The sequence below is a fragment of the Canis lupus genome, chromosome 15 (assembly GCF_011100685.1).
Source record: "Canis lupus familiaris isolate Mischka breed German Shepherd chromosome 15, alternate assembly UU_Cfam_GSD_1.0, whole genome shotgun sequence".
NCBI lineage: Eukaryota > Metazoa > Chordata > Mammalia > Carnivora > Canidae > Canis > Canis lupus.
In genome coordinates this window covers 38,173,591-38,317,769 of record NC_049236.1, presented here as the reverse complement: position 1 = coordinate 38,317,769, position 144,179 = coordinate 38,173,591, and the positions used below count along the sequence as shown (strand labels likewise).

General features: G+C 39.2%; 3 protein-coding genes, 2 long non-coding RNA genes, 3 other non-coding genes and 1 pseudogene across 19 annotated transcripts in view; 2 read left to right on the top strand and 7 right to left on the bottom strand.

Annotated features, from left to right (window-relative positions):
- The window catches only part of IKBIP (IKBKB interacting protein), a 20,589-nt gene extending 10,320 nt beyond the window's left edge, over nucleotides 1–10,269 (top strand). The window contains exon 3 of one of the 2 annotated variants that reach the window (XM_038558771.1): nucleotides 8,799–10,269. In XM_038558771.1, coding sequence (XP_038414699.1) covers nucleotides 8,799–9,554 — 756 coding nt within the window. In that variant the 3' untranslated portion in view covers nucleotides 9,555–10,269. Of the gene's footprint in view, nucleotides 1–1,739; nucleotides 4,760–8,798 lie in introns of those variants that run through there. The other variant, XM_038558770.1, reaches the window with a different exon arrangement.
- Nucleotides 10,270–16,971: 6,702 nt separating this feature from the next.
- SLC25A3 (solute carrier family 25 member 3) lies at nucleotides 16,972–23,590 on the bottom strand. 3 transcript variants are annotated; one of them, XM_038558733.1, is made up of 8 exons: nucleotides 23,355–23,590; nucleotides 22,957–23,117; nucleotides 21,581–21,705; nucleotides 19,449–19,628; nucleotides 18,910–19,091; nucleotides 18,097–18,269; nucleotides 17,400–17,510; nucleotides 16,972–17,313 (listed from the first exon to the last, which is right to left on the bottom strand). In XM_038558733.1, the coding sequence occupies exons 2-8, from the start codon at nucleotides 23,111–23,113 to the stop codon at nucleotides 17,153–17,155; spliced, it is 1,089 nt and encodes a 362-aa protein (XP_038414661.1). In that variant the 5' UTR covers nucleotides 23,114–23,117; nucleotides 23,355–23,590; the 3' UTR covers nucleotides 16,972–17,152. The 3 variants fall into 3 exon arrangements, with proteins under 3 accessions (XP_038414661.1, XP_038414662.1, XP_038414663.1); XM_038558734.1 differs by having other exon boundaries at nucleotides 16,973–17,313; nucleotides 23,330–23,590; XM_038558735.1 differs by lacking the exon at nucleotides 21,581–21,705 and adding an exon at nucleotides 21,288–21,409 and having other exon boundaries at nucleotides 16,973–17,313.
- Nucleotides 18,339–18,585, bottom strand: LOC119869433. Its single transcript, XR_005371003.1, has one exon. It is a non-coding gene; the product is annotated as a small nucleolar RNA SNORA53 (small nucleolar RNA).
- Nucleotides 23,591–56,857: 33,267 nt separating the features above from the next.
- On the bottom strand, nucleotides 56,858–92,780 carry TMPO (thymopoietin). 9 transcript variants are annotated; one of them, XM_038558730.1, is made up of 9 exons: nucleotides 82,949–83,515; nucleotides 75,982–76,108; nucleotides 72,953–73,111; nucleotides 67,638–67,735; nucleotides 60,340–60,459; nucleotides 60,145–60,240; nucleotides 59,601–59,711; nucleotides 58,493–58,581; nucleotides 56,858–57,290 (listed from the first exon to the last, which is right to left on the bottom strand). In XM_038558730.1, the coding sequence occupies exons 1-9, from the start codon at nucleotides 83,225–83,227 to the stop codon at nucleotides 57,005–57,007; spliced, it is 1,365 nt and encodes a 454-aa protein (XP_038414658.1). In that variant the 5' UTR covers nucleotides 83,228–83,515; the 3' UTR covers nucleotides 56,858–57,004. The 9 variants fall into 9 exon arrangements, with proteins under 9 accessions (XP_038414658.1, XP_038414659.1, XP_038414660.1 ...); XM_038558731.1 differs by lacking the exon at nucleotides 60,340–60,459; XM_038558732.1 differs by lacking the exons at nucleotides 60,145–60,240; nucleotides 60,340–60,459.
- Nucleotides 92,472–92,543, bottom strand: TRNAW-CCA. The gene has a single exon. It is a non-coding gene; the product is annotated as a tRNA-Trp (tRNA).
- Nucleotides 92,781–92,924: 144 nt separating the features above from the next.
- LOC111090057 lies at nucleotides 92,925–97,342 on the top strand. Its single transcript, XR_005370659.1, has 3 exons — nucleotides 92,925–93,081; nucleotides 94,630–94,739; nucleotides 96,073–97,342. It is a non-coding gene; the product is annotated as an uncharacterized LOC111090057 (long non-coding RNA).
- Nucleotides 93,168–93,239, bottom strand: TRNAD-GUC. The gene has a single exon. It is a non-coding gene; the product is annotated as a tRNA-Asp (tRNA).
- Nucleotides 97,343–102,246: 4,904 nt separating the features above from the next.
- Nucleotides 102,247–110,134, bottom strand: LOC119869394. The gene is made up of 3 exons (XR_005370991.1): nucleotides 109,953–110,134; nucleotides 107,525–107,725; nucleotides 102,247–102,317 (listed from the first exon to the last, which is right to left on the bottom strand). It is a non-coding gene; the product is annotated as an uncharacterized LOC119869394 (long non-coding RNA).
- Nucleotides 110,135–130,554: 20,420 nt separating this feature from the next.
- Nucleotides 130,555–134,204, bottom strand: LOC100686425 (annotated as a pseudogene).
- Between the last annotated feature and the right edge of the window lie 9,975 nt (nucleotides 134,205–144,179).

Sequence of the window (144,179 nt, the reverse complement as noted above, 5' to 3'; positions counted from 1 at the left end):
GGACTCCAGAATATTGTGATGTAAAAGATGCAAAATGCTATCTCCTCTGTCAAAATTTGAAGTCAGGAACTATATTAGGTCTATATTTTCATATCTAGTGTCTAGCACAAGATCTGGCACAGAGTGAACACTGAAAATTTCTCTAATTATGTGTGCTGAGTGCCAAACAGGTGTCAAATACACAACACCATAGGTGCTCCAGGAGCTTGGGCTATGGAAGGATGCTACAGTGAGGAGCTAAGATCTGCTCTAAGCCTGGAAGGAAAGACAACTGAGCTAAGCAACAGGAGGGAAGAATAACATACAGAGATAAATTTTGGACTTTATTCTAGAAATATTAGGAAATGTGGGGGTTTTTTTTAATTTTTTTTTAAGTTTTTTATTTATTTATGATAGGCACACAGTGAGAGAGAGAGAGGCAGAGACACAGGCAGAGGGAGAAGCAGGCTCCATGCACCGGGAGCCTGACGTGGGATTCGATCCCGGGTCTCCAGGATCGCGCCCTGGGCCAAAGGCAGGCGCCAAACCGCTGCGCCACCCAGGGATCCCGAAATGTGGGTTTTTTAATACCGTACCATGATATGTACAACAGTTTTTAAAAGCTTAATCTGGCTGTAGTATGTAGGATGATTTAGGAAAGAAGTAACCAGAAGCAGATACTAGATAATACTTCTCGTATTTTCCTTGATTCTTGAAGTCTGTTTTGGGAGCCCCATGTAAATGCTTCCTTAGCTCTTCCCCTGTTGTAACATATGTAGACTTAGTTTTCTCCCCAATTAAACTAAGCTGCTCAAGGGCAGAACCACGTCTTGTACAGTATTAAGTCTTCAACATAATGCTGCGAACACTTAGTAAGTTAACGATCATTTTAGGCCTTCCTGTAGTCTCTAAGGCTGTTACCTATGTTTGAGTATAAACTAAAGGAGGTCCACAGCCTCCTATGTTCTGGACACATGAGGAAATGCCAGGAGCTTACCAAAATTTACAGAAACCTTAGCACATGTTGCTATTTAATGTGAGTTGCCTCACTTAACTGGATTTTTATTCATTTCTGCCTTTGTTATAACATCTGATTCTGGTACCTTCACTGTAGGTCAGTCAAGAAATTTCCAGGCAGAAACTCTTCCAGAATCATAGAACTTAGGAAACTTAAAATTTTATTAGTTCAGTTACAGTTTCTAAAAAAGCAGAATAACTATAATGACAACTAAGTTGCTTTCCATTTAAGTAAGAAGGAAATGTGATATACTTCAGACTTTATTAACATCATTTCCCCTGTAAATATCCCTCCATGAAAATGTACAAATATTGTGAATTTAGGTGTATGTTTTTCTACCATAGTGCTAATCTATTACATTTGTTTTTAAATCTGTTAAAACAACTACTCAAATAACGAATGTTTATGTCATTATGGTTCTGATATACATGGATATTTTAGACATCTTCAGAATTTGAACTGAGAGTGTGATTGTAAAAAGTGTATTTCCCTAATATGAAAGTTATTAAGAGGCGCCTGGGTGGTTCAGTCGACTAAGTGTCCAACTCTCGTTTTCGGCTCAGGTCATGATCTCAGGGTCGTGAAATCAAGCCCCACATCAGGCTCCACTAAAAATTCTCGCTCTCCCTCTCCTTTGTGCCTTTCTCCTTGCTCATTCATGCTCTCTCTTACTCTCTTAAAAAAAAAAAAAAAAAAAAAGTTATTAAGTAGCCTTGGGAATTGTTTTGTGTTATAAATGCAGCTTGAGTCTACCGAAAATATCCTGCAGGAAGCTACATCATCCATGTCTTTGGTGACCCAGTTTGAGCAGGAAGTATCCAGCCTCCAAAGTATCATGCATGACATCCAAAATAGTGAAGAGTTGCTCACCCAAAAGATGCAAAGCCTTAATGAGAAATTCCAGAATGTTTCAGATTTCTGGAAAAGAAGCCTAGAAGAAATGAATGTTAATACAGACCTTTTCAAATCAGAATCAAAACACATACATTCTCAAGTTACTGTCCAGATTAACTCAGCTGAACAAGAAATAAAACTGCTCACTGAAAGGCTAAAAGATCTGGAAGACAGCACACTAAGAAATATTAGAACAGTAAAAAGACAAGAAGAAGAGGATCTTCTACGAGTAGAGGAGCAGCTTGGCTCTGGTACAAAAGCAATTGAAAAGCTAGAAGAGGAACAGCACGCTCTCTTTGCCAGAGATGAAGACCTGACTAATAAACTTTCCAACTATGAACCCAAAGTTGAAGAATGCAAGACACATTTGCCAACAATTGAAAGTGCTATTCGCTCTGTTCTCAGAGTCTCTCAGGATCTGATAGGGACAGAAAAAAAGATGGAAGACTTAACTACTCAGATGTTCAATATGGAAGACGATATGCTGAAAGCAGTATCTGAAATAATGGAGATGCAGAAAACCCTTGAAGGAATTCAGTATGATAATAGCATATTAAAGATGCAAAATGAACTGGATGTTCTAAAAGGGAAGCTTCATGATTTTATGGTATATTCAAGTACAAGAGAAAAGGGAACTTTAGAGGAATATGATCTAGAAAATAAAGGAATTCATAATGACTTTTAATGCACTACATTTATTCTGATCATATTGTTACACATAAATTTATTAGTTCCATGCTTTTGTGTTACTTTGACATGCCTTATTTTATCCTACATTACTGGCAAATACGTGACATATCCACACACATGGATTATCCAGAGAATCAAAGCTTATCTAAGTAATAAAATTTTCATTTTAGCCATTTTAAATAGAAATATTTCCAAAATATATCTCCACCTCCTTAAAGCAATATTCTTAATTTTTTAATGTTTTCCTAATAATTAATGTACATTATGAATTTCACCTATTATATTGGACCCAAATACATTAACATCTCTTGAAGCTATTGAGGAGTTTCCCTTCTTACTAACTGACCCTAGTTTGCTATTTTTTCAAACCTTATGTCTATATCTTATACCTTTTCTGTCACCTAAAGATGTGACCCATTGGCCTGCTGTTACTGTCAGGTTGGTTGGTAGGTGATGTGGCTGCCTAACCAGTTCTGCATTTCCTTTGTAATTAACTGCAGACTAAGATCCGGACCACCAAGTTCATAGGAATTTTGTCTAAAAAGAAAAATAACATGCCCAAAGGAGAACTTGAGGTGCTTTGCTATGAGTCAATATGTACGTTTTGAAAACTATGGAGCCTGGGGAACATTTTTACTTTTCATTAACGTTCTAAAAGCATACTATTATAAATACTTGTAAGAATTTTTAAATAAGAGTAAATATGGATGTGTCTGACCCTTGATCTCAAGGTGACAATTTGAGCCCCATGTCAACCATAGATATTTTTTTAATTAAGAAAAAGGAGTAAATATGTTCATATTGAAAGTTTTACCTATGAATTAAGTGTGTCTTTGTATACCTGGGCTTTTTTTTTTTTTTTTTTAAGGTTCTAACTGCGTTACAGACTCTTTAGTTTGCTAGATACATGATCTCTAGATAAAGTATTCTACCTACAATAAAAAAAATACCAATACACCTGTGGCCCATTTTAAAGAGGAAAAGAGGGACACCTGGGTGGCGCAGCCATTGAGCATCTGTCTTTGACTCAGGGTCTGATCCTGGATACCTGAGATCGAGTCCCACGTCGGGCTCCCTGCATGGAGCCTGCTTCTCCCTTGCCTGTGGCTCTGCCTCTCTCACTGTGTCTTTCATAAATAAATAAAATCTTTAAAAAAATCAAAAAATAAAGAGGAAAAGACAGCATGATGAAAAATTATTACTATGGTAATTAAATGTATGTCATTGTTTTTAAAGAGTTCCCAAACTAATCACCCAACCAAATTTGTGATTTTATTTTACTCTAAATCATATAATGCAGTCACAAGGAATAAGATGTGGACATACTGAGATGTGATTAAAGGGAGATCTAGTCAGATTTTTCCAATAATGATAATCAGAAATGTGCAGGGTTGGGAAAGCACATAAGACTTTTATTGGTTACTAATGCATCAAGAGTGTCCAAACCTGGTGTTGAAAACTTGAGTCGACTGCATATGGAAGTACTGTTCTTGTGTCTTCTTGCCAGTAACCAACTGTAGTCCCAGTTTTATAATGCAGTATCAGTGGAATTAAACACAAAGAACTTGAAAGCAATCAATTGCAAAAAGTAGTTGCGGTCAGGTAGTTTTATTATGTAAATTTGCACAATTTTGGAAAAATCCCAAACAAGTTCTACTCTGGGGTTAGGAGGGCCTCTGGTAGATAACCATAAAAATGAGCCTGAAAGAATGCTACTATTAAAGAGTATATCATTAATTTCTGGAATCTTAACATTAAGTTCCTTCACCTCTGAACATCCAAGTTCTTGTCTGTGTGCACTGACAAAATTGTATTTGTTTGCCTTTATTTTAATGCTAATAAAATAGATTCTAAAGTTCACTAGAACTTTGTTGTTTCAACCTCCATCCCCTCATGGCAGGTGTGATCTCTTATATTTTGTTTGCTGAGCCTATCACCAGATTTGATACATCATTAGCTTTTATATACCATAGTAGTTGCTACAGAAAATAAATGGAAACAAAGTGACCACTGTGTTCTATAGTAACAGTTACAAACAAAACCTACCCTTCCACAAGTATGTCATGAGAAAACTATTGTGTAGATGTATATACATATAATGTACACATGTATATGTATATTTTCCTTTAACTCAGAAATTCTCCTCTAAACAATTATCAGTAAACAGTTTTAGATGTACCCAATGTGTCTTCCTCTATTTCTTACATTCATTTATATATCACAGATACTTGAAATTTCAAAAACTTCCCTGTGTATCAGATATTAAATTATATTGTTAGTCTTTCCTTTAAGGAAGATTACCATATTGTAAGACAAATTTTGTGTCTTTGTAATTGATAATAAATTTTATATCAATTAATTTCTGATAGTACTACTGGGCCCATTTTTTAAATTTAGTATAAATAAATCACTTTTACAAAACAAACATCTAATTTTTTAAATTTTGGATGCAAAGTTTAAAGATATATTAATAACAATATTTCCTTAAATTTTGGAAATTAATAACAATATTTCCTTAAATTTCTAATGCTTAGAAGCTGTTGACTAAGTGTACTTTTTATATTTTATAATGAAAAATGTTGATTTATTAGCCTCATGGTTCTGTAGAAAACTAGTAAGATACAAAGTTAATTGCATTATTTTTAACCTCAACCTGATTATAGACCTTTGTATATATCTATAATCTTAATCACAGCTTAATATATCATTAATGATAGTAAAAAAATTAAAAATAATGATGCAAATTCACCAAGCACATGTAAAAAGATACATTTCTTTATATACTTATCTCATATTTGCAATTGGCAAAAGCTCTGTAAATTTACCCAGCATCTGTTGGTTGGTTTGTTTTCAGTTCAGCTATTGAACTATTAATTTAATACAAATCAAAATGCTCCATCCCAGCTTTGACAGCAAGGGAGGAGAGAACTAGCATTTTGGAGCCTATTATGTGCCAAACACTGCTAGGAGGTCTACATTCATCATCATCACAGTAGCAGCTCTGTATCCTGAGTACCTACAATGACCTGCATTATCACTCCTTATCACAAGAACTTTGCTGGCCATGACACGCATTTTAAAAATGAGGAAACTGAGGCTTAGCAAGGTTAGGAAATGTGCAATCACACTGCTAGGTCTGTCTCTCTACTGATCTCCCACAGTACAATGCAATCTGCTACTATTCAACCAGGTGGAGAAAATCACAAGAAATCTGCTATGGATAGAACTATCTTGAGAATTTTTAAAAACCATAATTCAGCCAAATGTGTCGACTACCATATCACCATCAAACGAGACTGTAAGTCACCCAAAAGTTGTAACTATGATGTAAAATTGTTTGGGCCTTGGACATAAGAAGAAACCAATAAATGTTTAGGGAATAGTGGGAAAGCAGTGGTGGAGAAAGAGCCTCAGACTAGAATCTTCTAGGCTTTGCCACAAACTGTGTGTTCTTGGGTGCTTTATTTGGGGGCTCAGTTTTTTAATTTGTAAAATGAGGAAATTGTATCAAAAAATCTCTAAAACCCCTTCTGGCTCTATGTGGTTTTAAATTTTAGAGATTAATAAAATTTCCAGGTCCTTTAGTTACAGCTCAAAGATCCTTTAGCACAGTTTTTGGAAAGCCAGTTGGACCCAGAAATCATTCCCTTGAACCATGTTGCTCTACTTGTAGATCCAAACAATATTTAACATTATAGGACAGCATCTAGCTCAGTAGCCTGTATACATGATAGGAATTTGGTAAAAATCTTTTGAGCTACTGGTGGACTCCAACATTTCTATGCATTCTAGGGAAATAGTTTAAACAAGCCCTAAGTAGTTTCTAAAAATAATTCTGTGAAACAATTTCAAGACTATTCCTGCACTGTATTAATATTTTAGTAAAGATCAACAGAAGTTCATGATAAATTGCTTTTTATAAGCTACCGAGTGAAACAGCTTTACTAGCAGTTTCTTAATGATCTGCTCCTTCTAAGAATAAAGTAAGTGCTTTCTGATGAGTCTTAACTGTGTGGTACTGTTAGGCTACATTTACTCTACCAGAGTAAATACATTAATAAATAATAACCTAGTAATGAATTAGATGAAATAAGCCATCTACTTCCTTCATTGTTTGAAGTCTCTGATTCAGCAAATACACTTGCAAAACCTTTCTCTTAAAAATAGCACATACTTTTGCAATCACTACTTGATTTCCTTCCTGTTTGTGGTTATATATATTTTTTAAGATTTTATTTATTTATTTAAGAGAGAAAGAGTATGAGTGGGGGGAGGAACAGAGGGTGAAGGACAAGCAGACTCTCCCTGCTGATTAGGGAGCCCAATGTGGAACTTAAGCCCAGAACCCATAACCTGACCTGAGCCGAAGTCAGACACTTAACCCACTCTGGAGCCTCTGTGGTCACTCTTTAATGTCACACCCATAATAACATATTAACTCTCTGGCTTCTCTACTAAAGAACACTTGGGGTCACCTCCCCCTACCAATAATTAATAGAGCATAAACCTCCTAAGAAGAAAAATCCTAAAATATATTTTGAAATCAAACATACATGATGAGGCAAAGAGAGGAAATTACTACTTTAACTGTTCTCCATTTCAACTTGTCATTTTTTTTTGCAGCTATATTGTTACTCCTTTTTTAAGCTGCCATAAAAATAATATTGTGAACATACTAAATTTTTATTTGCATTAAATAAAACTAAGTTGAAATGTTATCAAAATAATCTCAAAAGATTAGCTGAGTAAACCAGGCAAATGCAATTTTATAAAGGTAATTCATAACATTGAAATACACAATTATTTTGGAAATAAAACTTGATGTCTTTAGATAAAACCGTAGATCTTGTTTTGTAAAACTGCTTTTCAGCTTGCATATTCCTTGTTTTCTGATTTTATTTATTTATTTGAGAGAGAGAGAGAGAGAGCATGAATAAGGGGGAGAGGCAAAGGGAGAAGAAGAAGGAGAATCCTCAAACAGACTCCCCCTGAGCGCAGAGCCCAATGCAGACCTCCATCCAGGATCCTGAGATCATGACCTGAACCGAAATCAAGAGTCAGACGCTTAACTGACTGAGCCACCCAGGTGCCCCTTTGTTTTCTGATTTCAAATAATCTATTTATTGTCATTTTCCTTCCCAAACTAAACTATAATCTCCTTAAAAGCAGATACTGTTCTTGACCATACTAGCACACACAAGCCCAATAAACACTGTTGAATCCAAGTTGTTTAGGGTTTTTAAAAAAAATTTTAGGGGCCCCTGGCTGGCTCAGCAGTTGAGCGTCTACCTTCTGCTCAGGGCGTGATCCTGGGGTCCTGGGATGGAGTCCTGCATCAGGTTCCCCAGATGGAGCCTGCTTTTCCCTCTGCCTATGTGTCTGCCTCTCTCTGTGTGTCTCTCGTGAATAAATAAAATCTTAAAAAAAAAAAAAAAAAAAGGAAAAAAGAATTTTGGAGATAGTTTTTTTATTGGTTGTTTTGTTTCTTACATACCTATTTTCTATTTTCTCCACTAAACTACTAAACTGAGTTGAGGTCACAACCCAAGCTGTCCTCATCTTTATATCCCTCATACTTGGTATGCCTAACATAATAGGAACTTAAGAATTATTGAACTTTTCAGGGTCTCATGGATAAATACCCCCAGAAAGTTATTCATAAAAGTAATAGGACAGGGACACCTGGCTGGCTTAGTCACTACAGCATGCAACTCTTGATCTCTAGGTTATAAGTTCAAGCCCCACATTGGAGGAGATTACTTAAAAATAAAATCTTTAAAAGTAATAGGACAAGAAAGCATATACACATGGAGTCTTGAACATTGGTACCTTCATTCTAGCACTTGAAATAACTACAAACAAATTTGTTTCAGAAATTATATTGCCGTCTCTGATCCCCAGAAATTTACCAAAGTTCATCTAGAGAAGGCTTTGTCCTCTCTTCTCCAGCAAGGAAAAACACTCCACTCTCTCTCATTTAGCTCATTTTGCCACTATACCAAGGCTGATGGTATAAAAATAGCTGAAAGATGTGTTACCAGTTATACTTTATTATATTTCCTTCATGTTTTCCTTCTTAATCATTACTAACACACTTGATACATCTTTTATCATGCTTTCCAGAAGAAGGGTAAAATGGTAGTTAAAATATCAACCTGAATTCTATATATTAAACTTTTAATCAATTTAATTATTGTGGTGCTATATTTTTTTATAGTGGCAGAAGTCTGAAGCTATCATGGAACAGTGGAAGTCTTTTCAAATAATTGCTCATCTAAAGCGTCTACAGGAGGAAATTTATGAGGTAAAAACTTGGTCCGATAGGATAACTGAAAAACAGAGTATACTGAACAACAATTTGACAGCTCTTTCTCAAGATGTGACAAAAGTAGACCAAAGTACAACTTCTATGGCAAAAGATGTTGGTGTGAAGATTACAACTGTAAAAACAGATATACGACGTATTTCAGGTTTAGTAACTGATGTAGCATCATTGACAGATTCTGCACAAGAATTACAAAATAAAATAGAAAAAGTAGAAAAAGATACAGTAAAAAACATAGGTGATCTTCTTTCAAGTAGCATTGACCGAACAGCAATGCTCCGAAAGATAGCATCTGAAAATTCACAAAGAATTAACTCTGTTGAGAAGACACTTTCAGAGCTAAAGAATGATTTCAACAAGCACACAGATAGGTTTTTAAGCTTAGAAAGTGACAGAGCTAAAGTTTTGAAGACAGTAACTTTTGCAAATGATCTAAAACCAAAAGTGTATAATCTAAAGAAGGACTTTTCCCGTTTGGAACCATTGGTAAATGACTTAACACTACGCATTGGGAGACTGGTTACTGACTTACTACAAAGAGAGAAAGAAATTGCTTTCTTAAATGAAAAAATATCTAATTTAACAATAGTCCGAGCTGAGATTAAGGATGTGAAAGATGAAATAACACACATTTCAGATATGGATTAGCTTGAAACCATTTAGATGAGACTGAGATAACTTTAATAACATGACCTCTGTCCTGTTATAAAAAGACTGACAGGGGCAGCCCTAGTGGTGCAGCGGTGCCGCCTGCAGCCCGGGGCGTGATCCTGGAGACCCTGGATCGAGTCCCACGTCGGGCTCTCTGCATGGAGCCTGCTTCTCCCTCTGCCTGTGTCTCTGCCTCTCATTCTCTCTCTGTGTCTCTATGAATAAATAAATAAAATCTTAAAAAAAAAAAAAAAAAAAGACTGACAACTCAGAAACAATGACATTTTGGAGCAAACATCATTTTGTATCTGATTCGGGAAACCGAATAAAGGAAACCTCACTTACATGGAGTTGCAAGGCCAGAAGGGGGAGTTCTCGCGCCACTCGGCTCCTTGCAGCCCTTTGCCAAACAGAAGGAAGCCATTGCTTTCCTACACCAGTAGGCGGAAGATTTTTCTCCTAGACACAGCAGACCAGCCAGTAAAAGACTATCACAACCCGATCAAGGAGCAGCCAAAACACTGCAAACTCCCAGTTCACTCCAGTGGAATTTTTTGTTTATAATAAAGCCCCTCTCAACTGCCCCCTTTCCTCTATGAAAAAGCATTCCTCTTCTATGTTCACTGGACTTGCCTATGGTCTTGCCATAGCCTGCGTGTCTGGAATTGCAGTTCTGTTATTCCTGAATAAACCCATTCTGCTGGTGAAATAACCGGTTGTTTTATTTTTAAGGTCAACAGATTCTATTCTGAACAGTAAAAACAAAATATTTTAAAAGGTTGAAAAAAAAAAAAAAAGGTTGAGCAGTTGATGTCTCAAAATAAATATGCTAAAGTGTATACTTGCAACTTTATATAGCAGGAACCCAGTGCATTCCCCTGATACACACTCTCTTACACACACACAGAGTCCAGACAAGAAGTAGGATCTGCCATCTGCCACTGGGAAGCCTGGATGGGGCAGGATCTGAACCCCATTTGCCCTCATTAACTGCCGGGGAGCATAGTATACATACAGCTGGAGCCCTAACTGGAGAACTGCCCCTCAGGCTCAGGGCTGTAGCATTCATTAGTCATCTAGGGGAAGGGAAACCAGAAAGGCCACAGCCAGGGAGCTGAGGAAAGGAGTCATGTAAGCCTTCCCAGATCTTTCATGGCTTTAGGAAACAGGAAAAATTGACCTAAAACAGAGAAGGGAAGTGATGGCTAGAGCAGGGTTTGAGGGGGAAGCATTATAAGTTGCAGGGGGCTTGCCAAGCCTCAGATGGAGACTGCCCCAAAGCAACACAGCTCATGTGTGGCGATGATGTAACCAGAGCAGCCTGGGCAGAGAAGGAAGTTCCAACATTTAAAACAGCATTATATAATTCTACGCCTATGAAAGTCTAGAAAATGCAAACTATAAAGGCAGAAAATAGATTCGTGATTGCCTAGGGATGGCAGGAGGTAGAGATTATAAAGAGGCACAAGGAAATCTTGAGGGGTGAAGGGTATTATCTTAGTTATGATGATGGTTTCACAGGTATTGTACATGTATCAAAATTCATTAAATTGTACTCTTTGAATATGTATAATTTATTTCACATCAAATATTCCTCAATAAAGTTGTAAGATAAAGTACAATGATCTTTAAAAAAACACAGTGCGTTAGTTCCAGTGTCCTATGCCTAGCACGAAGGGTGTCCAGATGCACAGAACCAGCCTAATTTTCGTGACAAAAAGCCAAGGCTTGGGGATGAACCATTCTGGAACTCTTTGAAGTGACTACCTCTGTTTGAGTCATGTCTGTTTAATACAGTAGGAACAACATAAGATTTTGAAATCAGAGTTATCTGAGGTCCTATTCTGGCTCTATCAACACAGAGTTGTGTGGCCTCAGACAAATTTAGTGTATACGAACTTTCATTTCTTCACCTATAAATGAGGACAAATAAATTCTGCCTTACAAGAGGGACTGCAGTGGACATTACTATTAACTTATCTAAATTGCCTTTGCACATAAAGGGCAAGGCCATTAACTAATATAACAAAAGTTACATAGTAGGGGACGGTGTTTCTGTAAATAGCTCTATACTCCACAGTATCACCATAGCACATCCTAATACACTATCCAATGTTGTAATGATACCAAGTGAAAAGTAAATTATGGGTCACCTGAGTGGCTCAGTTGGTTAAGTGTCTGCCTTTGGCTCAGGTCATGATTCCAGGGTCCTAAGATTGAATCCTGCAACGAGTCTTGCACTGGGCTCAGTGAGGAGTCTGCTTCTCCCTCTCTTTCTGCCCCTCCCCTCTGCTCATGCTCTCTCAAATAAATAAGATCTTTTAAAAATATATGAATTAAAATTTTTAAAAAGAAATGTGAATTATGTTCCATGTAATCATTTTTTAATAAGGCACAATATTTTACACATGAACATTTAAAATTTTTTTTTCAGTACTTAAAAATATAAATTCAAGCCAGCAAGCAAATACCCACCATTTGCTTTGACATGGATGGAATTGGAAGATGTTACGCTGAGTGAAGAAAGTCAGTTGGAGAAGAACAATCATCATATGATTTCACTCATACAGAGAATATAAGAAATAACAAAAGGGATTGTAAGGGAAAGGAGGAAAACAGTGTGAAAAATTAGAGAGGGAGACAAACCATGAGAGACTCCTAATTCTGGGAAATGAACAAGGGTAGTGGAAGGGGAGGCAGGTGGGGGGTTGGGGTAACTGGGGTACAGGCACTGAGGAGGACACTTGATGGGATGAGCACTGGGCGTTTTACTATATATTGGCAAATCAAACTTCAATAAAAACAAATAAAAATATATATATATATATACAATTCAGCCATCTGAAAAATTCATTTTTGAGGAATATTTGTTTCTATCAGTGCCGAATAAATGAAGCACTTGCTTCATTTGGTGCTAGTTCTACTATTATTGAAATAATGACTCACCAATCTGTCAGTAATTTGGAAGCCAGGCTGAGCAAGACTTTTTCAAAGGAGCCTTCAAATCTGGAAACGTCACTAGGCTTGCCGTCATGTTTTTCTCTTCAGGTCAGATAGCTTTTGTGGCAAATACAAAATAGTAAGCTTTGGATCTGTTTCCTAACAGTAGAAGATAGAATCACTTCAATAATAGATATGGGTAAATCATCTTCAGCTTTCTGTGGAATTTCCCTGCTTTAGTATCCTTTAAAGTCTAACCACTCGACAGTCAATAGAATCAGCAAATAATTGTTTATCCACAAGTAATAACTTTAGGCACATCAAATTTTCAGATGTTAGCAATTTCTTAGAAGTAGTTTTAACTTCGACTCGTATAGCCTTCTGTGTTGAGATCATGGCTTCAAATAATAGATGCTGCTCCTTGAATAAATTAATCCTTCATCTTCAAATCTTGCATACACTGCATTCCACAAAGAAAGCCAGCTGACTTGTACATGGAATCACAGTATTAGGTAGGAGTTCTATCTTGTATGGGAAACATATCCCCTAGACTCTTGTTCAGTATAGCTAGCCTTTATTAAGTGATTGCTGCATGCGTGGCACACATGCAAACTTTAGGTTTTTTCCAGAAAACTCAAGTCACATTTTAATAACCAACAGTCGGGACACCTGAGTGGCTCAAATATTGAGCGTCTGCCTTCAGCTTAGGGCGTGATCCCAGGATCCAGGATCGAGTCCCACATCTGGCTCCTTGCGGGGAGTCTGCTTCTCTCTCTTCCTGTGTCTCTGCCCCTCTCTAGGTCTCTCATGAATAAATAAGTAAAATCTTAAAAAATAATAATAACCAAGTCATAAACTTTCTATCAATGCTGAGGTTAACATCTCACACACTGTGAACACTTCTAAGAATGTGAAGTAAGGGCTGCCTTGTAAAAGAGAAATGATTCCATAGATAATATGTGAGGTTAAGAATTGCTAGGAGGAGCTGACTTAAGGCACCACATCACTGTTGGATAGATCAGGTACAGCACAGCCATCAAATGACCTACAGATTCCTTGACATCTGAGATCAGCTTCTTAACCGAGTGGCATGTGAGATTTTTAAATTATTTTGTGATTTATCTCATAAATGATAACAGTGTAGTAGTTAAGTATACTTTCTCATCCTTATGTTTTTAATAATTTTTTCTAGCTCTCTTTATTCCAAGTATACAGTATATAACATATAACATTCAAAATATGTGTTATCAGTAAGGCTTCCTGTCAATAGTAGGATATAGTGGTTTTCAGGGAGTCAAAGTTGTAGGTAGATATTTGGTGGTTTAGAGGAGGGAGTAATCATGCTCCTAAATATCACCCTCCCTACCCTCCAGTTGTTCAACAGTCAACTGTAACTCATTTCTTCTGCTAAAGAAACAGCATGTAACTAATTTAGCATCAAGACCACTATGTGGGGAAACCTGGGTGGCTCAGCAGTTTGGCGCCTGTCTTTGGCCCGGGGTGTGATCCTGGAGTCCCGGGATCAAGTCCCACGTCAGGCTCCTGGCATGGAGCCTGGTTCTCCCTCTGCCTGTCTCTGCCTCTATCATGAATAAATAAAATCTTTAAAAAAAAAAAAAAAAAAAGACCACTATGTACCAAACTTCATGAGCCTTGTGGACATTTTTCTATCTATCCCAAAAAGGGTATCACAAAAATGTTAAACTCATTTTAAAACATGGTCCAAACATTTCAAGCTTTCACACAATGAAGATCTGGCTCAGCTGTTAGTTCTGTTCAATTTTATGTCATAAGGTATTCATCATTTAGCAAAAATCAGGATTTCTCAATTTTGTTCTTTAAATTTTTGACAGAGGGGCAGCCCTGGTGGTTCAGTGGTTTAGCGCTGCCTTCAGCCCAGGGCGTGATCCTGGAAACCCGGGATCGAGTCCCACATCAGGCTCCCTGCATGGAGACTGCTTCTTCCCCTCTCTCTCTCTGTCTCTCATGAATAAAGAAAATCTTTTTTTAAAAATTTTTTTAAAAATAATTTTTTGACAGAGTGCGCATGCACAAGCAGGTGCAGAGGGAGCAGGGAGCCCGATGTGGGGCTTGATCCTAGAACCCCAGGATCATGACCAGAAGTCAGACACTCAACCAGCTGAGCCACCCAGGTGCCCCTGGGTCAAATCATATTTGACTCTCCAAGAAACTACTATGCACTTCTATCATGTCCTAGCATTATAACATAAACTACTAATCACATATACTCTCTCCACTGGTTTCTGCTTTATGGAATTGACATTTTCTTAAGCCAAACGTGAAAAAAACATGTTTTTAAAATGCAGAGGGGCGCCTGGATGACTCAGTCGGTTCAGTGTCTACCTTCAGCTTGTACTCTAATAAATCTTTAAAGAAAAAAAAAAAAGTCGTTAGAATCTTTTAGTATGAATAAATCTTAAAATGTAAAATGGGAATACACAAAATTTTAAGCAGCCATTTTCCTTTAATTTCTACACTGAAATGGTTTTCTCTTGGAAATAGCTTTGAAATTATCTCTAACTACAAATAGCGACTCTTAACAACTTGAACACAGCATACTTACTTTCAATACCCACAAATAAATTCTATTTTCTTGAAACAAAACTCCCATCATACATGATGGACAATTGAAATCTTCTAGTGAAAGCTGACTGAACTGCTTGTTTCCAAACATAGTCCACCTTTAGATTGGCTTAATATGTATTTTCATTCCTACACTTTCTTCTTACATGACTGACATTCCTCCCAGTAGGACTATCTGTTCCTTTCACCTCAAGCTGGGATTTAGACCTGAGATTACTGATATTGTGATAGAGTACAGTGAAAGTGATGCTAGGACTTCTATAGTCCTAAGAGTCCTAAAAAAGATCCAGCTTTTGCTGGCTCTGCCTCAAATCCCTGAAATCCAACTGCCCTAAAGCTGTGCTATAGATCTCAAGAGACTAAGCCACTAACAGGGAGATGCTTAGAGTATCTTTTCAGCCCCGATGAGCAAAAGCCTTTTTTTTTTAAAGTAGGCTCTACATCCAATGTGGGGCTTGAACTCACAACCCTGAGATCAAGAGTTACATGCTCTACCAACTGTGCCAGCCAGGAGCCCAAGGAGAAAACCTTTAAAAAGGACCTAAGAGCTATCTTCTGATTATAATTTCTTGAGACGCAGAGCCAAGATCCGGCAGAGATGCTCCTTAATGCCTGACTGGAGATTCTAAGTCTCAAGCCATTAGATGTCAGTTAATTTGTCACAAGGCAACACTCATGCAGTGGTGATGTGAGTTACCATAGCCGCAATGTACCTTTTAAGTGTGGCCCAACTGCACTCACAACCCCTCCTCTCTGCAACGCACGTGAAATAGGTTTGTAATCTTTTTTTAAGATTTTATTTATTCATGAGAGACACAGAGAGAGGCAGAGACACAAGCAGAGGAAGAAGCAGGCTCTATGCAGGGACCCTGACATGGGATTCCATCCCGGATCTCCCAGGATCAGGCCCTGGACGGAAGGCAGCACTAAACCGCTGAGCCACCCAGGCTGCCCCATAAGTTTATAATCTTAAACAAGACCGAGTGAGGATATAGAGAAGTTAGCCTTCAACTAAATAGGTCTGGTTCTTAAATTTAGACAGTGGCTTACTATTTAGGTGATTTCATGCTACCTATTTTTGTAATTAGAAAGTCCGATAGGTTTGAAAATAACTGTTACCTAAAGTGGTTTTCAGCTATCAAGTGCTTTGTTCCTTTTAAAAACTATCATTCTAGGGGCACCTGGCTGGCTTAGTCAGTAGAACATGTGACTCTTGACCCAGGGTTATAAATTTGAGTCCCACATTGAGTGTAGATTACTTAAAAAAACAAAATCTTTAAATAAATATAAGAAATATTCTACAATCAGCCTAATTTGGATTACCTTTTTTCAACTTAATTTTTTAGTTTTAAGTATAATATCTATACCCAACATAGGGCTCAGAACATATAACCCTGGGCAGCCCGGGTGGCTTAGCGGTTTAGCGCCGCCTTCGGCCCAGGACCTGATCCTGGAGACCTGGAATCGAATCGAGTCCCACATCGGGGTCCCTGCATGGAGCCTGCTTCTCCCTCTGCCTGTGTCTCTGCCTCTCTCTCTCTCATGAATAAATAAATAAAATATTTAAGTAAAAAATATATATATAACCTTGAGATCAAGGGCACCTGGCTGGCACACTCCTCCAACAGCACCGGCTAGGTGCCCCTAGATTACTTACTTCTACAAATGATTAGCAAACTCATTAGCATTTTTAGTATGTGTTTCAAAAATTTGATTACACTGAGATTTACTTGTCAAAATATAACCACAAATATTTATCCACAGTTCAATTAACTGATACGGATTAGTTTGCATTTTTTCCCTGAAGTTTTAACTTAGTACCTTCCATTTTAGGGTTAAAGTTTTAAAAATAAGCATCGAGTCAGACAAAATCATTAATAGTTGGGTTTATTTCACCAGTGGGTTTGAAACTCTTGCCTTAGGCAAGAATACTACAGTAATTATACCAGGAATAGACAATTTCCTACACTGTCAAATATATAAAAGTTCCTCTTGCACTTTTCTCAACACTGATCAACAAGCAGATTCAGTCCACATTTGCTTTGATCAATCTACTGAGTTAACCCAAGCTTCTTCTTCAGAGACTCTGGCATTTCAGGTGGAGGTGGGCGAGGGAGCCTGAAGTAGACCTTCACAGAGTCATAGATGAACCACTGTAGTGCAGTCAGAGTGCCAATCATGATGATACGAGCAAAGAGTCCCTTCCATACACCTAGTTGAAATATAGAATATGAATGAAAAATGAAACATACCCAAGTGTTAGTCTTTGTTTAGAGGGGAGAGAAAAAAGAATCCTACCTTTAAATCCGAGTCTCTGAAGGACTTGAGAAGCACTGCTACCTTTCTCTTTATTCAACACAGATACCACAGAATCAGCAGGATGAGAAACAATTGCACAGAAGACTCCAGCTGAAAAAAGTCAAGATAAATAATCCATAATGGGATCAATAAAAAATTCACATCATAAGCATCAACCTTTTCCTAATATTTAGTTCTTTAAAAAGTTATATAGCAGCCTCCCCTAGGGAAAACAGAACAATCCTTCAAATTTTTATATTTGCATTTTTCTTTTTTAAAGATTTTATTTATTCACAAGAGACAGAGAGAGACAGACAGACACACACACAGGCAGAGGGAGAAGCAGGCTCCATGCAGGAAGCAAGATGTGGGACTCGATCACACTCGATCACACACGATGTGGGCCGAAGGCAGGCGCCAAACCTCTGAGCCACCCAGGGATCCCCTATATTCCCATTTTAATCAACATTTTCCTTTGTGTTAAAAATGTATTCTTGAAAAACTAGACCAAAAAAAACAATGATATAGCACATCGGGCTCCCTGTGTAGAGCTTGCTTCTCCCTCTGCCTATGTCTCTGCCTCTTTCTCTGTGTCTCTCGTGAATAAATAAATAAAATCTTTAAAAAAAAAAGAAAGAAGCCAATATTGGAAATGATTATTTTGTCCTTAATTTCACAAACATGCGGTAACTCATACCTATATAACCTGCTACAAATGTTACAACCAGTTGCTCTGCCTTTGAACATTCACTTCGGGGCTTGGGAACCACAAACTTATATAATGCTTCAACAGTACGTTCAAAGCAGGCAAATTTCATCATGGTGTATGGTATCTGTCTCATCCAGAGAGGAGCAACCCCCTTGTAGAATCTAGAAAATCAAGAGACTTATTTCACTCAGTTTTATTTATTCACCTAGCAGATTTTCATCATTAACAAAAGTGTCCGCACACCAGTCGAGTCCTGACAGCAAAAAATGGCAGCACAATTGCGTGTCATTTCTATCAGAACCTAAGACTAACATGCAGGTATATTTATCTCACATGCCAATGACTCAAGCACCTTTGACTATACAACCAAAAAAGTTGCTGGATGTTTCCTGACTGGAACTACAAGAAACCAAATGTTTACAAGTAGAACTCAGTTCAAGACTAGCATCCACAAAGGTGGATCTAAGGAAGCATGTAGTGACCAGATTATATGCAAATTCTTAGCTGTAAACACAGAAGACAAGAACTCTAACAAGCCCTTCCCAAAAGCTAACAACTAATGTCAAATATCAAGTCATCTGCAGATTGACAAACACAATCTTTAGAAAAAAAAAATCTTTAATCTAGGGCTCAAGCCACGTATCAATTTATTCTTGCCCTTAGACTTTATGTTCTACATAAAAAGTAAAGACATGAACATAGTAACTTTAAAAATAAAAGTCTGGTAGGTTTAATGCTAACAAATAAAATTCCTTTAAATGAGTATTTCTATACTAGAATTCTAGACATAGGTTTACTTACGCTTTTAAGCCTTCTTCCTTATACATTTTGGGAGCTGCATCCCTCAAGGTGTTGGCATAACCTGGCTGGGTTTGAATTCTAACCTTAGCAGCTTCCATAGGAGCCAGGGCAATGTCAGCAAAGAATTCAGCACTGGCAGAGGCAGCCAAATATAGTGATGTGCGCCAGAGATAGGCATTCTCCTAATTGAAAAACACAAGCAAGAACATACATTGCCATGGCATTGGCTATTTTCTATTAAGGGACAGTTCTAGAAAACAGTTGTACTTCAAACATCTTATTAATACACATGGTGTGACTGAATGTATGTCCTCTCCCATAACCTTATCAACCACAGTACAATGTGAATTATGTTTTGAATAGCTAGGTGCCAAATATACCTGGGAATCTCAAAATCCTTCTCTTTAAAAAACTCAAAATCCAACTAACTACTTGGAAAGCAACACAGAATAATAAAGACTTAAAAAAAAAAAATCCTTTTTGGTCTTAAATTTTAAGTTAAAGCTTAGTACTTTAAATTTCAAAATTAAATTACATACCTCTCCAAGCATGTTGCTATACAAGACTTTGAAAACTTCATAAAAGCCAAACTTGCAGAGCCCTTGCATAGAATAGCCAATGAAAGTCGGAGCCCATCCTTTAGCCAAACCACGAACACCATCCTCTTTAAGTGTAACTGAGAATCCATTAAATATGCCCTTGTACTTTTGGGGGTCCACCTTTATTTAAAACAAGAAGAAAGAAATTAATTAAATGCACCAGAGAGCTATCGGTTCTCATATACACTGAATTTCACTATTCTGTTTTTCCTTTTGGTTCCTAAAATAAAAATAAACCTCAGTAACTACACAAGAGGTAGGTAAACACAGGATTCACTGCATACCAACTTAATATCTATAATCATCTTTGTAAATGTAACTTTATACATTAAGGTCTAGCTTTCTTTCATACTTAAGTCTTGGAGAATTCGTTTAAGAGTAAAATTCCTAGAAAAATATATGATAAAACAGAATCAAATTTTTCACCATCCAACTCTAACACTTTTAAAAAATTAGTTTTGAAGCTACTCCCTAAGTAACAGATAAGTCTATATCCATGATTATACGCTAGTCCATCAAGGAGTTTATACTATCAAGTTTTATAAATTTAAGGCAAATTAAATGCAAGTTAAAAGGGTAGATCAACATAATGAGAATCTGTCTTTTGACTTAAACTTACTTGAAGATACATACATACATTTTAGCGAAGGTTTATTTCACATCCATTCTATTAACTAATGGAAAAAGAAAAAAAATCTTATTTCACTGTATCTGCCAGTACTAAAAGGGCTGGTATACGTCACCTTCCTCTCCCTGCTAACAATTCACCTTCCTTTATTTCACCTTCCTCTCTTTTTAGGTAAGTAGACTTCTAATCCTGTTTGGGACAAATAAATTTTTGACGTTTGATTATTTTTGTTTCAATAATCCTAATTACGAAATTCTAATTGTACAAGACTTTTATGTAAATAAATATACAAGAAGGTATGTATGTCTGCAAAATTTTAATACTAAGTATTTTTCCTAATCTACATAATGTTTTGCCCTGATCTTATCAGTAAAGAGAAGTTAGTTCAAAAATTAAGATTACCTACTCTGATATGTAACTGCTCATAAAATGACTATTTGGGAGCATAAAGGACCAGCAGGCCTTGAAAAGAAACTCTAGACAGAATTAAGCATAGCAGCAAAATACCACTTATAGCCAGGGTTTGAGGTCCAAAAATCTGCCTACAATCTAATTTCAAAAGAGGCATTTCTTCCATTTAAAACACTAATTAGGGGGGAGCCCGGGTGGCTCAGTGGTTTAGCACCTGCCTTCAGCCAAGGTGTAATCCTGGAGACTGGGGATCTAGTCCCATGTCAGGCTCCATGCAGGGAGCCTGCTCCTCTCTCTGCCTGTGTGTCTGCCTCAATCTCTCTCTCTCTCTCAATAATAAATAAATAAAAATCTTAAAAATAAATTAAAAAAAAAAACACTAATTAGGGCAGCCGGGGTAGCTCAGCAGTTTAGCGCCGTCTTTGGCCCAGGGTGTGATCCTGGAGGCCTGGGATCGAGTCCCATGTCGGGCTCCCTGCATGGAGCCTGCTTCTCCCTCTGCCTGTGTCTCTACCTCTCTGTGTCTCTCATGTATAAATAAATAAAATCTTGAAAATAAAATAAATAAAACACTAATTAAAATAAAGATCAGGAGTTAAGAAAATCTGGGTTTGGTTTCCTATGGAAGTTTCTAGCAGTTGTGATGTCTTCATATTTTCTCATTTGTCAGGGCCTTTAAAATTATTTGGAATTAAGTCACACATGAACGATACATTCGATGTTGCCATCTCAATACAAACCTGCATACGGCATTTCACTAAATCCAGAGGAACGACAGCAGTGTGTGTCAGACCACAACTTAAGACCCCACCAAAGCCACACAGTGCATAAAACTTCATGGAGCCATATTCGCAACTGTACTCTGTAGTAAGACAAGACACACCATGCATTTTAATATAAAACTCATGTTACTAGTTATCAACTTACCTCTTGGACAATTAGGTTTCCACACGGCTTGTTAGTAGAGTCTATGTTGTACAACTTAGAAGCCATGCTTCAACCATATGCTTTTAATCCAACATGCAAAACAAACCTGCATCCTGCATTTAACCAGATCTAGAGGAACCAATGCTGTATGTGTTGTGCCACAGCTAATAATTCCTCCAAGTCCACAAAGGATAAAGAATCTGCCAGATCCATAGTCACAGCTATACTGCTCTGTTTGATTGAAAAGAAAAATCAAGTAAGTATTTCTTCTTCAGAGATAACTAAGGCCACGGGAATGAAAGAGAACGGATTCCCTGTGCAACAGTGCTGTCACAACTGAATAGAGCTTTGGCCACTGCTTACAATTAAGGTGAAAGATGATTTTCCACCTCATGTTAATAAGACATTTACTGCCAAAATCAGAGAATCATTTAGCTTATGAAGGTTCTGGGAGACATTGGCTTTACTCTGCTATACTAAAATGTCTCTGATGACATTAATGGCTCTTCCAATTGAAATCAAACTTCCAATCATTAACTGCTAATAAAAACACACTTCAGAATACATATCAAACTCGGGAAAGCACTAGACAAGTAAAAGCTTGCAATCTGCTAAGTGTCCCCCAGCCACCAATCAATACTCTCCCCACTTTCGGATTCACATAAGCATAAGATGAGATAAACATAAATTCCAAAGATCAAATACATTTACTAAACAACGGTGTAAAGATTTTTTTTTTACCCACACTAAAGACGTAACAGAAACACAAACGATTTTAAACTTTAGATTTTACGGGCACACAACGTAGATGGAACATTTACAGAGCTATGATCTAGGGGTTTTCGGGTTTCTCCGTACATACACTCCACTGGGATTTAAAGCATACAATTAAATTGAAGTTCAGTCTGACCAAAAAGATTCCTGAGAGACTAAAGGGACCCCTCCCTACCAGTTATCATCTGTTTTTTTATAGCCTATCTGAGGCTTCTGTTCCCTCCTTTGCCAATTACATTAAAACAAGAGACCCAGTTTTTCATATACTTGGTATCAACAGATATTAGACTTCAAGAATACTTAAGGAAGGAAGGAGTATTTTTAAAAAGAAAATGAAAGCCAAATCAAGCAACAGCTATTACAGTTATAATAAAGAATTGCAGGTGGCCAAGGGCTAGGAAGGAGCCTCTCCTGACCATCGGGCTCAGGGCGAAGATAAGGAGCGAGTCACGGCCTCTAGAATTCTACTCTCCCGGGAAAGTGGAGGTCACAGAGGGGAACTGTGCCTGGGCCCTTCCACGCCCTTGAGGGAGGGCCAAGGATCCGCCACACCGCCTAGGGGAGGAGGGCAGACTACCTAAGGCAGGCAACCAGGCACCGTCCCGTAGTGCAGAAGGCCAGCTGCGTCCTTCTCCGTCCTCCGGGCCACAAAGGCCGAGTGGACCACGAGGGGAGCTAACGACCGCATGCGGGGGGCTCTAAGCTCACCTTCCACAGCGGCTGCCGCCAGATTGCGGGAACGGCGGGGCGGGCCCGGGGGCCCCGCGGGGTTGCTGCGGGGGCCCGTCAAGCCATCCTGAACCAGCAGCAGGTGCGGCGCGTTGAAGGGGTTCGCCCGCGCCAGATGCGCCACGGACGAGAACATCTTCCTAAAGGGAGAGAGAGCAGCGGTCAGAGGGAAAGCAAAGGGCCGCTCCTCAGGCCGCCCAAGTCACCGGCACCCTAGGACCTCGACGCCGGCCTTCCATCTTGCCGCCTCCGCGCCCTTGAGGAGGTCATGGCGGCCTCCTCCAAGGAGAAGAACCACCTAGAACCTAGAGCCGAAGCAGCCCCTCAGACGGGCTCCGTCGCCCGCACTCACCGGGGACAAGGCCCGGCACACTCACTTGCTAAGATGGCGAACACACAACCGCTCCCTGGAACAGGCTGCGGCTCACAGAGGCCGAACGTCCTCCCGACCCTTAGATCTGTGCCCTTCGCGCGCCGTCAGCGTGACGCACACGACGTGTCACTGCAGCAGGCGGCACCCATTGGTGGAGACGAGCGCCAAGGCCATGGCGTCATCGCGTTCTCCTAGCAACCCTATCCCCGCCCCCGCCCGCCCCAGCCCTTCCTGCCCGGCTTCTGCGCAGGAGGATTCGTTCTGCGCAGGCGCGCATTCCAGGGCCGAGGTTTTGAGCGCTGTGGCGTCGTGCTCGTGACCTCCTCTTTTGGTCCTTTCACCTTCAGGCGTCTTTTCTTGACCTCAGGGTTCGATTGTTTTACGTTGATGTTAGTCACAGTGGTACTCACTTAAATAAAAAGAGGGAAAAAAAGAAAAAAACACCCAAACGTGTGATGATACTTTATTTCGGTGTTGCAGTTAGAATGTTACTGCAGTATTTTGTATAGCGCTTGACAGTAAGTTCCATTGACATTCCACGTAGACATGTCTGCATTTTCCATTAGACTATTGGAAAGTATTTTAAAAGAAAATGTGCAGCAAGAACTCTTTAGACAAGACAGCTTCGGGGTTCATCACAACTTTTTATGACCTATTAAAACATTAAGTAAATGCATTTTTTACACGACCTGGGGGTACATGGTTGAACTAGAGTGAAAGTGGCAGCAGATTTTGTGTGTTCAATAAATTTAGAAAATCTTCAGTAGATTCAGTTCAACACCAAAAAGGGCCTAGTTTCACTGGGGAGAGTTTAGTAGGAGTCAAACCCCTGTTAGAATTCCGGCTCTGACCCTGTCCTGGCTGTTGATAAAGTAACCTTGGAAATTCACTCAATTTCTATGAATCTGTTTCTTTTCTTCTTTTTCTTTTTTTTAAGATTTTACTCATTCATGAGAGACAGAGAGAAGCACAGACATAGGCAGAGGGAGAAGCAGGCTCCCCATGCGGAGCCCAGCACAGGACTCCATCCCAGGACCTGCCAGATCAAGGCTGAAGTCAAAAGCAGAAGCTCAATCCCCAAGCCACCCAGGTGCCCCCATAAGACTGTTTCCTAAATGTAAGATGGAAGCAAGGGGTAGTCCCATGGACTTGTACAGTTACATAAGGCCTGTGCTAGATTTAATTACGAAGAATTGTTCGTTATATTAATTTATTAAATTCTTAATTTATGAACAAGAAGACTTACATTTTTCATTTGGAGCAGAACTTACAAATTACATAGCGGGTTCTGGGTGGGAATAACATCTATCCTGAAAAGTTCATGAGAACTCAATGAGACAATGTCTAACTGTGGGGATTTTAGTCAAGAAGCAAGGATGAGGGGGGGGCAGTGGTCAGTAAGTTACTAAGAAGGTAGGTAGGGTAAGTCTTGCTATCTTGACCTAACAGGATTCTTGCTAAAAGCAGTCCAAGGTAATCAGACATTATCAGGGGAATGAGGAATTTGATAAGGTATTGAGGGTAATCAGATATCAAGGCTGGGTAGGGTGCCTTGCTGGCTCAGTTGGTGGAGCATGCAACTTTTGATCTCAGGGTTGTGAGTTCCGGCCCCACACTGGGTATGGAGATAACTTAAAAACAAAGTCTGGAGATCCCTGGGTGGCTCAGTGGTTTCATGCCTGCCTTTGGCCCAGGGAGCAATCCTGGAGTCCCAGGATCGAGTCCCACATCTGGCTCCCAGCATGGGGCCTGCTTCTCCCTCTGCCTGTGTCTCTGCCTCTCTCTCTCTATCATAAATAAATCTTAAAAAAAAAAAAAAAGTATTTGTCAATACTTTCCTACTCAGGGGGCACCTGGCTGGCTCAGTTGGTATAGCATGTAGCTCTTGATGTCAGGGTTGTGAGTTTGAATCCCACCTTGGGCAAGAAGCCTACTTAAAAAACAAAAACAAAAAAAAAACCTTTCCTTTTCAGTGTACCAAGTCTGATATTTTAATTTCATTTACTATGAGCCACTACTGAGTTTAAATTTCAGCCACATTATTACAGTCCTTCTCAGCAATTTGAGCTAAAACAATGGATTGAGACACTTTATTGTACTCATATTGACAAATTTCATTTGATCTACCATTATATTCCTTCTGTTCTATTTTAGTTATTACTACTTACCACGTTATCCCAAAATTTAAAAGCATAAAACAATAAACAATTATTATCTCACATTTTCTGAGGATCAGGAATCTGGGAAGGTTCAACTGGATGGCCTGGCTCAGGGTGTGTCATGGGTTTATGGTGGAGCTGTTGGTTGGGGCTGTGGTCTCTGGGCCTGGAAAATGTACTTCCAAGCTCACTAGCTTGGCCATTGACAGGACACTTCAGTTCCTTATCAAATGGACCTCCCCACAGAGGTGCTCATGTCGTGGCTTTCCCAGAGTGAGTAATTCAAGAAAGAGATCAACTAAGAGAGATGCTGCGGTGTCCTTTATAACCTAATTTCAGAAGCCATCACTTCCATATTTTCTTGATCACACAGACCAATCCTGACACAATGTGGGTAGGGTTGTAGGGATCATTGGGGCATCCTAGAGGGTGATTACCATCCACACAACCCAACATTCTTAGTCTCCATCCCCATACATGTTGCCCAGGTTTCTGTCAATATGAATTTTGCACACTATTTATTTTACCTTCTAGGATCTCCTGCAATGAGCATAGAAGCGATGGAAGGTGTTGATAATAGGTCTTGAGGAGGATCAGCAGGCCCTACAAGGCAACTAACTACTCCAGGAGAGGCCATTACAGATTGTATAGGTAAGGAGAGAGACTAAGCTTCTCAGTCAAGGGAGGAAAGGCTGTTAATACTGGCAAAAAAGGCTCAGCAGAAATTAGAAGTTCATGATTCTGGTGTCATCAATCTCCACAGGTTCCCATTCCCATTCCAATATTCAGGATTTCACTGCTGCTCGAAAACAAAAACAAAACTGATTTTAACATGAGACCTTCAAGATTGGAAATTCAGGGTAGCCCGGGTGGCTCAGCGGTTTAGCGCTGCCTTCAGCCCAGGGTGTGATCCTGGGGGCCCGGGATTGAGTCCCATGTTAGGCTCCCTGCATGGACCCTGCTTCTCCCTCTGCCTGTGTCTCTGCCCCTCTTTCTGTGTGTCTCTCATGAATGAATAATAAAATCTTTAAAAAAAAAAAAAAGATTGGAAATACAATTGCATTGTAATTCAGGATTAGATTTTGGATTTGGTTTTGCACAGCCTGCAGATACAGGAAGACAGTCACATAAGATTTTTTTCTTTTCTTTCTTTTTTTTAACTTGAAGTGAATGTTGAAAGCACTAAGCTCAGGACACCTGGGTTGCTCAGTGGTTAAACATTTGCCTTCTGCTCAGGTTGTGATCCTAGGGTCCTGGGATGGAGTCCCACATTGGGCTTCCCTGCAGGGAGCCTGCTTCTCCCTCTGCCTGTGTCTCTGCCTCTCTCTGTGTGTCTCTCATGAAAAAAAAAAAATCTTTAAGAAAAAATAATGTCCTAAGTTCATCATTTCCTTTCCCCCAGTTATCCAACGTAATTAGGATAAACCAACCAACTCCATTGTATTCCTTATTTTTGTTTAAATATTTTATGGAAATATCCATGTGGTTACCCAAAGCCTTGCCTTCTTTAGGTACTTGACTACAGGTGTCCATTGATGATAATTTAAGCAACTGTTTTTGCTAATGCATGCCTTGGACAACCAGTGTCACCTTTACCCTTGACCACTGACCCTTTAAATCCAATGGATCAGATAACCCAGAACAAATTCATACAACCCATTCTTAAGTTTTAGTTCTTCTGGAATTATTTCCAAAACCACTGTCTACAACAGAGTTTGACCAGAGAAACAAGCAACTAGGAGTCATATGAAATAAGAGGTTTATTTTAGGGACTAGATCTTAAACAATCGTGGGAGCTGGAGAAAAGGTTCCTCTGTGTCTGGAGTTAAACCTGAAATTTCTGTAAGTCAGTAGAGCTTATGGTCAGTCAAGAAAGCTGGACATGAAGTGAGGATGAGTACAGACAAACTGGAAGGCACAAAGACAAACTGGATCCCGTGGGGATAAACTAGATTGTGCATCTGTCTCTTGACATCTACAATCTCAATGATGCAACTGCCTGCAGGAGCCATGCAAGTGCTCATGGGAGCCATGGCGCTGCACATGCATCTGGCCCAGGACTTCAGGAGTCACTGAAGAAGGTCCTGGAGTTGCTGAAAGAGCTCCACACGTGGCCACTGCCCCACTCCCAGGTAAGCCAACGGATCAGCATCCATATGCATAAGCTGCCCCAGCACCTCACATCTCACACTGACCTTCTGCCTTTGAAATCTTGCACAAATTTCCCTTTTGGCCAATCTTAACACAGAACCATATCTGATAAACAGAATTTGAGATGCTAGGTAGAGATAGGACATTCAAGTGGAACTTCCTTACAGGCACTTGTACACCTAGAGCCAGAGGTCAAGGTAGCGCTGATACATTTGAGGATCATGCCTGGCAAGGGGAATCATAGAAAACCCTTAAATAATTCCTACCACAGCCTTCTTCTAATAGAAGGATATAATACATTATGCAAGGTAGACTAAAGTCCCTTTTCCTATCTTCCTGGAGAAAAAATGGACAGCATCCTCTAGCACCTTAATTATTGTCTTTTTTAAATTGGAAATCTTGTTTCCATGTCTCCATAAAGTAGGGAAAAACTTGTCTTTTTATGTTTTTTAAAATATTTTTTTAAGGTTTATTGAGAGAGAGAGAGAGAGCAAGCATGAGAGCGGGGAAGAGCAGAGGGAGAAGGAGAAGCAGACTCCTCACTGAGCAGGGAACCAGATGCGAGGCTTAATCCCAGAACCCTGGGATTATGACCTGAGCCAAAGGCAGATGCTTAACTGACTGAATCACCCAGGAGCCCCAAAATTTATCTTTTTCGATCTGAAATAAAATAAAATGGATTTCACCATGGGGCTGTAATTTCCATTCTGAAAATTTTTTAAATGTCAAACCATCCCCATCCTTCTTTGGAAGGTTATCATAGGTGGAACCTTGGCTGTAAGACTAGAGGCGATCCCTTTACTAAAGTGCACCCCAAGAGGACCCCAAAAGCTCTGGGACCCAGGTTCAGACTCTTGAAGTCATGCGTGTAGGGGAATGAAAACTGTCTACGTTATATCTGCATATTCAGGGATATTTTATTTTACAGGAAATAAAGGTAGGTGAATGCTTTTACCCAGTCTTTATCTTTCTTGTATTTTGACATTTCCTTCTTTTGGCAATTAAAAGCATAACATACAGTTTAGCCCAGAGAAGAGGCATACCTGGATATGGGAGATCCTAATGTAGTCCACACAGAAGGGGCACACATAGATGGCAACCTGAGTTACTCACTGGCTATAATCCGCCACTCTGACAGCTTTGAAGTAAGGCCTAGCCATCACAAGTTAGAAGTTCCCAAATAGGGTCTCTCATCAAAGCTTTTTAGACACAGACGTTCTCAAATTCTACTTACTAAGGCTGATGAGGAGTCCCGGAATCTGCCAGTTTTTAAAGGTCTCCAGGTGATTTTCCTATAAGCAGCTAGTTTAGGAACCAGCTATCCAAGGAATTCAAAGCATGAGCCCGCAGAACGAGTCTGACACTAGATTCCTATCTGTAAAAGGAGATACCACCCTGAATTACCTGGTTTGCCATGGATGTGAAGTGTCAGTTACTGGGGAGGAATCCCAACTGATGTGGTTCGCTTCTAACTGACTGTTATCACACACTCAAGACCCAGGTACAAGGCTGTGGTGTGGGGCGTGCACCATCAGGACACTGTACAACCCGGGGCAACTGCTTGAGTATGAAAGGGGACGAGGGAATCCCAGCTTCTCAAAGATGGACGTGGTCACAGACTTGGTAAGGAGACAGGAAATTTTAGGGAGAAATATATATACACCTGAAAAGTAATGAATATAAAATGAAGTGATTAAGCTTGACTAAAAGGAGTAGAAATAGTTCCATTCAGGCTTAGAGACGTAGGACAGAGCATATCTAAGTTTCTGTATGCCCTGGGTCATTGTGAACTGAAATGTATTGTAATTTGTTGTAATTCAAACCTCATGTCAGGGGCACCTGGGGAACTCAATGGATTAAGCGTCTGCCTTCAGCTCAGGTCCTGATCCTGGGGTCCCAGGATGGAGCCCCGCCTCAGCCTCCCTGCTCAGTGGAGAGTCTGTTGGTCTCTCTGCGTCTGGCCCTCCCCCTGCTTGTGCTCTCTTGATCCCTCTGTCAAATAAATAAAAATCTTTAAAAAAACAAATAAAAAATCTCTCATGTTATTTATGGTATTTTTGCTGTAAATAACTAATGGGCCTACTCACAAATGAATACAGGACAACTGCAGTCAACCCTAAATGAAATTAAAATTTGCATATAATGAAACTTCAGGGAAAATTCTTGAATTCTGCTGTTATATCTCTTGCCTTGGAAGATGGTCAGTTGGGAAGGAATTGCTTTAGGGAATTAAATGCATTGTTTAGAGAGCAGTAACTTCAAATGTGAAAAGAATTAACTGACTTGATTCTTCTGAAAGAAACGGAATATTGCTGACTGCTACACAATTACAATTAACCTACTCGCACTAGCAATTCCTCAAATTTTCTATAACTTGTGCTGTTTTAAAACAGGTGGAAGGGGGCACCTATGTGGCTCAGAAGTTGAGCATTTGCCTTCGGCTCAGGTCGTGACCCGAGGGTCCTGGGATCCAGTCCTGTATCAGGCTCCCCACAGAGACCCTGCTTCTCCCTCTGCCTCTGTCTCTGCCTCTCTCTGTGTCTCTCATGAATAAATAAATTAAATCTTTAAAAATAAATAAAACAGGTGGAAAAGAAATGCATTTTTCTTTTGATTTCAAGAATGTCAATTGACAAATATTTAAATCACCCATTATTTAAATTATAAAGTAGGAGAAAATCAAAATGCAGTTTTGTCAACTATCTAATTTACTTGCCCAGGGAAATATACAGGGTGGAATAACTTGTTTTTGGGTGTTTGAATGATCAGACCAGATGCCTGAATTAAATAATCAGTATTATTAAAAATAAATAAATAGGGATGCCTGGGTGGCTCAGTTGGTTAAACAGCCAGCTCTTGGTTTAGGCTCAAGTCAGGATCTCAGAGTCCTGAGACTGAGCCCCATGTGGGGCTCTGGGCTCAGGGCAGAATCTGCTTGTCCCTCTCTCTCCCTTCTGCTCCCCCTCCTCACATGCTTGCTCTCTCTCTCAAATAAATAAAAATCTTAAAAGCAAACAAATACATAAGTAATATCATTTACTTCATTACTTATGTGGTATGGCCAAAGCTTAGAACCAATTTTGTATCTTAAAAAAATATGATAAAACACCTAAAATCTGTGTCAATGGAAATGTAATCGCTCTTCAAAAAATTTTTTTAACTTATTTTTTTAGTCACCTCTGCAGCCAATGTGTGGCTCCAACTAAAAGCCGAGAGATCAAGAGTTGCTTGTTGTTCTGACTGAGCCAGCCAGGTGCCCTCAAGTGGGATTACTTTTAAAACTAAATTGCTCTCCATTCTCTGTATGTTCGTGGAGCCCAGGATTACTTGTCCTGTGTTCTGGTACCTGAACAATAGTATTCATTCCAATACCGCTGCTGTCTTTTTTTTTTTTTTTTTTTTTAAGACTTTTATTTGAGTGAGAGGGAACGAGGGAGCCCAAGCAGGGGAGAGGAGGGCAAGGGGATGGGGCCGGGGAAGAGGGAGAAGCAGACTCCCCGTGGAACCCGCTGAGCCACCCAGGCATCCCCACTGCTGTCTTCCAAACAAATTGCACCCCACCTGAATTGTCTCGACATACCACTGCTTTCGTAATTTTCATACTGTGAACAAATCTTCTGAGTTATGCCAACAAGCTGCAGTCTTAAACATTAAGAACTTTTTTTTTTTTTAAGGTTTTTGTTTATTTGACAGAGAGCAGGAGTAGAGGGAGGGAGAAGCAGGCTGCCCACGGAGCAGGGAGCCTGGTGGGGACTGGATTCCAGGACCGTATGCTCTTCACTCAGTTTCTCCAGTTGTCAAAATTTTACTGGATGCACATATATAATATGCTTAAATGTATAGCTATATAGATTATGAATACATACGTAAATAAATATACATGTAATCCCTGTATGCACATGCAAAGACATATTTTTCCTGAACCAATTGAGAGTTAAATACGTGATGCCTCATTACTCCTAAATACTTCAGTATGGCTGAGTGAAGTAAGTCAGTAGGAGAAGGACAAACATTATATGTTCTCATTCATTTGGGGAATATAAACAATAGTGAAAGGGAATATAAGGAAAGGGAGAAGAAATGTGTGTGAAATATCAGAAAGGGAGACAGAACGTAAAGACTCCTAACTCTGGGAAACAAACTAGGGGTGGTAGAAGGGGAGGAGGGCGGGGGGTGGGAGTGAATGGGTGACGCACTGGGGGTTATTCTGTATGTTGGTAAATTAAACACCAATAATAAAAAATAAATTCAAAAAATATATATTATTGTTTATTAAAGAATGAAAGTTATCAACATTCTCTTCAATTTTAAAATATAATCTACATTGTTTTATGTGCACTGCTTTGCACATAGTATTAGGTGCTCATAAATATTTTTTAAAAGAATAAATGCTATTTATCTTAAGCCATATCGTAATTTCACTCTGCTTTGAAACTCTTATGCATTTCATATGTGTAAAATTATTTTTGTCTGCACGCTCACTTTTCCTGTTAAAATAAATGATTTCTTAGTTTCAAAAAAAAAAAATACTTCAGTATGTATTTCCTAAAAGACAAAGCAAAGCCGTCAAAATCAGGATAGGAACATTGCTAGGATACTACCGTCCAATCCATAGGTCCTATATCCAAATTTCCCAATAATACCATTTATAGTTTATAAAAAAAAAATCAAAACAAACAAAAAAATATTTTCCCTTCTAGTCCAGTATCTGGTCCAAGAGGGTGTTCCATGTAATTCTCAGGTCTCTTTTTTAAATTTCTTCCACGTGGAACAGGCTTTCTACCTATCTTTGTCATTCAGGACCAGGAATTTTCGAAGAGTATAAGACACTTCGGAGTACAAGATGGGCAATTTGGACTTCTCGGATGTTTTCTCATAATTAGATGTACAGTATGCATTTAGGGCAGGACTACCATAGAGGAGACCCTTTGTTTTTTCCAGCTTATCATACCAGAAGGCTCATAATGTTGATTTGTTCTGTTACTGGTGAGGTGAATTTCTAAAAATATTTTATTTATTCTTGGACATGTGGATAGCTCAGTTAAGCAAGCTAAGGTCATGGTCTTGGGGTTGTAGGATGGAGCCTTGCCTCAGGGTCTGTGCTCAGCAGGGCGTCTGCTGGAGAGGCTCTCTCTTCTCCCCCTGCCCCTCCCCCCATTCTCTCCTTCTGTCTCTCTAAAATAAATAAATAAATCTTTTTTTAAAGAAAAGATTTGATTATTTGAGTAATCTCTAAACCCAACATGAGGCTTGAACTCACAACCCTGAGATTAAGAGTTGCATGCTCTACCAAGGAAGCCAGCCAGGTGCTCCTGGTGAGGTAAATTTTGATTCACCTGATCAAGGTGGTGTTTGCCTAGTTTTTTCATTGTAAAGATACTATTTTTATCTGTAACTAGTAAGTAATTCGCATTTATCACTGATTGTTGCCTGAATTGATTATTATTGGGATAATTGCCAAACGGTAGTTTTTCTAACTCTATCAGACCTACATTTATTATCCTACAGTAAGGAAGTGCTTTACTTTCTCTTCATTCATTTAGCTCATTTAGTTCATTCTGCATTTATTTATATCAGTATCAACTAATGGATTTCTATTTTATTGATGAGTTATTATCTAATACAAACATTCTTTCTTTTCTTGCTTATATTAACACAGATTTGGCCAGTAGAAACCTCTTTGAATGGATCTTGTGTTCTTCTGATAAGTCCCCATCAGTTTTTGAGCACTTTATTACATTCTGGTACAGCAGATGTTCCAGACTTATTTACTTATTTATTAATTTTATTTTTAAGTTTTTATTTAAATTCCAGTAGGTTAAAATATAGTTTTGAGGTGTACAATAGATGACTCAACATTTCCACACAACACTTGGTGCTCATCACAATTAGGACATACCTTAATCCCCATCACCTATTTCACCCATCCTCCCATCCAGCCTCCCCCCAGACTTATCTACTTGTTCTCCCCTAGCTCTGGAATCAGCCATTTCTCCCAAGAGCTCTGGTTCTCTTTAGGGGAGAAGAGCATTTGCTCTGAGAGCAAAATGTGCTTATTGCTCTAGGGTATTTATTACTGCTTCTAGGCTTTCTCAGCATATATACATATACACACATACACTAACATCTATCTATCTATCTATCTATCTATCTATCTATCTATCTATCTATCCATCCATCCATCCATCCATCCATCCATCCATCTATCTCTTCTTTTAAAACCATGAGTTCTGGGATCCCTGGGTGGCTCAGCGGTTGAGCGTCTGCCTTTGGCTCAGGGCATGATCCTGGGATCCTGGGATCAAGTCCCACATCAGGGTCCCTGCTTAGAGCCTGCTTCTCCCTCTGCCTGTGTCTCTCATGAAGAAATAAATAAAATCTTAAAACAAAAAAACAAAAACAAAAAAACATGAGTTCCACTAATACCTCCAATTCCAAATCAGAATATCACAGGATTCATTCTACCCTTTTTTCCTTTCCACATTTGTGACTCCTTTCTCTGAGAGATAAAATTGGTTTTCATTATCTTCAACATATTGCTCCTTACGTGTTCATTCCCCCTGTGTGAAACAACTTCCCAGTCTTGCCAGCTGCCTCCTTGGCATCAACCTTACAGATCCTACAGGCCCTGGCTACCTGAAGTGATGAAAAAACAAACCCCAATAAATCAGAGAAGAGAAACCAATCAATATTTTTTTACAGAAAAGAGAAGGGAAGGAGAAGAGAAAGAGGAATCAAAAGCACCTCTGGCTATTTCAATTTAGCAGATTAACCCCACGTCTTATCAGTACAACACAATCAAAGTCCACTTCTTGATCCTATAAAGTCTAGTGCCGATCAGATGGTCCTAGAGAGTTCTCCTCCCAGGGGTGACTCAGGGATCAAAGCTGATTTCACCATACGGCCTGCCATCTCAACACATGATCACTCTAGGTCTGGCCAAAGGGGAAGAGATAGAACAAGAAAGGGCACACCCACATTCACCTGCCTCAGAGTGAAGGCGACACATCCCTTCTGCTCATGCTTCTTGAGTGGGAATTAATCTCATGACACCCTTCAGGTGCATAGGACTGAGGAAAGGAGAGGAGCATATGGATATTGAGGGACCAGAAACAGTCACATTTACCCACTGTAGATATTTTTGAATAGATTGTTTAAGTTTAGATGACAGCATAGCTTCCTGATGAACATTCTTGGAGGTTGACCAGGAAACAATGAGTAAAACTATTACGTATAGCCCTTAGATAAACCCTGATAAAATGCAGCAATCACCTATAAAAAAATGATGAGATATTGGATTAGTTTATTTAAAGCCATTTTTTTTCTAGCAAGAGTTAGTAATTAGTAGGATCACGTTTCTAGAAGGGCTAATTGTAGCCTAAAGGCCAATATATTTCTTCTTAGTGGCCCTTGGGATTATTGGGAAGTGTTCATTTAAAAACTGCAGTATAAGGTAGAGCCCTGCGCTTCCTCCTTTAATTATAATAATTTTTTAAAAATTTGAAATAATTTCAAACTTAAAAGATGTAAGAATAAAGAATTGTCATACATACTCAACCAGATTTACCAGTTTTTTTAACATTTTGCTGCAACCACTTTGTTTCTTTTTAATCTATCCACCCATCTATTGCTGCATCTGTCCATCCATTCATCTATCATTTGAACCATTTGAGAGTAAGTTGCAGACTTACTTTTACCCCTAAATACCTTAGAATGTATTTCTTTTTTTTTTTAAGATTTTATTTATTTATGAGAGAGAGAGAGAGAGAGAGAGAGAGAGAGGCAGGCTCCATGAATCCATGCAGGGAGCCCGATGCGGGACTCGATCCCAGGACTCCAGGATCATGCCCTGGGCCAAAGGCAGGTGCTCAATTGCTGAGCCACCCAGGCGTCCCTAGAATGTATTTCTTAAGAACAAAGGTACTACCTTCCATGAGCACAGTTCAATGATCAAAATCAGGAAATTTAACATTGATCATTGAATTTATGATCCACATTCAAAATTTACCAGTGATCCTGATCCTATCTTTATAGCAATACCTTTTCTCAGGCTTTTCTCTATTCCAGGATGACATGTGTGTAGTGGTCAGGTCTCTCTGGTTCCCTTTGCTCTATAAGCTTTCATCTTTCTCAGTCTTCATGCCATTGACATTTTTGCAGAGTTACAGGCCAGCTATTTTGTAAAATGTCCCATAGTCTGGGTTTGTCCAATGTTTCCTCATGATTAGACTGAAGCTGTGCATTGAGGGAAAGAGGACTAGGTAAGTGATATGTGCTTCTCCATGCCTCCCTTGGGAGGCATTTTTTAAAATATTTTATTTATTTATTCATGAGAGACACACAGAGAGAAAGAGGCAGAGACACAGGCAGAGGGAGAAGCAGGCTCCATGCAGGGAGCCCGACGTGGGACTCAGAGACACAGGCAGAGGGAGAAGCAGGCCCCATGCAGGGAGCCCGACGTGGGACTCTATCCGGGGTCTTCAGGATCCCACCCTGGGCCGAAGGCGGCGCTAAACCGCTGAGCCACCCGGGCTGCCCCACATCTTTACTTTCCGATGCAAGATATTCCTGGCTCACTTGTTCTTTCATTATTCTGGTCCTGGAATTAGTCATTTCTCCTTGAATCCTACTTATTTTGGGCATTCTGAACTGCAAGAGCTGAATTAGTCCCATTTGCTAAGGCTGAGAAAGCATTTACCTCCTTTATATTATAAGTTCATATGAGGGTCTCTTTGGCTCATCAGTGGATTCTTAGCACCTAGAGTGCCAGCTGAGCATATAAAAAGTGTTCCAGGGGCACCTGGGACTCAGTCGGTTAAGCATTTCGTTTGGCTCAGGTCATGATCCCAGGGTCCTGGGAAAGATCCCCACATGGGGCACGGTGCTCCGTGAGGAGCCTGCTTCTCCTTCACCCTCTGTAGCTCTCCCTGCTTGTGTTCTTTTTTTTTTTTTTAATTTTTTAAAATTATTTATTTATTTATGATAGTCACACAGAGAGAGAGAGAGAGGCAGAGACACAGGCAGAGGGAGAAGCAGGCTCCATGCACCGGGAGCCCGATGTGGGACTCGATCCTGGGTCTCCAGGATCGCGCCCTGGGCCAAAGGCAGGCGCCAAACCGCTGTGCCACCCAGGGATCCCCCTGCTTGTGTTCTCTCTCTCTCTCTCAAAATAAATAGGTAAAATCTTAAAAAATAAAAAAAATAATAAAATAAATTTTAAATTAAAAGTGTTCCATAAATATTTCCTGAACAGTTTATATGTTGCCAAGACTGTCTTGAGAAACCTGTTAGAAATATGGTTTCAATTTTAAGTTCAAGGATCACTATGGAGTAGTTACATTCTTTGCATTCATTTGTTGTGGAGATAACAAATGTCATGCTATAGATTCATTTTTTTTGTTAAAGATTTTATTTATTCATTCATGAGACACACACAGGCAGAGGGAGAAGCAGGCCCCCTGCAGGGAGCCCAAGGTGAGACTTGATCCCAGGCCTCCAGGACCACGCCCTGGGCTGAACGCTGCGCTAAACCACTGAGCCACCCGGGCTGCCCTACAGATTCATATTTTAAAATAGACTGTGTGTCCTACCATTTACCTTGATACATATATTTTTAAGATTTTATTCATTTGAGAGAGACAGAGATAGTGAGAGAGCACGAGCAGGGAGACGGAGAAACAGGCTCCCTGCTGAACAAGGAGCTGAATGTGGGGCTCGATTCCAGGACTCCAGGATCATGACCTGAGCTAAAGGCAGACACTTAACCGACTGAGCCACTCAGGTGCCCCTACCTTGATGTTTTTATATTATACTATAATTTTTTAGAAGCCAGCAGTTTAATCTACAAAAAATTTTCACTGTCCCTTTTTCAAGACTGTCCTGCTTTTAGGATTTTCTAGGTAGCTAGGAGTGATTTCAGTAAATGTCCTTCCTTTTACCAAGAGTGAAGCAGTATGGACATTCTGAGGTGTCGAGGCGCCTGGGGAGCTCAGTTGGTTGAATGTCCGACTCTTGATTTTGGCTCTGATCATGATCTCAGGCTCTTGAGGTCAAGCCCGTCATTGGACTCCATGCTGCGAGAGGAGCCTGCTTGGGATTCTTTCTCTCCTTCTGGCCCTACTACCCCCTCCCCCTGCCATATGTGCTCACTCTTTCTAAAAAAAAGACTGAGGTGTTCATTCAAAATTAATGGTTGAGGGGATCCCTGGGTGGCTCAGCAGTTTAGCGCCTGCCTTTGGCCCAGGGCGTGATCCTGGAGTCCCGGGATCGAGTCCCACATCGGGCTCCCGGCGTGGAGCCTGCTTCTCCCTCCTCCTGTGTGTGTCTCTGCCTCTCTTTCTATCATAAATAAATAAATCTTTTAAAAAAAAAACAACCAAACAAACAAAATGAATGGTTAAATATTTTGATTGTTTTCCTGGCTAAACTGAAATTACAGTCATTCTATCAGGAAAAAAGAAAAAAGAAACACTAGTTCTTTTAACAGAATGTTTAATCTGGGAGTTGGGTGCACAGGTGCTGGAGAACTGAAGGGGCACAGAAGGAACACTGAAGTCACACAGAATAACTAGGGGAAGCAACTACTACCCCTAGTGCTGGGGGGAGCACAGGGAAGGGGGTGGCATTATTAGAACTCAGCTCCTAGGAGGAGGGGCCTTCTGGGCCTCAGAGCCAAACCTCTGAGAAGCCACTGTGTGGCTGCTGCTGGCTGTCTGAGGGAACTCAACAAGGCTGGTTCTGGAAATGCTAGGAAATAACAGTTGCTGTCAGAGCGAAGGAGTGAAGATGCAAAGGATTCCACTGTGTTCTGGCACTCCCTCCCTATCGGTGAAACCTAAAGGAGTTTTCCGCTTGTCTCAGCCCTAGTACCATAGAGTACAGAGAAATGGATTTGGAGCCAAAAGACAATCTCTTAATAACCAGCAATGCAATTCTAGAAGCTCTGTGTTTATTTTTTTTTAAGATTTTATTTATTTATCCATGACAGACACAGAGAGATGCAAAGAGAGAGGCAGAGACACAGGCAGAGGGAGAAGCAGGCTCCATGCAGGGAGCCTGACGTGGGACTAGATTCTGGGTCTCCAGGATCACGCCCTGGGCTGAAGGCGGCACCAAGCCACTGAGCCATCTGGGCTGCCCGAAGCTCTGTTTTTAAAAGCAGTCTACTATACTGACATACTTAGACTCTGAAGTACTATGCTCTAGACAGCACATTTGAATGTATACTTGATGGAATATATATATGTGTGTATATATAGAGTGTGGAGACCCGGGATCGAATCCCACGTCGGGCTCCCAGTGCATGGAGCCTGCTTCTCCCTCTGCCTGTGTCTCTGCCTCTCTCTCTCTCTCTGTGACTATCATAAATAAAAATTTAAAAAAAATTAAAAATATCTTATTTATTTATTCATGAGAGACACACAGAGAGGCAGAGACACAAGCAGAGGGAGAAGCAGGCTCCCTCAGGGGAGCCCGGGGCAGGACTCATCCCAGGATCCCAGGATCGCAACCTGAGCTGAAGGCAGGTGCTCAACCCCTGAGCCACCCAGGTACTCCCTTTTTCATCTTTTTTTGTTTGTCTGTTTGTTTAGGGAGGGAGAGGGAATTGGAGCAACAGAGAGAGAATCCTAAGCAGGCTCAAGGTCCAGTGCAGAGCTCAGTGCAGGACTTGGTCACATGACCCTGAGATCATGACCTGAGCCGACATCAAGAGTGGGACGGCTAACCAACCGAGCCACCCAGGCACCCCTCAATTTGATGTATCTTTAAACTCAATTCTTCGTGTTCAATGTTTGTTAGTTACATCAAGATTTATATGGTTAGGGGCACCCGGGTGGCTCAGTCAGTTAAGTGTCTGCCTTTGGCTCAGGTCATGATGCTACTAGGGCCCTGGGATGGAGCCCCGAGTGAGGCTCCCTGCTCATCAGGGAGTCTGTTTCTCCCTCCGCCCCTTCCCTCCTTGTGCTCTGTTGTGCTCTCTATCTCTCAAATAAATAAATACAATCTTTAAAAGAATAAATCTTTTAAAAGAAGATTCATATAATTAGGAAAAAATATTAAAATATAAAGCTGTCTTACTGTGAAGGAAATACAAAGAATCTGAATAACTCAGGTTACAAATTTGAAACAGGGAATTCTGATCTCTTATCTGAGAAACAAATCACAAAGTTAGTGACTATAGTTTGATCTTTTCTTGACAGAAACCTAATAAACTTGGGAGATTTTCTTTTTAAGCCACTGAAAGATTAGAGATGAAAATTGGGAGGGGACAACAAAGAAGTTGTTATATACAAGTCAATTGACAGCTAAAAGGAGGGACAAATAATAATAAAGGGAAGAACTGGAATATAAAATACATGCAACTAAAAATATACAGCTGGCTCCAGTCTCACTTAAGATTAAATGACTTTGCCTGGCACATGGTTAAGTATACAGTTGACTCTTGGACAAGGTTGGGGTTGGGAATGTTGACCTCCTCCCTCCATAATTGAAAATATGAGCATAACATTCAATTCTCCAAAAACTTAACTACTAATAGCCAACTGTTGATCCAGAAGCCTTACCAATAACAAAGGGTCTTTTATCACATATTTCATATATGTATTATATTCTTACAATAAAATAAGCTAGAGAAAAAATGTTAAAATTTTAAAGTGGGGCGTCTGGATGGCTCAGTTGGTTAAATGCCCAACTCTTGATTTCGGCTGAGGCCATGATCTCAAGGTCATGAGATTGAGCCCTACATTGGGCTCTGTGCTGGGCAAGAAGCCTGCTTAAGAGTCTCTCTGCCTTTCTCTATGCCTCTCCCTTTCCGCACTGCTCACACTATTGCTCTCAAAAAAAAAAAAAAAAAAAAGGAAAAGAAATGAAAGTAAATTGTAAGGAAGAGAAAGTATATTTACAGTACTCTATTTATAAAAAAAAAAAAAAATCCTGCAAGTAGACCTGTACATTTCAAACTTGTGTTGTTCAAGGGTAAATTCTATTTTTGCTTATCTCATGGACACACTCCTAAAAGAGGGTGCAGAGAGAGAGAGGGAGAATACCTTAGCTATCAAGACATATTGTCCTGACAATGTCCATTTATCAGAAATCACAAATGTGGGTACCCTTTGGCTCAGTCATCACACTTCTAGGAACATACCTCACACAACCCATGTGCAAAACAATGTGTGTACAAGATTAATTAATTATTAATTATTATTATTAATTGTAACTTAAAACTACAACAGATTGGAAACAATGCTGTAAAGTCTACCAATAGGGTAAATAAGTTATGGTACAGCCAAACATGGAATATTATGGAAGTATAGGTGGACAGATAGATGGATGGACAGATAGATGGATAGACGGATGGATGAATGGATAGATGGATGGATAGATTAATGGATAGATATATAGAACTGGAAACTTTTGTATTGATGTAGGATTTACTATATACACATCAATGCTATAAATGGTTCCTGCTGTAATAAAAGAATTGTGTCGTCAGTGGAGAATAAATTAACCTAAGCTGATTTAAAAACCTTGATAATCGGGGGATCCCTGGGTGGCTCAGTGGTTAGCCCCTGCCCTCGGCCCAGGGTGTCATCCTGGAGGCTGAGTCCCACATCTGGCTTCCTGCATGGAGCCCGCTTCTCCCTCTGCCTGTGTCTCTGCCTCTCTCTCTATATAGATCTCTCATGAATAAATAAATATAATCTTAAAAAAACAAACTTGATAATCAAGTTATATTCTATTGGAAATTATAAGTCAAAATTAAAGCTGCTCATTTCCTATTTACTGACTTTCTATTACTCTAGTTTTATGCTCATTTTAATGTAATGACATGAACATAATGATTGGAGTCTAATAGCTTTTTATTTCTTTTTACAGTAGACTCTATGCCCCACTAGTCACCATTTCTGAAATCCTTAAGTAAACAGCCTAAACAAAGGTCTACTTATTAATCCTTAGATTACGGTGTAAAATGTGGTATTGTTTGGAGTTCTCACCAAACATTATTTAGTATGATAAAAAGATCCAAACAACTCCAAAATGACTCATTTACAAAAACAAAACAAACCCATAAAATGACTATTTACGGAGAATGCCATATAACTCTTTCCTGTCATGCTGATTTGGAAAGTCTTAAGAAAAGTGTCCCCAGTAATAGCAATGATACCTGAGAAACAAACACCTTAGTGTTATGTCACCAAGCCAATGTAACTGAACAAACCTCCCTTGAAGCCCTTCTGGCTCCTTCACTGAAGGAAAAATTGGACTTACTCCATTATCTGATTATGACAGCCCTCATTTTTTAAAAATTTTTATTTATTTATGATGGTCACAGAGAGAGAGAGAGAGAGAGAGAGAGAGAGAGAGAGGCAGAGACATAGGCAGAGGGAGAAGCAGGCTCCATGCACCGGGAGCCCGACGTGGGATTTGATCCCGGGTCTCCAGGATCGCGCCCTGAGCCAAAGGCAGGCGCCAAACTGCTGCGCCACCCAGGGATCCCCAGCCCTCATTTTATTAATCAAACCAAGTCCTCCCTTCACGAAGGAATTGAATCTGAATGTTTGGGGTTACCTGGTTGTGCCTGGTCTGACATTCCTTTGTTGTTATCACAAGTAAAAACATAAACCCTATAGTCAGTTCTGGGCTTTCACGACTTCAGTCTTGATGAGTAGCTGTGTGGCCTCCTGAAAATTACTTAATCCATTTGCACTTTAGTTTTCTCAGTGGCAAAATGAGGACTTACTCTGCTTCCTATAGATGAGCAAGTACTGATGAGAGTAAGCATTCTTGTTTACTACCTGAAATAGCCATTTGGCAACTATTTTTTAAAGTCCTATTATTTTCTTTACTGTTACATGTAATATATTTCTGTAGGTTTTTGATAGTTAACCTTTATCAGTTAAGGGCCTTCCTTTCCATTGCTCTATTGCTAAATTTTTGTTTGTTCGTTTAAATAATGAGTGGGCCCTGAATTTTCTGGATCGGTTGTCCTGCATCTTTTAAGATGATTACATAGTTGAGATCATAAGGAGCAACATGTTTAAAAAGACTCAGGATTAGGAGTCTGTGATTTATGGACCGTAACAAAAATAACTCGCAGAATCTGATGAAGTTTGAAAACATAGTATTGTCATTTGGAACTAAAACAAACATGGCACAATTCACACAAAATAACTGAGAATATTTAAGTAACATATTCTACATTTGCCCCACTCATTTTACTTAGGACACAGCTGACTTTTTTTTTAGAATTCTTAACTGTGGTAAAAAATGAACATAGTATTTGACGTCTTAGCCATTTTTTAAGTATACAGTTTAGTATAGTTATATAGTTTAGTATTTAAGTATACTCAAATTGTTGTGCAATGTATCTTCAAAACTGTTTCATCTTGCAAAGCTCTATTCCTATTGTAATTCCTCTTACCTACTCTCCCAAACAGCCTCTGGCAACCACCATTCCCCTTTGTCTATGAACTTGGCTACTTCAGGAACCTCGTATAAGTGGAATCACAGTATTTGTCTTTCTGTGACTGGCTTATTTCACTTTGCACAATTGTGCAAGCAACACCCATGTAACATGGGACATGATTCCTGGACTTTTCAAGGTGGAATAGTATTCCATTGTATGAACATCACATTTTGTTTATCTATTATTCATCTGTCAGTGGACATTTGGGTTGCTTCTTCCGCAAGGCTGCTGTGAATGATGCTGTTATGAACGTGGGTGTGCAAATTTCTTTTCAAGATCCTGTTTTCAATCCTTTTCAGTAATATTCCCAAAGGTGGCTAGATCATTAACTCTAATTTTATGAGGAATGTCCACATGGTTCCATAGTGACTGTACTATTTCACATTCCTATCAACAGTACACATGGATCCCAACTTCTCCAAATCCTCACCAACACTTATTACATACTGGCTTAATTTTATCAAGTTTTAAATTTTAATCCCAATATAGTTAGCATACAGTGCTGTATTTGTTTCAGGTGTGCAATATAGTGATTCAATGATTCTATACATTACTCAGTGCTCATCAGGACACGTGTGCTCTGTAATCCCATCCCTGTGCTCACATCCCTTCCTGTAACCATCAGTTTCTTCTCTATAGTTAAGACTGTTTCTTGAATTCCACGAGTGAAATTATGCATTTGATTATTTCACTCAGCATTATATTCTAGAGCCGTCCATATCCTTGCAAATGGCAAAATCTCAGTCTTTTATGGCTGAGTAATAATCCATTGTGTGTACACACATCTTCTTTATCCTCTTGTTTTTTTTTTTTTTAAAGATTTTATTTATTTATTCATAGAGACAGAGAGAGAGGCAGAGACACAGGCAGAAGGAGAAGCAGGCATCATACAGAGAGCCTGACGTGGGACTCGATCCAGGGTCTCCAGGATCACACCCTGGGCTGCAGGCGGCGCTAAACCGCTGCGCCACTGGGGCTGCCCTTCTTTATCCTCTTGTTAGTGAGTCGACAGTTGGGTTGCTTCCATATCTTGGCTATTGTAAATAATGTTGCTATATACATAGGGGTGCATATAGCCTTTCAAATTGGTGTTTCCGTATTCTTTGGGTAAATAGCCAATAGTGTGATACTAGATCATGTGATAGTTCTCTTTTTACATTTTTGAGGAACCTCCACAGTGTCTTCCACAGTGGCTGCACCAGTTTGTCTTCCCAGCAATCATGCGGGAGGGCTCCCTTTCTCTGCATCCGCATCAACACTTGTTTTACATAGTGCGTTTTTTTGATAGTGGTCATCCTGATGTGTGTGAGCAGTTATCTCATTAGACTTGCATCTCTGTACTGAGTAGTGACATTGAGCATCTCTTCACATGCTTCCTGGCTGTTTGTATATCTTTTTTGGAGAACTATCCAAAGTTCTTTGCTCATAATTGGGCTACTTGGGGTTTTTTGTTATTGCTGTTGAGTTGTAGTTTTTAAAAAAATATATTTTAGATACTAACTTATTAGATGTATGATTTGCAAATATTTCCTTCCATTCTGTAGGTTGATTGTATCCTTTGGTGCATAGAAGTTTTAATCTCATTTGCATATTTTTGTTGCCTATGGTTTTGGTGTAATTTTCAAGAAATTATTGCCAAATCCAGTATCATGAAGTATTATTCCTATGTTCTCTTCTAGGATTTTCATTTTATTATTTATTTATTTATTTATTTATTTATTTATTTATTTATTTATTTATTCATTCATTCATTCATTCATTCATTCAAGACAGAGAGAGGCAGAGAAGCAGGCTCCCAGTACCTTCGCCTCCTGGTGTTAATTTGTGGATGCTACACTTTATGACAAAAGGACTTTGAAGATGCACTTATTAAACTAGGGAGATTATCCTCAATTATCCAAATGGGCCTACTCTCATCACATGAAACCTTAAAAGCAGAACAAGGCAGAAACTAAAAATGTGAGGACTCATTAGCTTTTGCTGGGTTGAAGATAGAGAGGGGCCAGGTTCAAGTATAAGAAATTGGATTCTGGGGGCAGCCCCGGTGGCTCAGCGGTTTAGCATTGCCTTCAGCCCAGGGTGTGATCCTGGAGGCCTAGGATCCAGTCCCACGTCAGGCTCCCTGCATGGAGCCTGCTTCTCCCTCTGCCTGTGTCTCTGCCTCTCATGAATATATAAATAAAATCTTAAAAAAGAAAGAAAAGAAGTTAGATTCTGTCCCAGTTGAAGGCATGTGAATGTGGATTCTTCTCTAGAGCCTCTCCTACTGAATCCTTGATTTTGGTGTTCTGAGACTGTAAGCAGAGAACTCAGCTGGGCCATGCTACACCCAGACTTCTGACTCATGGAAACTGTTAAATAATAAATTTTTTTTTTTTTAAATCTCTACATCCAGGGGAACCCCTGGGTGGCTCAGTGGTTGGGCGTCTGCCTTCAGCTCAGGTCATGATCCTGAGGCTCAGCAGGAGTCTGCTGCTGCTTCTCCCTCTTTGACTCCCCCTCCTCCCACTTGTATTTTCTCAAATAAATAAAATCTTAGAAAAAGATATTTCCATTTTCTTCTAGAAGCTCAACTTACTTTTATTTATTTTTTAAAATTTTATTTATTCATAAGAGACACAGAGAGAAGGCAGAGACATAGGCAGAGGGAGCAGCAGACTCCTGCAGGAACCCAATGTGGGACTTGATCCCGGAACTCCAGGATCACACCCTGAACCAAAGGCAGATGCTCAACCACTGAGCCACCCAGGCGTCCCTAGAAGCTCAACTTAGGTCAATGATCCACCTCAAATCAATTTTCTGTTCATAGTAGGAGTCAGGGGTTAATTTTTTCCTATGTAGAGATCTTATTTCTCTGCCCCCTCCTTTTTTTTTTAACTTGGCAGTGCTTAGTTTGTATTTACTGAAAAAGCATAATGGGGGTGTAGGATCAGCCAACTGAAGTTCAGAAACAAAAATACACTGTGTACCTGGGTATTTGTGAACATTTACAACTGCTCTAACAGAAGTGTTCAAAAGGTATTGTGATGTGCTGAACACAATACCATGTGGTTCTGCTGATGCTTGGGTGATAACATTTTTTTCTGTATCTCAAATTCCCCTGGGAAACTTTCTTCTAGGGAATTTTTTTTTTTATTTTTTTTTTTGGTAGTTGACAATGTTACATTAGTTTTCAGGTATACAATCCAAGTCTACATGTGTGCTAGGCTAGCTCAAGTGTAGCTACCATATGTCATCATACAATACTATCACAATATCACCAACTATATTCCCTATATCTTTAAAAACATCCTTTCATGGATAGAACCGCATGAACAAATTATGAAGTGACTCCTATTTCTGTGTTAATTGCTATAACTGTATTATAGCCTAATTCTCATGTTACTCTTTCAGTTACCTAGTTAGTAACTTTAATAATTTTTTTAAAAAGTAGTTTCTATCCCCAATGTGGGGCTCAAATTCACAACCCCAAAAGAGTCACACACTCTACCCAATGAGCCAGCCAGGCACCCCCAATTAATAATTCTTTAAATTAGGGCCCCTGGGTGGCTCAGTCAGTAAAGTGTCTGCCTTTGGCTCATGGTTTCTCTCTCTCTCTCTCTCTCTCTCTCAAAAGAATCTTTAAAAAAATTCTTTACTAAATTTTTTGTTCATGTAACTGGTGTCATTACTGCCTCCTGATTAGAATTAGAATCCAGTACACTGACAAAGGGCTAGTATCCAGAACATTTAAGAACCAGAAATCAATACGAAAGTTGTCACTGGTACATTAGCAGACCCTACGACCAACAGAAATACACACATATATAACCACCAAAGGACACAAAGAAAGTTTCATAGCATTTTTTGTTAATAGCCAAAACCTTGGAACAACCCAAATGCCCATTAAAAGTCAACTGGGTGGAAGGCCTGGATGGTTGAGCCATTTGCCTTCAGCTCAGGGTGTGACCCCAGAGTCTCGGGATCAAGTCCCACATCGGGCTCCCTGCATGGAGCCTGCTTCTCCCTCTGCCTATGTCTGTGCTTCTCTCTCTCTCTGTGTCTCTCATGAATAAATAAATAAAATCTTAAAAAAAAAAAAAAGTCAAGAGGGTAAGAGTCGGGATCCCTGGGTGGCTCAGTGATTTAGCGCCTGCCCTCTCAGGGCAGAATCCTGGAGTCCTGGGATTGAGTCCCACATCGGACTTCCTGCATGGAGCCTGCTTCTTCCTCTGCCTCTCTATGTATCTCTCATGAATAAATAAATAGAATCTTTAAAAAAGGAAAAAGTGGGTAAGAGTCAAATGGGTCAGTTAAGCATCAGGTTTTTTATTTCAGTTCAGGTAATCATCTCAGGGTCGTGAGATTCAGCCCCACATAGGGCTCCACACCAGGCATGGAGCCTGCCTAAGATTCTCTCTCTCCCTTTGCTGTCCTGCACCCTCACTCGCATTCTCACTCTGTAAATAAAAATTCAAAAAGTTAAATGGATAAATTATACTATATCTATGTAATGAAATACAACATAGCTATGACAACAATCTACCATTGCAATTATATGGACTAATCTCACAATGTTAAGTGAAAACCACATAAAGGAGTACATAAAATGTATGACTTTATTTACAAAGCAACAAAAGAAAAAAACAATCCATGCAGTGGTTACTCTAGGTGAGGAATTCCTGAGGGGTAGACACAAGAAGGGAGAGGAGTCTGGGGGATTGGAAATACTGTTTCTCGAACTGTGTGGGGGTGTATGGCCTCATTTTAGGCAAAAACCAAAATCCTCAACATATTGCCAACTTTCAAACCACTGCCCTATATTCTTGGAGCTGTCTACACTTCTGCCCCTGCCCTAACACTGAAATTCTCACGAATTTTCACTGATGGTAAACTTAGAATTCATTCCTCTGCCCACATTTATTCAGCAGAACTATGGACCACTCCTCCTAAAACGCTCTCTTCAGTGACTGCATTCTCCTGGCCTACATCTAGTCCTTACATAGAAAATTCACCCTTAGCTCTTTCCCAGTTCCAAATTTGTGGACGGTATTATGTATTTCCATCCCTTTGAATTTACAGATTTCTTAGGACTCCAGATTATTCCCAGTTTCTCTCTTAAGCTTCAGATCCTGCCTGCCAACAGATGATCTCCATTTGGAATTTATTCACATGATATCTGGTGCTTACTAGGTGCCAAGTATTGTATTAGGGGCTAGAATTTCTCATAGGGAAATCAAATTCAATGTATTAAAACCCAAAGTCTATCTTCCTTTCCCCATAGTCTTCCTTTAAAAAAAAAAATTATTTATTCATGAGACACACACACACACACAGAGACAGAGACACAGGCAGAGGGAGAAGCAGGCTCCACACAAGGAGCCCGATGCGGGAGTCAAATCCCGGGACTCCAGGATCACACCCTGGGGCCGAAGGCAGGTGCTAAACGGCTGAGCCACCCCGAGGATCCTCTCCCACAGTCTTCCTTTAGAATTTTTTCAGTGACTGGCACCACCTTCCACCAGGTCAACCAAGTAAAAGATTTCTAGGTAATTTTTTAGTTAATCTTTCTCTGACCATCTTATTAACCAAGTGTGTTGAATTTACCTCTGAAAAATAAGTCTACTTATCTCCCCAGTCTCATTGCTATTCATTCTTATTTAATTCTATAATCAATTTTTGGGATGATGAACAGATGAAAGTGAGGAAAGAAACGAATTCCAAAGCAATATTTAACATTGTTTCCAAGTGGTATAGCTTGGCTAAATTATTCACAGAACCCATTAGTTCGAGACAGCTATGGTAGCCAAGCTACAACATCCTGGTACTCGGGGGATCCCTGGGTGGCTCAGCGGTTTCGCGCCTGCCTTTGGCCCAGGGCGCGATCCTGGAGTCCCGGGATCAAGTTCCACATTGGGCTCCCGGCATGGAGCCCGTTTCTCCCTCTGCCTGTGTCTCTGCCTCTCTCTCTCTCTATCATAAATAAATAAAAATAAATCTTAAAAAAAAAAAAAAAAAACCATCCTGGTACTCAATTCTTGGCAGTACCTTCTGCATTTTCAGTTAGCTGTAAGACCAAGAGAATATACAGCAACAGTGATGATGTGTCATTTCCAAGATTAGATTATATAAATGCTATAGTTTGAATCACGGGTACAGGGGATCCCTGGGTGGCTCAGTGGTTTGGCGCCTGCCTTCGGCCCAGGGCGCAATCCTGGAGTCGCAGGATCGAGTCCCCCGTCAGGCTCCCTGCATGGAGCCTGCTTCTCCCTCTGCCTGTGTCTCCACCTCTCTGTGTCTATCATGAATAAATAAATAAATAAATATTAAAAAAAAAAAAAAAAGAATCACGGGTACACTTTCCCTCTTGGATTGCTTTGGGAGAAGCTAGCTGTCACGTCATGAGGGGACTCAGATAACCTAAGGTCTTTCCCCAGCAGTTGGAGGAACTTGAGTAAGAAACCTCAAAGGCCTACAACTATCCTATGAGCTTGAATAAGATTCTGCCCTAGTCAAGCTTTTAGATGATACTGCAGCCCTAACAGTTTAACTACAGTCACGAGATCTTAGTCATAATCCTACAGCCAAGTCACTCCCTGATTTATGATCCATAGACACGGCAATAATTAAGTTGCTAAATCTTGAGGTTACGTACCAACAGAGAACTTATTTCCTTTAATTAAACCATAGCTGTGATAAAACTATAATTTCTGTTGCTAAGACAAATTAAACAGGTACATTTTATACTGTTTCACAAATTCAAATTATGTTATCACCACAAGATAAATATGTTGAATTTTCCACTACAAAATCCATAGTGATCTAGTACATTAGTGCTCGATTAGTATTGTATATTCATAATTTATTCCCAACAAGCTCTGACAAATTTTTGGTTGACTTAGAAGGGTTAAACATTATTAATTGGCCACAATAAGGTAAAGAAAATCGGCAACAGTATTTAAACTGCAGGTAAACCTACACTGCTGTTAGTTAATTAAACATATATATTTTTTTCTTTTAAAAAATCACTTCTTGGGACACCTGGGTGGCTCAGGGCACAATCCCGGCCAGTCTGGGGATGAGTCCCACAACAGGCTCCCCACAGGAAGCCTACTTCTCCCTCTAGGTCTCTCTCTGTGGGTCTCTCATGAAAAAATAAAGTCTTTAAAAGAATGCCCAAGTCAAGTTCAAAGATTTTTTTTTTTTTAGATTTTAAGATTTTTTTTTTTTAAGATTTTATTTATTGAGATTCCTGGGTGGCTCAGCCTGCCTGCCTTTGGCCCAGGGCGTGATCCTGGAGTCCTGGATAGAAGCATGGGGCCTGCTTCTCCCTCTACCTGTGTCTGTGCCTCTCTCTCTCTCTGTCAGAGATAAGTAAATAGATAGATAGATAGATAGATAGATAGATAGATAGATAGATAGATAGATAGAAATAGATAAAAAAAGATTTTATTTATTTATTCACAAGAGACACACAGAGAGAGAGAGAGAGAGAGGCAGAGACACAGGCAGAGGGAGAAGCAGGCTCCACGCAGGGAGCCCAATGCGGGACTTGACCCCAGGACCACACCCTGGGCCAAAGGCAGGCGCTAAACATCTGAGCCACCCAGGGAGCCTCAAAGATATTCCTAAAACTGCATCCTCTATTGCCAAAAATTGTACTTGGCACAGAGGCATCAAATAAATATTTGCTCAAGTGGACAGTAAAATTTTATAAGCAATTTCAAAATACTGTGATTATGGCATAAATGCCATCAAATGTCAGCTAAACTAATGATTCTATACCAGAACACAATAGAATCAACCTGCTGGAGTTGCCCTGCACTCAAAATTCAGGGTCTCCTCTACTTCCTTCCCAAGTCTTTGGTAGGAGGATGGTATATAAATTCTGAAAAGCACTCAGTGACTGCTAATTCAAGGTGACAGGCTGGCCACATAGTCTCTTCCTGTTGAGGCTCTATTATTACTGAAAAGGGAGACTGATCAGACAATCCCAGGACCCTGGAATCATGACTTGGGCTGAAGGCAGACATTTATCCAACTGAGCACCCAGGCACTCCTGAGAAGGGAATTTATTTTATTTTTTAAAAAGATTTTTATTTATTTATTAATGAAAGACAGAGAGAGACAGAGAGAGGCAGACAGGCAGAGGGAGAAGCAGGCTCCATGCAGGGAGCCCGACATGGGACTTGATCCCGGGTCTCCAGAATCACACCCTGGGCCAAAGGTGGCACCAATCCGCTGAGCCACCCAGGCTGCCCCTGAGAAGGGAATTTAAACATGTTTACCACAATGACAGAATGAAAAAGAAGTGAGATGTCAAAGACAATGCATTTCAAAAAACAGTATAAAGATGGAAAACATTAATAGAAAATCCTCAACAAAAAAAGATAAGAAAATGCAATGTGAAAAAGAGTCTTTTCAACAAATGCTGCTGGGAAAACTGGGCAGCTAGCTACATACAAAATAATAAAACTGGATCATTTTCTTACAATGTACCTAAATGCATTAGGACCTAAATGTATGTGAGACCTCAAACCATAAATATCCTAGAAGAGAACACAGGCAAAAATTTCTGACATCAGCCATAGCAACATTTTTCCTAGATATGTCTCCTGAGGCAGGAGAAACAAAAGCAAAAATAAACTGTTGGAAGTATATTAAAAAAAAACAAAAACAAAAAAAACAACCAACCTTCTGCACAGCAAAGAAAATAATCAACAAAACTAAAAGACAACTTACTGAATGGGTGAAGATATTTACAAATGATATGTCCAATAAAGGGTTAGTATCCAAAATATATAAAGAACTTATGCAACTAACCACCACCACCACCAAAAAAAAAAAAAAAAAAAAATTTCCAAAACAGTATAGAGATCCTCCCAAAAATTAAAAATAGAACTACACTATGATCCAGTAATTCCATTACTGGGTATTTACCCAAAGAATAAGAAAACACTAATTTGAAAGCATATATGCACCCCTACGCATAATATTCCATTGGGTATATGTATATATCACATCTTTATCTGTTCATCTATGGACACTTAGATTGCTTCCATAATTTGACTATTGTAAGGAATGCTGCAATATTATCGTTATAGTAAAGAGTTAAATCTTGCTATTTGCAAAAAATATGGATGGATCTAGAGTATAATGCTAAAGGAAGTAAGTAAATGAAAGACAAGTACCACATGGGGGTGCGTGGGTGGCTCAGTCAATTAGATGTCTGACTCTTGATCTCAGCTCAGGCTCTGGTCTTGATCTCATGGTTGTGAGTTTGAGACCAATATTAAGGCTCCATGCTGGGTGTGGAGCCTATTAAAAACAAAAAGACAAAAAAAAGAAAAATACAAATCCATAGGACTTCATTCATATGTGGAATTTAAGGGAAAAAAACCCCAAAAGTGAACAAAGAAACAACAAACCAAAAAACAGAATCAACTATAGAGAACAAACTGATGGTTCCCAGAGGGGAGGTGGGTGAGGGATGGGTGAAATACATGAAGGGGATGAAGAGAGTACCTTTGTTTTGTTTTTTAAGATTTTTATTTATTTGACAGAGTGAGCACACAAGTAGGAGGAGTGGCAGGTAGGAGGGAGATGCAGGTTCCCCGCTGAGCAGAGTCCAACTCTGCTGGATCCCGGGACCCTGGGGAGCACGATCTGAGCAGAAGGCAGATGCTTAACTCATTGAGCCACCCAGGTGCCACAAAAGCACACCTAGCTTAATGAACACCGAGTAATGTGTAGAATTGTTGAATCACTATATTGTATACCTGAAATTAATAGAATACTGTATGTTACTACACTGGAATTTAAAAAAAAATAGAAAATGAAACTTAGAAAAAAATAGGGTATATAAATTTAATATAAAACAGAAAATAACATTTAGGGATGCCTGGGTGGCTCAGTGGTTGAGTGTCTGCCTTTGCCTTGGCGTGATGCTGGGGTCCTGGGATCGAGTCCCACATTGGGCTTCCTACATGAAGCCTGCTTCTCCCTCTGCCTATGTCTCTGCCTCTCTTCATGAATAAATAAAATCCAAACAAACAAAAAACCCACAAAAAATCAATTAAAAAAATAACATATTTAAATAAATTAATCATTTTAAATTTAAGAAAAAAGTGATAGTATTTATGCAATTAAAAGTTGTATATAATTCATGATAGGATAGGTAATACTGATCAATGTATTTTAATGTACTATGATTATGATGCCCAAAAATAGCTTTCAGTAAAATCTGGACTTTGAAAAGAGATCCCATTATTTATGAAAGAATGGCCTTTAGTATAAACAATATTACACCCTAATTACGTGGTAAGTTGCTATAGCAGCAATCATATTACAATAAATGTATCAAAGTGGGACACCTGGGTGGCTCGGTGGTTGGGCACCTGCCTTCGGCTCAGGTGTGATCCCAGGATCAAGTCCCTACATCGGGCTCCCTGCTTCTCTCTGCCTCTCTCTCTCAGTTTGTGTCTTTCATGAATAAATAAATAAATCTTAAAAAAATAAATATATCAAAGTAACACACATTAAATTTATATAATGTATTACGTCAAATATATATATACATAAAAGAAACTTAAATGGCGACAGAGAAAGATGAAAACTAGAAGCGGATTTTAAGTTTGGAACTTAGAGGCACCAAAACTGTAGAAGGAGCAAGGCTGAATAAGAAAATGGGTACAGAGTATATATGTGGGGTTAGTCTTTCCCTTCTGCTGTATCGTATATAAAGAGACCCATCATTTCCCAGCTGTGCAAACTTCAACAAGTCTCTTAACCCCTCTGAGCATTAATTTCCTTTTTGTAACGAGACATTAAGAAAATACTTTCTTGGGACGCCTGGGTGGCTCAGTGGTTGAGCATCTCCCTTCAGCTCAGGGCATGATCCTGGGATCTGGGATCGAGTCCCACATCGGGCTCCTTGCAGGAAGCCTGCTTCTCCCTCTGCCTGTGTCTCTGCCTCTCTTTCTCTCTCTGTGTCTCTATGAATAAATAAATAAAATCTTAAAAAAAAAAAAAAACTTTCTTCACAGGATTATCACAAGGATTAAGTCAGTCAATACATGCCAAGCACATAAAACAGTAGATAGATATCTAGCACAGGGTAAGCATGCAATAAGCATGGTAAGCCTTTGATGCTATATGCTTTCTAATTAATTATAGGATATATATTACTTTAAGAACCACAAATTTATTTTTATTTATTTTTTTTTTTTATTTTTTATTTTTTTAAGATTTTATTTTTTAATCCTTATTTATTTATGATAGTCACAGAGAGAGAGAGAGAGAGGCAGAGACATAGGCAGAGGGAGAAGCAGGCTCCATGCACCGGGAGCCCGACGTGGGATTCGATCCCGGGTCTCCAGGATCGCGCCCTGGGCCAAAGGCAGGCGCCAAACCGCTGCGCCACCCAGGGATCCCAAGAACCACAAATTTAAATAAACTCACCTTTGGGAGACGCATGAATGATGGACAGAGAAAAACACTTCCATCTTATGAACACAGCTCCATTATTAATATACCTTGGCAACATCTTTGCTTAATCTCAAAGCAAGACCAACAATGAGTATCAGAGAGAAGTACTAAGACAGTAAAACTGGGGTGAAAAAAGGAAAGGGAGACTGAAAAAAGTATATTATATTGTACTCTATTACTTTACTGTAGAGTGGGAGAGGTACCTTTGAAAGCTTCCCTCTATCATTGTGAGTATAATGGCTATCCACCACTTATCCGTGAACAAATGAGGAGCTGATTATGAAATGATTAAAAGCAAAATATAAAAGAGTAGACTGAAATGAGAACTAAAATTCAACAATCTATAAAACTCACATAAGAAACATTATCAGGTATCTTAATAGTTTGTACTATATGAAAAGCATTTATTACAATGACAAAACTAGAGGTTAATTATTTTTTATTATTGAATTATATTGTAAAGTCTACATCTACAATTTAATCAGGAAGAAATGCTTTGCATTTACATCAAGGACACATTTATTCTAGTGGAATAAAACAGACACAGACAAAAGACCAAGTATACGTTAAAAGAAAAAAAAAAACAAACTACATGTTTTACCTGGTCCTTCTTTTACTATTTTGGACCATACCTTTCTATTAGAAAATTGATCTTACATACATATAAGTTCGATTTATCTTCCCATATTTTTAAACATTAAATGCAGCTTCTCACAATTTCTAATCAAAAAGGGAAGCAAAGTTTAGAAACAAGAAAAAAGTAGACTGCTATTACTGTACTGCAGAAAAGATGAGTAAAACGTGCCCCCTCTGTGGCTCATTTCAAAGAAACACTTTTACTCAGAGAGGCAAGCATTTCTGATGTAGGAGTAAGTTCCCCACTCCTCCATGGGACCAGACCTACAAATTTCTCATCAATTGCAAAGTTAAGTGAAAAATGTCTACAAAATAATTCAAAGCCAAACACCAGAATACAGCTAATGAAATAAAAATTGTGTGGTTGGTCTAAATATACATATTAAGCTTTTGCTTTTTTAAAAGTATCTTTTTATTTCAGATGATATTTAAAATAACTTATACCTTTAGTGTGCTTTATGGTCAATCACTGTAAAGTTTAAATTCAAATGAGTAAGTTTAAATTTTTGTTTTACTTGATTCTACTGAAATTTCAATTACCTACTACTTTACTTAACCAAGTTATACATGAGGTAAGTTTTAACTAAAAAATAAAATAAATCAACCACAAAGATAAGTTAACCATTTCAAGAGTATATAAAAATCATAATGCCCACTTCATATTCAGAGATTATAAATTTATGTATTAACTACTTTGTATCTAAGAAAAGTTTACTATGAAAAAAAAAAAAAAAAAAAAAAAAAAAAAAAAAAAAAAAAAAAAAAGAAAAGTTTACTATGTAATTTTAAGTAAACACTTTTTGGACTTTTAAATCAAATTCTGTTGAAAAATATAGGGGAAAAAAATAGCAAATTTTGTTTTTGGTAACAAGACAATGTAATAATGAATCCAAATGGAACCTCAGACCAGTATTTAAAGTTTCTAACTTCTAAACAGACACACACTTATATCTAAAAAATATTTTGGTAGCAAACTGGATTAACAGAATAAATGTTTTGTTGTAAATAAAAAGTACAAGTTTCCAATTACAGCCTTATAGCTAGCTAAACGTTTTAAAAACATGTACAGCTAGCTAACAATTCTCTAAAACATGTATATGTTGCACTAAAGATCCCTGCTAAAATATCAACAGCATTTAAATGGGTCTTACTGAAGTAGGACATTCATGATGCTAGAAATCTTTTAAAAAGTGAGTACAATAGGACTACAATAATATTACTATTAATAAAAGTTACAGAAGAGATTATTGCTGTATGTTCCCCCATAAACACATCAAACCTGTGGCAGTTACAAAAAGTACAACCCAAGTTACTTGTTTTCTTACCAATTTCATGTTTCACGTATCTCTAAAGTTTTTATACAGCAGAGAATAATACTTAAAATCTTTTCTGTAAGAATTCAAAGTATTTAAATGTGTAGCTTCACATTATACTACCATATTTTGCCCTTCTTGTTTCCCAAATACACAAAAACAATATACATTTTTCTCAAAAGTGAAATAAGATGTCCACATTAAAAAAATAAAGCCTACAAAAATGTTCCAGAGCTAAAAAAGATTATTCATATGGCACGAAGTGATCTCCTACTCGTCCAAAGTCCAAAACATTTAAATGAAGTCCATTTATATATCCTGTTTGCTTTTCAATGAAATCTACATTTATTGAGGTGAAATCACATTATTTTTAGTTCTCAAGTCAACAAGTGTACACAAATTTTCTTTATACAGTTATTAGAAAAAATAGGAGACCAAATTGAGTGTGCCAAAGAGATATCATTCAGATGGATTTACCAGAGTCATTAGAAAGAAAACTACTGAACGGATTTCCTTGGTTGGTTTCCATAGCTTGATAGACCAAAAACAAAAAAATGGCCACAACAACAAACAGCAAAATTTTTATCCACATGGGAATGGAGCGTCCTTTTTTTGTCTTTTCTGACTTGACATCTGCCAAGGGAACATACTTAGGAATATATTTAGTTGAAAAAGATTCTTCCATCCTGAAATCACTGAGTTCTAATGGCCGGCCTGCAGCCCCTTTGATTGGTCTGCGGCAACTAGCACTGTTGGGAGTGAAAGCAGGAAGAAAAAAAGTAAATTTAGATAAAAGTCATGATTTCAATATAAAATATAAAATGTTATTACCACTCCTAATTTCAAACACATTCTTTGAAATAATAATAGAAAACTGTCACATGTAAATAATGAGGTCAGTCAGCCTATTTAAAATCTCTATACATTTTTCATTTAAAATGTTGGATGCGGGGCAGCCCCGGTGGCGCAGTGGTTTGGTGCCGCCTGCAGCCCGAGGTGTGATCCTGGAGACCCGGGATCAAGTCCCACATCGGGCTTCCTGCATGGAGCCTGCTTCTCCCTCTGCCTGTGTCTTTGCCTCTCTCTCGCTCTCTCTGAATGAATAAATAAATAAATCTTTAAAAAAAAAAAATGTTGGATGCTGGGATCCCTGGGTGGCGCAGCGGTTTAGCGCCTGCCTTTGGCCCAGGGCGCGATCCTGGAGACCCAGGATTGAATCCCACGTCGGGCTCCCGGTGCATGGAGCCTGCTTCTCCCTCTGCCTATGTTTCTGCCTCTCTCTCTCTGTGTGACTATCATAAATAAATAAAAATAAAAATAAAAATAAAAAAATAAATAAATAAAATGTTGGATGCTCATTCTACTAGAAAATAAGACTCAGAACACTAATAGTCACTAAACTTGTCTTCTTTTCAGAGCCAGGATATTTAGGAGATAAGAGGAAAAAAATAAATTTGTGCTTCTTTCAGTCAGGAAACAATTCAGGTGTTATCTAAACAGTCTTTTCAATTAGTAAAGGGAAACCTTAAGGGAAAAAAATTATTTCCTTCTATGTTTCTGTTTAGAGAAAAGAATTAGAAAGAAGGCAAATTATTTATTTTACTTCAGCTTATTAAAGTTAACTTTGAAACTGACTCAACTTTCAAGAACATGAACTGGTGACTTAGAATTAAACTACTCTCAAAAGAACAGTTTAATTCTGAGAACACAGGTACAATAACTGTGTGAAGAATTAAAAACTAAAATTCCCATATTATATGCCAACCACACTTAGTTAAAAATTAAAAAATTAAAATTCCTATATATGCATTTTAAATAATCATGTTGTACATCCTAAATATATACAATTTTTTATGTCAATTACACCTCAATAAAGGTGGGAATAAATAAGTAAATATATAAAAACGCCCTAGTAGAATACACTAATACTTGTTTTAATGTATCTGAATACCTAATTCCTGTTGGTGTAGATGCTTCAAAGGGAAACATTTCCTTAAGAATATCCCTTTCTATTCTTCTTTCCTCTGTTTTTTCTCCCACCTAATAAGAAACAAACAACAAGTTAACCTTTAGTGTAAATGTGCAATTAAAACATAATCAAAAAAAGAAGTTTCAGAGAACAGAATGCTTTCGAGTCTGCCCCAGCTTTTACCACTGCCCTTTCTAAATTCATCACCACCCAAGTATTCATATACTTCCAAAGCTCCCTTCAATTTTTTTCAATGTTAATGTGGTAATGGGGGCCTGGGGACTGCCACGCATTCAAGCAAGTTAAAAAAAAAAACAAAACAAAACGCCACAAAACCCCCCAAAACTAAAATTCAGTACAGCTAATATGGCAGCATTAGGTTCCCCCACTGGATTTATTAAAAATACACGGTTTCTTCTTCTGTTAAGAAATTTCTAATAAAATAAATAATGAAATCTGGAAGATATCAAATTAACATGGATTTTTAAATTTTAGTATATCTTTTAACTACCGAGTCAATTCAATCTTTTTAACTTAAGAAAAACCCATAAAATGATTTTTTAAATAAAATAATCTGATGGTTTTTGCAGTTTACCATTACGCTCAGATCAAAACAACCTTTGGTGAAAATTCATTAAAATTATAATGCATCATGCAGTTAGTACTTTAGCTTAATTATACAGGAGTTAATCAATTCAAGCATCATACAAAGTCACATTAAAGTCTCATTATTTGACCTTTTAGTAAAAGATAGTATAGCCTCCCCAACAGCCCAGTAATGCTTTCAACCCACATCAATAACAAAGAGAACATATTAGAAGCAGCACACCAATGAATACTCCCTTGAAAAGTAGAACTTAAGAGACACAGGAGCAAGCAGATAGTATTAGCATATCATACTATATTAGTTACTTTCGATTGTCACTAATAAAGTATGTCTTTAAAATAACATATGCATATATATACACACACACAAACACATCCCACCCAGTTAAGAAAGCTCTGCTCCCTCCCACTGCAAAAAACAAATATAAAAAATTTCCTCTTTAAAAGATCAATGATAGCATCGATCTAAATTTTATGCATTTACTTCAGCTCTCGTCAATGGTTTCTTTGGTGTTCTTCTGGGTATGTCTGAGAATTCAGTGATTGGCAGAATAGGAGCTGCATGCTTGAAATTTCCAGTCACCCTATTGACAACCTGCCAAGATTCAAATTATTCAGACTCAGAATTATCCACACAAAACAGACACGTAAAAAGAAAAAAAGATACTCTATTTCTGTAATATCTGAAAACTTTCCCGTAATAAAAATTTAGGCAAAAGAACCTAGAAATGAACATATTCAGTGCTTCTCATATGAAGCCTTACCATTCTTTAAATATTTTAGCAAGAAAGTATCCTTACAATACTTAGAAGTAGGATTCTTGGAACAAATTTATATATATAAATTAGCCATACTGAATTAGAGATTAGAATTTTAGAATTTAGCCAAATTCTAAAATTCAGAACTATATGGGGAAATTAGTTTAAAAACACAAGTTTGAGATTTGCCAAAATTTACCACCTCCCCAATTCTAATTAAAGGGTAATTTACAAAGAATACCACTTGTATAGTTTATGAAACATATTTACTAAGGTTTCGTTGCTTGAAGCCATTATAGTTTCAGCTATGGGAGTACTCTCTGAAATTATTGCACCATCTATACGAAAATGTTGTGAAGTTTCCACCTGTTAGTTTGAAAACAAAACAAAAACAATAAATATAAAATAATCACTAAAACCCTACCAATCTGAAAACCCAATTCTAAGCAATAAGCCTTGCATCACCCTTTTCCTTGGAGTTCTTCTCGACCCTCTTGTGGATTCCCTAGTTAATGCCTGCAGAGGTCCGCCTTTTGAAGATCCACTTGTCCATTCAGTCTCAGTTACTCCAGCTTGAGAATAGCTCTATTCAAGCATCGACACATTAAAAAGTCATATTCTAACATCAAACACCTTAATAATGGCCATATTAGCTAGCACACTGAGAGGTCATGAAAAATCTCCCAATGCAAGCATTTGCAAACTGCTATGTCCTCAAATTATTTCTAAATGTATTGACTGAGCTAGTAAGTAGGCACTGGAAAACACTTACAGTAAAATACACTAAAGGAGCTCACAAATCGTAAAAAAAGCAAGAATAAAAGCACATAATTTATCACCAGCTCCTTCTGTGACTTGCTGTTTGCTATTTGGCTCTTGTATCACATACAACTGCACCTCTTTTCTGTCTAAACAAAAAGGCTGATCATGACTTTTATAAGAAAGTCATTTATTATAACAAGTCAGTTTCCCTTAAAAAGTTTCCCTTAAAATTTTATAAATGTTAGCACAAGTTAAGCATTATCCTTTTCAAGTAGTTAAGATTAATGAAATAGATTCAGTTTAAATTTTAATCTATACACAGCTATCTGAACTTAAAACTTCCCAGTTATCAAACTTTTCTTAGAAACAGATATTAATATTGAGCAACAAAAACCTAGCGGTTACCTCTTTCACAAACAACAAGCCTATAACTTCAATGCCAAACCTAAGTGCTTTATCCACTCCTTACTACAGAAACGTAGCAATAGTGATGGGTCATTGTTCTCTTCCAGTCCCAAATTCCTGACTCCTTGAAAAGCCAATAGATTTTTCCTCATTTAAAAAATAATTTAGGAGCAGCCCTGGTGGCTCAGTGGTTTAGCGCCGCTGGGGATTGAGTCCCACCTGCTTCTCCCTCTGCCTGTGTCTCTGCCTCTCTCTCTCTCTGTGTGCCTCTCATGAATAAATACAAATCTTTTAAAAAATAAAAAATAATTTAGGAGTCCTCACGTATTAGTTTGAAAACCACTAGACTGGTACTTCTCAAACTGTAATATGCAGATCAACCACCTGGAGCTTTTGTTAAAATGCAGATTCTGATTCAATAGCTCTGGGGTAGGGCCTGAGATTCTGCATTCCAAGTAGCAAGTTATTATTATTTTTAAAGATTTTATTTATTTACTCATGAGAGACACAGAGAGAGAAGCAGAGACACAGGCAGAGGGAGAAGCAGGCTCCAAGCAGGGAGCCCAACGCGGGACTTGATCCCAGGACTCCAAGATCACATCCTGGGCCAAAGGCAGGCGCTAAACCACTGAGCGACCCAGGGATCCCCAGCCAAGTAGCAAGTTATTAAACTCTGAAACCACTATTACCAGATAAAGTAACCAGAGAATATCCATCAATGGTAGTATTATACTAGAATGTGCTTATATTGTTACTTCTGCTTTCAAACTAATACTTTATCTAAATAACTGGTATTTTCGTTTCCAAGTAAGTTCCTATTATTTTTAAAGACAGATTTATTTTACTCTCATCCTGGGACAAGAGTGCTTATCCAGTGAGTATCCTTACTTCACTGAAAACATTATTACCAAAACCCCGCAAGGCACAAATTTATTTAGTCTCATATCTAAATTTGTATTTATCTATACTTGGGATTAACATTTTAAGAGTTTCGCTGACTCACAATTGGAAACTCTGGGGTCCTTCTCCTGCTGTCAAATAGGAAATATTTGCTGAATGCAAACTTAAGATTAGTCAAAAGACAAATCTGTTAAGTTACACACAAATATGATAAATGTTCATTAACAATCAAATCCCTGATTATTTGAATAGAAAGGAAGAATAGTTTTAGTATGAGGTTCTTAATCCTGGCAGCACAGTATTAACTAGGGAGCTTCTGAGAAATATCAAATGCCTGCAACCCTACATTAGTCCAATCAAGTCAGAGTCTCTTCCAGAAGTGTCTTGGGCATAGTTAAAATTTTTTTTTTTAACAACTTCTGAGGGGATTCTTATGTGCAGCCAGTGTTGAAAACATCTGGTTTAAGATACTGTAACTGACTTGTGATGCATCTCAAAGTCAAGTATTTTCCTAAAACTACTTTCAATTGTTTCCTCTTTAATAGTTAATTGCTCAATGCCAATAAAATTAATTAGAAGCAATATTTTAAAAATATTCTGGTTTGATAGTCCTATTTGGTACTATCAGTGCATACTAAGTATTTTGTTTTTTTAAAAGATTTTATGGATTTATTTAACCCAGAGATAGAGTCAGAGAGCATAAGAGAGGGGAATGGCAGAGGAGGAGGAGAAGCAGGCTGCATACAGAATAGCAGGGAGGAGCCCAAGGGCGGGCTGGATCTTAGGACCCTGGGGATCATGATCTGGGCCAAAGGCAGACATTCAACCAACTGAGCCACCCAGGCGCCTCTATACTAAGTGTTTAAAAACTCTTCAAAGAATTAAAAACTACTTCCTTCTCCCTTTTTAAATATTATATTTATTTATTTGAGAAAGAGACACAAAGGGGGGGGGGAGCACAGGAAGAAGGAGAAGCAGACTCCCCGCTGGGATCATCTCTTGAGCTGCAGTCAACCAGACCAAACAACTTAGCCACCCACGGGCCCCTAAAAACTGCATTTCTTGAAAGGGCTAATAAAACTGATAAAACACAAAGACCAGATATTTTAGCTTTGTCCAAGAAGGTGGGGATGAGGGGAGACATTGCTTTTCCTTAAAATTGGTTATCTATCAAATTCCAGGATTTTCTATTTGTTGTATTTTGGACTAATCTCTTCATCAAAAATTTTACCAAATCCACTGAAACTATTATGGTTAATAAAAAAATAACATGTTTACATTCCTGTTATCTTTGATCTTAAAGTCAAGTTCCATTTAAAGATTCTTTTATTTTCTTCTATGGAAGGGAACACAAGAAACATATTGGCTGCCTGTGGGGGAATAGCTGGGAAGGGGCAGAAAGAAACTTTTCATTATAAATCATTTATACTTCCTTTTACCCAGGTTTATTAAATTCTTTGGGTGAGGACTGTCAACTAATTTTACTAGTTCTTTCACTATTATTATCTTTAAAAAAAAATTTTTATTTATGAGAGACCGGGGGGGGGGGGGGGGGGGGGCAGAGACACAGGCAGAGGGAGAAGCAGGCTCCATGGGAGCCTGACATGGGACTCGATCCTGGGTCTCCAGGATCCCACCCTGGGCCAAAGGTGGCACTAAACCGCTGAGCCACCAGGGCTGCCCTCACTATTATTATCTAATTCAGAATTAATAACCTTCATAGAAAACTAGTTGACAACTCTTCACACACCAGAAAAGATATTCTGAAGATTTTTTTCTACCAGAATCCACCGCAAACAAGGGAAAATTATTGATTGAAAAGAAATTCATTGATTGCTATGTACTCTGGTGCCAAAATACTAATAACAATGTCATCTATTTTCAGCAAGATGTTCTATAGCAACTACTTAATTTATCAGGAATACAACAGGAGAAAGAAACAAAAACCTCAAATTGCCTTTCAATAAGCTACCAGGCAAAAAGTTATTTGGAAAACAGCAGGCGGTTGAGGCACAAAAGAATGCAGAAGCTGGGCTATTAAAGGAGGCTATAGGTCTGTCAGTAAAAACAAGCTCTAAACAAAAGATTTACACAAAACTAAGTTTATAAAAGAGATAGTATAATTAATTAAAAACCACGTTACCCTGAAGAACTACCAATTTAGTAATCTGGTTAACTCATATCAATCTTTTTTTAAAACAGCGTCCTATTCCTCCATTAGAGAAAGGTATTCTCATACATTGCTGGTGGGAATGCAAAATGCATCAACTCTTATGCAGGAGATTTGATAACCAAAACTACCCAGCAATTATGCTTCTAGATTTCCCCAAGATAAATTGGCTAAAATAAGAAATGATACATGTAAAAGGCTGTTCAATTCATTTTTGCATTATCTAAGCAGTATAAATGAAAATAATCTAAGTACCCACCAAAAGGAAAGTGGCTGAATAAAAAAACACAGTACATCCATAAAATGCAATGACAGGCAGTGGTACAGAGCAATCCAGAAGACGGCTATATTGTATCCTGATAGAGAGTGATACCCAGGTTACATGTTTAGATTAACAGAAAGATAGAAATGTGCTAAATTCATTGCCTTTTATGTAAGGAGGGGAGCAAAAATAACTATTAATCTATGTATTTACTTAATGTTTTCAAAAGGAAAATTTTAACCAGAACTTAATAAAAAGTTACCTATAAATGGAAGGAACAAAAAGCCAGATTCTAACTCCATCTTATTTTGCCTAAATAAAACTGTATGTCCTCCATAATTAAAAAATAGATATGAAAGAAAAAAAATTCATTCAAGTCACTTTAAGCAGTATTTTGATTTTAGACCCACAAGACAAAACAAACAAAAAACCACACTGTAAAAACCCCCCAAAACTGCTGTTTAGCAGCCTTATGATCAGTAGTACTATATTATTTAGAAACATCTATGTAGTGATAACTACGTTAAGTCACATAATTTTAAGAACCAAGATGCTCAGGACAAAAGAGATCTAGGTAGAACAGCCACAAGGTAGATAGCTTGCATTCGTCCATAAATTTGATGAATTTGTGCTTAGTTTTCTTTTTAAAAGGTAGGTACTCCTACCTCTACTAGTAAAAAGGCCTAGAAGTAATGACAACCCAGCAGAAATGCACAACCTAGCACCCAGACTGTAGGTAGACTCCAAATAATATTTTCATTGAAAAGGATTAGGGTTCTTTGGGAAAATGGCTGATTTGGTAAAAGGCAGGCAAAATACATGAGACTGAGACCTCTTATTGTGGCAGAAAACAAGAAACTATCAAAAAACAAACAGGGCCAATAAAACGACACAGGAACCAACTCAGTAATTCCCAATGGCTAAAGATGGCACAATTTGAAAATGATGAATGTAACTTATCATAAATGAAATATATAAAAACCTTACTAGTTAAAAAATATTTTATTGATCATCTTTCAAAGTGACTAGGGCACTTTAATTTGAAAGCTGGCAAATTATGCTAGCTGTCCTGTGTGAATTTTATCTGAAGATAATATGCAGATAATGAGGGAAAAGTTCTTTATAAAAGAATTCCACTTACAGACATAATGGAATGAGAGAATGAGAAAAATCTCTACCTTACAACCTCAAAATAGTAGATCTAGGCAATAATCATAAATGGCTGTCAAAACTGTTAAAGGGTGACATGGAACTTTAAAATGGATGGATCATGCTTTCAACATCTGAACCTATTACTAATTTAGCATCATTTGCCTCCTGAAGTGGTAAAATATAAAGGGCAGAACACCATTTATGAAATATTCGTGTCCAAGAAACTGAACATCAATCTGACCAATCCTCCACATCTATGCTGTTCAATATGGTAACTTCTAGCCATGGCTATTGAAAAAACATTATCATCATAGAAAGGTCTACTCTACAGCTCTATACTGCTCTACTACAGGTCTTACTCCAGGCTACAGAAAATACAGAGTAAGAGATTGAATGACACTTGAAGAAGCAATCTGCCAAATCAAGAATGTGGGAAATTCTGGAGAGAATTGACCTGGTTTCTTCACTGAATTAATGGAGGGGAATATTACAGTGGAGATGGATACAGGCTTATGAGATAAAAACAAAACAAACAAAAAAACCCACCAAAACAGTATGTGCGGCTTGCTTGGATCCTGATTTGAGTAATTTAATCATGAGAGTATTTCTGAAACTGGAGAAATTTGAACAGAGTAGATATGAAAGAATTATTAATTTTATTAGGTATGATAATAGCATTGTTATGTATGTTTACATGAAATAGTTTCTATCTTTTAGAGATATATATTGAAATACTGACATTTTAACAGGTGAAATGTCAGAGACTCGCTTTAATATATTCCAGGAAAAAGCAAAATAACAAAACCAAAAGGAATTTAAAAAGCTGGAGTACAGATGAAGATGAAACAAAACTAGTAAAATGTTTAAAACTTGTGAAGCTCTGTGACTAGAGGGTCATTAAACTCTTCCCTCTGATTTTAATGTTCTAAATTTTGTATGAGGCCATCGTCATCTCCTAAATCTATTTTTATCCTGTCCCTCAGTTTATATTCCCCAACTCAAACCATCTTTAATACCATCCTTCATCCTGCCTTTTAACCTGTTATCTGACCAGTCGAGCATTCCTGATGGCTCCATACCATTCTGCTTTTATACTATGAACTACAATTCTCCATGCTTGTCTATTTCATTGTCCTTCACTGGATTTTCCTAGTTTCTCTTGCTCTGTTATTTTCTTATTCTTCAGCATGACCTTGTAGCTCTTCCCTAGTAATACTAGATAAAAGGGCAATAATATTTTTATTCCAGTATTTGGTTCTATATTAAACACAATATTTCACTGAGTGCTCTATACATTCTCCATAATCACCAAGCTTATCTCTAACAAATAATTCTGAAATTCAACTTATCAAGTATATCAAACCAAGACAGACATGGCTTAAGAAATCAAGAACTTCCTCTGAGGATGTGTGACTTTAGAATGACAGAAGATAAATAACCAACTGACACAAGACAAAGAAAAGATAAATAACCAACTAGACAAAATGATAAGGAAAATGACTCCAGGGATAGCTATCTTATAAAGGTCAGCCAAATCAATGCTAGATTAGTCAATAATTTGTTCTCTGTAAATTATGCTTTTTAGTTCTATTTCCTACATTTTCCTCTTGAAAAACTGTATCCTGCCTCCACAATGAGACAGATAAATTTTCACCTCAGAAAGGGGAAGAAAAGTGGGGTCTTAGGAACGGATTAGCTTCAGAGTCAAGGAAAAAGCCACAGGAGACAAGCAGAAGTAAAAGCAAAGTTACGAATCTAGACAAAGATTAAATATAAAATCCTTTCCCCTTCCTTTAAAAAAAATTATGCTTAGGCATTTATTTCCACCTTTTAAAATATTTCCCTTAAAAGGCAATAGGACTGGCTTTGAACCATGCTTATTAGCACAGAATCAAACACAAATGAGACACTTATTAACACTTGCTTTAGCAGTAAGCACAGGCTACACTACTGACAAAAAACATGAAGTTTAGATTTCTAATGCCATTTGATGAACAATGGAATGAACACTTCATTGACTGTGCTGGAATTTAACCAAAGGCTAGGACGCAAGCAAATTAGTGTTGTCAGATTACTTACACCTGAACACAGCGATCATAAAACTAAAGATACCTGATTGTGTTCAACTCTTCTTTGCTTGAGTGTTACTGGAGTCTTTGCTCTGCCTTTTAGTGGCTCTCTCTTCTCAAGCTTGAGCTCTATTTTAGAGTCTGGAAATAACATCGGAGAAACATTACTCTCTGAAATACACAGTAAACTACAAGGTCATCCTAACATTACCCTGGAACCTTGGTTTTAGGTACATTCTTGGGTAAAACAAGTTTGCCTATTAGTTATTACCTCAATCAACCATGACTGTTCAGCTGCAATTTCTGTCTTTGAAAACTACTTCCCCATTCTTATTTTATCCCATGTTTACTCCCCTACTCCTTAATCTGATCACCACTTCTTCCTATTCTTTCCTTTTTCTGGAATAGCCTAAAACATAAAGTGAATTCAAACTGTTCATGGAGGCTTGTCATAAGAAACCACCTTGGTATAACTGAGGAGGTAAGGAAAATAAAACTCACAGGTCACTTTTCTTCCTCCTCTCCATTTTAATAAAAATAACATTTCTTTAAGAAGCTAGTGCATATATATTAATTACAATATCACCACAATGCCAAACAACTCAAATATATCTTTTTATAGTCTTCAATATTCCATTGTCCTTGCCTTGATTTTTATCACCATGTGAAGAACTACTTTGTGTTTTTTGCTTTTTTTTTTTTCTTCTTCCCAGTTTTATACACCCAGCATGGTGTAGACCCCAAGAGTCACTGCTCTCTACCAACTGAGCCAGCCTGGTGCCCCTGAAGAGCTAGATTTTTAAAGACCTGTAAAAGTTTTAGTTAACCTCCACCTTTCTATGGCCATTTATCATAACAACATAGCAAAATTAATGTCCATTGTTACTACTAAAACTTGTATTACCTAAAACTTAAGTTAGATTACTTTCCTACCAGAGATAGAAACGGAGTCAATTCTTAAAAAAAAAAAAAAAGAGAGAAAGAAAGAAAAAGAAATGGAATCAATTCTTAAACAAAAAGCTTAGTTTTGCATGAACTCAATGCACTGGTGCTAAAAAGTAATCAGGATAGTTCTGTTTTGCTATCTAGTCTTAGTCCAGAGTCTACTTGCAATTTCCCCCCAAATTAGTGATTTTTACCAGGCTAATTTAAATAGTTCAATTTTACTTAGGATTAAGGTATCAGCCCCACCTTCACCTCCCCAAGCATCTATTAATGGATCTATGATATATTATGTTTTGGACAATCATTAGCATTATAAACCTCATGTTTTATTTATTTTTTTTAACCTCATGTTTTATTAACTCAGAATCTAAGAATTAGAAATGACAAAGTAAAGAACCCAGTAGTAATCAAGCAGAAATTGATTAAACAAATAAGGTAGCTGGTTACAAATTTATTCCTCTGATTTAAATTCCAACAGCCAATAAAAACATGGTCTTTAATAGAAGAAAAACCACACAATGATAATTAGAATATTTTCAACTACACCATTGGAATCTCAAGTGAGTTTCAATGAAGAAATGGAAAAGGGATGTCCATGTATAAATATCTAAATTTGTTGCAACTCCAAGAATAAAAAACACACATACAACATGTTTCTGGAGACCACACAAAACTGTTCAAATTATAACTTTATTGAATTTGCAGAAAGATTCTACAGTAATACATTAAAAAAAAAATCACATAGCACTTAGTAGGTACATGTATACATGTACATTCCAGAAGACAAATAACAAAATTACTCCCAGGAAGCTGCAAAGATGGACATGAATACTAAGAATATAGCGATGGCCAGGACTACCAAAGGGACTGTATTTTGCTGATACTTAATACTACTATTTTCCATAAAAATACAAAGAAATTTGGTTATTAAATGCCTCTACAGTTACTTATCTTACAATCAGAGAAATGAAAACACAGAATATACTGCTTTATACAAAGGAATATAGTATGATTTCTCAAGAATTTAAAATAAATTTGCTTTTAGAATTTAGATTAAGCCTAATCATCCATGAACCATAACATAACTTGAAAGTGTTATAAAAAAAAAAAAAAAAAAAGGGCCACTTTCCCAGTGTCTAGTTCATCGGACAAACTATAGTGACAGTGAGAATGCACTATTCCAGAATTTTATGATTTAGAGTAGATTTTGCAAGGTGTGGTCCATGAACTGTTTGCTACCAGTCCTTAAAGAAATGAGACACTTGTACCAGAATGTAAATTGGCACACAGTTTTTATCAATAAAAGTTTGCCATAAAACTAAACCCTGTCATCGATTTAAGAAGTGTCTCTAGATCCAAATTCTGGTGCACACTTCTCTTGTCTATGAATTAGTAACCATCTGCAGTCTGGCACTTTGAATTGCACTGATCTAGAATAGTATGAGGGAATACAGAGGTAAAAAACACAAAACTGAGAATAAAAGAAAAAAAACGTAGCCAAGTTCCAGAAAATAAAGATATATAGTAATATTTAAATCAGTGAAGACTCACTTATATTCTAATTAATTGCATTTTCTTAGTTTTGGAGAATTGTAAAATCTTAATAGGTTAGAGTGACCTGTATGAGGCAAAAAATGTGACTTGTTATTACTTTTATACTGTAATTTGATGGGTAGAAGTTTGACTTTGAAAATAGCCCAATCTGGAAACTATAAAGATCTTCAAAGAAAATTTTTGCATAAAAGCAATTGAAATTCTTAGAGAAGCTTCTAAGTTCCCCATTATCAAAGATCAAATAGGTGTCTTTTATTCTTAACTTAATTAGCGTTTATTTCCACGCTTTTTAGTTACTTTGTATACTTCTCCTCCAAATAAGGTTTCACCTTTAAAAGGAGTAACAACCAGCTTATTTTTAGAAGCTGGATTAATTTTACAATCCTTCAGGCAGAGATAGCGGCGACCTAAAGTGGAAGCTCCCATGCTATGGGCAGCCATCTTTACTTCATCAAATGCAGCTTCACAAAGAAATGAGGCTGCATCATATGTTTTGCTCAGAATCCCAAGTGCCTGGTGCATATGACTAGGGTCTGAGCTAAGAATTTGTGCAGCCTGACTAATGTCTGCCTGCAGAGCCCTAACCACAAAGGCGGTATGGGTTGCAATCTGCAATGCTGATGCTGCAGCTTCATATGTTCTACAAAGTACTAAGTCTAACTGTTTATCACAAGACTCCGTGGAAGCTGCCTGAGTACCTACTGGTGGAGTGGCTTCAGATATAAACTCCAGTATTTCATCATCTACTTTTGGAACTGATAATATCCGTGTTGCCTCTCTGGAAGATACTGGATACTTGCATGCCAATGAAGGCAGTTGCCTGTCAATTTGCTGCCACTCCTCTTCAATTACTTTTAAAATAGATTCATGGAAGGGAAAAGATAGTTCTGGGGCATCTACTTTCTCATGTTGTGATTGCTTAGACACTTCCATGCCTAAGGTGGTGAGTGAATGAGAGACAACAGTTTTGGCAAAAGATGACATCACTCCAGATCCAGGTGTATTTTGAAATGCCACAAAGGAACCTGAATCCTTTTCCTCTACTGACTTTTCACTGAGTCTAGGGAATTTTCGTGGAGGAGACAGGGATTCAGTGTCTTGATAATTAGATCGATCAATTCTCTTCCATCTGTTTTCTACATCCATTGGGGGTGTAGAGTTTGAAGTCCCAGGCAAACTACCTACTCCACCCTGGACCAACAGAGAATTGACATAATCTCTGATTGCCTGAGCAAGTGGAGGAGAAATTATTTGTGAACTCTCGGACTCCTCTAGCCCTTTCCTGTCACTAGAGAGAACTGACTGATCTAAAACATGGGACTTCTCAGTACACAATGGTTGAATTCCACTTTTCTCGCCACAATAAATATTTTCTACTATATCTTTATAGCAAGTAGTGGTGGTTTCTTTAATCAGTGAAGGAGAAGCTGCAGCAGAGACCAACATGGCAGCGAGTTCATGCTGAGAAGATGCCGAAGAACTTTTCTCTAAACATCTACCATGGCTAGACTTGGAGGAAGTAAACAAATTCCCTCCAGAGGCTAACTTCTGCAAATGTTCCCTGCCAGGCAAGGTTGTGGCAATAAGAGGTTCCCTAGGTGGGTCTCCCTTAGAAGTATGAACTTTCTTAGCTGCCTGTAGTTCAGTCCTGCCCAAAGGAGGACAGGTGGAGATTTCAGGAAAAGAAATACCCTGAAAAAATCCACCAGAGGGAGTAGTTGGAAGTTCAGAAAAAGGAACAAAATCCCTAGTGGACTTCACTTTCTTGTGTTCTTTCTTCTTTCCTGTAGAGGCAAAAGAGGCAGGAAGTTTAAGCATTACTTGTGTTCAAGCTGATTTTATTCTTTGCCTCCTTGCTAACATAGTGCTGTTGAAGGAAAAGACTATATTTCATATTCTGAACAACCAATTCAACACACTGTGCCCTGGCAGGCAATGCTTATGAAGATATAAGCAATTTGGGTTAAATAATCATAAATTGACAAACAAGTCAAATGAATTAAAACTTTATAAATATCAAGCATTCTTTTATAGAAAGAACATTAATTTCATGTACTACTTTCAAAAAATACTTAAATATCATGGTCAAATTTTCTTAAAATAGTCTACTAGAAATACGTCAAAATATGTGCTTCATAGCTGCCTTGAAATCACATTATCTAGCAAAAACTATAAATTTAAACGCTTAGCAAAAGAGAACAGAGCATATACACCATATTATAAATACTAGGACTATGTATTAATTCTAATAAACTGGACACATACGTAATTAATCAGTAAGATGAGATCTCAATAGTATAATAGAATAAAGAAAAGTAAGTGATAAGACTTAGCATGGTATTTAAGTTCAAAATAGTACCATGTATAAGATGCATATGAAAAAGTGTTCAGGGGTGCCTAGGTGACCGAGTCGGTTAAGCATCTGACTCTTTATCTCAGCTCAGGTGTTGATCTCAGGATGTGAATTCAAAAAGTATTTAAAATGGATTGGAAAGATAAGCATCAAATTAATGACAGTGGTAGCCTCTGTGTTGCTAATACTTGGAAAGGGTAAGTGGGGAAAACATCTTTATTTTTAATATTTTATTCTTTTAGAAAAATGAAATTTGAAGCAAAAAAGATAAAGGTACCCCCAAAAACAAAACCAAAACCAATGAGACATTTGTAGTTTTCTGTTTCTTAGAATTCTCAACAAAAGGTATTTAAATCGAATTACTTGGGAGGATTATTGATGATATGAACAAAAATCACATATAACTTGGTGATATTATTTAAAATTGTATCTTCTTCAGGGTTACTGTATCTTACGAGTCTGGAAAAAAATTACATACAGTTGGTTAACATCATTTAAAATTTTACCTTCTTCGTTGTCACTGTATCTGTCAGAGTCATTACTTCCATTCTGTCTTGTATTTTCTGCTGAAGAAGAAATCGTAGGCAGAGGAGTAGAAGATCTTGACTCTGTTCCCTGTTCCCTCAGTTTCAACAGTTTTTTCTCATATAGCTTCCTGGTTGTTCCTGTATTAAGGCAGAACTTACTTGAGCATCTGTACTGTTTTATTTAAGATCCTGCTCATGGTCTTTAGCAACATTAAAATGTTACATTCACTCTTTCCTTTTCTACACTTAAGTGCTTTAAAATACTATATAAAGGATTCTTTTCTAAAATAGGGGTTTTTCTGAGATCTTAATACATGATTACAATTTTTTTTTAATATTTTTAATTTTTATTTATTTATGATAGTCACAGAGAGAGAGAGAGAGAGGCAGAGACACAGGCAGAGGGAGAAGCAGGCTCCATGCACCGGGAGCCTGATGTGGGATTCGATCCCGGGTCTCCAGGATCGCGCCCTGGGCCAAAGGCAGGCGCCAAACCGCTGCGCCACCCAGGGATCCCTACAATGTTTCTATTAGTAACATGGAATACATAGATTGATACAAATCTTATTATAGATCACCTACTAAAGAACCATGTACAACCAAGCATTTTTGACTGAAAAGTCTTGGACTTTGTATATTTTTCCCATTCCTACGTAGAAAAATATTGCCTTGTAGAAAAAAATCATTTTTATAAACAAACTGTATTCCTCTGAATACTTTAATTAAAACCCCACCTCTCTCATATTAATATGCCTAAAAAGAGCCATTTAATTATGGGAAAAGAGAAGTCATATAAATCATTTTTTTAGTTGAATATATTTTCATATAACACTGTATAAATTTAAGGTGTTAAATCACATTTAGATATAACTACCTTGTGATTAAAACGACCTTTTATGGAAAATGTGTGCCACAAACAGAAATTACATCATCAATTAGATAGCAAGGTAAAATTGATTATAAACACATTTTAAACACATTTCAACATGAATGCCAATTTAAAGCCAAAAATAGCTTTTATTTTCTATTTTATACTTATTATATGCCTCTCTGGTTTCTATAAGATGAATAAAATAATATACATATTTTAGAAAAAGATCTCAAAATATTATATACGTAGTTGTAAGATGAATAGCTAGGGAGGGGGAAGTGGAAAGATGTTGGTCAAGTATACAAAATTTCTGAAAGATGACTAAGTTCTAGAAATCTAACATACAGAATGGGCTATAGTTACTATACTCGACATCTGCGAAAGTAGATCATAAGTGCTCTCTCATCACACATTCAAACTCAAAACTGTGAAGTGATGGATATATTAATTGGCTTGATCACAGTGATCGCTTCCCAATAAATAATTTAGAAACACCAAATTACACACACTAAATATATATATAATTTGTCAATTATACCTCAAAAAAAGCTGGGAAAACCCAATATGTAACTTAACACATACTAATATATAATATACATTTTTGCAGCATTGCTCTTTTGGAATTTTATTAAAGGGTTTTATTTATTATTTATTCATGAGACAAAGAGAGAGAGAGGCAGAGACATAGGCAGAGGGAGAAGCAGGTTCCCTGAGGGGAGCCTGATGTGGGTGGGACTCGATCCAGGGACTCTGGGATCTTGTCCTGAGCCAAAGGGAGACACTCAACCACTGAGCCATCCAGGCATCCCTCTCTTTTGGAATTTTAAATGAAAAATTTAAAAAGCTATCAAATGTCTGTTGGCAATTATATTCATAGGCTTATTACCAGCTACTTGGAAGTAGTATGCTAAATAAAACGAAAGACAACATTCTAAATTGTTTGCAACTTCACCTATAGAAAAAAAATCCCCAAATCCCCAGTGTTCAAATTTTTTAAAAATCTCAATTCAAGGGATGTCTGGGTGGCTCAGTGGTAGAGCATCTGCCTTTGGCTCAGGGCATGATCCCAGAGTTCCTGGACCGAGTCCCACATCAGGCTCCCTGCAGGGAGCCTCTCTCTTTCTCTCTCACGAATAAATACATAAAAATTCTTTTCAAAAAAATCTTAATTCAATTAACATATAGTGTATTATTAGTTTCAGAGACAGAGTTAGTGATTCATCAGTTGTATATAACATCCAGTGCTCATTACATCACATGCCCTCCTTAATGCCCATCACCCAGTTACCCAACCCTTCCCTCCTCCAGCAACCCTCAGTTTGTTTCCTATGGTTAAGAGTCTCTTGTGGTTTGTCCAGTGTTCAAATTTTTACATAACCCAGAAGATCAAGACAGACATTTCTCATCTTGAGGTTACTGTCAAGACCCTCCAAAATTAAGACAAAATCACCAATGGCAACCAAATGATGGAAATCTAGTGGATTTAGCTCCAAGTTTTCTTTTTTTTTTAATTTTTTAAAATTTATTTATGATAGTCACAGAGAGAGAGAGAGAGAGGGGCAGAGACACAGGCAGAGGGAGAAGCAGGTTCCATGCACCGGGAGCCCGATGTGGGACTCGATCCCCGGTCTCCAGGATCGCGCCCTGGGCCAAAGGCAGGCGCCAAACCGCTGCGCCACCCAGGGATCCCAGCCCCAAGTTTTCTTGTTAGTTTTTCTTTTAGGGATCATTCTTGAATTCAATCAAAACAAGACTTCAAAAATGGTACTTTTAATGTAACTGAAAATGCTAGGAATCAATTAACCTGAGTTGTATTAATAAGCCTGTCACCAATTTAATGACTTGGATGAATCTGGCTAATTATGTCACTTCAGATTTTCCTCAACTGTAATGTAAGATCCCTATATCTCACCAGGTAGTTGTGACATGAACACCATATGAAACAATTTCAACAATAGAGAATCTTGAGATTATCTAAGTTCATTTCTCTCATTTTCTTCATTTATAGTTAAGGAAATTATGTCTGGTCATATTAAAGAAATGCTGCTCCTTAGAATCCCAAATCCAACTGCTAGAAAAGACAGGAAAGCAATGTGTGGCACTCACCGAAAAGCTACTTGAAATTTTACCAACTTACCCACAATAGGACCAGGATTTACTCCATATTTCACAAGCTGATCCAGAAGATCTTCATTAGTGAGCTCTGTTACATCTAGATCATCTTTATCTTCTGGTCTGGGTTTATCAGTTTTCTTTGTGGCTTTCTGTAAATAAAGTCCAGTTATCATTTCCACAGAGTTAAAAAATGTTCACCTACTTTATAAGTAAGATTATATACAATAAACATGCAAATTCACCCTCCGTCAGATCTAAAGGTTTATTAGGCCTTAGCAATCAACTAGATTAAAAGCAACTCATTATTTGAAGATATTTTATAAGTTCAATGATGATAACTCAAATTTTAAAGATACACACTATTTAAATAGTCAATTTTGGCTAACCTATCTAAAGAGGAGGTGATGGCATCAAAAACTCAAGGGTAAGTAGAATGGGATTAAACATTTTCACCCAGATAATCATTTACTACTGGCCTCTTTCAATAATCCTTAAAAGTTTATTCTATGAAAGTTTAAGATTTAACATGAAGATAATACTTTTATATTTAAGAATGATTTCCTTTAAATAAGCATATCAGAATTTAAGAAGTCCAAATGAATATTCTTGAAATACAGAGACTTTAGTAGCCAGTTTTTGACCCATGAAGGAAGTCAAACCTCATGGCTATCACCTCTTGACACAGCTTTGTCATCACACTTAGTACTATGTGGCCATTTCACACTTAGAAAAGGTGAAAAAACATGGAACAAGCTTTGAAAGAAATTTCAAAATAATTTTTAAAAATAACCTAAGCAATGGCAGTATTCACTGGAAAAACTATTTAAACTTCCAAGGATAAACAAGAGAAGAGGGTAGAAGTATGGATGCTTTCTAGGCTTATGGCAGACAGTCTTACAAAATGCCTCAGTAATCCCAGAAAGCATCAGAGAACTGAACAACAACAACAACAACAAAAAATGGCCACAAATATCAAAGTCAGTTTAGGCCCAAATTGCTATCTAAAGCAAATGAGTCAATATTGTATCCTAGAAATATTTTATATAAAATGGTGAAACCACAGTTGTATGGACTGCTTACTTTCAATGATGCTGAGGGGGAAAAATAAAAATCAGACATGATTTGGCCATGTATTAGAATTTCTATTTTTTGCCAAAGCAACATTATGAGAAATTATTTTTTAAGGATAACTGCTAATAAGAACAATAACATCAATTCAAGAGAAATCTTTAAAAGATGATGATGAAACTTAGTGAAGATATTTTCAGAAGGCTTTAATTATTGCACTGATATACAATCAGGCTCAAATCTTTAAGCAACTTACACACTGATGTCAAAATAGTTGCCAAGAGTTCAAGAGTTCTATGTATCATAGCCTTGAATTCTTTATAGAGAAAAAGACTAAAAAAAAAAAAAGTCAAATAGACCAAATCCTGTGTTAGTGACCTACTTGAATTTTCCAAAAATTGTGGATAATTGGGAAATCTCCCTTGTATTAACATACTTTAAAGAAAAGCAGTCAAGTACAGATTACTGGTAGATAATCCCTCCCATCATAAAAATTTTCAAATTTTACTATCAAGAAAACACCCAAGATTTTTTTTTTTTGAAAACACCCAAGATTTTAAATTTCTCAGCCTGAGGTTTTCAAGAAATCTCTTTCTTTGGCACTCACCACATTTCACCTATTTATAAACATACTTTTATCTTCTCCAGATGATGAATTCCTTGAGCAATAGTCCCTAAGTCTGGTTTGTTATCAAAACTTCAAAACTTTAGGAAAAGTTACTCCTATTTTAAAGTCTTACCCCAATCTGAGTCCTAATCTTGGGCCTGAGAATCTGTATTTTAACGTGTATCTCAGGTGTTTTGGATGCAGCATTTAAGAGGGTAGCAGAAAGAAGAGGCACTGTCATATTCATATTGTATCCCAAGCATCTAAAATAAAAAAAAGACTGCCTGACACAAGAGTAGGTATCTTACAGATGTTTTGTTGAATGAATGAAAGTGCCATCTGGGAAGGGAAAAATAAGTCACTTATTTTTAAAAACTCATTTCTTATTAAGAAATAACAAAAGGCCTGGGGTGCCTGGGTGGCTCAGTGAGCTAAGCGTCTGACTCTGATTTCGGCTCAAGTCACGATCTCAGGGTCATATGATCGCACCCAGCAATGGCTCTGGACTCAGCAGATAGTCATTTGACATTCTCTTCTTCTGCACTCCCCCCAACCCCACTTGCGCAGACACGCCTTCTCTCCCTCTCTAATAAATAAATATAAAAATAGAAATAACAAAGGCTTATCAAATCAAAGCAGAAAACCAACACTCTTATATTTTCTTAAAACAATGAAACATTACAGCTATCCAAAGAAATCTTAAGACGCCAATAAACTGCATAAGGTAAGTCAGATAAAGCAGGAAATCATAACAAGCTACCTGATTTTTCTTTTAATTTGCAGGGAGAAACGTTTCAGAAATGTAATACTGTTTTTTATGATATCAAATTTAATAAGAAGACAAATTGGGAGACAGGTGTATTATACATAATTATTAAGCCAGCAACTTCACTCAGAAGAAGGAACCATTATTTATACTGATTTCTGCCTGCAGGTTTTTTGTTCAAGTCAATTACATCTTAGTTTCATTCAGTCAAAAATACCAACTACCTACTATTTGCCAGGCAATGTTCTCCAGTTTCTTCCCAACTACCTGATAATCTCCAATGTCTCTTTCAACTTTAAAATCCAACAGCTGTTTTTAATAATATCACCTATGAACTACTATTATTTATTACTTTTTAAAATTTTAAAATTTAAGCCAACCAACGTAAGGCTTGAACTCACGACCCTGAGATTAATAAGAGTTTCATGCTCTACTGACTGAGCTAGCCAGGCACCCTCAGCTACTCTTATTTTTAAATTTCTACCATTAGTAGTAAGATGAAGTACAATAATAATTATTAATTATTATAAAATATATTCTACTGAGCACTTAGTATATACCAAATTGTGTTCTGGGTAACTTCCTTACATGTATATTAACTTACAGAATCCTAAAAATTAAATGAGACAGATAACATCCCCATTTTAGGAGAGGAAAAACTTAAATCCAAAGTTGCACAGCTAACTCCAGCCATAAAGTAACATTTGAACAGACTTTAAGTCTATCACTTTCACAAACTTACCTCCTCCAATTCTGAAAAAAATATTATGGTAACATTGCATTGCTCTGGAGCTAAATAAACACAAAAACATTCAGAAATCACATGTTGTAATAGGTATCAACTGCTGAGCACTAGACACCTTAACAAATGCAACCTCTTGTCATCCTCAGTTACTAGTTACTAGATTATTCCTATTTTCCAGATGAAAAGCACCTGATAGGCAATGTTCATTGTTCAAAGTCACCTGAATGTGCATAGACCTGGAAATTTAATCTACTGTTTAACTCTCTGATTTGAAAGTCTCTACACTTTAACACCTTACTGTAGAGTATGGCAGTCGATTTATGATTTAATTAACATTTACCATCACTAACATACTTTTTACTGTTCTGCTGCATGTCTTTTTTTTTTAAGATTTTATTTTATTTTTATTTATTCATGGGAGAGAGAGAGAGAGAGGCAGAGACACAGGCAGAGGGAAAGCAGGCTCCATGCAGGGAGCCCGACGTGGGACTCGATCCCGGGTCTCCAGGATCAAGCCCTGCGCTTAAGGCAGCGCTAAACCGCTGAGCCACCAGGGCTGCCCCTCTGCTGCATGTCTTTAAATATTTCCTATTAAGAATTCATGATCCACTAGATCAGACCATTCAAGAATGCTATGTTCTACTGGATTCCAAATAGCTATACCTGCTTTGCACCTTGGAATGAAAAGGCAGATTGCCAACTCTGTGAATATTTATTTTTGTGTCAACAAATCTAGGTAATTTCAAAACCTAAAAACATTGGTGTCATCAAGACGCACAAAATAAAAAGCTTAGATACAAAAGTTAAAAAACAAAACCAAATTTTGAACACTCAAGTATTTTTGTCATATCACACCAAATGAATCTAAGAGACCATGGCATGACTAAATGGGAAGTTTATCCTTTTAATTAAAAATACTCCTTATAAACCCATGTTTAAATAGAAGGTATATGCTATGTCCTTGACCAAATCCACAGTAACGTTTGATTTGTTTTAAAATGTTAAAAATTGGGATCCCTGGGTGGCGCTGCGGTTTAGCGCCTGCCTTTGGCCCAGGGCGTGATCCTAGAGATCTGGGATCGAATCCCACGTCGGGCTCCCGGTGCATGGAGCCTGCTTCTCCCTCTGCCTGTGTCTCTGCCTCTCTCTCTCTCTTTGTGTGAATATCATAAATAAATAAAAATTTAAAAAAAATAAAAAATAAAATGTTAAAAATTTACCACTTAAAAAAATCTGCCTTATATACAACTCTCAAACATACTTTGACTATCTGCTAGATTATATTCTTTAAGAAATGTGACATTATTATTACATGTGGGGCTAACAATGGCCACAACATAAAATATGGCACATATAAGAATAATATGTCATGGATAATAATTTTATTGGTTATTATAAATGTCCTAAGGCTCTTTTCCTATAAATTTAAGATTATTTTTTCTATGCTTGATAAAGTCTATCAGATTCCTAAGTTCAATTACAAGTCATTTTTATTTATTTAATATGCTTTAAAACAGAAAACAGGGCAGCCCCGGTGGCTCAGCGGTTTAGCGCGGCCTTCACCCACCAGGATCCAGGTGGGATCCTGGAGACCCCGGATCAAGTCCCGAGTAGGGCTCCCTGCATGGAGCCTGCTTCTCCCTCCCTCTGTCATGAATGAATAAATAAAAATCTTAAAAAGTAAAAAAACAAAAACAAAACAAAAAAAAAAAAACAAAAAACAAAAAACAAAAAAGAAACAGAAAACAATACCTCCACCCAACTACCATCATTAACTTTTTCAAGTTGTGGACACCATTGAGCCTGGCATTTGAGTTTTAACTACTCCAGACAGTTAAGAGTTGAATCTACGGCTATGAAATAGTTTTTCTAAGGATTAAAACATTAAATGAGATATAAAGGGCTTAGCATGCCAACAGACTGTAGATTCTCTAAAAATGTTAATTCCTTCCACCCAGAACATATTTGTGTGGTGCTGACCAACTTAGATAACATGGGAAATCTGAGATGAAGTATGTAAATAACAAACACGATTAATTAATATCCAAAAAAAATCCAACAAATAAATAATTATGGTAGTGAGCAGGGTCTGCAGAAGTCAAACTCTAGTAGTTACGACCACTTGGTAGGAATTTAAAAACGTTGGATAACTAAACTGAAATTTTTATCCTTCCAAGAATAAAGAGTAGATTGTGATATACTTTTTTTTAAATTGAAGTATAATTAACATACAATGTTATATTAGTTGGGACACACTCTTGAAAAAAGTTTTGGAAGGAAAAACATCAAGAATCAAGAATCAAGATTAAGGGTTCTGTCCAAAAAGAATCATAAAAACAAGTAAGAAGGAATAATCATATCATAAACACAACCAAGTACGTCCATGGCTCAACAATAATACATTTACACAAAAGACATACAGGGTTCTACAGGAGACTGATTAAAATGGAAAAGATTTCATATCTGTCAAAATCTTTAAATCCGTCTCAGTATTTTTTTCATAGGGGTTGAGGAAAAGCAGATAACGGATATGCTTTACTTTTTCTCTTTTATTTTAAAAAAGTCTCTTAAATTTCCTTTAATTATGGAGAATTGAACTGGCTTCAAATCCACAAAGACATCAGAAACAATATGGTACAGCTGGTCTTTTCTTTAACGAACAAGAATTTGACACTATTTGCCAGACCACTTACTTAAGATTTTCAATTTCTCTAAAGCTCAGGCTAAGATTTTCAGTTAAAAATCTACATTGCATCTTTCTTTCATTTCTACTTGGTAATCCGGAAAAACACACCGCACAGATTTCTTAAAAGCTGAACAGCACAACTTTGAAAGATGCAGTACTTTTCTCAAAACTCAACTCGCAACTTCGCAACCGGTCTTACAAAGCGAGGTCTATTACACCCAATCACTAGTTTTAATTACACTCCGCAGGATTCGAAATCTGAGAAGCAGGCAGTTCACGCCAACAAAACAGCGTATGAAAACCCACAGAACAAAAACCAAACTATTCTCCAACGCGATATGCACCTGGGAGAACCAATCTGAGATTGCACCGTGATTAGACATTCCAAATTGCTATCACTCCCGTATCAGAACGTCAAGAAATGAGCATCTCCTGGTTCCGAAATCTCTCCTTTTCTCATGCAAAATTTGCCAGAAAACAAAACACAAACAAAAAAAATCCAAGCCCTCGGTAACTACCAGAATTTCCAAATATTTCAGCATTTAGGACAACCACTTAAAGACGCTGATCCTAAGCGCTCACTTTAATTTAGAACACAGCCCCGCCAAAAGATGGCCTGTTGCTGGAAAACACGAACACTAACGAGAAAAGCCATAAACGGTTCAAAAAGCCCTCCCTATGCAAAAGCATAAAAAGGCGGGAATTTCTTTATTTCAAATTTTGGTAAGAAATTAGTGTGTCACCAGTTGCCCTCCAGGGAGCGCTCTGAGACTCGGCTACCAGTCGTTTCAGTTAATAAAGCGGGAAAAGCGCTCGAACGTGACCTCCAGCAGTTTCGGGCCGACCCTCCCGAAGGAGCGGCTCCCGGAGGGGGCGCGCAGTCCCCGCCGAGGCCCGGGCTCCCCGCGGCCACCCGAGGGCCAGGGCCAGCCGCACACCGGGCACACACACGGCCCCCCCGCCCCCCGCAGACCTGCCCGCCCGCCGCTCTGGGCGTCGCGCGCTCCGCCGCCCGGGAGGCCCGAGGGGGGCGCCAGGGAGGGAGGGCTGCGAGCTCGCGCGGGGCGGCGACAACCGACAACCGCCCGCCTTTGTGGCCCCGGCCGGGCGTCCTTACCCTGCCGACGGCGGCCCGGCTGCGGCCTGCGACGGCGGCCCCGGAGCCGAGGACCGGGGTGGGCTCGCGCTCCTCGTCGCTGGAGAAGTCCGGGGGCCCCTTGCTGTTGGCGCCGGCGGCGAGCGGCGGCCGGTTGCGCGCCGTGAGGTGCTGCAGGTAGAGCTGCACGTACACGTCCTTGCGCTGCTCCCCGACAGGGAGCGTCACGTTGTTGGCCACCAACTCACTCTTCAACTTCTCTTTCGTCAGGACCGAGGGGTCTTCCAGGAACTCCGGCATCGCGGCGGCGAAGCCCCTGGCCCGCAGCCCTCCCAGCCGCCGCTCACGCCGGCGCGCTCGCTCTCCGGCCGCGCTCGGGGCCGGAGGGGGGGACCGCGCTGCCGCCTCCGAGTCTCACGGCTCCCGCCCGGGAGGAGCGCCGCCGAGCACCGCACACGCTCGCGCACACAAAGCCAGGCCGAAGCCGGACACAAAAGCCCCCCCGCCCGAGCACAAGTGCGGACCCAGCGCGGCCAGGACGGGCGCCTCCGCCAACCCCAGCCCACACACACCACCCGCGAGGCCGGAGCAGCCTGTTTGGCCCACGCCCCAAGAACGCGCGCCGCCATTGGCCCGCGGCGGGAGGAAGCCGCGCCGTGATTGGTGGCAGCGCTCGCGCGGGTTCCATTAGCCGCCGCTCGGGGCGAGGGGTTGTGGAGACGCAGTTTCAAAGCGGCTCGGGCGGGAGCCCCGGACCGAGCGCGCTCCGTTTCTGCTTTCCCCTCGCCCGCCCTTCCCCGCCCTCCGCCTAGGACGCCGCTAAGGGAGCGGCCGTGCCCCGCGGGTGTGCGGCCCCCTCCTCCGCCCCGCCCCACGCCGCCCCGCTGGAGAAGCCGCTTTCCTCTCTGGCTCGGTCGCCCTCGGACGGGCCGCCTGCCTCGCCAGCCGCGGGCACCCCGGGCTGGGCCTTTCTCAGCCGCCCGCCGCCGCCGGCCCGGGAACCACCGCAGCCTCTCCTCCCCCGGACGCTCGCCCTGAAGGGAAAGAAAAGGAGCGGGGCGCGCTTCTCGGCGCTCATCTTCCTCGCTGCGGTGCACCTGCGGGCGGAACGGGCCGAGCAAGCCGTTCAGCCCCCGTCCCTGCTGGCCAACGCTTTTGTTCCCGAAATTCAGGAAAAACCAGACCTCGACTACGGGGCACTTTGAAATGCCCCTGAATTTGTGACAGAATTGCATCGTCAAATACTCCATTCGTTTCTGGCCCTACAGGTTGGGACGTTCCTGAAGGATTTCGTTTTGCACATTGGGGCACAATTGCATTTTTGTTGAGAGCATCTCTGGATTAGATTCGTAGACCCCTAAGAATCTTAACCGTAACTGAGTCAAACCTAATGTTTCATAATACGACCGGTCGAAGGGAAAGGGAAACCTTTAGGAATGCCTTGATGGGCAACTTAAGGAAACAGATGGTGCATACCTAGATTTCAACCATAGAAGAGCTGGGTGACCTATGGTCAGGCCAGGAACCCTAATCACACCCGTATTACTGATTCACATTAAAAAGTCTCAAGTTTCATAAGATTAAAACGTTTTCCTGCAAACAAATAACCACTGGTGACAAATACCTGTGTTTCTTACGAATAGATGCATTCCAAGATGCTTTTCTTCCAAGAAAAAAATGAAACTGACTTTGCATTTAGGGCTCCTTGATCATTTCCCCAGAATTCTGTACTCCAAACTGCATTATAAGCTGCTTAAAATTTTTAAAAATGTTATCTGATTTCTGCATGGTTGTTTGAGTAAATTTTTAAAAAATGCTTTCACTTGGCTGGGGGTTGCGGGGCTGGTCCACGCAGACCCCCAGACTAAAATAAAATAAAATAAAATAAAATAAAACAAAAATGCTTTCCCTAAAAATGCTCCCTATTTTGAGTTAAGTCATTTTATTTTGTTCAAATTGAGGAGACACTGTTTAATGATAGATTCTTTTCCTAGGGGGCAATTTTGTGTTTATTTTCTAAAACTCTCAGTATTACATATATTTAAGCAATAGTAATAAGCTAGTAGTGCAAATTAAAATTGTCTTTTAAGTAGCAAATTGTTTTGTACATTTTAAGGATGCCTTGTGAAAGTTACCTCATTTTTCTCCCCACAGCTTCCCTGGGCACCTAGGGAATTGCTTTTATCTTCATAAGGGGAACTGAGCAGCGACTTAAAGGACCATGATTTTGCACCACAAATACATAATCACAGCAAGACCACAGCCGATGGGTCTATTCTACCCTTTTGAATTAGGCCGTGCTAAATTGTTAACTTGCTAGTTGAAGAATTTGGCTCTGTCCTGACTGTACTAACAGTTTTTCAGAGGTAGGTTTTGCTGCTGTACCTGAAAAGGGTAAGAATTACTAAGGCTATATATGATCTGACCAGGGTGGGTACATAGAAGGGTCTCCTGGCTCTGACAGCTGCCCTGTGTTCTGAGGATACCTGAGCAGCTTGGTCCCTGAAATGGATACTTGGAGAAGGATATCTGAAGATAATATTATACCTAAATTTGATGTGAGTAGAATACAATGCTGAAGTCACAGACTCACCTGAGGGTAGTGCAGTGGCTTTTTTCATAGGGCCCTTGCACTCCAGATATTTTTCCGTTTTTCAGGCTGCGTAGTCCTTAATGATAATACTTCATCCTGCTTTTTGACCTTGAGCTAAAAAAAAAAAAAAAAAAAAATCACCTGTTGAGTTCGCAAGGTGTTTGTTTTTGTAACTTGCTTTAAATAGACCCAGCATGGGGGGATCCCTGGGTGGCTCCCAGGTTTAGTGCCTGCCTTCAGCCCGGGTGTGATCCTGGGTCCTGGGTCCTGGGATTGAGTCCCACATCGGGCTGCCTCTCTCTCTGTGTCTCTCATAAATAAATAAAATCTTAAAAAAAAAAAAAAATAGACCCAGCATGGAGTGCCTGTGTGGCTCAGTTGGTTAAGCATCAAACTTGATTTGAGCTCAGGTCATGACGGTAGGGTCCTGAGATTGAGCCCCACATAGGGCTCTGAGTCTGCTTGTCTCTATCCCCCTGCTTTTCCCCACCCCCACTTGCGTGCCGTGCTCTCTCTCAAATAAGTAAAATCTTTAAAATAAATAGACATAGTACTATGCCCTATAAGCCAACATAAAAGATAATATAATTCATAAAGAACTGCATTCAGATGCTTGACGTGGATATTCCTTAAGCAAAAACGTTTTCATTCCCTTTCATTAGTTATCTCTCCTCTTATCCTTAGACACCATGAACTAGAGGTTATGTGCAGATTCTACGTTTCTCAGGAGACACGGTTGATGTCACAAGAGATCAGACCGTGAGATCACCTTTCCATATCATCACAAAGTCATGACTAATCACATTCAGACTTGGAATTGTCCTAGATGCACCCAGTTATAGCCCAAGCACTATAAATTTTTAGTGATAAAAGTAATTTTTGCTTTCAACTCTCCTAAGTATGAGTTATGTTTTCCTCATACCCTGTGTACCTTAAGGCCAAGAGGTTGGGCCACAGGTTTGGGTGGCCTCTTTGTTCTTGATTACTACTTCAAAACTATTCTTCCTCTTTCCTCCTTCAAAAACATTTGAAGTTCATATAATCTGGGTAAATCATCTTTTATCATCTTTATCATTTATCAACCTTCTGGCCACTCTCCCTCAGATATTATAGGCTGTTTTTCCTTGTTCTAGGTTTCTGCACCATCCTTGTCCATATTCTCTGTGAATTTAACATTCTTAGAGATGGCCCATGCAACACCAGCATTTGGCCTCTTAGTTTTATTTTTATTTTTTAAAGATTTATTTATTTAAGTAATCTCTACACCCAACACAGGACTCAAACTGATGACCCCAAGATCAAGATCAAAAGTCGTATGTTCTTCCAACTGAGCCAGCCAGGCACCCTCAGCACTTGGCCTTTTAGATTTTTTAGCTCTTCATCTTCTTCAACAACTTGTTCCTCTATTTCATATCATCCATTCATTCCAAGTGGTAAAACTTTGAGCCTTGTCATCAATAACTGTTTTGCCTTCTAAGTCTCAACTTCAAGTATCCCAATTGTCAATCACTAGCGTTTTTCCTCAGCTCATTTATTATACTCTCACTGACCTATTAACACTTCGAATCCATTAAGCCCAACACTAAAAAAAATCTATTTATATGCTTCTGGCATCATAAACACTTCCAATTTACCCAACTTAGATTCCTCGATCAATCCTTGCAATTGCTCTTTTGCAGGCATTTTCAACCCTCTTATACCAATGTCTCTATCTTTCTTGCTTGGAGGACTCTCAAGATAGAACCTCAGTCTTGTTTGGATTGAACCCCACTGAAAGAAACTTTTCCATTCCATTTGCTTGCATCCAAGTAGCAAAGACTGCTATAGAAAAACCATACAACAGGGCTGACTGGTTTTAATTTATGTATGATCTGAGACCTCACAGGAGCACTTCATACTGGCTGGCAAAACTATTCATTCTCTGGATTAACCATTCATACCTTGGCTTCTCAACTCAAATCTCTTATATCCTTTAACCCTCACCCATTTTCAGCTGGTGTACTTGCATCATACTTGAGAAACTGGAAACCACCGGCAGGGAATGCCTCAACTTCAGAAGTTCACATCCGTGCTCATTTGCTCTTGCATCTTTCTTGTTTCAATGGAAGAGAAAACTGTCAGAAAGAACTCCACCCCTTGTACTCTGGATCTCATTCTTCTCTCCTGCTCAAGGACTTGATTCTTTGAGTCACTGCCCATGAAATTTCTTAATTTTTTTTTCATTATTTTTACATTTTAAGTAGGCTCCCTGCTCAACATCGGGCTCAAACTCACAACTCTGAGGTCAAGAATCACATATTCTACTGCCCTGTGCAATTTCTTAATTGGAAAAAAAAAAAGACTTGGCATTTTATTTTATTTTATTCATACAATATAAAATTTTAGAAAATTATCTTTTTTTTTGTTGAAACAGCTATTGGGTTTTATTTATTTTGGTATTGGGTTTTCTTTTTTTTTTAAACTCTTTAAAATGTTACAGCATTGATACCTAAAAATCTTGGGAAACAGTGGAAAGATATTCTATGTGAAGCCATGGCTTTAAGAAAAAAACATACCAATGGAATAACTGTCAGAAAACTGTTGTGAAACTTTTTTTTTCTCATAAATCATTTGGATAGTTGCCTTCATTTTCCTTTTTGAAGTTTTTTTTTTTTTTTTCCTTTTTGAAGTTTTTAATGTTCTAAACGTACAGCTGACTTTTTTGTTTTTCATTACCCCGTTTTGCAGAGGGCTTGGTTGTGAATTTAAAGGTGTCACCTCAAGCGGAGTAGATGACTAAATACGTGGTCATAAAAGTCATATTCTTCACATTTTTCTTAAGAATATGAGAAGATTTTCACAATACAACATTGAGTAAAAAATAAGTAGAAAAAAATAGAGAACCATATTAGAGTAAGATCTCAGTTCTATAAAGAACTGTAGTGTGTATGGATATATGTTGGATATATGTTTATTTAAAAATTTATACAAAGAAAAAAGACTAAATGGATATAGACCAAAATATTTGTAATAATTTCGTCTAGGTGATAGGGAACAAGTAATTTTTACTTTCTTATTCTGTATTTCTGAAGATTTCTCTGATGAACACATGCTTTTATAAATATAACTTCTTTTGAAATTAGTGTGAGAAATTGGGAAATCACTTGGCTTATCAGAATTCAGTCTTTCAGTTTTGTATTTCCAAAGGCTTCATTTTTATCAGTTCATCAGTCTTAGGTAACTGATTAACAGTAATCTCAAAAGAGAAGCCTAGTTTATTGAACAGGTGAAATAAATGCTTAGAGCATTCTATACTAGTGGATAAATCTACTTGGGAGAATAAATGCCTGGAAAGATTTTAGTGAAATAGAACAAAATCACAGATGTATTAAGTGGGAATTCAAATATGGATCTGTATTTCAGAGCCTCTTTCTTGACCTCATTCCTATAAAATATTTGTAGAAGTTAAAGTGTTGGATTTTAAGTTGTTTCAGAGCTATATAGCAAGTCAGCAAATGGGCTATTCTAGGAAAGTACAGATGTCCAAACTTGGAAAGAAGCTGGAACCTGTGAAGTAACAATCTTAGAGCTGTAGCAATATAAATAATGACATGTATATATACTTCTTTACAACATTTTTATGTATATCTCATTTGATTTTTTTTAAAGATTTTATTTATTCATGAGAGACAGAGAGTGGCAGACAGAGGAGAAGCAGGCTCCATGCTCGATCCTGGAACTTCAGGATCATGCCCTGAGCCGAAGGCAGATGCTTACCGACCGAGCCACCCAGGCAACCCCTTATTTTCGTTTCTACTACTATTGAAAATTCGTTAAATCACATCAAGCCCGTCTGTAAAGTGCTCCCTATGGAGAATTATGAACGGGTCCAAAGGCAGCTGAAGATTTTTTGTTGCTCAGTCGGCCGGACGTTGACCCCACCTAAGGTTCCCGGGACCTAGGTGCTACGGGGCCACTGGAAGAAAGATGGCCAAGTGCCCTGGGTGACAGAGGGCTCAGCTCTCCAGTCTGAGGCCAGGAAGGTGAGTGCCTCTCCCCGTCTACTCCGCCTCCTCCCTGCCAGCCTCAAAGTCCCTATTACCTGTTCATCTTGTCTCTATCATTCCAGTCATTTATCCCCAGCAACAGAATCTACTGTACTTTCACTACGTTCCCCATGGTGGCAGCTTTATGGATCTTTCTGAGACCTAGGTCTTGGATGTGGTACCTAGGGCCGGGGTTGTCTTGTTTGGTACCATTCAGACTCCCCGAGCCGGCCCTCCGCAAGCTGATGTTGAAGCCCAACAGCAGCTTGCCCCTCTTACCCCAGAAACTAAGAATTTTCTTTATCACAAAGCCTACAAACTTCACAGACATCTCTAGAGCCGCCTCTAGAGCTCAACACTTAGCGCTAGAGACAAGCCAAGCCAACCTGGCCGCAATGTCCCAGGGACTAAGTGCCAATGTTCAAAATCCTGATTGTTTTTTTAAAGTTTTTTTTTTTTTTTTTTTTTGAGTATAGGTGAAACACAATGTTATATTAGTTTCAAGTGTACAACATAGTGACTCAACTCCTAAGTTCTGCTGTGCTCACCACAAGTGTAGCCACCATCTGTCACCATACAGGGCTGTTAGACTATCATTGACCATATTCCCTATGCTGTGTCCAATTTGATTCTCAACCCTGTGAGGTAAGCGGGACCTCCAGTCTGGCCTTGTTCTATAGGCCACTGGTTCTCAAACTTTAGTCGGCATTTAAATCACCTGGAAGGCCTGATTAAAACTCTTGTTGCCAGGCCCCATCCCCAGAGTTTTCTGAGTCTGTGTAGGTATGGGGTGGACTGGGACCTGAACATTTGCATTTCTAACTTGTTCCTAGGTCTGGAAACAACAGCTCTAGGCCTTTTTTTTTTTTTTTTTAAACATACTTTGTAAAGCCAGAGTTAACCTTGTCATAGTCTTGAATAATAGTTTTGCATTGTCCTCAGAATAAAATCCAAATCAGTTAAAAGATCCTGATGGATTGATCTAACTCCTGTTTAACTCTACAGTTTTTCTCTCTTCCTTTCCAGCCAGAACTAGCAGTTCTCCAAAGAAAGTGTATTAGTTTGCTAGGGCTGCAATAACAAAATGATTAACAAGGTAACATTACCTGCTCTGCTGCACACAAAAGCATGATTTCCTACAAATGAGATAACATGCTTGGTCCAAGCTAAGATCAAGTAGGCATTGTTACAGATGTATGCTATAGATTCAAAGGTTGCTGGGGGAGAAGGAACAGAAGTTCTGTTATGGGGAGAATTGTGGCCTCTCAAAATTCATATGTGGAAGCCCTGAGTACTCCCCAGTACTTCAAAATGTGACTATATTTGGAGATAAGGACTTTTAAGAGGTAATTAAGTTAAAATGAGGCCATTAGCGTAGGCCTATTGGGTTCCTTATAAAAGGAAACTTGGACATCAGCACGGATGTGCGCACACAGAGGAATGACCATGTAAGGATACGGTGAGGTGGCCACCTAAAAGCCAAGGACAGGTCTCAAAAGAAATCACTGTCACTTGGATCTTGAACTTCTAGGCTCCGGAACCACGAGAAAATAAATTTCTTGTGTAAGCCTTCCAGTCTTTTGCTACAGCAGCCTGAGCAAACTAACATAAACCACTACTTTTATAATTGAAGAAACCAGACCCCAGGGATATTGACAGTGCTTGACTCTTTGAAAGCATTCATGTATGTCTACTAGATAAATAAATGCCTTAAAGTAACACAGCAAACTTGTATTTTTCAAGATACTCCTTTATGGGGCCTTCTTGAACTACCTAGGGCAGAATTAATGTCCCTATTTTAGCACCTACATACCACTCTGCTCATGTTACTTTCATGGCACTTAGCCGAACACATTATGGTATTTGGTTACCCAGTGTATCCCTCAGTGCTGAGCACGGTTATTAGGCTCATCATAGTTGGTGGTTCATATCTGTGGAAATGGATGGTCTAACCTCAATCCATCCAAATAGAGGAAAGAACAAACTACACAAAGTGAAAATAGAATGTCTGGCTATAGTGCTGTATTAGGTTTTAACCTGACATAATTTATCATAAGAAATTAGTACTTGATATTTTCAAAAGACTGAGCAGAAAAACTCAAGGACTTTTATGGAACGTGGCCAATAAAGATCTAAAAATATTTCTCATCATCTTGTTCATTTTTTGTACAACAAATGTCTGACACATGCCTTCGGGCACTATTCAGTACTGAGCGTCCTGGAGCTCACAAAGGTGATGAAGCTCTGCTCCCTATGAAAGAGATTAATAATTTAACGTGGTATCAGACTTGTCCCCACTCACATGAATTGGTGAAACTATAAAGGGGCTACTGATGTATCACTTAGGTCCAATGCCTTCTAGCACGTTCTTTCAACAATTTCTCCACCTTTATTATAAAACAGTAAAGAAGAGGACATGTAGTCAGTTACCTTGTTTGGAAACTTTTCCTCTGTGTGCCAGTTTTATCTGTAAAAGTGGGATTCTCATCACACGTTAAGATTGTTTATTGGTACACAGGCCAAAACACGTAAACCGCAACAATATTCAATGTTAGACATTTTTACTCTATTGTCCTTGGTTCCAAAAGCAAGACCATTTTTGGGAAAACAACTTGTACATTTCTTGGGCTGAGCCGCTGGACTGATGGATACACCCACTAGTGCACAGCAGTAACAGTCCACACTTCTAGGTGCTACGCACATTAAATGACGGAAAACTCCCTTCACAAAGCCAAACAGTACAAAACTGAACGGTATGAAGTCAGCCTTGTCTTTTCGCACACTAAGGATTACTAGGATAACTTATGAAGACGATTCAATCCTAAAATCAAAGGCATTTTCAAAAAACGGCGGGAATAATCCTAGATCTGCAGAAGCCAGCGTTTTAAAGACGTCTACAAAAAAAAAAAAAAAAAAAAAAAGCCCATGACCCCGACGTGATTCGAACACGCAGCCTTCTGATCTGGAGTCAGACGCGCTACCGTTGCGCCACGAGGTCCTGCTGGGCTGTCGCTCGCGCGGTTTCTTAGGACTCAAGTAACATGGCGTTTCCTCCGGACACGCGTCCGTCCTTCCAGTTCCGTGCTCGGCCCTCCGCCTCGCGCAGGCTGGAGTGAGACACCGAGCCCCAGGTTTACTGATCGCTAAGCCTCCGCCGAACTTGGGGGCGCAACGAGCGGAGGCGGCAGGAGCGCGTCTCCCTTCCAGGCGGGGCCCCGGGGCCGGGAAGGCGCTCCTCCCCCTGCCACACCAGGCCGCTTCCGTTCCCGCGCGGCCTGTAGGCCCGGAAACTCCGCCGGCTCCCTCCCCGCCCCCACTCGGGCTCCGCGCCGGGGTCGTGACCTCGAGTTGGAATTTGGAGGGCGTCACTGCGCACGCGCAGGCGCAGGCGGGCTCTGGCGGCCGCTGTCAGCGCGGGGCCGCCGGCGGCTCGGCTTCTCCTCCTCCGGCAACGTAAAGCTTTGCCAGTCAGGTAGCCTTTATGTCGCAGTGAGCTCTCAGCTTCAGGGTCCCCCGTTTTAAAAGTCACACAAAAGGTATCTGCGTCTTGTATTTGTTGGCCTAGCGCGACGTAGGTGAACTATACGGAAAAGAGCGACAGGAATCGATAAAACATGCCGACCTCCCCGTCGGGGAATTGAACCCCGGTCTCCCGCGTGACAGGCGGGGATACTAACCACTATACTAACGAGGAGCTGGTGTCCGCTGGGCTCTAAAACTTCTTTTCAAAAGTAATGAAGGTCCCTCCCTAGGCTCACCGCCCGGAAGTGTGACAACCCGAACCCCGGGCTCGCTCGTGCCCTCGCCATGCCCTCTGGGCTCCCTGGACTCCTCGTTAGCGGCAAGAGAGACTTATTTAGAACTGAATCGAAATGCGCTTCCGTGCTTATCAGGGGGGCGTTGGTGAAGATAGCGTTCCGGAGCTCTATACTTTCCGGAGGATCTGGGTTTCTGGAGGGAGGTTTTTAATGTAGTAGTGACAAGAGGATGTGGACTGAAGCACAGCGTCACCTTCACACATTTCTATTTTCATTCTTTTTTTTTTTTTTTTCTATTTTCATTCTGAACTCGAAGTTCACGGCCAGCATTTGGTTGCCAGACGTCCGGGCAGTCAGGGCTGACCCACGCTACGGGGCCGCCTCAATCTGTCACCTTTGGGGACACGAGGGCGCTCGTGCATTGGGCCAGCTGTGGCCCAAACCAAAGTGTGTTAGCTGATTTTTTTCTTCTTCTGTATTTCAGTCTCTTTCCTGAGGCGTCCACAGTTTGCTTGAAAATGATAAACACGTAAATGGCAAAATCATTATCATAACATGTAAATAATTCAAAAACAAGGATGTGCTGTTAATTGAACCTACGGTTAGGAAGAAGGTGGGCTCATGGGATAATCTGTGCCATCCTTAGCCTTTTCATGAACAGAATCAAACCCCTTCCAAAGAGGACCTCCCACAGAAACTTTGACCATGATCCCTAAATAAGCAAATTTCTAGAGTCCTAGACTTGACATGATTGAAAGTTTTCATCGTAGAACTTAAATGTACGGAATCCAGTCCTTGCAGGGTAATGAAGTAATACATTTTTTTTTTTTTTTTGGCGGGGGATCATAGGTTAGGTGGTGTTTTTCCATGTGATGAAAGGGATTATTTAATGCAGACTTAAAAAAAAAAAAAAACCCAGCAATTTCTGAGGCCTGTTTGGGCATATATATATATATATATATATTTGTGTGTGTGTGTTAAGTACACTAGAAGCCTCAATAAAACTCCATGCCCTATGCCCTCCTTCTACTCCTAACGCTCCAGTAAGTTGTAAGGTCCAAAGGGCACTGTGATAACTACGATGACCGCTTTTTTTCCTTGTAAGATTGAAGGGATTTGTCCCAGGTCTCTGTGTTGGCCAAACTGCAGGGCAAGTGGGAACCCAGATTAATTGAAAGGTCTATCTTCACCCCTCCCCCACTCCGAGTAGAAAAGGTTTAATCCTTGTCCTTTCAGAAGAGACATCATCCTCTGCACCTAAGCTGTGGTAAAGCTATGCCTGTTTTCATACACGGGTTTTTACTTTTTTTTTTTTCCACTCCCTAGGGAAATGAAGAAGTGGCCTGAGTCAGCACAGATCATGGAGCAGGAAACTGAGCACCTGCTGCCCATTTTCCTAAAATGGAAAGGAAGAGAGGTTGATTAACCTGAACAGGGTAAGGGAGCTCAGAGATTCCTCACTGTCAGCACCGGGTGAACGTAAAGGTTAAAATCTACTGGCAGCAGGGACGACACAGAACCATCTTTGGAAGTGAATAGCATGGTGACAATCAATGTTATTGAAAGTTTCAGATCTTGCTCTACCGAAATAACTGGCTGTTGAGCTTATCACAGCGTGCAGAATCATTCGCATTCACTTCATCTTCTCCGCAGTCCTCTGAGGTCAAGAGGGTGGGTGTTTTATCCCTATTTTAGAGGTTGGAGGAAGAGAATCTTGTAGAGTCACTCAGATAGGAAGTGGTGAGAGGCCAGGAATCACCCCCAAGCCTTGACTGCAAATCTTGAACAAAATTCACCCTGCTCCATGGTTCCACATACTTTATATTGACAAATATGTGTTAGAGAGGGAAAACCTTTATCGCTAGTATCAGCATAATGTGTCACACTCATTCCTGTACTAATATTTACTAATCTTTAATTGCTTAGGCACTGTAGTTATTCATTCACTATTGAACCTACAATGTGCCGGGCGTTGTTTTAGACATAGGAGGAGGTTTTAATGAATACATTTTCCTCTTGTGGAGTTTATATCCTAATAGAAGGTAGCCAGCAAACAGTGAATTTAATAAATAAATATGCTACGGGGTGACAAGAGCAGAAATAGAAAAAGATGACATTATAAGAGGGTTTAGAGAGTGGCAAATTAAATACAGTGGTCAAATAGGCCTCATTTTAGTAAGGTAGCATTTGAACAGACTTGAAGTAAGGGCTGTGGCCACATAGCTATCTAAAAGACCTATGGGGCCTTAGAGGTCATTGTAAAGACTTTGACTTTTATTCTGAGGGGAAATATGCTGCTGTAGGGTTTTGGAGAGAGACATGACCTGGTCTAATTTATGTTTTAAAGAGTTTTTGGCTACTGGGTTGAGAATAGATTGTGGAGGCAGAGCAGAAGCAGGGAGACCGATGAAGTCTGTTGCAACAACCCATGAAGCAGGTGAGGTGGGTCAGGCTAACCTGGGAGTTTTGGAGAACATGAGAGGTGCTGACATATTTTGAAGGTAGAGCTTTCCTGATAGAACTTCCTGAATGTGAGGTGTAAGAGTAAAAGAGGAATCAAAGACACTTACGGGGTGCCTAGGGGGTTCAGTTAGTTAAGCGTCTGCCTTCTGCTCAGGTCATGATCCCGGAGTCCTGGGACTGAGCCCCACATCGGTGGGGAGCCTGCTTCTCCCTCTCCCTCTGTCTGTCACTTCCCTGCTTGTGATTGCACTGTCTCTCCCTCTATCAAATAAATAAAATCTTTTTTTTTTTTTTTTTTTTTTAAAGACGCTTCCAAATTTTTTGGTCTGAGCAACTGGAAGGATAGAGTTGCCATGAACTGAAGTGGAAAATAGTGCACGACCTCAAAGGATACCATCCATATCGATAGTTTATGTGAAGGGAGCAAGAATTCGTGTTCCCTTTAAGGTTCATCTAGCTAGAGTGAGAATCAAATTGAGATGAGGAGACATCTCAGGGTTGTGAGATGGAACCTCCTGTTGGGCTCCGCAGTGGGCATAGAGCCTGTTTAAGATTCTCTCCCTCCCTCTACCCCTCCCTGACTCTAAAAAACAAACAAATTGACATGTGACATATTAATAGGAAAGAATTAAATTTAGTAGCATACGTAGAAGGAATCCATACAGACATGGAAATTCCAAAGACAGGCAAAATGAAAGATACAAATATTGTTATGAAATAAGGAGAAGATGTTAAGAGTCTTAGTCTTCAAAGGGAAGGAATGCATTTTCAGGAAGAATGAAAAAGAGTAAATATTTGGTAAACGAGTGTTTCCTGGGCTACTGAGAAACAATACAACGAAGAGAGGACTTTAATCAAACAGGCCGCACTTAGTTCGTATTGTAATGTAGTTACTTCTATCTCAATCCTTTTAGGCAGCTGTGGGTTAGCTAAAGAGCTTTTTCTGAACCAGCTGTGTTTGGAATACTTTTTAACTCAAAATAACCTTAATGCCTAAAGTGGCCCATTTTGGGGCAGCCTGCCCTTGGCCCCCAACAAAAGTACACTGGGGAGCCCACAGGATTCACATAGATACTCCGTGGCCACACTCCTTGGAAGTGCACAACATGACAGCTCTGCACCTGGAGCAGTATTTTGGGGGATAATCAGCATTTTGGTTTTGGATGTGTTAAGGTTGAGACAATGAGTAGGCAGTTGACCAGAATGGTTGAGTACTCATTACGTAAGCCAAGTGCTGTGCTGGCCGCTGGAGGTGCCGTGATGAACAAGAACCCTGACCTCAAGGAACTTTCATGTGAGCTGGGGAGACACCTGTCATTAATCAAAGAATAAAAACAACAAAAAAGTTAAATTACAATTGTGACAGTTACTAAGAAGAAGATGCAGAAGGAAGAGTTTTCTCAGTAGAGAGAATTGTGTGTGCAAAAGTTATAGGAGCTGCGGAAATGTGGCGAGGAGAGTGGTTGAAAAAAGGTGGAAGTGCGTAGGGATCCTGAGAAGGACCATGGGAGAAATGAGGCAGAAAGGTCCAGGGGAGCAGGATGGGTGATACAGGATCTCTCAAGCTATGTTAGCTTTTTCTTGGCCTCTTATTCATTTTTAAAATAAATGTATTTGTCTATTTACTATTTTTAGGGTTTATTGAGGTATAATTTATGTCCAGTAAAATTCATTCTTTTTTAACAGTACTGTTCTATGACTCTAGTTATAGACTATTTCTATCACTCCTATCACCTCCGTCACAAACTTCCATTATGCGCCTTCGCAGTCAATCCCTTCTCTCCAGCCCCAGGCCACCGCTGATAGGATTTCCATGTCCAGAATATCATATTAATGGAAAGGTACAGTTTGTAATCTTTCGAATATGGTATCTTTCAGTGAGCATGATGCTTTTGGGGAGTCATCCGCATTGTTCCCTGTATCACTGAGATTTTTTTTTTTCCCATTGCTGATTAGTGCACCATTGTATGGATGTTTATCTACTCACTAGTTGATGGACATTTGAGTTGTTTCCTAAATACAGCTATTATAAACATTAGTATTGTTAAAAAGAGACAACAGACCGAAATGGAGTCACTTTTGTTACATGCCTCCCCAAGACTTAATCTGTTTGCAGTTTCAGCATCTCCCAGGAGTGAAATTTTAAGCCAACCAATCTGGAATTTCCTGATCAGCACTTGAGAGATCATCTGCATGGTAAGACTACTCTTGAGGAGAAAGTGAACCTGTCTGAAACAACCCTTTCTTTTGCTAGCAACCGTCCTGTTTCTGCCTATAAAATTCTATTTTGTACAGTTCCTTGGGGTGCCTTTCTACTTGGCAGATAGGATGCTTCCCAATTTATGAATTGTTTGAAGAAAGCCAATTAGATCTTCAAATTTACTCAGTTGAATTTTGTTTTTTTTTTTAACAATACATAGGTGTTTGTATCTTTAGTTCTCTTGGGTCAACACCAGGAGTGGGATAGCGAGGTCTTAGGGTGAGTATATATTCACCTTTATGAGAAACTACCAAACCGTTTTCCTAACTGGAATATTTTGCATTCCCACTGACAATACATGAGCATTCTTGTTGTTCTACGTCTTTGCTAGCACTTGGTATTGTAAGGAATTTTAGTTTGAGTCATTCTAATAGGTGTGTAGTGGAATGTGGTTAATAGATCTTTCCCTAATGATTAATGATGTTGAACATATTTCCATGGGTTTATAAGTACAAATTAAGCACCTTAATATTTTGTCTATTTTTCAATTGGGTTGTTTTCCTACTGAATTTTGAAAGTTTTAGAAAATATGTTCTGATTACTTGTTTTCTTTTATTTGAATCTGATAAATATCTTTTTTTAAAAACAATATTTTATTTATTTATTCATGAGAGACACAGACTGAGAGAGAGGCAGAGACACAGGCAAAAACAGGCTCCATGCAGGGAGCCCGATGTAGGACTTGATCCCGGGACTCCAGGATCACACCCTGGACTGAAGGCAGGCACTAAACCGCTGAGCCACCTAGGGATCCCCAAATCTGATAAATATCTTGAGATATATCAACACATATATGATATATCTTGGGACATGTGTGCCTCGTTTTCTTCACTCTCTTAAAGAATTCTTGATTTTTTGATATCATCTTGATGACCTGGTTTCTTGTGATTCTTCCCTTTCTTTATTATTTTCACTTCCTCAACTTAACCTTTGAACACAATGTAAAAAAGAGCTTGGGTTAGCTCACTACCTGTCATTCTCTTTTCCCTTCCCTCTTTCTGGGTAATTGCAAAAGAGTCTAAATTGCTCCTGGGTAGTTTTTGGATTCTCTAATCATTCATTTGCAGAAACATGATTTACATTTATTAAAATGCAAAACTTCCCATGCAAATATGAAACTAACCCTTCATAAGCATTCAAATTCAAATTCAAACATGAATGTTTATGATTTGGGCCTGGAAGACAGACCTAGCTGGGTACGAGTTTAGATTATTAAAGGAAAAACAAAACAAAAAAAAAATAAAAAAAAATAAAGGAAAAACAATTTCTATTGAGGATGCTCATATTTTGCCAGTTATTTATCTAAATAATGCAGAGTTAAAACTGAGAGGCAAACATTTTTCCCTTCTAGCGCAATCAACCCATTAGTCTCTTCTTTTCCCTCTCATTGAAAAAAAAAACCCCAAAAACAAAAAACAACAAAAAATCCCAACTGTATTCATCTATTCTTTGTGCCAGATATGGAGATAGACACTGGGGACAAAGATATGAGTAATATTCACTTTCTGCCCTCCAGAACTCAGATTTTATGGAGGTGGACTCTTTTACTGATAGTTTGTTAAGTGCTGTAGAGGAGGTATTGTCCACGTTGACTGACAGCCTACTATGTATAGGCTCTGTTTTAAATGTTTTACAGGTATAAGGATAACTAATGTTTGTTGTAATCCTGTAAGTTTGGTACTGTAGTTCTTCCCCTTTTACAGATGAGGAGACTGAGGCACAAGAAGGTTAAGGTCACAAATAAAGTGAGGGAAGTATGTGTAAAATACTCTGGGACTACAGAAGGACTGGGTCTGTGGCGGGGGGGGGGGGGGGGGGGGTGTTTCAAAAAAAACCCAAACAACTCACTTTTAGCTGGCTCTTCAAAAGATGATGATGAGGTTTGAAAGAGAAGAGAAAGATTTTCTAGCATTCCCTGAAAGAGCAAAGTACTCATGCAAAGGCTCAGAACTAGCAGAAGAGTGTGCAGGGATTTCAGAAACACCAGGGAGAGAGACTCCTGCTGGTGGGATCAACCGCAGGAGGCAGGAAATGTCTTCACTGCACAGTTAAAAATCACAGATTTTGAGCAGCCGGCAGGAACCTTACAGATCTTTTCAATCTTTTCATTTATATAGGTAAGGAAACTGAGGCCCAGAGAGCACTGGCGACGTCCCTAGTTCTCAGGGCCGAGAGAATGTCACCACTTTTCCCTATTTGTTATAGTGATGAGGGAATTCAGGACATCAGATGGCATCACCTTCCCTGTGGCTTGACTCCTCCTGGGCTGGCATTGGCTTCTGGCCTCAAGGTCATTGACCTTCCTGTTCCTGACTTTTTCCTGCCTTACTGACCACCTGCTGGCTTGGCGGTGTCATTCCCCGTGTCAGTAATGGTGCTCATTGACCTGTCTGGCCTTGCGGCAAGCACTGACCCCACCCGGAGGACTACTGGGTCCTTTGACCCGCACCCTCCCAAAGCCCTTTGGGGTCAGTTCTCAGGCAGCCGGGTGGACAAATTCATTCTGCTTAATTGGGGTGAGATGAAATAGTGCCTACTCCTGAACTTTAGTCTTCACCCATTTCCTCTTCTAAATGCAAAGCAACAGAAATGCCTGCCTTAAATGCACACTACTCAGGTCCGACATTGAAATTGCCACCTTAAGAAAAAAGCTGCCTGTGACATTTTTGAAATTTCTTCTACTTGTGAGTCACTCATGTGATTAACAAGGTCATCAGAATTCATTGATAAAAATGAACTTGATAATACCGTAAACAAGAACAAAACTAGCACAGAATAGTATGCAAAGTACTTCTTTTCCTGTGCATTTACAAGTATTAAAAAAAAATCTTTTAAAAAAGTTTATTTCAGTAATCCTAACACCCAATGTGGGGCTCAGACTTAGGACCTGCCCTGAGATCAAGAGCTGGATGCTTCACGGACTGAGACAGCCAAGCACCCCTGCATTTATAGACATTGAAAGAAATATGGGGCAATATTAAAAGTTACATTACATCTGGGTGAAAGCATATTGATGATCCCTGTTCTTTTTGCTTTTCCATATTTCTCAAATTTTCTACTCTGTGCCTGTATTATTTTTGAACTAAAAAAAAAAAAAGCAACTAAACCCAATAACGTTTTTAAAAAAGTTACTGATACTAAGCAAAGGAAATAGCGTAAATGGGCACCTGTAATAAACAGTCTTTTCTAGAACTAGTGACTATTCTCTAATTTGCTGGTTGAAGGTTTCATTTTGCTATTTGAATCGTTTTACTTCCTTAAGGTAGGGAGGTGAAGGGTAGAGGAAGCAAAGTTCAACATCCGCAAAACAGGGTGTGCGGCCTTCTTTCCTTGTCCCTTTGTTCCCAGTCTTTTGTTGTTCTCGACGAGGATTTTTGGTTTCAGGATTTAAAGAAAAACAAGCGCCGTCAGTCCGCGCGCCCTCTGGTGTCCCCACGAGGTACGGCAGGTCAGCTCGCTAACACCCACACTCCCCGCACAGGGTGATTGTTGCCTGGCGGCAGGAGGGTCGCAAATTTTAGAGGAAGTCCTCACACACCCAAAAGCTTCGCAGGTTTAGCCTTTGAAACTATAGTGGTTATTGATTAAACAACAACAACAACAACAACAACTTAAAATCAGCATCTGCATATTTAAAAGAGATCTATTTTATTTTGAGAGATCTAATGAGTCAATTCTGAAATCATCCAGCAGAGGTTTCTGGCTCCTGAAACTAAAAAAGCCAAATTTTATCCTATCATTATAGCAAGTCCGTACTTTGAAGTAATTGCCAACACATTAGGTGAAAGAGATCTGGATACTTAGACTCCAGCTTGACTCCTGTTAATGATTTCTGCCACTTTGAGCTTGATCAGTATCCTACGAGAGTTGATACTGAAAGTCACTTTTTTTTTTTTCAAAGTCTGCGTATGTATGTATGTATGTATGTATGTATGTAAGTAATCTCTACACTCAATCTGGGGCTCATACTCATAACGCTCATATCAAGAGTCGCATGCTCTTCCAACGGAGCCAGCCAGGCAGCCGTGAAAATCCTCTTTGTCCCGTCATTTATTTTGTATTGCATTTTTCATTGAACTATGTGTTTTTAAAACTTACATTTCCACTGGAAAAAACAAACAAACAAACAATAACAACAACAACAAACCCCACAATGTAAACCAGCATAGGCAAATAATACTTTTGGTTTAAACATTTATGAGTTGATAAGATCCCAGGCGTTAAGTTTTCTTTGAATAGGTGTTGGGAAGGCAAAATTTAGCCTCTGTTCTCTTAAGGATCTCCGCTGGGTCTGAAAATTAAAACGACATAAAACAGATTAACAGGAGAAAAACCTACAGCTTTGACGTGTGCACGGGGGCCTCCTCCCATCCCAAGATGAAGACTCAAAGAAGTGGTAAAACCTAAATAGTTATATACCAGGTTGAATAAAGAGAGGCAATTGTGGACAAGGCCCCAAAATATATGGGGGGGGGGGCAGCTAGAGAAAGATAAGAGTTATTTTAACAAGATCTGTTTGCCAGAATTCTCTCAGCCTTGACACTCCATCTCTGGTGATAAGCATATGTCTTTTCTTGTGGCATAAGAAGGATATCTTTCACATGGGAGTTTTATCTCCTGCTTTTAGTAAGGAAAAGGGGAGGTCAGAGCTCCCTTCTCAAACTGGCTATTTTACAAGTTATTTTTCCAAAATAATTCTTATGCCAAAGTGGCATATCTTGGGGTGGCATATATCACAGGCCATTCATGCACAAAATATGAAATTTAGAGGCAACTGGGTGGCTCAGCAGTTGAGTGTCTGCCTTTGGCTCAGGGCATGATCCTGGGGTCCTGGGATCCAGTCCCCCAGTGGGCTCCCCACAGGAAGCCTGCTTCTCCCTCTGCCTGTGTCTCTCATGAATAAATAAATATAATCTTTTTTAAAAAATGAAATTCAGTAAGTACCAACGTGTATACAGAAGAAAGTCTATCTTCCATCCCAAATGATGTGAGGATTGGTTCAGTAGGTCACCAAGGTCACCAAGAGCTCTGGGTTCTTTTCTCTTCAGGTGTTTTTTTTTCTCTGCAACCCACTGCAAATCGACTTTTCTCTTCACGATTGTTACTTCATGGTTGCAAGATAGCTGCAGCAGCCCCAGACACCATTGCCACTTTTTAGGTCAGAGCATGAGGGAGGAGGTGTTTCCATAAAATGTACCTTTTTAATTTGTCCCTTTTAATGGGAAGAAAACCATTCCAGAAGCACTCTGGAGATTGTTTTCCTATGTTTCTTTAGCTGCTAGTGGATCCCAGGGAGGCTGGGAAAGTGACTATCTGGCAAAAGAAAATGAGTGGTGATTATAGTATCAATTTTCAGTATCTTAGTTTTCTGCGCTATTTTTAAGAACTGAAATGTGTTAGGATAACATTGTTTTTCCTTAATTTAACAATAATGTCTTAATCAGTTCTATGTTTGGAGATATGCCCAGAAAATTATATATTGCATTAACATTTAAATCAAAGGCACAGGTTTTGAAAGCATTCTGACCACATCCTTTTCTCTTTTTTGAAATCTTTCCAAGGCTTCTTACTGTTGATTTAATTCTATTTTGCCTCGTTATTAAAGAGGTTGAGTATCTTTTCATATTCATCTGTCCTTTGTACTTTCTCTGAAGTGAGTTTGGGTCCTAATTTTCTTCCAGAGTGGACTGCAGGACTCCTGGTGGTGTCGTGTCAGAATGGAAGGGCATTGTTTAGGACAGCAATGGACATGGTGGTGGTAGCATCTTTATCTCAGGATTATTTGAGATGACCATATTTCCCAGTTTGCCTGGAACTGGATCCCAGTTAGCACTTTTGTCCTAGTGAATGTTATTAGGAGCACTCTGTTCACTCTCAAAAGTGTCTCAGTTTGGGTGAAAAGTGCACTCACCTCTTAATTGAAATACACATCAAAATACTACTCGATTCTCAATTAGTTGGTGCAAGATTATCATGGAAACTAGGGTTTGGTCTGCTTCCTTCATGGTTGTATCCCCAGAACCTAGAACAGTGCCTCTTACACAGAAAATTCTTAAATATGAATGAATCAACAAATAAACTCATTCCTTTGAGCTTGGCACATTGCCACCTGAGCAACTGGATTCTGTGAGAGAGGAACATGGAGGGATGATTTTGGGGCCTACAACGAATTGTGCCTGCCAAAATATGCATGTTAGATTTTGATAGGTATCGTCAAACTGTTCTCCTCGGGGGTTCAGACAGTTTACACTCCCACCAGCAATATGCGAGAGCATCTGTTTTCCTAACCTTCATCTACATGGTGTTATCAAAATTTTAATCTGACAATCTGGTAGTTTTAATTTGCATTTATTTCCCTTATTTTGGAGAAGATTGAGTGTATTTTCATATGTTTAAAACACCACTGGAAATTCCTTTTCGGGGAACTTTTTGTTCATCTCCTTTGCCCATTTTCAATTAAGTTATTGGTCTTTTTCTTATTGATTTGTAGGAATGTAAATTGTTGTTCCTAGTTTTTTTTTTTAATGTGTGTGTCTTTTGAGTTTGTTTATAGTGTTTTATTTTCTTAGTAAGATTTAAAAAACGTATTTATATTTAGCTTCTTTCCTCTTATAGCTTCTGTATTACACTCATGAAGGTTTTCCTACTCCCAGATTATAAAGTAATTCTTCCGTATTTTATGCTGGTACTTTCAGGTTTTCGATGTTTCATATACAAATCTTGATCTATCTTGATTTATTTCCACGTAAGTTTTGAGGCCTGAATTCAATCTATTATTGTTTATCAAATATCCCATCTTTTTTCCTACTAATGGAAACTCTAAATGGTTCCTGATTGTTAGGGACTCTTTTTTTTTTTTTTTTTTTTTTAAGATTTTCATTTTTAAATAATCTCTACACCCAACATTGGTCTTGAACACACAACCCTGAGACCAAGAGTCGCATACTCTAAAGAACTGAGCCAATCCAGGTGGCCCAGTCTAAGAATTTTAGAGTCTTTTTAAAGTTTTCCTTTCCATTCTCTTTCCTTCAAGATGTTTCCCCTCCTATTTGTCTGGTTTTCAGGATATATGCTATGGATTCTTCTCAGATGAATGGAAACCGTGGGTTGTCTCACTCCTAGTTGAGTGAGCACCCAAAGTGGCAATTTGCACTTTTGAGAGTGTGGGTAATTTTTTTTTTTTTTTTTCTGAGAGTGTGGGTAAATCTTGTTCACTCTGGGAACCTCCCTGCGTAGGTGTCTCTATTCCCATGACTGTCTTTGGTTCTTTCCTCTTGAGCTGTTTAGATTACTTATAGGGTTTCATCAGGTATCTACCTGGAGGATTCAGATCCAGTTGCCAAACGTTTCGGGAGACAAATGCAGGAAGAGAGCGAGGGTCTTGCCGTCAGCCTTCCACGAACACAGCTATTTAATACACCTGATTTCAGTATAGTAACTATGATGTCAAATGTCTTCAGCTCCGGGGAACACCATTTTATCTTCTCCAGTGAATAAAACATTGATTAGGATTCTTCTGGGGTGGAAAGCGGACGTTGGCCTAGCTGCACACAACAAGTAAAGGGTTTTGGGGGTTGAGTGCTACCTCCTTACCTTATCCTCCAGCTCTGGAGGTCCCTGGTTCTACTGAAACTGCTCAAAAGCTTTAAGTTGAACAAAAATGAAAATAGCTGTACCGATGTCTCAGTGAAGCTTGATTTTAAACTTAAGTGACCTTTATTCTCTCTTCCCCAAATATCCCCACCTCCCTTTTTAGCCTTTTGTTTCAGGAACTCAGTACTACCCTGAAAATGACTGACAAGGCTGGCAGCACATACACAATCCCTGCCAAAACCAGCTGGATTCTGTATTTCCCTATAGAACCCCTACATCCGTTCCTCTGGGCAGAGCCTCGCAATGTTTGAAGGCCAGAGCCTGCTGCAGCCCCCTTTTTCTGCAGAGCAATAAGGCTATTGTTCCCCTTTATCCTAAACTCTGTCTTTGAGTTATATTTTGGCTTCGAAGCATAGAGGTTGGTTTTCAACAATATTACTAGTGTTAACCAGGTTGGTTCTTAGCTTTCCTTACTTCCAGCTTAGAATTCAACTCTCCTGAGTCTGCTATTAGCTCTTCATCCATCTGTTTTCTACTTTCCAACATTTCCTGTGATTGCTTCCTCTTTGCTTTTTCAAGACCTTGTGGATTGATGGTGTGTGTGTGTGTGTGTGTTTTTTCTTCAAGTCACAAAATAGCTGCTGCAAATCCTGACATCACATCTGCACATTACAACACCCAAAACAGGAAGCAAGGAGGTTTTTTGTTTGTTTTTGTTTTTTTTTTGGGGGGGGGTTGTTTCTTTGTTTGTTTTGGAAGCAAGGAGTTTTTATCGGGAAATAAATTGTTCCTAAGTTAGACCACTCCTCAATCTGATTGGTGAGATTTGTATGCCTACCACATGCCCATCCTTAAATTACTTACAGCAAAGGAAACCATTAGGATTTGTAGCTGGGCCTGGGGGAAGAGCACACCATTTTGGAGCATATTTATGCCTTATGTCTGCACAAAGAGGGGGCTCTGTGACTAAGAAAATAAGGGGAAATTGGCTGTCAGGTAGGCAACCAGTACTGGTTGCCATGTCCCTGATATAAGCACACCATATGTAAACCCTGAAGACTATTGATTACATGACAACCAGCAGGCAAGATCAGATTGTAAGTGTTTTGAATGCTTTGCAATTATGTAGCATCATTTAAGGTGCAGTGATCAATCCATGTGTAGAACAGAAGCAAAGGATAAGGATGAGACTGTATAAGAATGAAATTACTGACCAGAATGAGTAAAAGTTTTAAAGCTTGGCTTTAGGAATAAAGATGGCGGGATAAGAATTTGATCAAATTCATAGGTAGAACCCGGTATGTCACATTAATACCGAAAGCAAAAAAAGCCAAGAAAGAAAATCCTTTCAAAGAGAAAAAAGTATATTTGAAGTTTTTTTGGGATTTCTACTCATGAAAGAAATGGTTCTTAGTTGGTGAAAAAGTCAGTGGACTGTTCTACGTAGCTGAAGAGGTTTAGTTAGTTAGAAAAAACTGCATGCATTTACATTTTTATTTTATTTTATTTTTTTAAGTAGGCTCTATACCCAGCATGAGGCTCAAACTCACGACACTGAGAACTGCGTCCTCCATTGCCTGGGCCAGCCGGGTGCCCCAAAGATTGTGTGCATTTAAAAAGAAATGATTAATAATAGAACTGAATGTAGCTTATGAAAAACAAAACAAACAGGTGTAAGTCATTCCTTTTGCTATGTTTGTTGAGTTCTGAAGGGATTGTGCCAGTTGGATTCTTAGTCCCGTGTAACAGAGCACAGAAGCTAGTTTTAGCAGAAATATAACTTATTGAGGTCTAACTAACAGGTCAGAGAAACCCTGAGAGGATCAGAGTCAGGCTTGGCAGCCTCCCAACCAGAAACAAAAGACATGGTGGCCACACCCAAGGCCCATTAAGAGTGTGCTCTACCGTTGTCCACTGTGAAGACTGCCACTGGGACATCTGTCACCACTGCCTCCAGAGGTTGGCTACTCCACCTGCATCTTCCCAGATGTATGGATCCTGTACACTGCCTCTTGCCTCCTCTTGTTCTGCAAGTTGAGTTTTTGCTTGGGTGTATCTGATTAGTAGGTCCCGTGTCATGTGTCAGCACCCCAGCTGCAAGAGAGGCTGAGAAAACAAGTCTCTGATTTCTGTCTTTGACAGTGGGACCCATAGTGTGAGAGATTCTCCAAACAGAAAGAACATACAATAGACGCTGGGCCACCACAAAGAGGACACATGCCAAACGGAAAGAGGACAAAAGGGGCCAAGAGCATGGATTTTGGAGTCACATGGGCCTTAGCACAAGACCAGCTCCCCATAGCTTCCCCTGAGTTACTCCGGGTCGGCTATTCAAGCGTGTTTCCTCATCTGTTAAGTTACAGATAATGAAAGTGGAGATACTGTAGGGGTGCTGTTACTAGTAAACATGGTAAAGCGTAAGGCATTTAACCTAGTGCCTTGCATGTGGTGAACACTCTCTGATTATAAGTTCCTATCATTATCATTGATGTCATTATATTATTATAGTTGATGTGAGGACCATCAAAGCTGAGGATATAACATTTGAACCCTATAGAAACCATTTGGATGGTTTATGTCCCAGTAGTTATTTTTGTATAAAATTCTGATTCCCCTTTTCTGGGTAAAAAACAAAACAAAACAAAAAGTTGAAAAATAAAAAACAACAAGGGTTAGTGCCCATATCCTGGATACATTATAAATGACCCTGTCATACTCATCGTACTCCTATATATTCTCCCCACTTTATTTGTCCACCATTATATCACAGAATGGCAGTAATAAGTCAACATATGCTCTTATAAAAATTGAAAGTAGAAAAAGCACCACACAGAGCATGTTGGTATTATTAATAAAGTTATTTTTGGTGTTTCTTGGTGGAGGGGGTCTTTTATATGTGTATATGCTGACCAACTGGTTTGATAAAGATTTTGGTTGAGAAAAAGGTTATTAACCATGTAAACTATGTAACTATATAAACATCCCTGTGAAATAGAAGATTAGCGGCTACATTGCCAGAGTATACTGTCATAAAAAAGAACTAGGAGGGACCCCTGGGTGGCGCAGCAGTTTGGCGCCTGCCTTTGGCCCAGGGCGCGGTCCTGGAGATCTGGGATCGAGTCCGACGTCGGGCTCCCGGTGCATGGAGCCTGCTTCTCCCTCTGCCTGTGTCTCTGCCTCTCTCTCTCTCTGTGACTATCATAAATAAATAAATTAAAAAAAAAAAAGAACTAGGAATGAGGCAGTGGGATCCTGTCCATGACCATATTTCACTGAAACCTTCCCTCTGGTTTTAGGGCAATGGTGAAAAGATGGTTTGTTATGGTATATAAGCTTTCTGGACAGTGCTGTGGCTAACTCTTGTAGTGTAGTGGGTGGAGCACAGTGTTTTGAGATAGAGGGTGCCAACTTATTGAAATCTCTACTCTGTCATCTATCTAGTGTTTTGAGCCTCAGATTTATTATCTGTAGCATGAGGATAAAATGCTTTTCTTACAGACTTCTTGTGGATTAAATGAAGTGTATTAAATGAAGTTTTTAGTATGTTTTGTGTTTCCTAAAGTGTCTGACACATACACATTGGTTACACAAGGTGAAGTCATACGCTGGAAAAGGGGAGAGTTGGCAAAGATAATTCAAAGTAGATTTACATCAGGGTTTGACTTCCATTGTACTGCATTAGCTGTTTATAGAGAATTTGCTTTTTTAGTTAGTTTTTAGGCTGGCCACATTATTTTAGTCTTCCCTTTAGTCTTAGTCTGTCCAGGCTGCTCTCCCGGGATACCATACACTGGGGACTTATGAACAGTAGAAATCTATTTCTCAGGGTTGCGGAGGCTGGGAAGTCGAAGGTGAAGATTATGTCAGATTCCGTGTCTGGCGGGAGCCCTCTTTCTGGTTCGTAGATGGTTGTCTTCTCCCTGTGTCTTCCCTTGGTGAGAGGAATAAGGGAGCCCCTGGGCCTCTTTTAGTAGTGTATGACTCTCAGGACCTAATCACCTCCCAAAGTCCCCAACTCTTAATACCATCACATCGGGTGGTAGGATTTAATATATGAGTGTTGGCAGGGACACATTCTGTCTGTAGCACCCTAGGTGCTGTTGGATTGTGATCCGGTTCTCAATTGCTGCAGAACTAACCACGTACAATTTAGTGGTTTAAAATGACATTTCATTATGCTTCCAGATTTTGTGGGTAGAGAATTCAACTGGGGGGCTGCAGAGATTGTGTGCTTCTTCTCCACAATATCTGGTGCCTCAGATGGGAAGACTTGAATAGGAAAGGACCATGTAGAAGGTGAGGGGCTTGAATCATCTAGAGATGTTTTACTTACATGGCTGGTGCCTGGGCTGGGACAACATGAAGCGTGGGCTTGGCTGGGGCCATTATCTGGAACACCTACATTTGGCCTCCTGGTGGGGTGTCGGCTTGTTACAGCATAGTGAGCTGTTTCCAAGAGAGAGCATCCAGACAGTCAACAATGCAAGGGCACCAGGGGAAGCCACATGGCCTGTCCTGGCCTAGTGTCAGAAGTCACAAAGCGGTCACTTTTGCTACATTCTTTTTGATGTAAGTGAGTCACCAAGGCTAGCCCAGATTTCAGGGGTGGGGGTGGGAATGAGTCTCCACTTCACCATGGCAAAGGGCCAGGTCCTACTGCAGAAGAGCATGTGGGATGGGGATGTTGTCGAAGACTCTCAGGAAAACGTAGTCTCCTGGTCTGGAAGGGTGGAGTGGGGTTAAGCACATTTCAGCCTGGAATTGAAAGTTTGGTTCATGTAAAGATGTTTCGGATGTGTCATCAACTGAGAAAAGCAGATTAGAGAACAGCATATACAGTATGATTCCATTTACAAAAAATAAGCACAGTTGTATCTCTGCATGTATGCATAGATATGTGGATCATGCACAGGTATGTGCATGTAGAGGATAGGATGTATCAAGATCACAAAAAATTAGGTATGCTAGAAATGTGATGAAATTCTACTTTAAAATTCAATTTATGACTACTATTGCCAATTTATACACCTAGATTTCCATGCCCTGACTATTCTTCTTGAAATAGAAAACGGTACTTAGCTGATTCCAATGAACACAACTGGCTTCAGTGGTTTCTCAGTCATTCAGTCTTAAAGTCCTGACATAGTATTGTTTCCTCTCTGTTATTCCTATTGTCCCCCTGGAATTGATGCTAAGCCTTGGGGAGTATTAAATGATAAACTGAGGCATATTAAGCATTTTAGGTATTTATTTGAGCAAAAATTGATCCCAGTTGGGGGCAGTAGCCGGACAATTGGCTGTTGCATACTGGGGATCAGTCCTGCATCTAGGAAGGAAGAAGGAAGAGATGGTGTCTATATAAAGAAAACAAAATATGTTCTAGACACTTCTGGAAGACTTTTGCTCACATGATATTGCCTAGTAGTGTGTCACATGGCCATACTTTACTGCAAGATAAAAGCTGGGAATATGGCACCTGAACCAATTTGAGGTTGCATAAATAAGAAAGTAAGTGGAGGATGGACTGGGTCACAGCTAGAGGTGTCTGTTGCAGGGCCCTATGTATCTGCTACACTCTGTGCTGGGCCTGACTTCCTTTTTTGACTCTCCTCACATTTTTCAGCTCAGAGGGTCTTAACTCGTCAGGGAATTGGGAGGTAGAGTAGGAAAGAGGCCAGTAAAAACTGTTTTCAACTATTTGCATATTCTTTCCAGTGGTTTCTGTCTTACACTGCAACTTGGTATTAAAAGAAAAAGAACATACACATGGTGTGTTCTCTTTAGTACCTCTGCTAAAAATGTCTAAAGCATTGGGTCCCCACCCACCCAGCTGAGGGTGGGGAGTAACAAACAGAAAGCAAAGCAATTAATATTTTAGAAATGATCCTGTTACATATATACAGGAAAGAGAATGATGGACATCTGGATGGTGAGAAAATTGTGTTTTTTTTCTCATTTTCTGTTTGTTTTAAAGTTTTTGTTTATTTATTTGAGGGCGAGAGAAACAGAAAGAACACAAACAAGAAGGGGCAGGGGGAGGGGGAGAGACAGACCCCCTGGCTGAGCAGGCAGCCTGATTGAGGTGGAGCAGGACTAGGACCCAGGATCATGGCAGCCACTTAACTGATTGAGCCTCCCAGGTGCTCTGCTCATTTTCGTTTTATCTGTGTTTCTAAATTTTATGCTATAAAGTATAATTTATAAAATTATTATTATTTTTGATCCATGCAGTTCTCATGTAGAAAATCAAGGTTTAAAAAATATCAAATAGGGGTGCCTTGGTGGCTCAGTCTGCTAGGCATCTGACTCTCAGTTTTGGCCTGGGTCGTGATCTCAAGGGCAAGGGTTGTGAGATCAAGCCCCATATTGCCAGACTCCGTGCTCAGCAGGGAGTCTGCTTGAGATTCTATCTCTTCCTCTACCTTTGCTGCCTCCCCACACTGTGCTCTCTCTCTCTCAAAAAATAAATAAATAAAAATACATCTTAAAAAAATAATTCCAGCGTATAATTTTAATTACTGTAATATAATAGCACTCAATTAAATATTAGTATATATTGCCAATGGGATGCTTAGGGAGTTTATTTATTATTATTTTAAAATTTTACTTATTTATTCATGAGAGACACAGAGAGAGAGGCAGAGACACAGGCAGAGGGAGAAGCAGGTTACTCACAGGGACTCCAAGGCAGAACTCGATCCCAACACCCTGGGATCATGCCCTGAGCAGATGCTCAACCGCTGAACCACCCAGGGTCCTTATTATGATTTTTTAATAGACTTTATTTTTTAAAGCAATTTTGGGTTCATAGCAAAATTGAGTGGAAAGTACAGAGAATACATAAATTTGCCTTTCCCTGTCCCCCATCCTTCCTCACATGTATGTTCTCCCCGACTATCAACCTCCAGCGGCAGAGGGTACATCTGTTACAACTGATGAGCCTACACAGACACATCACTATCATCCAAAGTCCACAGTTTACCTTATGGTTCACTCTTGGTAACTTTAGGGTTACCTTCTCTATGTTTGGAAAAATGTGATGGTATGTACGCACCACTACAGCCCTATAGTGAGTACCTTCATTGTAGGGAGTGTAGGCAAAAGAGTGGAAGTATAACCCATTTGAGTCTCTGATTAATTTTATCAGAGGCTGGTTGAGTCATTGGAGGATGAGTAAATGCTGGTTTAATTCAGAAGCAGCCTTTGGTTTAGATTAGCTTAGGTTGGTGGATTTTAACTTGCGAACTTCTGAGTCATTCATTCCAGGCTAGAAGAGTCCTAGGTGCCTGGCCTGGAGCAATTGGTTTGCTCTGGGCTAGAAATTTGGATCCTAGTTGAGATGACAAATCTGGTTCAGGCTGACTTGGTGTCTGAGGGAGGGGAGGTGGGAATGCTGTTTTTCTTGGTGGTCTCATAGCAGTTGTTCAGCCCGAGTGTATTCTCATTGCTAGGCTGACATTTCCATCCAGCGTCGTCCATGAGAGCATGCTTGCTATTGCTGGACAACCGGACACAGACAGAAAACGAAGATTCCCTTAGACGTGCCAGTCTCCTTGGAAATAAATGAGATTATTAGGAGAGCTTTAGAAAGGAGAATGTGTATATGTGTATGTCTTTGTGGTTTTGATTTTGTGTTTTAAACCAAGTTGTAATATTCGAAAAGTTTACATAAAGGGAGAATTCAAGGAAGCTTCCAGACTGTGGAAATCAGTACAATAGTAGGATGTAAGCCATAGAAATCATCTAGGAGTGAAACTTTTCAGAGAGGAAAAACCAGGTGATGTGTTTTACTTAAATCGATCTGTTGATTCAGTATATTTTTTTCTAGGAACTTAATACCCACCTGCCAAAACAAAACCTAAATAGCATTTTGATTTCCAAAGGTTTATATTCATCAGTTGTTTAAGTTTCAATAATGAAAAGGGTAGAAACATTTTTATTCCCATAAAAATCAATTGCAAGAAATTATATTAAAATGATTTCCTTGCAGTTTGTTAATATTTTTCTCATATCAAATTTCTGAAAATGTGAAAACAGTCCAAGTTTTTATTGTCTCAGTACCAAAGGAATAGTATTTTGAATAAGTCTACTGAATCTATACAGAGTTCTAAATTTTTGATAATGGTCTAACATTAAGTAATTCAAATATTTTTAAATACTCATGCACTTCAATTGTTTATTTATTTGAGAGAGAGAGAGAGAGTGTGTGTGTATGAGCACAAGGGGAGAGCAGAGGGAGAGGGAGATGGACAAGCAGCTTGGGACTTGATCCCACGACCCTGAGATCATGACCTGAACCGAAATAAGAGTCATGGATGCTTAACCAACTGAGTCACCCAGGCACCCCAATACTGCACATCCTACATGAGCAGCATTATGGAAACATAAAGTTGAATGAGACAGTTGTTTAGTGTCAGTGTTTATACTGTAGGCCCCATGGGGAAATTTCATTGAGATTCCTTGTACCTTTATTAACTGCAAGAGAGCCCCTCTGTTTTCCAACAGGGCAAGGACTGTCCCCTTTCCACTGTGTTGTAGCAATGGGATAGTTTTAACCTCAGTTTTTTTTTTTTTTTTTTTTTTAGTTTTGTTGAAAGAGGTTCATAAAACATGACTCTGAGAGAAGGGTACACATGGCTTGTGTCAAGTTTGGAAAATGGAAATTATATTCTTTTGGCAGATAAATGCCAACTTCTCCCGATGCCCAGTAACTCCAGTGTCTCATCATGAAGACAGAATAAAAAAATGTAAAATTTTTCCCCTTTTTTCCCTACAAGATCATTCTGGCCTATTCTCACAGTAGATTATTGGTGGGAAGTCTTGTATGAAGAGTTGTGAATAATGGAACTGATGTCAACATAATGGTCAGACTTTAAGAGGGAGGTAAAGACCTTCATTAGGTTTAGCGTTACTAGAATTTAAAAGAGGTATAAATCAAGTACATTATTTCAAAAAATGTAGAACTGCTTAGATGCTTAGATGCTTAGATTTAGAACTCTCAGCTGGCTAGGTGAGTCATTTCATTTATCTTTCATCAATAAGGAATATGGCTCTGAACCAAGACCATTAACACACAGCACAGAGCCACCATTACACAAGAAGAGAATTCTGTACCAATCGTTTGTGTATCACTGTGTTCTAATGCTCACTTCTGAAAAGAGAAAAAAAGAGATCCGTGATAGTGACTCTTGGACTGTTCACTATTTCCTAAATGAAGTCCATGCCATCTTCAAGGATTTTAGTGACAAGTTGCTGATGTAAGTGAATTTATTTTGGCAATCTGATCTTGCAGCTCTGATTGGCTGCCAGACCTGTAAGCCTGGCCAGGAGAAAATGCTTCAGGGTATTATTGAGTGTTTGAGGCTGGTTGTTTGCTTTTTTCTATGACTTGATTTTTCTCATTGGTAAAATAGAGATAATAAAGTGGTTGTGGAAAGATTAAGTGAGATAATGCAGGAAAAGCATTGTGGAAGAGATTGCTATGTCTGCCTGGATTATTTCCTCTTCTTTCTGGACACAGGCCTGAACCAAATTTTCCAATCTCGTGCAGTTAAATATGGTCGTATGTTGAATTTTGCCTGACAGAATTGGGCAGAGGTGAGCACTTGCAGGCCGATTCCATAAAAAAAAATCTCCCAGGGACCATCTTCGGTATTAATTTCTTCTTCTGGATAGAGACATGCCCCAGGGTTGACCTGTTAAAGATGTGAAGTCACAAGAAGCAACCCCAGTCCCTAGATCATTGATGGAGGATGATTGCCCCACCATTTACACTTGCATTGATCTGTAATGTGAATGAGGAATAAACTTTATTATACGATTCTGAGATCTAAGGATTTATGTGTTATAGAAGCTACTGTTTAGGTTAAGTAAGTCCAGTGTCTACCTGCTTGCCTGATAGTGAGGAATCAGTAAAAGGACAGGTGAAAAATGAAATGAGAGCCTTACTTTTTCTGTCTTGCATCACACCACTCTCTTAATCTGAGTAAAGCTGACTCTGGATTTTAATCTAAGCTGCTACATTTTGATCATGAAGCTCATCCTAGCTCGGATAAATCCATGAACATGTATTCCTGGTACATAAGTAAATTGGACCTGGATTTAGAAATAGAGTTATGGGAGTCACCATCCTTTGATGATGTTTGAAGGCCCAGTGGTGAGTAATATCTCTCAGAGAGCAGAAGCAAGAACAGGAGGAACCCTGAAGTACCCTGAGGAGCTACATTATTTATGGAAAGAAAAAGAGCTGGGGGGGAGGAGAAAAAATAGTGAGTATGGCACCATGAAAGCCCAGGGAAGGTAGAGAGAGAGAGAGAGAGAGAGAGAGAGAGAGAGAGAGGTTTTCCAGGGTAGGGCAGGGGTAGAGGATTGAGCCAACTGTACTCTCTGGTTCATGGCATACTATGAAAAGCTCCTTGGTCTATGTAAGACCATACTCTGTATTTATTCCTTTAGTCTTCATGACTATGTGGGAAACTATTCTTATATATTTGAAAAAAATGTATATCAATGCTTCGTGTGTGTATTTTTAGTTTGTATAAATGATGTGTTAGAGATATCTTTCCATAGCTTAGCTTTCTCACCAAGCATCATGTTGTAAAATCCACTCATGTCTGCTACGACATATATACATCTAACCAATAGATTTTAATGGCTGTAAATACTCCATGATGTGCATTGTTAGAGGGAGAGCTTTTTTTTTTTTTTTAAAGATTTTATTTATTCATGAGAGACACACAAAGAGAGAGAGAGGCAGAGACACAGAGACACAGGCAGAAGGAGAAGCAGGCTCCATGCAGGGACCACCCTGGGCCAAAGGCAGGTGCTAAACTGCTGAGCCACCCAGGAATTTCCAGAGGGAGAGCTTTTTAAGAAGGCAAGAGCATTTGACAGATGTGGCAGAGAGAGTCAATAAGAAAGGCTAAAAAAAAAAAAAAAAAAAAAAAGAAAGGCTAAAAATTGGGGGATTTGGCAGTGTGGAGACTGCTGGGGCAGTTTCCTTGGGAGGGTAGGGGCAGAAGCCAGAGCATGGGTAAACTGAGGAGTGTTTGAGAGGAGAGCAGATAGAGACAGTTTAAGTATAGACAGCCTTTGGGAGAAAGGAAGGAGCAAGGGATGAAGAATCAAGGAAGGGTTTGGAATTTTTAAGCTTTTGTTGTCCAAATAATCCATGTTCACTGTAGAAAAATTAGAAAGTTCAGGTGAACAAGATGAAAAATAACAAAATTGGGAAGTGTATTGGTTTCCCAGAGCTACCATAACAAATTGCCACAAACTGGGTGCCTTAACACAACAGAAATTTATTTACATAGTTCTGGAGGATAGTGGTCTGAAGTCAAGATGCTGGTAGGGCCATGCTCTGTCTTGAAGGCTCTAGGGGAGGATCCTTCCCTGCCTCATCTTAGCTTCCAGGGGTTTCTGGCAATCTTTGCAATTCCTTGGTTTATAGATACATTCCTCCAATTTTTGCCTGTGTCTCACATGGTGCTCTCTCTGTGTGTCTCCTCTGGATCTCTGTTTTCTCTTAGAAGGACACCAGTCATTAGATTAGGTCTCACCCTAATCCAGGATAATCTAGTCTTAATTTTATTAGATGTAATTTAACTAATTACATCTGCAAAGACCCTGTTTCCAAATAAGGTCATATTCTGAGGTTCCAAGTAGACATGAATTTGGCAGGTGAGAGGGACACTACTTAACCTGGTACAGGAGGGTTGTGTTTTCTATTTTTCTCCCTCTCTTTTCTTTCTTTACGATGAGGATGCAATTTGAGCCTGTTTATAGATTAAGTGGAAGAGTTAGGAGAAAAGAAGTTGGAAATAAGGGGAAAATCACAATACTATGTGGATCAAGGTCCCAGCAGAGCATGGAAACATGGACTGGAGGGTACTGGTGAAGGGGATGGGTAAAAGGGCCCAGAAGGGTAAAAGGCCTGCCTGATTTCCAACAGCCCTGCCCAGTCTCTGGCTCTCAGCCTGCTCAGAATCACTCTCCTCAAGTGCTCACTAGATACAACGTTTCATGAGGCCAGTTTTATCAAAGGCTGTCATGTAGGGGAAGTGGAACATGCCTGGAGAGGGATCAAATGCAGGGCTGTGGGGGGAGTTCACTAGAAGGACACATAAGTCCTACCTTGCTTGCTTCTAACTTGCTGGGATTTCAGGAAAACAAATGACTTTCTTTATTTTCCTACAGATGTTGAAGATCTTTTTTTTTCTTCCTCAAAAACTGGACAAACCAAAGAAACTCCTAAATTCTCTATGGTTCAGTAGAAGGTAGTAAGCTTTGTCAGTTCCCAGCATTTAAACTGGGAAGTAAGTTCAGCTAGTAAGTTCTTGTTTGCTTATGAATAAACCACCCTTTAAATAAAGCATACTGGTTTTGGTAATTTTAAATATTTTTATTTAAAAAAGGCTTTTTTTTTTTTTCCTGCTAGGCTTTAGAATTACTACATGCATTTCAACTATTCTATGAATTTCTGTCAACTCTGGGGCTCTAAGTCTATCCCCCCTTGTTTTTTAAGATTTATTTATTTATTTATGATAGACACACACACACAGAGAGAGAGAGAGAGAGAGAGAGAGAGGCAGAGACACAGGAGGAGGGAGAAGAAGGCTCCATGCTGGGAGCCTGACACAGGACTCGATCCTGGGACTCCAGGATCATGCCCTGGGCCAAAGGCAGGTGCCAAACCGCTGAGCCACCCAGAGATCCCCAGTCTACCCTTTTTTAAAAAAAATTCTTTTTATTGGAGTTCAATTTGCCAACATATAGCATAAAACCCAGTGCTCATCCCATCTAGTGCCCCTTTTAAAACCAGTGGGTTTATTCCTACTAAGGGGCAGGGCCGAGAGACTGTGGAAATATCCTTCTTACCATAGAAGACCATCCATATGGTTCTGCCCAGACTCTAGCATGTGATGCTTGCTAGTTAGCCCTTGTGTATTTGTTCACACTTTTTAGAGGTTAAGTATCAGGAAACTAAACTCAAACTCTAACCTCTTAGAGAGTTTATTGGCTTATGTCACTGCAAAGTCTGGATGTAGAATGGCCTTCCAGGTTAGTTTGATCTAGGAGCTCAAAGACACCCAGGACTTACTTAGTTCATTACAAAAAAATTTTTTTAAGTAAACTCTACCCCCAATGTGGGCCTCAATTTCTAGGACCCTGAGGTTGAGAGTTGCATGCTCTACTGACTGGGCCAGACAGGTGACCTAGTCATTCTCTTCTTGCCTCCTTCCATCTTCTCCCTCCCTCCTTTCCTTCCTTCCTTCCTTCCTTCCTTCCTTCCTTCCTTCCTTCCTTCCTTCCTTCCTTCCTTCCTTCCTTCCTTCCTTCCTTCCTTCCTTCCTTCCTTCCTTCCTTCCTTCCTCCCTTGTAAGCTCTATGCCCAATGTGGGGCTTGAACTCACCACCCAGAGATCAAGAATTGCATGCTTAACTGACTGAGCCAGCCATGTTAGAGAAAAATAGATTTCTCCTCCAAATATCAAAGAAAACACTGGGCTTCATTTTGCTTAAACCAGTAATGTGCTCATCAGTTGCTATGATCAGAGTAATGCCACTGAGGATAGATCTCTGAGGTAAAAGATGACTGGCTCAGACTTTTTGGGCCTGGAACTAAAGGGTTATCAGTTCTACCCATAGCTAAGCATAGAGGAGCAGCTCTGGGTACTTTTAGGAACAGGAGAATGGGGAAATGAATTTTAGGTCATCAATTCAACAATTGCCCACCTTACTTTGCTTCTTTATCCTCTGCTAACCACAGTTTCTTGGCTCCTCTTCTTTCAATTGGAAGGTCCTAAACTTGGTTTATAATTCCCATGCCCTGTCCCACTCCCCACCAACCCTTATTCTATTCATATACAAGGTCTGTTCTTCGAAGGATGGTTCTATGAAAGACAGAAATTTCCCTGAAACTCATTGTTTCCCACCTGAAGCAATGGGTCATGCTAAGAAGCCCTTTCTAGAGTATCTAGAGCAAAGACCAGATGAATAATAAGATCTAGGAGTCAGAGCCTGCTGGAAACATGACATTGTCAGGATGAAACCAGTATTTGGTCAGCATGGTTCTAGCCCAGTATAGATAAGATGTACAGTAAAAATAGGATGATAGGACTGGTGACCCTGGGCATGCCATCAAAGGTAAAGCTTCCTGGATGATGGGAGGCCTAGGACCTCTACTATCTAAAGTGCATCCCTGGTCAGGGATGTGATGTGCTGCTTACAAAGGACTCGTTGGCCCCTATAGCTGACAGTGCAGGGAGAACCAAGGGCAGGACACAGGAGTTCAGGGCCTTGAAGACAAGAGAGTAAAAACAATCAAGATTTCCCCAGCTAGATGGGACAAAGAGCATCTCCCATTGAGTGCCATGACCTTCCGTCATTCACAAAATATTTAGTGAATTCTGACCGTGTGCTAGGGGCTTTGCTGGCTCTGGAGCTACAATGGTGCACAAATTGTCCCTGTTCACATGGAGACTACAGCAGGTTAGGGCATGTATTGGTCAAGTTTCTTTTGGCTTTAGGAAATGAAATGTCCTTGTAGGCTTGTTGGAAGAATGCTAGAGGTTCTTAGAGAATTCACAGGGACTAAGGTCGCTTGGGACCCCCTCACCACCTAGAGGGTAACCTCCTCCTCTGAGAGTGCTCTTGTTAGTGGAAGGGGTTTCTGTGTCCAGTCTCTGTGGGTATCACTTCCAGATTCCTGAAAGGAGAATCTGTTTGGTTCGCCCTGAGCAAATCAACTATGGTTCAGGTCCCAAGATTGTGAGGTACAGGAAGGGTTGTCGGAGTCCTGCCCTATCTGTTGAGTGTGGTTTCCAGGGAAGGGCAGAATGCCATGCACTTGGAAGATCCCTGTGGACAGGGAGGTAGATGAGCAAGGGCAATTGTGGCCCAGTGTTACCAGTGCTGTGTAAGGGGAAACATGAAGTTATGTGGGAGCATATCAGTCAAGAGTCTTTGGGAGGCAAGGTTTGGAAAACCAACTTGGGCAAAGAGGGAATTTATTAAAAAAAGATTTTATTTATTTGTTTGAGAGAGGGAGAGCAGAGGGAGGAATGGGGGGCGGGGAAGAATTCCAAGCAGACTCCTCACTAAGCATGGAGCTTGAAGTGAGGCTCAATCTCACAACTGAGATGGTGACCTGAGTAGAAGCAAGAGTCAGATACTTGACTGACTGAGTTGCCCCAAAGGGGAATTTACTGGAAAGCTCACAGTGAGAAGGGTGAAGGGCAGGTGGTATCAGTGATCACTAGACCAGGGACCAGAATGTTACTAGGTATTTTGTTTCTCAATCTCTCAGCCCCACTTCACTTTGTTGTCAAATTCTTTCTCTCAGCAAAGCTTTCTTTCTTTCTTTAAAAAAAAAAAAGGGATCCCTGGGTGGCGCAGCGGTTTAGCGCCTGCCTTGGGCCCAGGGCGTGATCCTGGAGACCCGGGATCGAATCCCACATCGGGCTCCCAGTGCATGGAGCCTGCTTCTCCCTCTGCCTCTCCTCTCTCTCTCTCTCTCTCTCTCTCCCCTCTCTGTGACTATCATAAATAAATAAATTAAAAAAAAAAAGATTTTAGGGATCCCTGAATGGCTCAGTGGTTTAGTGTCTGCCTTTGGCCCAGGGCGTGAGTCCTGGGATCAAATCTGCGCATGGGCTCTGTGCATGGAGCCTGCTTCTCTGCTTCTCCCTCTGCCTGTGTCTCTGCCTCTCTCTCTCTCTGTGTGTGTGTCTCTCATGATTTTATTTATTTATTCATGAGAGACACACAGAGAGAGAGAGAGGCAGAGACACAGGCAGGGAGAAGTAGGCTCCATGCTGGGAGCCTGATGCGGGACTCGATCCAAGGACCCCAGGATCATGACCTGAGCCAAAGGCAGACCCTCAACTACTGAGCCACCCAGGCACCCCAAGTTGACTCTATTAAATGTGGAAGGGGACCACACAAAGATATCAGGACCAGGAGGTGAGAGTCATGGGAGGCTGCCCCAGAGCTATCTTAGGCTATTCTATTCCCCATAACATATCCTGCAGAACTGGGATGTTGAACATTGATACATGGAAATGGGGATCTGTAGTCAAGTCAGTTTGAGAAAGGATATGTTAAGCCAAGTTAAACAAGTTCCTTTCCTGCAGTGTTTTCACTCAGCTGTTAGTATATTGATACCTGCTTTGAGGCCCTGCTTTCAGGGAGTAGGGTAAATAACGCCAAAATTTCTCATTCTTAATTTTTTCCTCTAGTGGGCCCTTCTCCCCTACCCCACCCCATCCTCGCTTTCTTCCCTGCAAAAGCTTATCAGAGTGCTGCCTGTCTCCTGTTAAAAATGTACATTTCTGGGGGCACGAGGCTAGCTCAGTTAGAAGAGTGTGTGACTCTTGATCTTGGGGTTGTGACTTTGAGCACCACATTGGGTGTAGAAATTACTGAAAAAATAAATAAACTTTAAAAGAATGTGCATTTAGGGCACCTGGGTGGTGTAGTCGGTTAAGCATCCAACTCTTGGTTTTGGCTTAGGTTGTGTCTGGGTCATGAGATGGAGCCCACATAGGACTCTGCAGTCAACGCAAAGACAGCTGGAGTTTCCCTCTCTCCCCCTCCTTTTGCCCCTCCCCCACCACATTCATTCTTTCTAAAATAAATAAATCTTTTTTTTTTAGTGTTTTTTATTTTTTATTTTTATTTATTTATTTTTTTTAAAGATTATTTATTTATTTTATTCATGAGAGACACACAGAGAGAGAGAGAGAAAGAGAGAGGAGAGAGAGAGAGGCAGAGGGAGAAGCAGGTTCCATGCAGGGAGCACGACGTGGGACTCGATCCCGGGTCCCCAGGATCACACCCTGGGCTGAAGGCGGCGCTAAACCGTTGAGCCACCCGGGCTGCCCTATTTTTTATTATTATTTTTAAGGATTTTATTTATTTATTTATTCATGAGACACACACACACACACACACACACACACACACACACACACAGAGGCAGAGACATAGGCAGAGGGAGAAGCAGGCTCCATGCAGGAAGCCTGATGTGGGACTCAATCCCAGGACTCCAGGATCAGGCCCTGGGCTGAAGGCAGTGCTAAACCTCTGAGCTACCCGGGCTGCCCTAAAATAAATAAATCTTTAAAAAACATATGTTTCTGGCAAAGCGATATTTTCCTTTGGAGCTGCTTGTCCTTGACCCTCCAAAGCCTTCCTATTCATTTGGCAATTCACATCATTGCCAACTGGGCAATGATTAAAACTGGGAATGATTAAAAAGTAAAGGAACATGTTTTCTTGTGAGGTGAATGGTCAATCTCTAAGGAAATTCTACAAATAAGTCTCACAAAACTCCCTTTGTTGGCAATAGTGTTGGGTGATAGTCATATAGTGGCCAATACTGTTTGAAGGCCAGCAACCATTTGTATGTGAAAATTTGGGTTGCTTCTTTAAGATATATTTGTTGGTGGAAATACAAGGTGTGGGTTAGTAATATCTTGTAACTTAGAGGTTTTGGCAGTAAATACTGAAACTTTCAGTTTTGGAACCTTCTCTAACCTCCTCTTGTCTAAGTGGGTTTTGTTGTTGTTGTTTCTTCTGTTTAGGTTATTTGTCATGGCAATAACCCAATTTATTTGAAGTGTTTTTATCACATTTCTCTCAGCTGGTTATACCATCTTGAATTATTTAACTTGGTATAAACACTAAGGTATGTATATGAAAGCTCCTACACCATATGTTTTATGGAAATGTGCTTATTTAGATGTTTCCAGGCATAGCATCTGCTCTTATGCATCTTTTATAATATTTTGCATGGAGCTCATATAATAATTGATCTTCACCATCTGATAATTTTCATTAAAGAGAGTTTCCTATGCTTTTGATAAATGGTCATTCTTAATATTTTGGAGCAAAAGAGGATCTAAATTAAAAATAAGAAGTGATCAAAAAAGGCTTTCCTGAGGTCTTTAATTTTCATTATCTGCTGCCTACTTTTTAGAAAGAGCTGATATCTGTGCATTTAGAAGAGTAAGCTCATCTGAACATTATTTTAAATGGAAAAACCCAAGTTTATTCAACCTGTTATTCCCATGGAAGTCTAGGTCCATAAAGGCTGCTGAGAATAAATTCTCCTTTCTATCCTTCTGTGGACTGAAAATTTGGGCTTACTCTGGGTTCCTGCTGACAGTGTTCTGAGGTAGCCTGGTCTTCCTGCACAAAATGGAGTTTCACAAATATCCAGTGTTACCTAATGGCCTCTTTTAAATTGCAAATCCACCTTAAGATTCTTTGGTTTTCTCTATGGAGAGAAGACTTAATAAATAAATCTCCAAATTCAATCCCACAAAGACCTGTATGTGCACAGCTACTAATTTCAGAAAACAGTGAATCATGCAATAAGCTACATCTACCTTCTTGAAATAGCATTTGAAACAACCTATTATTAATTACATTTCCTGAGTTCCCAAAACCAGAAAATTGGCTCTATCTAGAGGAACTTCTTGATTTACCAAAATATACATTGGTTCGAATGCAGTAAAGGAAATGCAACCATCTTGACTATAAAATCTCCTGCTTTTAAAAAGTAGGAGAGGTCCCCGAGGGCCTCCAGGTCTCCATAGAGAGATTGGCAAACCACTAGCAGGGTGCAGGATGATTTTAGGTGGTACATGGATAAACCTTCAAAAACAATATAATTATCATTTACTCATTGTAGTGGGTCGAATAATGTCTTTCTCAAAATTGGTGTCTACCCAGAACCTCAGAGTGTGACCTTATTTGGAAATAAGGTCTTTGCAGATGTAGCTAATTAAGGCTCTTTAGATGAAATAATCCTCGGGTTAGGGTGGGCCTTGAATCTAATCACTGGTGTCTCTATAAGAGAAAGAAGAGGGAGGAATACCCCGCTGGCTTAGTCCCTTGGGCATCTGCCTTCTGCTCAGTTATGATTCTGGGGTCCTGGGAGTCCTGGGTCAGGCTCTCTGCTCAGAGCCTCCTTCTCCCTGTTCCTCTGCCTGCTTGTGCTCTCTCTCTCTGTCAAATAAATAAATAATATCTTAAAAATAAAAGGAAGAGAAAAGAGGAGATTGGACACAGACATATGGAGAAAAAGTTCATGTGAATATGGAGATAGAGATTGGAGTGATGTGTCTACAAGCCAAGGAACATCAAGAAGCCAAGAGAGGGGTATAGGATAATTTCTCCCTCAAAAACTACAGAAGTGGGGATCCCTGGGTGCCTCAGCAGTTTAGAGCCTGCCTTCGGCCCAGGGTGTGATCCTGGAGTCCCGGAATTGAGTCCCACGTCAGGCTTTCTGCATGGAGCCTGTTTCTCCCTCTGCCTGTGTCTCTGCCTCTGTCTCTCTCTCTGTGTCTTTTGTGAATAAATGAATAAAATCTTAAAAAAAAAAAAAAAAAAGAAAAAAAGAAAAAAACTCCAGAAGTAACAGACCCGAGTGACACCCTTATTTTGATCTTCTGGTCTCCTGAACTATGATATGAAAGAATACATTTTTGTTGTTTTAACCCACCCACTTCATCATAATTTGTTACAGCAACCTTAGGAAATGAATACATTTTAAGAAATGCATTACACAATATATACATGGTGTGTAAAGCCTGTGATTTCACAGCTGGTACTGTTTAGACTAGTATTCTCTAAATTTATTTAGGTAGCAAAACATGCATTGATTTAAAAAATAAAAGTAAAATTTAGGAGGCAGGAAGATATTGCAAAGCTGGGGTGGCCAGCATGTGGATGGAGGACCAGTTTGGGAGGCACTGCTATTGCTGCCCATAGGCCACTTCCATCTGGAGGGGGCATTGTGGAGATACGGGTCAACTCTCATCTTCGCCCTTAATCAACTCTGTGACTTTGGGTAAAATACAAATAATGGCCTCAAGAAGACCCACCTTCCTCAGCAGTAAAATGGGGACAATAATAAATACCAAAGCTTATGTAGGGATTATGAATTCCTTTTCCTTCAGCCTTGGAATACTGAAAGCTTAGTTATCCAAACCAATTCCATTAACTTTGAGGGTGGGGAGCTCCTGGCATCTGGGTTGATCTCTAAAAGAACATTTTGTAATCAGTGCCCTCAAAAGTGAGTTGCAGGGCTGAGCAATATTGGAAGTGAATTGTGGTTTAGCAGTAGGAACTGATGCAAGTCACCCTTGATGAGTCATAGCCAGTCAAGTTTCTATTATTTCTGGGTCTTCTGTGTTTTAACCAGTTTTGATGGCTTTTGTTTCTCCCTCTTTCAACTCTATCCTCCTGGAATTCACAAAGCAAGGAAGAGAACTCTAGATGGAATGTGACATATCTTAGATACAGGAACATATGTATTTCAGAAAGGTCAGAGGTGTTTTGTAAATTTGATGCAAAACCCTGGAAATACTCTTAGGATGGTTTTCTAAGCAGACTTGGCTGGAACTAGCAAAGTGGATTGCAGTGGAAATGACACAGCTGACATCTGCTATGTGCTCACCAATGGGTAGACACTGTGTTCAATGGTATCTCATTCAATCAGTCCCAAAATCTCTGAGGCAGGTATTGCTATTAAATTTCTTATTTTACAGATGGGAAAACTGAAGCATGGAGAAGTTAAGTAACTTGTCTGAGATCACATAAACATGAACTTGTTCAAGATCATCACACAAGGTAGTTTGCCTTGGGAATCTGCTCTCTTAACCTCCTTATTATATGGTAGGAAAGCTTAATAAATGGGGAAATACAGGAAGGGGAAGAATGCCCCTAAATTGTGCAAGACATAGCATTTGGTCTTTGGAGTCAGGCAGGTCTTATTACAACCCTGGCTCCGCTACTTAGCAACTATTTGACTTAATACCTAAACTCTAGGAACCTCAGATTTTGCATCTGTCAAGTGAATGCGGTAATATCTACATCATAGCATTCCTGCGGGAATTAAATAAAATGTTGTCTATCCAATACATGGTGGGATGCGGGGGAAATAAATAGCCTGGATCGTACCAAGAATTTCTTCAGAGGTGACTTCCCTCATCCTCACAACAACACTTTGAGGTAGATATTCTTATTATCACTCCTGTTGTACAGGTAGGAAAGTTAAGGTTTGGAGACATATCAAACAACTTTTCTAACATTACACTCAGCATGTGGCGGAGCCAGAATTCAAATTTAGGAATGGTTCCACAGTGCAAGCTCTCACCTGCTTCCTTCTGCATGTGAAAAAGACCTGGGAATTGGAGTTAAGTACAAGCTCGAGGAGGTTCTACAAGTACAGCAGCGGGAGAAAAAGCCAGTTCACGTTCAGGGTACATTCATGCAAAAAGAGGATTCAGCGTGTACGATATATTCTCTGTTGTTTAGATGGCACCTACAGTAAGTAGTGTGTCCAAGTTTGGATGATGCTTTTTAACAGGTACTAAAAAACTGGAAATGACTATGATGATGAAAATAGGGGTTGAAAATTATCTCAAGTGAGAAACAGCTGAAAATGTTTGGGTTTGGTGAAAATGCACAAAGGGGTCAGGAAGCTAGATGTGTTTGGGTCCAGCAGGCTGACCGTAGCTTGGTATAATCACTATGAGTCCTGACTCTGTACCCAGACTTGCAAGTTCAAGGATCCTACTGTATTAATTAATGAATATTCAGAGTTGCTCATATACTTGGCAATTGACTCACACTAACCAAACCTCTAAGAGACTGCTGCATATGTCAGAATGTTAACTAACTGCTTCAAATAGGAACATAAGCACCCAAAAGATTTTATACATGTATTAGCTGATCAGAGCACCTTTTTGTTTTAAGGGGGGTTTTATATTCTTTGGTCAGAATCTGTATAACATTGTGGTAAGCTAACTTGTTAGCCTGAAAGGAGGGTAAAATTGCAAGCCCTTGAGATTTTTTGACTCAGGATGATGGTTGAGAGTTGATGTCTCATTATTTTATTAACTGAACTTATTCATATGAACAATATTCCATATGTGCTTTTGAACATCTGTATCTTGTCTGCAAATTGTTTTGATTCTTTACTTGTTTTTCAGTCGGGTTGTTTTTAATTGGGTGGTAGATTTCTATTGTTTTTCCTTTTCCTACAGTGTAAAGCATTTTTTAAAATGATGTGTAACATTAGACAAAATTATTTAAAGTCAGTACATTTTTATTTAAGGAATTTTTACATGTTGTGATTCCTTCCAATGGCCTATCAGGTTCAGAATAGTTTCTCTAAAGTTTGAGTCAGGGTTTATCTTCCAGATAGGTCTTTTAAAAAGAATCTATGCTTAATTCACTGTCCTGTGTTCATTGTATATATATATATAATATAATATAATATATGAATTTAATATAATAATAATTATATATTACATTTATATGTTATATAACATAATATATTTTATATATTATAAATAACATACAATTATATATTAATTTATAATAATTATTAATATAATCATATATTATATATTATATAATTAAATATTATATAATTATTATTATATAATATAATTTATTATATAATATATAATATATTATATATATTAGTTGGGCTTCTTTTATCTTCATTTGAATATGGAACTACTGATGGCATACTTCAAACATTTCCCCACCTAGAATCTTTGAGACCTGATTTCTTCAAGTGATTTGCTTTAGGGTCACTTTTAGGACCACAGATCCAATGAATAATTCTGTGAGTAAAGCAAAACCACATAGTTACTCTATGAGACATTTTCAATGATATGGCACCTTTTCCGCAGGAAAAGCCCCGTGCAGATAGACCTCAGCTATCTATTGGGTTGTTTCTAATTGATTGATAGGTTCTTTATATAAATGTATGTGTATATAAAAATATTAATCCATGTTTAGATAATTCAGATAAAATGAGATATAGATGTTATACATCATAAAATAATGAGGTATCAAATTTTGTTATATCAATTGCAATATTGCCTGTCATAATTCACTTGCTTTTGACTTTCTATTTATTTTATTTCCAGTATAGTTAACATACCATATTGTGTTAGTTTCAGGTGTATAATACAGTGATTCAACAACTCTATACATTACTCAGTGCTCATCATGATATGTGTGCTCTGTAATCCCCTTCACCTGTCTCACCCATGCCCCACCTTCTCCCCTCCGAGAACCATCGGTTTGTTCTCTAGGGTTAAGTGACTTACTTTCTTTATATTTCTTCTTCCATACCCCATGATGTATCTGGGTTTATTTATTTATTTATTTATTTATTTATTTATTTATTTATTTATTTATTTTTAAGATTTTATCTATTTATTCATGAAATTCAGAGAGAGAGAGACAGAGACATAGGCAGAGGGAGAAGCAGGCTCCATGCAGGGAGCCCGACATGGGACTCAATCCCGGGATTCCAGGATCACGCCCTGGGCTGAAGGTGGCACTAAATTGCTGAGCCACCCAGGCTACCATGGAATTTTGATTAAAATTGCATCACATGTATTATTTAATTTGGGGAGCATTAATATCTGTATAATATTGAACCGTTTTATCTAGGAATATCTTTTATGGCTTTCATTAAAATTATATGGTTATCTTCAATAAATTTCATACTTTTAAGTTTTTTAATGTAATTCAAGGTTTCATTGGAATTGAATTATAGCACTCTTCTATATTACATTAGTCTTGCTGATTATGGAAAAGCTGTAGATTTTCATATGTTAATTTTGTTTCTACCTTTCTGAAAATTATAATTAGTCCGTGGAGATATTATTGATTGCCTTAGATTTTCTGGGCATATATCTACTTTGCCAATGTATTTATAAATATTTCATGTTTATTTCTTTTTTCTGATCTTTTTGTATTGACCAGTAACTCTAGGGCAAAATTATTGACTCTATAAAAGTAGGCATCATTATATCTTGCTCCTGACTTTTATGGAGATGTGGTATTTTACTCTTCAGGGTAGTTTACAGATACCTTACTTTTCAGAATGATATTTGAAAATTGGCAAAATGTTGATAATTGTTGAAGAGTGATAGGTACACAGAGCTCATTATTTTTTCTGTGTGTATATGTTAGAAATTTCCATAATAAAGAATTAAATGAAAAAAAACAGTTGAATTTGAAAAAAAAAGGATTGTTTTAAGTTTTTGGTGGAAAACCCTTTTTAATTTAAGGAAGTAGCTTTCTTTCCTAGCGTATTGTAAATTTTCTCTTTGGGATGGGTATAAAATATGTATCTTCGAAAAACTATTTTGAAAGAAAAACTGTGACAGGGCCTACCTATCTCAAAAGGCCAAGGAAAAGTATGAGAATCTCAATATAAAAAATTGAGAACTCATTCACCAAATAGTTAGATTGGCTTCTCTCTTTTCATCAACTGACAGTTTTCAATAAAAAGTAGAAGTGCCTCTAGGGCCCTAGCACATTGCTGAAAAAACAGAAGAGACTAAATAAATAATGTATCATTGATAGAGGGTTTTTGGAGGAGAGAGATGTAGGTCATGGTAGCTGTATTGTACCACCCAGGTCCTCTCTCAGGACTGAAGGACTTACCCCCACAGCTGCCTGGATTATAGTTGGCTGACACTCTTCAGCTGCCAGTCCTTTCCAGGAATTGCCCGTGGCTGAAAAGAACCACGTTGTTCAAGCTTCTGCTCCCTTCCCAGGAGCAGCTGCATCCAATGACTGGCCTGCGTGAGGCTGTAAAATTCCAGTTCCCTTGCCCAATGGAGAACAGGTTGAAAGGGCTTTCCCAGCTTCCCATTGAGCTCCATGCTGGGTAGCTGAGGGTTGCCAGATAAAATAAATGTAGTTGGCCAGTTAACTTTCAATTTAGGACAAACATCAGTATGTCCTAAATATTGCATGGGGCACATTGCTGCTAAAATTCTTTTTGCTGTTTATCTGAAATTCAAAGTTAATTATGTGTTTATTTGCTAAATCTGGCAGCCCAGTGAGGCATGGTGACCTGACTTCTCCTGTGAGCCTGCTTCTTTCCCTTATTCCACAGCTGTTGATTCTCGAGAGCACTCCCCAACCAACTCCCGGCATGAAACGGTTGTCTCGGAGTCTACTTTCTCAGTAACCAGCCTGCAATAGAGAATTAACATAAAACACCTTTTCTGGCCCTGCCCCGCCTTCAGAACCAATTGAGAGATTGGCATGTGGGTCCAAATGACAGAGATCTCCTTAGGTTGATTATTGAAGAGTGGAGACTGGAGAACGGGGCTAAGTCTGAGGGCCTACCGGGTTTCCTGAACTGTCATGTACTCAGAGCGCCTCACCGAGCTGGCTCTGTAGCTGGTCCTGTCACCTGTTCACCAATTAGGTAAGTCATTCCTCATCTACTGGGGGGAAGGGAGGGCAAGAAGCCAGGACTGTTAGCTCTTGCTACCATGCCTCTACATGAAATATGAAGCCAAGGGAAAGAGGCCTCTCAGTAAACATGGCTTTTGTGCAGGATAAAAGTGGCCGTGTTCCAATGGTCGGTGCAAATGATCGTTTATGAACCTGATGCAAAATAGGCTGAGACCTTCGAAAGTATGAGTTCTGTGTCCTTTGCCTCCTCTGACTTTTCTCCTCTAAGTGAGGGATTTCCTCAGGACTTAACCCTTGTCTCTCTTTTTGATCTGTGTGATCTGCTTTGTCAAGCTAGCTAGCCTTCACGTAATGCTTTCAGACGCTTGACTTCACACGTGCTTCGCCCCCTTCTCCCAAGCTTCATTGGGTTCGGTATCCCACAGTTTCATCCCCTACCCCTCAGTTTTCTGGAAATATCTCAAATACGGTATGTTTTGCTTCTGTCCCACTCTTGCTTGGGTGGGAACAGATTCTCACTCAGGTTGCCAAGCAATGAGGAATCTGTTGTGAGGAGAACGCACATGGGAACCCGAGGAAGCAAACGTCGAGGCTTCAGGAGCAGCAGGGACTGGAGAATGGGAGAATGGGAGTGGAGAATGGGAGAATGGAGAATGGGACAAGACATGAGTGGCATTTGTTTTTTAAATTTTCAATGCACCTGTTTCTTGAATACTCCCCATGTGCTGGGCCAGGAACGAATCCCAAAACACCCAGTGAAGGACCTCGGCTGTAGCTGAGTGTTTCACTCTTAAAGGGCCTCACTTTCTGTGTGTGTCGCTTCCATCTGGGGTAACTGCTGGCTTAGGTTCTCCCCTCTGTCTCACAGCTACAGTGTCTCTTCATTTTACTTGTGCTTTATGGTTCTTCTCAAGGTTATGACTCTTCTTGGCATCCTTTTAGGGTCACCTACATGTAACAGCCTCATTTTCTTGTGTGTATGTGGGTGTTTTCCCCCCAGACTCCTGAGACAAGTAATTTGAATGTATGCTCAGGGCTGCTCATAGGTCCCTGATCAGCCTATAAGTGGGCAGCCCCTGGGTCAGATGCTGACATCAGTCTAACCAGTTATGGCTAGAGGGATAATGTGGTCCCTGAGGACTGCTCCTTTACCCCCACTTGCAAGCCCTGCATCAGGGTAAGTGCAATGATCAGTGTGGGTCCTTCTCTTCCCTAAAAGGAGGCTCTGACTCTTCCCTTTTGTTAAAGGAACAACCATTCTTGCTTTCCAGTTAGTTTGGAAACATGGGTCTCATATTTGAATCTATTTTTCTCTTGATTTACAACCTTGTACCTGCCAAACCCTACTGATTCTTTATAGACTGTCAGCCAGCTCAGGCTTCTATACCCAAATACTGCAGACTGGATGGCTTAAACCACAGAAACCTACTTCTTATGGTTCTGGAGGCTGGAGAGTCAAAGATCAAGATGCCAGCATGGAAGGTCAGGTCCTGATGAAGGCTGTCTCCCTTGCTTTGTGGATGGCCATCTTCTCACTGTCCTTATAAGGCAGAGAGAGTGCAAGCTCTCTGTTGGCTCCCTTTACAAAGGCTCTAGTCCCATCGTGAGGGCCTCACCCTTTTTTTTTTTTTTTTTTTTTTTTTTTAGGGCCTCACCTTTGTAATCTCATCTAATACTTATTACCTTCCCAAAGGTCCCATCTCCCAATACCATTTCTTTGGGTGTTAGGCTTCAATGTATGAATTTTGGGGGGACACAAACATTTAGTCCACAACTTGGGCTATTATCTGTTCTCTTGTCTTCTTTCTCACCATAACTGTTCAAATCCAGAAACTCCATATATCTTTCTTTGACCCTTACAATAACCTCCTAACGTATTTTTCCCTATTCTTCTGATTTCACGTCCTGCTTCTAGACTTTCTTAAAGTTCATCTCTTATCCTTTTGCTGCTCAAATAACTTTAATAGCTCCCTGCAGTTAATTGAATAAAGTTCAAATGCCTTCACTCGGTATTCAAGGCCCTTCATGAGGTAGGCCAATGGGTGTTTTTAATATGTTTTCCAATCATTTTTTTCATGTTTTCTATCTTTGAGTCTGTGTTTCTTAAAGTGTAGTCCTCAGGACAGCTGACCCAGATTTACTTGGATGTTGCTGAAGGTAGTTTCTTAAGAGCTTCCCTACAAACAGTGAATGATACCTCTGTGATATCTCAGTACAGGAATCTATTTTGAAAACAGGAATCCCCGATGATTCTTATACACTATTAAACTTCAGGAGTGTACCCAGTAGTCAGTGAGGAATAGGAGAGTGCTTATTTTTGTGGATACTCTGGGAGAGGTCAGGAGTGGTTTTTTTTTATGGTGTAAGGTAGGGATTAGGCTTCTCTGGTGGTTTTACCATCATTAAAAATGGCCAGTTCATTCTATGCATCAAATTGCTGGTGATTCTAATTTTTTTTTTTTTAAGATTTATTTATGAGAGAGATCGAGAGCACAAGCAGGAGAAGGGGCAGAGGAAGAGGGAGAAGCAGAATCCTCACTGAGCTGAGAGCCAGACACAGGGCCTGATCCCAGGACCCTGGGATCATAACCTCAGCTGAAAGCAGACACTTAACTGACTGAGCCACCCAGGCCGCTCTGATTCTAATTCTTTAAAGCAATGATTTTCTTTCTTTTCTTAAGGCAGTGATTTTTCAAGCCGTGCTCCATGGAACACTCAGAGTCCCCACAGAAAGTGATGGGTACCTTAGTAGATGGGCTTCATGACTTCCTTTTGTCTACTTTCACTGAAATAATTCCAGTTTTATCTGTGTTACATTTTCAAGTTTTTTTTTTAATATTTATTTATTCATGAGAGACACACAGAGAGAGGCAGAGACACAGTCAGAGGGAGAAGCAGGCTCCCTGCAGAGAGCCGGATGTGGGACTTGATTCCAGGACCCTGGGATCATGACCTGAACCAAAAGCAGACACTCAACCACTGAGCCACTCAGGTGCCCACATTTTCAAGTTCTAAGATTATATTTGGTTTTTGTCTTTTTTGGGGGGAGAGGGGGTTTGCTATTTATTTATGACAAATATTACACATCCGTGATCCTGTGTAGGAAACAATGCTGTTGGCCAATCAGAGGATGCTGTCATCCAACTTACCCAGTCTTCTAATGGCCCCACAGATAGTATAGGCTTTAAACTGGCTATTAAATCTGCCTGTCATCTTCTTAACCTTGGCCACATTCATCTGCATGGATGTGTGGTTCTTGGTACCCATGGTTGCTAGCAGAGTGTTTCTGCAGCAGAGACAGGCCCACAGGCTCCCTGGCCTCATTCTGCATGTTGAAGGCATGCCTGCTGCCACTGCCATAAGTAGAAGCACAGAAAGAAAAGTAAGATATGGTTGGAAGAAGTGTTCTGCTTTAAGATTTTCTAAGTGTCTCTGTTCTGGGTTTTCCTTCTTTTCTTTTTTTTGGGGGGTGGTATTTAAATTCAAGTTAGTTAACATATTGTGTATTATCAATTTCAGGTTAGAATTTAGTGACTCATTAGTTGCATATAACACCCAGTTCTGTTCTGGTTTTTTTATTTATTTATTTATTTATTTATTTATTTATTTATTTATTTATTTATTTTTATTTTTTTCTGTTCTGGTTTTAACCATATCTTTTACTCTTCCAACTTTGGAGAAAAAAACCATTTGAGAAATAAATGCAGTAATTAGATGGAGATTTAAAAAAAATCAGCTTTATAATTAATGATGCTCAACTGGGGTTTAGAGCCTGGATCTGTGGCAACAATCAGGTTTTCCAATATCATTTTTCCAAGACTCAACTTTAGGACAACTCACCCACAGGACTAATACCTTTCTCTGATAGTCCTAAGTTTTATTGTTGTTTTTTAAAAGATTTTATTTATATATTTTAGAGATGAGAGATTGTGGGGGGAGGGGCAGAGGGAGAGGGAGAGGGTGAGAGAACACATTAAGGAGACTCCCCACTGAGCACAGAGCCTGATGTGGGGCTCTATCCTAGGACCCTGAGATCATGACCTGAGCCAAAATCAAGAGTTGGATGCCCAACCACTGAGCCACCCATGTGCCCCAGTCCTCAGTTTTTTTATCTTTTATTAATTCTTAGGGTTTCTTTCTTTTTTTAAAAAAATATTTATTTATTTATTCATTCATGATAGACAGAGAGAGAGAGAGAGAGAGAGGCAGAAGACACAGGCAGAGGGAGAAGCAGGCTCTATACCGGGAGCCCGACGTGGGACTCAATCCCGGGACTCCAGGATTGCACCCTGGGCCAAAGGCAGGTGCTAAACCGCTGAGCCACCCAGGGATCCCCAATTCTTAGGGTTTCTATGGACAGTGTGGCAAGTTTCCTTTGATAGAAGAGATGGTCAATTTCTCCAGATGGTCCTGCCTCTTCCCTCCTGAGACCATACTTCTAATACCAACCAACCACAACTTCTCTGTGGATTATTGTTTGCTTTGAGAAGGCTCTGAAATGGGACAGAAGAGGAGCATGAGTTAAATGATGAGCACGGCTGCTCTTCATTCTTGTTTGAAAATGAGTCCCCATTCTATTTCTTATTTCAATTTATGCTTAGCTATGTTAGAGAATATTAGAAGTCAGGCGGTGAGCAAGGATGACAACATTAAATCTTTCAAATAATAGAAAATCAGCAAGACAAAAATGTCCTCAAATCAAAAGCCCAATTACTAAAGTTTCTTTCCTTTAAATAAATTTAAGTATAAAGCAATTAGAGCTCCTACTAACTTGTCATTCTGCTCAGTTTCAGAGGAGTCTCTCTCAGACTGGATAGAATCAATTTCCTCACCATTGGCATTTTCCCACTAGAATGGCTATTGTTTGCTGTGAGAGTTATCAGCACCGTAAACTACATACCTGCTCCTTCATGGCACACAATTGCATTTTACTTTGCAACAGCCTTTGAAATTAGGCCTTGTCATATGACTCACACTGACCAGTGGAATGTGAGTTGAAATGATATGTTACCTCCTGGTGGAAAATTTATGAGCCCGTGTGTACTTTGCTCTATACTTCTGCCCTAGCACTTGTGGAAGTATTGGGTTGAGATGGAACATGTAACAGACGAGGTCCCTGGTTTATTATGCTAAGCAGAATCCCCCTGCTGACTATAATAGACATGTAGTGTGGACTGAAAAACTGTCATTTTTACAAAACTATGTTTTGGAATTGTTTGTTACTACCTAATAATCTAGTTTATACTGACTGATACACTCTCTAAGGAATACTGAAATTGAGTTAATTTAATCTAGAGTCTAAAAGCCCCATTTGTTAAGGAGTGTGAAATGTGACTAGTTCACGTATAAATACAGTTATCAAGAAAAAAAAATTAAAACCTAGTCAAATCCCTTGTATCTTGAGTAGTTATTATAAGCCAGGTGATTTTTCCAGAACCCTGAACTCAGTGTGTCCCTCACTGGACACTCAGTAGGATTAGAAGGAGGGAGAGAGACCGTGGAACACACATGTGCAAAGAGAAAGTCATCCTGGTCTTAGCCTCACCAGGATATTAGTCAGTCTGTGCCAGTTGCTTGGAGACCAAGGCCAATAAATAGAAACTCGGGAGAATCTTTCTCAAGAGATTAATTATGGATTAACTATGGCACGAGGCCCTGTGTTTGCTGCATCTTGGGGAAAATTTATCTATGCATAATGCATCCTGTCTCAGAGAATAGCTTTTGTAAAAATTTAGAAATTTATGAAAGTGATGTGCCCAAGCAGTTCCCTGTTCAACATATTCAAAATCTTCTTAGTCCTATCTGCCTTTTGAGGTCTCTGTTTCCACTACATTTAGGGTAGAACTAAATATGAGCTCTATAAGGCATTGCCTCCACTTTCTTCAGTGAGAAGCATTTCTAGTCCTTGATTACAGTGGCTGTTTTCTTGGGCTCTTGCTTTGGAGTTGGCTTGGCTAAGGGTCTGCACACCAGGGTCTGTAAACAGAACCCAACCTACTGTCTGTTTTTTATACAGTAAAATATAAATTTACATTTATATTTAAACACAATTTGTCACATTAATAAATATAGTCTGTTTTACATTTTAAGTGGTTGAAAAAATCAAAGGAATAATATTTTTGTGACACATGAAAATTATATGAAATCAATTTTGATGTCCATGTACAAAGTTTTATAGGAGTACAACCACGCTGATTTAGTTCTGTATTGCCTGTGGCTTCTTTCACAGTTGAATAGTGGCAATTGAGACTGGATGGTCTACGAAGACTAGAATATTTATTAGTCAGCCACTTGTAGGAAGTTTGCTGACTGCTAGCCTAGGCAAACGAGTTTTGCCTCTCAGCCAATCCCTGACTTGAAACTCTTGTTAATGTGGCTGATGTATTCTTCGGGTCCCAGTGAAAATCAATACTTCTATAGTAAGTTCTAGCTTGGACCTTGTTTTTCCTGTTTTTTTTTTTTTTTTTTTTTACTTTTTTTTGGGCTCGACTAACTTCTGATACTTCAGAGGAACAAAATCACTTTCTTCTTTGCCTATCTTTTTACTTTATTTTTCTTTTTCCTGGACCAATCATCTCTTCCTAACATATTCCTTTTTTACTGTGGCTTTTCTTCATAATCAGAGTGATGAGCTCAAGGAGTTATGCTCGAAGCATTCATTGTTGACATGCATCTTGTCTGGTTTCAACTTTTTAAAGTGTACAGCTTCATCTAGGCGATACTCTTCCATGAGATTAGCACCTGTCTAGGTCTAGACTCAGTAGATGATCATCTTGCCTGGCTCCCCCTTAGTATGTTTCATTGTTTTCCTGCATCTTTAAGTCTTTTTTTTTTTTTAAATTTTGTTTATTTATGAGAGAGAGACAGAGACACAGGCAGGCTCCATGCAAGGAGCCGGAGGTGGGACTGGATCCTGGGTCTCCAGGATCATGCCCTGGGCTGAAGGCAGCACTAAATCACTGGGCCACCCGGGCTGCCTGGCATCTCTAAGTGCTAACTATAAACCCCCTAGGCTTGTTTCCTCAGGATATAAGCAATTCTCGTGTCTCTTCTTAAAATACCATGTCATCCTGAAACCTACTCAATAGATTTTAAGAATTCTGCCCTGGCAGTCTCAGTCCTCCCTCTCCAATCTGCCTGCATATTCTATAATGACCTGATGTAGCTTACACTACAGACATTTATTCTCTCACAATTCTGGAGGCCAGAAGTTGGAAACCAGAGTGTTGGCAGGAAGGAACCCTTCCAGCCTTGTCTCCGGCTTGTTGATGGCGGTCTTCTCTTTGTATCTCTTTACATCATCTTCTCTCTACGTGTGTTTACGTCTTGTGTCCTAATGTGACAGCAGTCATACTAAATCTTAATCTGGTACAACATGATTTTACTTTAACAGATTGTATCTGCAAGGATCCTATTTTCAGATAAAGTCACATTCTGAGGTAGTACTGGGGGTTAGGGCCTCAACACGTGAATTTGGGGGGGGTGGGGACACAACTCACTCAAGCTTCTCTCCCATTCCTTGGCTCTTCTTCCTCCATTAGTTTTTTTTTGTACTCCGGGTAGCTTCTCTCTCCTGCTATCAACTCATCTTCTCGTTTTATAGCATCATTTTTATGGGCAGTTAGATTGGAACATATATCCTTTTATCTTTTTGGTGTTCGAGCTTGGCTTTGAAGATTTCTTATTCTTCTTTCATAGCAGTTTAAGTTTTTCTCTAGGGTCTTTTCCTTTCTCATAAGGAGTTCTCTTTTCTTCCTCTAGAGTCTAACCTGGTCAACTACTGTTCTTTTATTTTTTTCATTTTTCTGTCTTCTATTCTCCCTCTGCTAGAAAAACTGAAGCATGTCCTTTAGAATCAATGCATTTATATTCTTATTTCCTGGGGAAAATTGATTCCCAAAGGCAATATGCCAGGCAGAGGCCTTTAACATTTTTTTTCATTTTAAAATTTAATTGGAAAAATGAAAAACAGTTGTGGTAAGATACACATAAAAACTGTCTTAACCATTTTTTAAGTGTATAGTTCAAAATGTAAAATATATCAATGTTGTTGTGTTTAAATTATTTTTAACCTTTGGTTTACAATTTCATTGAGTTGTTTGTCTTCCTTATGCCAAGAAGATGACATATCCCTGCTGGAATGGATACTTAGCTTCTTCTCTAAATTTTTATTATGAGAATTTTTAGATATGAAGAAAAGTTGAAAGAAGTATGGACACTCATATACCTACATTCAACAATATTATTTAAGTGCATTTAATCTGTTTGTATTATTATATGCATAAATATATATGTATTTTGTGTTTATGAATGTATATATGTATGAAAAATATATTATTTTTTGTACTGCCTGAAAGAAAATTATGGAAATAAGGGAACTTTGTCCATTATTTTTCATCATATATCACATAAAAATAAGGATAGTCTCTTATAGAACCACAATAGCAGTATCGCACCAAAGAATTTCCTAATATCATCTAATATTCAGTCCATGTTCAAATTTCACCAAAATGTCTTTTATAGATTTTTTAGGTTGATTTTGAGAGCCAGCAAAGTTCATGCATTGCTTTCCATTTCTTTTCATCTACTAAGACACTTTTCACTCATTTGTATTTGAAGCCAAAATTTGAGTCTCTAAAATAAAAAATCCATAGTGGACGTAGGTAAATTAACAAATTACGGTGGACAAACCAAATGATTTCAAGAGATTTATACTTAGTTCTTTCTTTGGTCCTAGAACTGTTAAAAATCAAAATAAGATGGGAAGGAATAGAACCTGGGTCTGCTGAACCATTGCCACCTATTACTGACCAGTTGCTACAATTAGGAGGCTGTCTTTTGTGATTTTGTGCACTTACTGTCTTTTGTAAATTTAAACCCTAGTCTTAGGGACTCCTGGGTGGCTTAGCAGTTGAGTGTCTGCTTTCGGCTCAGGGTGTGATCCTGGAGTCCCAGGATCGAGTCCCATATCGGGCTCCGTGCATGGAGCCTGCTTCTCTTGTCTCTGCCTATCTCTGTGTCTCTCATGAATAAATAAATAAAATCTTAAAAAAAAAAAAAAAAAGAATTCTTTGGGACACGTGCGTGGCTCAGTGGTTGAGAGCCTCCCTTCAGCCCAGGGCATAATCCTGGGGTCCTGGGATCTAGTCCCACATCGGGCTCCCTGCGTGGAGCCTGCTTCTCCCTCTGCCTGTGTCTCTGCCTCTCTCTGTGTCTCTCATGAATAAATAAGTAAAATCATAAAAAAAATAAAAAGACAAAACCCTAGTTCTACTGTCCTTTCTATGAAATAGGTTATCAGGAGCAAAATTATTCCATCAATGCATAATAATCTTGTACAATGAAGTTTTTTAAGTCTTACATGGGATGCAAATCCTTTTTTCTGCAAACTAATGCATGATTCAGTCAACCCAATTGGAACTAAGTTTGCCAGAAGAAACTTCTTACTAACTAACTTACAGTATAAATTGCTTTGTGTCTGTAAACGTCAGCCAAAATGTTGTATGTTGTAGCCTACAGCAGTCATAAAAGTAATGAAGTCAAAGTCCTCCTATCTTCTTCTCTTCCATGTGTAACTTTTTAAAAAAGATTTTATTTATTTGAGAGAGAGCACACAAGCAAGGAGGGGGTGAAGGGCACAAGGAGAGGGAGAAGCAGATTCTCTGCTGAGCAGGGAGCCCAATGCAGGGCTCGATCACAGGACCCCAAGATCATGACCTGAAGCCAAAGACAGACACTTCACTCACTGAGCCACCCAGGTGCTCTCCCCTACCATGTGTTATTTCAGTTGTCTTCATCTAGTGTGGTATTGATCTTACAAGAATTCCTGATCAATATGCCCATATATCAGGGTGGTATGAGAGTGATGATTAATTCCACCTCCTCCCTTACTCTTCTCAGAACTATTTGAGAAGTAGATTCAGAGGTCATTCAGGAGATGGGCATATCAGCCTTGTTATTGTAAAGTGGATTGGAAAATACAGTTGGATCCACCATTGGGCTTCCTCCCCCCAAGTTCTAGACCTAGTGTTAACTCACTTGAGGGAGAATTTGAGTGTTTAGAGCAGACTCACATACCCACAATTGCTGCCTCATGCTCTGTGAGCCCCAATCATGCAGCAGGAAAAGTAAAAAAACCTGTAAATTGGGTACTGTTTTTTTTTAATTGAAAATTAATATAAATACGATAAAATTAACCACTTTCAATGTATAGTTGGATGAGTTTGGATAAATATGTAGAATTATATAACCATCATCAAAATCAAGATATAGACTATTTTCTTTATCCCAAGAGGTTCCCTCCTATGCCTTTGTGGTCAATCTCCTCTCATTCCCGCCCCCTCCCCCCCCCCACCTGAAGACCTGGGTAATCCTGATCAGATTTCTGTCCCTATAGTTTTGCTTCTAGAATGTTATATAAATGGAATTGTGCCGTATACAGCATACATGTTATTTCATGTATTAGTACTTTTTTTTTCTTACTGCTGAGTTGTATTACATAGCATGGATCACTGTTTATGTGTTCACCAGTTGCTGGACATTAGGGTTTCCAGTTGTTGGCTACCATGAATAATGCTGCTGTAAATATTCTCCTACAAGTATTTATGTGGACTTACATTTGTATTATCTTGAGGACATTTTCAGGCGTGTGATTTGTTGGATCACATAATAAGTAATATGTTTCACTTATAAAAAATGGTGTAATGCTTTTTATTTTTTATTTTTTAAAGACTTTATTTATTTATAAGAGATAGAGAGAGAGACACACACACACAGGCAGAGGGAGAAGCAGGCTCTATGTAGGAAGCCTGATGCGGGACTCGATGCTGGGTCCCCAGGATCATGCCCTGGGCCAAAGGCAGCACTAAACTGCTGAGCCACCCAGGCTGCCCAGTGTAATGCTTTTTAAAACATTAATTCCACCCAATAGAGGGGCATGAAGCAAGGTATGTTATACTTTAAACATTCACAAGGCAGGTAAATTTCTCACTTGGGGATAAGTAAGTGAGGTACAAGGAGAAAGGATAGAAATACGACTTTATTGCAGTGACTCACACCCCTGGATGATCATTAGAATTTCATAGGAAGCTTTTATAAAGTTTGATGCTAGTTCCCAGCCCCTCCCTCAGAATGAATAAGTCTTTGGTGAAACCTTGATTTCTTTAAAGAGCCCCAAATGATTCTAAACTATAGCAAAGATTGAGAACCACTGTTTTGGTTGAAATTCCCTCATGAAGACATGGTCCTTGTGAAATGGACCTGGGCTCTTAATAACCAAGAGGCCATTTCCTTGATGAGAAAGAATCAGCAATACAATAAAATTAGTGGTAACTTTCATGATATTTTTTGAAATAATGTGAAACCAGTAACATTTTGGGATCTAAACATATTTTAAAAATGTAATATCTTGCAGGAATTAAAAAATATATATAAACAAGTAAGAGAACTGTAATTCTGAATTACTTAGGCTACTTTAAAGTCTAATTCGAAGCATTTAGTGTTCTCATAAAAAAAAAAAAAACCCTCAGCTCTACTACTTCTTTTTGATATTAAGTATATAAGGACACTTGGAAAGATATTTTTGGTTAACTCTGCTGAATCTCTCAAGAGTGTTACCTCTCCTGATTAGATGGCATAATTTCCTTGAGAAATTCTAAGCTAATATTAGGCCACGATTCACAAAACAAACTATGGTTTAGTACTTTTGATTTGAAAAGAATGCCTTTTAAAGCAGCTTTATATATTATAGGACCCATTAACTTCTCATTGTGTATCATATTCTTTGGGCTTAGTTTAGAATGTCAACATCACTCTAAAAAGTGATGAATTGTCAAAGTAAACTGTTGATATTTCAAGAAAACTATCTCTGCTGTTCACAGATGTCTCTTGTTGTATTTAGAAGTAAAATATAGACAGGCTACTTCAGGTTGATAGTTTCCAAAAGCATGATGAAATAAGCTGGCAGATAAAAAATGAAGAGCATCACTGGGCAGAGGAGGCTCCAAATGGGCTGGTCTGGAATGTGGCAATCTGAGGGCAAATGAATAGATTGCATGTTTTTGCATGGAGTATTTACAGTGTCAACTAAGGATTACTTATGATTGTTTGAATTGTCAGTGCTACAGAAAATGACAAAAGGAAAGAGAAAAGAAATGAGGAAGATTCTTTGTCATGAATACTAGCTCATTGATTAAGGAAGAATTTAACTATACAAACATTGTTAAAGCAACATCAATAAAAAAAAAAAACCCAATGTTCTTATATTCCTGCTACCTGAGAAATCAATCTGTTCTCATTTTTCATTTTTATGATTGTTTTGTTCCATGTATTAGGCAGAATATTGTTTATTCATCATTTCCAAACTTTAAGGCACACAGCCCAAGGTTGTTTTACTTTATTGTGTTTTGATATTGTAATATTTGATATTATAATATTACCATAGAAATCTATATGCAAGTTTAGAAAATACTTTTGGATTATTTTCTCAGAATAAATCTGTGGAAATAGGATTTCTGAATCAATGGATGTAACATTTTAATAGCTCTTTACTATGTTAACTCTTCTTTCAAAAAGCGTTATCGTACCCATTTATTCTATGCAGGTGTCAGTGCATGACCTCACCATTCCTGAGTATTCTAATTTGAAATCAACTTGTTATAAAATGTGTTGTTACTATTTTAATAAGTATTTCTTTGACTATTAGAGTTATCAAGCATTTCCTCATATTTGTGTTCCTAATTATAATTTCTACTTCTGAAAGCAAAATGTTTATTTCATGTTCATTTGTGTCCAGGGAGCCTGAGTAATGTTCTTACTAACTTTCACGAGCTCATTTTGACATAGGTAATAACTCTTTCCTTGTTTAGTTACTATAAATATCATTTAGTCCACTGTGTTTCTTTCCAGTATAGTTTTTGTTTAGCACAAGTTTTGAATTTTTTTAATGACAGACATTTCTATTGATAATTTATTTCTAGCTTCGGTTATTGCTTCAAAACTTAGAAAGTTATTACTCCAGAGATTTGAGCTGAGCTCACCGTCAAATCCCCTGAGGCCCTAGTTCTCTGGCATGCTGAAAACTTAATGGGAGTCAAGTTGAGTAAGGAAATCAGATAGAGCTAAGATTATATGATAGTTGTATTGTTGAATGGTGTGTGTGTGTGTGTATGTGACACAAAGAAACATTTTCCCACAGAGGAATTGTACTGTCCTTCCTGAGAGGTATTAATACCTTCAGTTTGGCTGGTACCCATGAGATCCAACTGTGTAGTAAGAATGAAGTAGAGAGTGTGGCACTCTACGGGAA

Bases quoted from the DNA above. Each gene is read 5' to 3' on its own strand.
- SLC25A3 (XM_038558733.1), bottom strand. From the start codon at position 23,113: ATGTTCTCGTCCGTGGCGCATCTGGCGCGGGCGAACCCCTTCAACGCG. The intron at 21,706-22,956 runs GTGAGCTTAGAG...TCAATCAAACAG, and splicing joins GGCGGCAGCCGCTGTGGAAG to AGCAGTATAGCTGTGACTAT. The intron at 18,270-18,909 runs GTAAGTAAACCT...TTGATTTTCTAG, and splicing joins AAGGAAGAAGGCTTAAAAGC to ATTCTACAAGGGGGTTGCTC.
- TMPO (XM_038558724.1), bottom strand. From the start codon at position 83,227: ATGCCGGAGTTCCTGGAAGACCCCTCGGTCCTGACGAAAGAGAAGTTG. The intron at 76,109-82,948 runs GTAAGGACGCCC...CTTTATTTACAG, and splicing joins GCCGGGCCGCCGTCGGCAGG to AAAGCCACAAAGAAAACTGA. The intron at 73,112-75,981 runs GTAAGTTGGTAA...GCCTTAATACAG, and splicing joins AAATCCTGGTCCTATTGTGG to GAACAACCAGGAAGCTATAT.